Source organism: Halichoeres trimaculatus, unplaced genomic scaffold (genome assembly GCF_033239565.1).
Source record: "Halichoeres trimaculatus isolate MK-OKI-2021-1 unplaced genomic scaffold, fHalTri1.1 fHalTri1_scaffold_20, whole genome shotgun sequence".
NCBI classification, from domain to species: domain Eukaryota; kingdom Metazoa; phylum Chordata; class Actinopteri; order Labriformes; family Labridae; genus Halichoeres; species Halichoeres trimaculatus.
Genome location: NW_027437198.1, coordinates 19,732,510 through 19,876,688, shown reverse-complemented (window position 1 = coordinate 19,876,688; position 144,179 = coordinate 19,732,510). Strand labels below are relative to the sequence as shown.

At 41.8% G+C, this 144,179-nt stretch overlaps 3 protein-coding genes and 1 long non-coding RNA gene across 10 annotated transcripts; 1 reads left to right on the top strand and 3 right to left on the bottom strand.

Annotated features, from left to right (window-relative positions):
- Positions 1 to 167: 167 nt before the first annotated feature.
- LOC141809609 (uncharacterized) lies at positions 168 to 4,718 on the top strand. Its single transcript, XR_012600007.1, has 3 exons — positions 168 to 301; positions 2,374 to 2,449; positions 4,654 to 4,718. It is a non-coding gene; the product is annotated as an uncharacterized LOC141809609 (long non-coding RNA).
- Positions 839 to 12,658, bottom strand: LOC141809608 (transmembrane protein 235). The gene is made up of 4 exons (XM_074696707.1): positions 12,341 to 12,658; positions 11,116 to 11,193; positions 10,685 to 10,822; positions 839 to 4,038 (listed from the first exon to the last, which is right to left on the bottom strand). The coding sequence occupies exons 1-4, from the start codon at positions 12,510 to 12,512 to the stop codon at positions 3,794 to 3,796; spliced, it is 633 nt and encodes a 210-aa protein (XP_074552808.1). The 5' UTR covers positions 12,513 to 12,658; the 3' UTR covers positions 839 to 3,793.
- Positions 12,659 to 25,195: 12,537 nt separating this feature from the next.
- Positions 25,196 to 29,864, bottom strand: fscn2a (fascin actin-bundling protein 2a, retinal). Its single transcript, XM_074697124.1, has 5 exons — positions 28,820 to 29,864; positions 26,169 to 26,325; positions 25,959 to 26,080; positions 25,522 to 25,689; positions 25,196 to 25,401 (listed from the first exon to the last, which is right to left on the bottom strand). Exons 1-5 carry the CDS (start codon positions 29,640 to 29,642, stop codon positions 25,196 to 25,198), a joined length of 1,476 nt encoding a protein of 491 aa, XP_074553225.1. The 5' UTR covers positions 29,643 to 29,864.
- A 25,170-nt stretch (positions 29,865 to 55,034) lies between these two features.
- bahcc1a (BAH domain and coiled-coil containing 1a) lies at positions 55,035 to 131,106 on the bottom strand. Of its 7 annotated transcripts, none has more exons than XM_074696089.1 (29): positions 130,868 to 131,106; positions 127,412 to 127,738; positions 94,030 to 94,212; positions 85,870 to 85,995; positions 83,413 to 85,761; positions 82,780 to 82,894; positions 82,471 to 82,670; positions 81,952 to 82,113; positions 79,245 to 79,540; positions 78,573 to 78,918; positions 75,549 to 76,484; positions 73,979 to 74,148; positions 73,735 to 73,871; positions 73,497 to 73,610; positions 70,203 to 70,317; positions 69,659 to 69,893; positions 69,342 to 69,536; positions 67,446 to 67,619; positions 67,026 to 67,309; positions 66,749 to 66,832; positions 66,183 to 66,312; positions 64,425 to 64,539; positions 63,846 to 63,921; positions 60,700 to 60,808; positions 60,450 to 60,566; positions 60,171 to 60,344; positions 57,630 to 58,870; positions 57,302 to 57,538; positions 55,035 to 57,219 (listed from the first exon to the last, which is right to left on the bottom strand). In XM_074696089.1, the coding sequence occupies exons 2-29, from the start codon at positions 127,581 to 127,583 to the stop codon at positions 57,010 to 57,012; spliced, it is 8,802 nt and encodes a 2,933-aa protein (XP_074552190.1). In that variant the 5' UTR covers positions 127,584 to 127,738; positions 130,868 to 131,106; the 3' UTR covers positions 55,035 to 57,009. The 7 variants fall into 7 exon arrangements, with proteins under 7 accessions (XP_074552190.1, XP_074552194.1, XP_074552193.1 ...); XM_074696093.1 differs by having other exon boundaries at positions 66,749 to 66,829; XM_074696092.1 differs by having other exon boundaries at positions 69,342 to 69,533.
- Between the last annotated feature and the right edge of the window lie 13,073 nt (positions 131,107 to 144,179).

Genomic DNA, 144,179 nt, shown 5'->3' with positions numbered 1-144,179 from the left:
CGCGCTGTGATTGGCTGACGTCACTATTTCGAAAGTTGCCCGGATGTGCGACCGCATTGCCGTTACACGAGCGTAAACATGAATGAATGAGTGATGGGACGGAGATAGAAGTGCGCGGTAAAATGTGGGTTTGAGATGTCTTATCCGCCAACAAATGCGGAATAACGCACGGAGTAAACTAAAATCCATCCTGAAGGCTTCGTCAGCAAGAAATAGAGAGATATATTTGAAAAGTTATGCCTTATAAGCGGGAGAGACCCATACGAGAAGTTAACATCTTTACCATCGTCTACCTCTACAGGTACAAAAACATAGATGTTGCTGCAAATCTTCTCTTGGGAGAGGGGCTCCACAGTACGAATACATGTTCCTGTGGGTTTAAAAAAGCCTTCTGAAAGACCTGAGTTGTACTTAGGAACTATTTCTGCTGTGAATTACCTCCTAATCAAAATTATACTCTATCATTTCACTTAAGTGTGATTTTAAGATGCTATGGACAGAGACCATGGCTTACCAGACAGGAATTACTGTGAATAGACTAGGATGTTGAGATAAATGACAGATTATTGCCTTGGAAATCCTGGTGGAGCTTAGCTAGCCACAATGTTCTCCATACTTTGGACAATTGTTTGCAATTCTCACCCCAGTTTGCTATAATTTTTGGTAGTCAAGAGCATATGAAGTGTTATTTTCTCAGTCTGACTGATTAGTGCAGCAAAAAGCAGCAATAATTTACCATTTTGTGCAACAATAATTCTATATACCAGTGAACTTAATTCCGTTCTGTTGTGAGAGTGCCTCCAATACCAGAGTTAAAACACTCTATAGAGGCCAGGAAGGGACGATTGAGATTCCTGTAAAGTTGATAGTTTCTATTTTTTTTAGAAGAATCCAGCACACTCTCACTTTAAGAGCAACTTGCCACTTTAGCCTTGATAAGGATTTAGCTCTGACTCATTTCATGTGAGCTGTGGCATATTACTGATGGATGTTTACAAACTAGCATTGTAAATTTGAATTGTAAATTTGTAGATACAGGTGCAACTCAACAGATTATGAAAAGTTCATTTATTCCAGTAGCTCAATTTAAACAGTGAAACTCATAATTTTCTCAGAACACAACAGATTCAGTACACACAGAATGAACTAATTCAAGCACATTGTTCTTTTAATTGAGAAGATTATTGCCTACAGCTAATGAAAACCCAAAATTCAGTATCTCAAATAAATTGAATATTGTAAGATCTAATTAAAAAAAGAATCATTATACAGAAATGTTGGCCTTCTGATCAGTATGCTAATTTTAACACACTCAGTTCTTGTTTGGGGCTTCTTTAGCATAAATTACTGCGTCAAAGCATGGAGACAATAAGCCTGTGGCATTGCTGAAGTGTTATAAAAACCCAGTTCGCTATGATAGCAGCCTTCAGCTTTTCCGTGTGTCTAGGTTATATTCTATTGGAAATACTCCATAGACTCTATGCGGTTTATGCCCAGTCAGTTTGATGGAAAATGAAATCTGCATCTTTATAAAACTTGTTAGCAGAGGGAAGTATGAAGTGCTTTAAAATGTCCTGGTTAACGACTGCACCAACTTTTGATTATATGCCCCCCTCAAACCACTGACTGAACTTCATACTGGACTTTATAGCAACTCAAATTCTGTCTCTTTCCACTCTTCCTCCATGTAATGCAAGAATTACTTTCATTTGTAATGAGGACTTAGGCCCATTGAGCAATTGTCTTTTTATCTTACCTGGGCTTCTGACATCTCTGATTGAAATGTGGCTTGGCAAGAGGAATGTAAGAGGTATAGCCAAATTCCTCAGCCACAGTCCACTCAATCTTTTCAAAGCTATGCTCAAAGCTCAAAGCCCTGATGCTTGTGCATCTTTTTCTTTTCTATTTTCTATTCAACCCTTTAGCCAAGTTGGTTTGGCAAGTGTGACCCCAAGCATGCTGTGCTGGAGCACAGTTCACTTCTTTAGCAACAACTTTAACCTCATTGGCTGTCAGTTCAGCAGTCTACCCATGATAGTGAAGCCTACTGAACCAGACTAAGAGACCATTTAATGACTCAGAAAACCTTTTCTGGGTGTGACAATATCAGTTTACAATACAGAACTTTTTACATTCCAATTTTATGATATACTGAATTTTGGGTATGCATGTATTTTAAACCATAAATATAATTATCAAAATAAATGCTTGATTCTGAATCTATGAGTTCCACATTTTTTATTTACCTATTGAAATCAATTATTTTTCAATTGTTTTCTTATTTCTTGAGATGAACCAGTTTATTTTTTAATACTTGGCACTAAGGTCAGTAATCTTATTTTTTATTTTTCTATGTGCCCTTTATCTTGACAGGCTGCCCACGGCTCACATTTGTATTTACTTCTTTGGAAACTGTCCCTTGGTGTGGTGACTGCATCTTACATGAAAGGTAAGGGATGGAGTGATCTGAATTTCAGACACTGGGGTTCTGATGAACCATATTTGTGTTAAACTTCCTGAAGAAGGCTACATGCTGAAATGCATTAGAGTGAAGAGTTTTTATTTATTAACTATGGAACTTTACAGTCTTTTAAGGCATTTGGTCATTTTCCCAAACACTGTGTTTTCCCTGTCTTTTTTGCAATGTTACACTTGGGTTTTTAACAATCGCAAACTTTTATGTTCAGTTTTACCTCATGGATGCAGATGTCTTATTTCTTCACATGGAAAAGGACAGACAAGATATTACAGCATTAAGCCTATGACTACTGCAAAGCAGGCAGTAACTCATGCACGTATTCTGTACTGCTGATAAAGCTTGCAAGAACCCCCAGAGTGCACTTTCCCCCAGCCCTGTTTCCATGATTTAAGCATCTACCATAAGGACAGGAACAGGAATAAACTAACATTTAGTATTACAGTACACAACAGCCAGCATTTGCATGGACCAAAATGTGTCTGAAAGCAGCAAAATGCCATTTTCTCTGGCACATAGTATATCAACAATGAAACAGCTACTTTAATACCAGGAACCAAACCAGCTCTGGTTGGCTCATTTAGCTCTCTGCAGGATCAGCAGTGTTTCCACCTGAATGATGCACCCTGAACCACTGATATAAACCACATTTAAAAATAGCTTACAATCTGGATGTAGAAGAACAGAAGTCCTCCTCAAGACAAGAGTCTAAGAGTCTCATCTAGCACACATCATAAAGGAAACAATCCCATACAACTTAACATTTTATACCTTCTTATTTACATTTGATTCATAGACAAAGTTATCTCTAGACATCACACACATCTGTCAAGACATCTCACAGCCTAAAGCCTAAAATGGGATCAAGTCACTGACAGGATTGTATCCGTAAACATACATGTACAGTGTTTGGACAACAACAAGGCAGAAGTACTGAATAACTTTTAGACTCAAAAAATGAACATAGTTAAGTTCCACCATAAACACACTCACAGCGAGCTGCTACTATTTGTGCAGCCTCATTTATCATTGCAGACAAGGACAACAGAGAGAAAAGTATACCTAGAGGAAAAAAGGTAGCAGAGGTCATAGCAAACCAGCAGAAGAATAAAAAAATAACAGCACCTTAGATAGCTTCCCTTTTTTTTTTCAATATGTGCTGTGGCAGTAACGCTTGTGATTCTTCTTGCACACATTCTCTTCTCTTGACACCTGACCAGCCTGGTTGTCAAAAAAAAACATTACTAGGCAACAAAAGCAATGAAATATAATCCATCTCGGGCGCCACGTGTCACTTTAGCATTGAGTGTTATCAGTCTATAACATGGCAACAGTTACGCCCAAGTCGTAGTGTCCCTTCATCTGGATGATTCTGGCAGCCAACATGAGCAGCAGACCAGTGGCCACTTCTAGGCTGTAGGAAAGCCAAGCTGAGGCAAAAGACCACCCAAAGGAGACTTTCACATTGGCGAGGCTCTCCGGGGGCACAACTCGCTGGAACTCATCCATCGCCTGGTTGGAGTATTTGATGTAGATGCTCATTCCAGTGAGGGTAAATAAACCTGACAAGGCACAGAAACCAAACAGATGTCATCAATAAAATAAAGAAATCTCCTTTTTTTATTGCTTAGTACTTCAGCATGGGGATAGTTTCAACTTGAGGAGTTGGAATGACCTCTCTACAGTCCTGTAGTCTGGCTAAAAGGCTTCTGAGGAGTTTCTAATGAAATAATTTTGAAATCATTCCTTTTCTGATGCCTTTCATCTTCAGTCAAATGAGATCATCTACACAAGTGGTGCATTTTTCTTTATGTAACAGACAATGATGCCTGTGTTCAGATTTCCTGTAAAAGTCATTAAATTGTCACTCACATGGATATCACAATGTTTGAAACTCTGCTGAAAAGCGTGGAAGCAAGATTTAGCAGAGGAAGTGAAACATGTTTTGAATTAATGCCCTGTGCTGGGGCAGGATTACAATAAATAGACCTATTTTATGTTTTGGATTATTGTTTTAGATGGAGAAACTCTACCACTTGTCTTTGATAAAAAAGGACACAGTAAGAACTTTGAAATTGGTCTTGAAAAGTCTTACATTTGTATGTTTGCCTGTTAATAATGTCCAAAATTTAAAATGAATTTATCAGCACCAAAATTGGTTATTTCTAAATTTTCAGGTAGCTGTGGTCCATCCATGCCTATGACAACACCATGCCGGCTGGCAAAGTTCCAGAGTGAGTAGGTAAGCAACAATCCAACTTTTCTGTGGGATATGACGGGCAATGTTTTGGGTAAAAGGCAAAAATTGAGTGTATGGAAACTGAAGTAAAAATGTTTTGAAACAATAAAATATTGAAATGTTTACCAGAAAAACAAAGCTTCAGAATGTTCACAAGTTCTGTTTAATTGTAAACTTTTTGCCCTGTAGACTGGTAATGGAGCAAAAATCAAAGAAAGTGCATCAGAGGGAACATTTTAAATCAAATAGCCAAGATATTTACTTTCGCTCTTGGCTAGCTTTGAGGGGCACTGATACCTGATACCAGGATCAATATCTGTGCATCGCTAGGAAGGACATAATCAGGATTCACTAACATCCCACATCTTAGAGCAACAGACTATGAGTAATACTAAACAGTAAACATCTTTTCAACACTGGGTGATGAATCTCATAGATAATGAAGACTTCATTACAGATAGACACTACCACTTCCACAAAAGGAGATCACTAGACCCAAAAAGAAATTCCTCATAGTACTTCCAATTAGTCACTTTTGTCAAAAAGATGTATCACTCACTCTTTCACTCTTAAGGTAATAATGCATTAATTTGGAAATTATCTTCCCTTGCAGACCTCCCTGCCTTGCAAGTCTGGCAATCAATTTCACAGACTTTGACTACAGTGATAAGTGGAGCCAGCTTGGTTTGAACAAGTACTCATAAACACGGTGTGTCACTTGAAGAAAAGTATTACAAATTATAGTAATTCATCGGTGGATGGTTATTTTTTATAACAACCTTGAATCACAGAGTCAAAGCCAGGCAAGAAGCAAAAACAGTTCAGGATGAATCCGTCTCTTACTAGGCCTGACAAAAGAGGCCGATTCATCAGAAGCTCAGAAAGTAATTAGACTGGAATTTTATGAAGGATATTATGGCCATTGAGTTTAATGTTAAACATGTCGTTGGTTAAAAAAATTCTAGTACAAAGCTCAGAAATGGATGTTAAGTCGTAAACTGCATTACTGTTTACATTAAAGTTGGTTTTCAAAGAGGCAGATGTCTGTGCATGCAGGTCCATTGTTGTCAAGATGTGGCTAGGACATTTTGTGCAAAGCATGAAATTAGCTGTCTCTTCAGTGTGACAGGAAAGGCCGACCCTGCTGGCAGCGAAGCCAAGGTATATAATAAGACTGTTCTGAGCTATGACAGATTCATGCATTCGCCCTCAATCTCAACCAAAACCAAGATTCAAGCCCATTGCCTCTGATTTTGTACTGATTCGATTGCATTCTTTGAGTATTGTGTTTTTTGAGATTGTCCAACAGCTGATCTTGCAGTGTTGAGATAGAAAGGCAATCTTTCTGTTTCCTGTGCTGCAGCTGAACTGTCATTGTAGGAATTGGACACAGCCTCATTACTTTAAAATTTAAAGGGTGCTTTCAACTGCCTTCAAAAAGTGTGATAGATGGTGTTATAGTTGCGCTCTTATTCTGTGAGACAGAATTATCATACATCTTTGCTTTAATAGACCACTTGGCATTCTCTCTTATATACTTAAGAACATTTCAGTAAAGCATAACAGAGGCTAGGTTTTGTTTACCATGCCAGGATTGAGATACGGCACTGGTAAAGTTGGGCTTTTAGCCAAATGCTCATGCTAGTGTAGGATCATAATCACAAGCTTAAGGATATGTTATTGGATTTTATTCCAAGAGGAAAATGAATGAGTGCATCATAAGCCTATACATTCATCAGCTAAAAACTACACGAGTAACAGTCATGCAACCACAGTCAGACTCTTCATTTACACATTTACTCAAAACTCCTGAAACCCCCTGAAATATTTGGGTTGAGCTGCATGTGTGCAACCAAACAAGTACAAGTTTTGCCTTGACCTTTTGCTGCCAGCGCTTTAGTGAATTTATAAGAGGTAAATCACAAATTGCAAACTGCAAATTGTTTTGTTTGGGACTGACTTGGCAGCAGCAACAATCATTAATATTTTAAATACACTGATATTAAATCACACTATGACGGTCTGTTATATATCAACTGGTTTTCATCAGTGCTCATATTATGTAGGCCTGTAATGCTTATTATTTGATGCGTTTGAGCTATAGCAATCTCCACTTGCAGGGCTGTTGATCTGGTTCATGGACTATTCTATACTCTACTTGGACAAGCACCATAGCTACAGCTGGCATTGAGTTTTTGTGGCGTCCTTGTGAGGGAAAATATTTTTCTCCTGCCAGCTATCATGCAAACTCATGGACTGTAAACTCTGATGCTGACACTAATAAGCTCTTACCCTTCATGGTGTCAGTTTTAAGTATTGACAAAGAGCCAGACATGAATAAACTAAACAAAATAAAGTCAGATTGTTTTCCATCAGTTAGAAAAGCCCCAACAAATGATTCCACTCACGAAGCCCACAGATAAGGATTATGACCTGGTTGAATAGAGCTGCACGATTTGGGGAAAAGGTGCGATTTGCGATTAGGTGGACAATATTGCGATTGCGATTGTGCTTGCGATTTAATAAAAAAAGTTGTGTCATGATGAGTCTACAGGCTTGCTTGGTTATCATGGAGAAAAATCTGAATTGCATGTGCTGACATTGCGATTGCGATTGCGATATCCTCTTTTGCGATTACGTAATTGCGTGTGCTGACATTGCGATTGCGATTGCGATTGCGATTGCGATTGCGATAATCGTGCAGCCCTATGGTTGAATCACCTGTCTCATGGATTCAGTGCATTTGATGTAAATAGACTGTTTTAATGAATTCCATGCACCTAATGATTATCATAATCCACAATAAGCTTTTTCACACAGGGATTTACACACAGAGCAGCCTCTAAAAGCATGGTGTGTAGTTGACTTGCATTTCAATTTTGATTTAAATTCATTGGTTCCTCTGAAAATAATCCAACATTGTTTGGATAAGGTGAATCTGATGTCCAACATTAGTAACACTGCAAACACATCTGACACTCTGTCAGCCCACAATACTGTGATCGTACGATTAGCTGAGAAAACTGAGACCCTGTTAACATGACAGTGTTTCAACTTAAAACGCAAAAATACAGAGAAATAAATCTGCCTTTACTTAGAAACGCTAAGGGACTGAAAACGCAGAAGAACGTAGTTGACGCTATTATTTTCTTTATCAAGAAACGGCATTGGTAGATCTCCACCGAAGCAGAGTTAGGCCGATGATCCAGCATATTGACGAATGCTAAGTGTAGAAGTGGTACAACAGATACACATTTTGTTGACGGACAGTCAGCGGATTCAGCAGCACAACCACAACATGGTAGTCTGCGAAAATGGTCACAACGGTACTGTTGTAATGCTGTACATGCATGTAGGGGAGGGTGATGTCAGCGTTTCCATTAAAAACTCTGACAAGGCTACTGTGGCGGTAGCGTTTTAGAAAAGATCCACTCTGGAGGCTGTTTTCAAAGGTTTGTGTTTTAGGTTAGCTTGTATTGTTGCGTCTCAGCCCCTTTTAACCTAAAATGCACGCTTTTGAAAACAGCCTCCAGAGTGTAGCTTTTCTGAAACGCCCCAGCCACTACTGCCATGTCAACAGCAAGCTGGAGATTTTAGTGTCGTCATGCGTCCCCTTCATGCAAGCACAAATAACAGTACAACAGTAACGTTGTTGCGATCGTCACAGACTACCATGTTGTGCTTGTGCTACTCAATCTGCTGACTGTCTTTCAACAAAATGTGCACCTGTTGCTCCATTCCTGCGATTAGCATTCACCAATACAGCAGATGATCGGTCCAACTCTACTTTAGAGGGGATCTTTCAAAAGCAGCTTCTGGACAAGACAGTCATAGCGCCAACTACAGGCCTGGCATGCTTACTACAGTGTTTTCAGTCTCTTAGCGTTTCTGTGTAAATGCAGGTTTTTATTCTCTGCGTTTTGGGGTGAAAAGTTGTTTTGTAAAATATGGCCTAATTAATTCAATCTTGGCTACTCTTTTTCAGGAGTTTTCCTTTTACCCCCAGGTAAAATGTTAGGCGAAACACTGGCTTTGTAGTCAGCCCTTGGTGTTTTTCTTTTCCAAAATGCAAATGGACACAAAATCATAGTCACCGTCCACACATTTAGGATGCAAATATGTCAAATAGACAAAATGTGAACCATCTTTAAGGGATTTCCATCATTTCTCACAGATATGGAAAGATACAGGGTGGATATTTTGTGTGGTTTACAGATTTGATTAAGATGAGTACTTTGTCTACCACTACTGGTGGCAAATCAAGAACAAGCTCTTTTTAGATTTTCCTGCAACACAGCCTTGACTGATAGTCACTCCACATGATCAATGCTGTTACTCTGACAACATACCTATAAATGCTTTTCAGAAGATCACGTTTGTTGTGAAACATCTTTACTTTCAGCAAAAACAGCTGTAGGGTAAGAAAATATCACCAGAACACTTATTCTCTCTTTACATTCAGAAATACCCTGAGGCTACGTGCAGTTTCTTTAAAAGAAATAATTTGCACGAGGACATCCTCGTCAGAGCATCTCTCACTGTGTAATTGTAATTGCATCTTGAATGCATTATGCACTGCTGATTGAATGGACGTTGAAAAAACAAGGTTGGTTAAAGACAAAGAAATCTTCAACAGCATGGTGATTATAGTTTAAAGCTGATATCCTATTGTATTACGAATAAATCCTCATCCATTTAGTCTCATTATGGTGTGAGCAGAGAAATCATTACCCCATACCAGTGTTTTTAAACCTTTTTTGAGCCAAAGCACATTTTTAACGCTGAAAAAGTCCCATGGCACACCACCAATCAAAAATATACATATATACATAAAAAAACACTCTGTAGCCTAACAACAGTATAGTCTCTTACACTCACGCATTGCAAAACTTGGACCTGTTTAGATGAACACAACACAGCTTTGCAGGCAGGTGGTAACAATGACTCTGTTACAGTGTGCAACATTTTTGATTCAGCAACAAGTTTAGCAACATGGTGGCTAGCTTTGAGGCCTTGGTCCTTTGTGGTTATCCCACAAAATTTGGCTGTTTCACCATGTTTTCACACAGGCTACCAAAATTGTCCACCTTCTTGATTTGAAGCATTGGGTGGTTCATTTGGAAATGGCGTATACGCTCACTTGGGACCATGGCATTGCTGGATAGCTTTTTGCCACGCACCAAGCAACTAGAGTCAGTGCCATTCCATCCTGGTAAAAGTAAATCCGAATGAAAGACAGCTTTTGCTGTACAGCCTTGAGTTCACCATCTTTGCTTTCCTTGATTACCTCCTATAATGGAGCCTTCATCAGGGTCTGAATTTTGTCACAGGCCTCGTTCGGAGTTTGGACTATTTCTTTTCAAAAATTTCTCCATTAATGTCAAGGCTACATGTCTCATGCATCACTAAAGTTGAGCATTAAGGCAATTAGTTACCTGCTGCCACCTACTAATGTGGAAGATTACCTTTAAAGCAGCTTGACAGTAGCATGTTAGTGTTTTTAGAAAAATTAAATGAAACTGGATTATTTCCCACGGCACACCTTGCAGTATCTCACGGCACACTAGTGTGCCGTGGCACGGTAGTTGAAAAACACTGCCTTATACAACTCAAGAAATGGTCACAGAATCTTTAACAACCTACCAGTATAACCTTTTTTAAAGCAATATTTAGTCCTTGTTGTTATTACTTTCAGTCTTTTCTCAGGAAAAAAAAGAGAAAAAAATGCTGAAATAGATATGCATGTGGATAAGTCTTGAGTGAATCAGGGTTTTAATGAAATAGTAGATAAAACATTTCTTTATCAAGCTACCACACAAACTCAAGGGTAACAGTACGCATACAATGAGCAACCCACACACTCTTTCTGCAAACTGACAAGTGGAGGACTCTTCAGTCAAGCATCCACCCAAGCACACATACTGTAATTGCTACAGGCAAAAATAAAGGACAGTATATCACAGACTTACTGCAAAAGAGAAAGTATGATGCTGATCCAATCAGCAAGCTGGGGCTGCAGGCCAGCGAGCTGACCAGTCCAAAGATCCATCCAAACACAAGCAGCACCAGGCTGAGGGGCAGCATGATGACCACTACCTTGTGCAAGCCTAGGGACACACAAATTCACATAAAAGCGCACAATGATTACTGAGCTGAAAGATTTTTGAAGCACCATGCAGGGTTTTCTTGTTATTCATATACAGCTGAATTGTTAGGTCACTGCTGAGAGGACCCATTTGAAAAACAGCTGGGAATTTCAGGATGATTTCAGCTCTCCGGGGTGCCATTGTATTTTTTTTTTTCCTCTGTCAAACAACTTTGTGGGATATTTAGCTTTTAGCACGCAGCTTATTGTTGTATTCCACTTTTTTATCAACTCTTTTGAAATGAAACCACTTACCAAGTAGCTGCTTTTCTGTCTCTGTCAAGCTGGACATATCCGCTGTAAAAGAAGGGATGACTGAGCTTCTGTTTGCTCCTGAAAATGTCAAGTGAAAAGGTTAGTCATGACAGGACATAAGAACAGACCTGTGAGACTGCAACTGCATTACAATAACACACACACACACACACACACACACACACACACACACACACACACACACACACACACACACACGCACACACACACACACACAAACACTTTTTGTTATTCTATTCCTTTTGTTCTATTTCAAAGCCGTTTATGACTACTCAGTTTCACACATTTCCTGATGTGAATTAGACTTCTGTTGCAAATGTCTTTGCTGATATGTCACAGGTGTGAGCTCTGCATGAGCATTATGTAGGCTAATTACTTGGCATTCAACTGTGCATTCCAACAGCGTCGAATAGGATCAAGCTATGCACCCATCAAGCATATTTTGTTGCAGCTGTGAGGTAAAATAAATAAAGACAGAAAAAAGTAACATATCTGCAACCTACCTACCGCCTGCTCACCTGCAGCTGCTAGCAGGGGTGACCAGGGGCTGCTGGAGATTTTAATCAGGGGGAGGGGGTTCGGATAAACATATCTATTTTTAATATCATTTCTTTGGAAATATTTAAAGTGAATCTTAAAGTCAAAGTAATGAAAGACCTGATAATTTTAGGCACTGTCTTTTTTTCTCCAAGTTGATGGCGCCTGGCTCACCTTTTCCGTACCGCACAACTGAGAATCATTGCACCCCCTATAAGTTCATGAAATGCTTCGCTCTCTGAGCAGAGTGATAAGATGTAAACCAAGGCTTCAGCTGGGGAGCGCTATACGCGGTAACAGCATGCAGAATCCTATAATCAATGAAAATGCACAGACGCAACTGCACTCATGTGGCATCAAGTTGGTCTCATTGATTTCCCTCGTTTGTCAACATCAAATACGATCAATTTTCACAATTCAAGTCAAAATATTGATACGCCAGAATTCAGAACCTTGAACGCACCGTGACTGCTGTTCAATGAAGAAGAATCCTGAACGATTTCCTGTGACAGGCAGCGCAAAAGTTGTTATTAAAAAAAACAAAAACAAAAAAGAACTGCGTTCTTATTTATAGCACCTCCCTCGTGAAATGCTACCTGAGAATCTGAAAGAAAAGCTTTGGCAAACTATAATCTGAAACACATCATATAGAGTTGAATTCAAATACCTTCAATAATTTTCCATAGTCCAGAATGTGAACTCAGGTCGTCGGGACCTGTGTGGTTGTCTTGGTTCACATCGATGATATACCAGTAATCAGTCCCAATAGCCAGGGCGAGGAGGCTGAAACTGAGCAAACCTGTAAACCCAGCAGCGAGGACCACCAATCCGTACCTCATTGTAGGCAATAGTCCACAAGTCACCTTAGTGGTATTCTCTGAAGTTTTTATTGTGTGATCGCACTGTTCTCTGTAACGCTCCAAGAGATGCGATGCGTAAAAGCTCTCCAGATGGATCCATCCCTTTTGAATGCTGGCTCCACATGCTCCCGACGTGCAGAAACTGCAGGCAGGGGCGGAGCCAGCGAGTGGCCAAGGGTGGCCATCCCCTGCAATCTGCTACTGATTGACTATTTGCCTTATCAGAGGCAGTACTTGCACTGAAATTAATTGTTTATTTTGATTGCACAAATTTTCTTTTGTGAATGTGTATGTGTGTGTGTGTGTGTGTTTGTGTGTGTGTGTGTGTGTGTGTGTGTGTGTGTGTGTGTGTGTGTGTGTGTGTGTGTGTGTGTGTGTGTGTGTGTGTGTGTGTGTGTGTGGGTGTGGGTGTGTGTGTGTGTGTGTGTGTGTGTGTGTGTGTGTGTGGGGGGGGGGGGGGGGGGGGGCTTTTTTAGGGCTTTTGTATCAAAAGTCAAGGTAAATGAGAATAAGAGAATATAATAGGAATAAGTCCCTAGATTTGAGGTAAAAGCAGGAGTTTATTGAGTGTCTGCTTGAGTCTGGCTGCAGAAGCAATGGGAACCACATATAGAGACATATTAAATAACCCATTTTTTACAGCAAAAATAAACATGTAAAGAGCCTTTTTTATTTTTTTATTTTATATTTTACTTTAATGTGCTAAACTAATAAGCTTTGCTCATTTAAAGAAATGGCTGCCTTGCCTGACAGGTGGGGAGATCGTTACTATAATTGAAAAGGCTTATGAGCTGCCTCTTGACCTCATTCTTACTTAAAAATGAAGTTAAGGTTGGATCATATTTTCTACAGGACAGCAGCTGACAATAGGTGCCAAAAAGCTGCTTCAGGACAGGAACAAATGAGAAATTTTAGGTGGGTAGCGTTCATTAATTTCACCACCTATGATTTGCATAGTGATCGTGAATGGTTTATGTGAAGTGGGTTAATTATGTAGCTACTAACTAGTTCTTTAATGTTTCAGTGGTAAAAAAAAAATGAGATAAATAATTTATCTTTGTTTTTCTCTGCTGAAAAAGATTTCTGTGATTAATTTTGTGGTGGTAGTGGACACAGGAACCTTGCTGTTGGACAGAAAAAGGACAGAAGAGCTTGACTGGAGAGTGATACACCCCAAGCTAAAGGCTTAAAGGGCTAAGTTGTTCGTGACATGCTTGTACCACGTTACAACCCCTAATGCAGCAGTTATCTTGCAGTGGTCTGTTCAATATAAAGGGGTTCTAAACTATTACAAGAATTGACAGTTAGCTTGTTATCACCTTAGCTTACAGGGATGCTAGTAGCGCCACATATTGCCAGCTACTGACATTTGGTACAAACTTACGTTTACTTGTTGTCACGTTTCAAACAACAAGCAAGCATTGTATGTTTGCGCCATGTAACTGTGTTGATAAATGCCTTACTTCATCGCGTTGTATCAGGTAAAAAGTTGTCTTCAACAAAGAAAATTTGTTCCAAAAAAACACACACCTGGTATAAAGTCACATCTTGACGACAGTGTGCGTGAGACTCCGAGCCAGAAGGTGGCGAGGCTGTCCAATAAAAACAGTCCTCCTCGTAGCATCCTTAACATTGGTATATTGCAGCAGCTAAACCTATTTCACTCTTCTCTTTCGAGCCACCATGTAACAGTAGACGTGGTACATTTGGCAACCACTTAGCCACACTTGGAGTTTGTGTCTCTGCCCATGTCGTTGGTGTGGATAGGTCCATTAGCAATGCACATTTGGACACTTCATTTACCCTCAAATGTTCTAGTCCTGCCACAAACTCTCTGCGGGATTGCCTTTTTGACTTTCAGCCCAATAAGTCTGTGCAAGATCAATTAAGGCATTAACAGGGAGCATTACAACTGTTTAGTTTAGGTGCTGTTCCCTTGGAGAAAAATACATTGGTTGCAGCCTGCAGCATTGTCCTATTTTTGCAATACATGTTATTTTTTACAATTCACTTTGCATAGATATTCTTGATGTAAACAGTTTGAAGGGAAAAAAGCAAATGCCCTATAGGTCTCTCTGAACACAAAGTAAAGTAAATTACCAAACATATAATTATCTTGGTGCTTTAAACTCAGCTATCAAGCTGTCTCAAGTTCTTGTTTAGGTAAGAGCAGCTGGTTCTACATTTCTCTTGAGTTGAACGGTTAGCTTCAGGCATGATTTTCAATTTTATATGAGGAAGAAAGGGGATAGGGGATGCACTTGGCTCCTTTAGGATTACAGCAGACATCTATTCGAAAACAAAAGCTTCGTGGACTTGAGGGCATCTTGTTTACTGCATAGACACACATAAAACCAACTGAAGAATATCTATTGTATAATACATTTTTAGTTATTTTATTTTTTAATAATTTTAAGTCATTAATTAAATGGAAAACACAAAGCCCTTACATTAAAATCAATATAGGGAAGGGAGTCTTCAAGCTTCCCTATTTGCTGGTAATTGTTAGTAGCATATCCTGTCCTCCTGGCATGCTCACTAACACATTGCTTGTGTTCCCTTGAAACCCCCTTTTTCCACAGGAATAGAGCGGCTGTGTAGTGTGTCCTCACCTTCTCACCTTTGTCAGCTTGTTATTTGGCACAGGAAGTGGTTTCCGCAAAGTAACAGTTGAAACAAGATGTTCAGATGGAGTCTAGAGTTATCACTGTGTGTTCTCGAAATGCAACTCATGGAGTGATACATGGCTGACCCCCTCTGGAAGCCAGTTCCATCTTTGAATCCCTCCCCTCGGGGGAAGGAGTTTGCATATTTCCGTGCAGATTTGTTCTTTAGTCTAATTGAAATGTAAAACACTTTCAGAGATGCAAACATTTTAACAGGCTGTGGGTGACAGAGAAGAACTTAGGGACTTCTGCGTGTGTCAAAGATATTTTTGCTGTTCTGGCAGATAAATTGATTAAGTATCTCATCTAGCTTTAGCAATCTCCTGTACACTCGATGAGAACGATGGAGTTGTCAGGCATGAGATGGGTAATACAGACATTTGATTCCTACCAACTTGAGCAGCCGTTGCCCATGTTTCCACCAATACATCGGCTTCAACATAGTGAGGTCTAAGGCCAGGCACACACAATTCAGCACTGAGCGTGTTTTCTGTCAGCTGCAACAAAAAGACAAGAAAACAGGTAAATTATGCCACAAGATTGTCTTGTTTTTCAATTTCCACTTGTGCTCTTGCTTCAGTTTTGTTTATGTTCACTGCTATTCCAGGTATTGTAAATATTCAACATGCTATATACAATTCAAGAAAGGGGAGGCACTGAGGGACAAATAGTTGGTTACCACATGCCTTGTCAGGCAATTCAGGCCAGATACCTGTCTTAAAATTGTCTCATGTAGCATTTTCTTCATGTATTACTCATCATCTGATCTTTGCAGCGCTCCGAGGGAGAGATTGATATTTTACCTGTGGAGATATTTGATTTTTCCTTCTTTAGCAGCAGCAATTTTTGAATCAAAGAGAAAATGATGACTTCTCAGTACCACAGACTGTTGAAGCAGAGACTGGAGATTATTTCATGCATTGCTGCAGGCTAAATTATAACCCTAGCAATTAAGCTAGGGTTATGCCAAGTTTGGCCTCCACCCACTGTCTGAAAACACAGCCATCAGGTTAATTGGTCACTCTAAATTGCCCGTAGGTGTAGGTATGTGCATGAATGGTTGACGGTCTCTTTATGTTAGCCCTGTGATATGCTGACAGCCTGCCCAGAATGTACCTCCTCTTTAGTCTTTTCTGACAAAGTATTTAATTCTTCTTTCTTTTGAAATCAAATGTGTAAAAAATCTCAAGAGCAGCTTTAGAGTTTAATGGTCTATCCCTGTCCCTATCCCCAGGTGAGAGCACTATCCACCCTCTTTCCTGCGTCTACTTGCCCCTACTCTGAGAACAAGATAATTCATCTCAAGGGGCTGTCCTATCAATAGATAACAAGGACACTACTGTGATTTTCTTACTTGTGTATAAGGGACTGTATGACTACCATACATCATCAGATGTGCATCCTACTGTTCAGGAATTGTCCCATCATGTTACAGCTTCCTGCTCTTCAGTTGTTTTTGTGTTGTGCTACAATATTGGCTTTTTACCCAAAGCAAAGGACCACTGAAATAAGATTCCTCAGCTCTTTGTGCACCTTGAAGGTCGATAAATCTTTTTTTTTTTCAATTAATTAGAGGAATGCAGGAGGATCCACCTGAGCTGTACACATTCTGTCAATACTGTCAAACAAAGTGTGAAAGTGTGAGGCCACACACCAGCGGAGCTTAAGCTGGGAAAATGAGAAGTGAAAACCATCAACACCTTTGTGAATCTGGAAACAGAGGCTGTTATCTCTGCTCTTTACACAGAAGACAATTTGTCTTTATTATTCCTTTTTTTTTATTGATGTTTGCAGAATTGACTCAGGGTTTCGAAGTGTGGCTGTGTACATGTGTCACCGTGGAATTCCTTCGTTTACCATCCCCAGATAATCAGCCTTGTTATTGTTTTGTAAGATGTAAATAAAATTAGCTGTTCCTTGAGTTGAGTGTTAAGTGTTTCATGCAGTTAGTCAAGACTTCCTGTGCATTTTCTTCAGCCCAGAGCCTATAAAATAAAGTAGACAAGAACTTCATTGGCTTTGGGATTTTGTTACGTTTTATTGCTTTTTCTCTGGTTGTAATTGCTGGTGGGAGTTGGTCATTTTCAGCATTGATTGCCTTTTGTGTTTTCTGGACTTTGAATACTGACTAATCTCACCCTTTCAGCGTGGTGTTAATTCCATACACAATATCTCTGTTTCTCAGGATGTCCAGACAAATGGGCCTGGTTATAGCATACTGAGTTCTCTGATTGGGTGATACAATAAATAAGGCAGTCTTTTCAGCTGTATATACAAAGTAATGATGGATGCTGCCATTACACCTGATGAAGGTCTTTTTTTGTGTTTATATACTCTGGTGAAAAAGATGCTGCATGGAAAAGAAAACTGTCTTTTCAAATTGAAATGATATTCACAGCCCTTCAGATGTATTGTTATATGTTTAATGAGTCTTTCAGATGAATTCTGTCTCATGGCTGTGGAGGGTATAATTGTGGTGTGATATTTTGTAATTGAGTTTAAAAAAACTAACATGGCTCTTAATGTTGCTGCAAAGCATAAAGGAATGCAATGAATTTTCATTCTTTGAAAATTTACTGAAGTTCTTGAGTAAAATTTTATTCTGAGTACCATTTGAAGATTGAAATAGGTTATGAATAGATTATGGTGTATTCTTTCAAATGACACACACCAATGAGACCATTTATATGAACTCAGATTATAAAACTATCTTAATGATGAACACTTATAACCACTTTTCTAAGATATGTAGGTGTCAAACAAATGATGCAAATAATGTATTTGAATTGGTAGTGATTTTTTCTTTAATTTGTTTTTGTTGTCGCTTTAAAGTTGGGGATATGGTAAGCATTTTTCTAATGTAAGTCTAAAAAGGCTCATTGTTCAGCCCAGTGTTGTTAAAAGACTTTTGATTTGTATGTCAGTGAAGCATCACCTCATCTTCTACTAGTTTTAATAAAAGTTGAATTTCAAGGGCACTGGTTTAGCCTCATGGTTTAGGTTTTCCTGCATGTCCCTATCCACTGTCTTATCCTCTCTGGGGCAAAATGCCTGAAAAAAATACCTTTAGAAAAAAGAGAGAGAGAGATGAATTTCAGTAATGTGATAGATGTTTTTCCAAAAAGACAGTAGATAGGATTTACAGCAGCAGAAAAGAAACATTCAAGTTGAAGCTATTGCTTCAGTTTTGGCAACAAAAAACGAGTAAAAACATTGCAAATATATTTATAAAACAAATGATCCTCTGCTGATTAATGTTTCAACAGAGACAAGCATTCTCCTTTATGAGCTTGGGACTGGCAAAAGTGACCAAAAAAGAAATGCACGTGTGTAATACATTGTATGCAGTCACCTGCTCTGGCTGTAGCTGGGAGGGACTGCTGCGTAAAAAGTCACTAGATTTGTCGCCAGTCACTTTTTTCTAAAAAAGGACCACTAGAGGGATCTAGAAAGCTGCTAAATGTAGTGACAAAGTAGCTAATTTTTGGCAACACTGCTTACATATTGTCTCCCAACATTAGAGCCTATCCTGCTGACTTTATGGCTGTCATTCATTGTAACGTGGGAAATCTAAAGCAGATGCTATTTCTTCAGCTTCTGATTTTACCCCCTGCCACTGGTTATAGGTTCAAAATGTACAGTACAAAAATAGTCAACCTCTTTGCTAAAAGTATAAATTGATTTTGAAGGACATTAAATTGCATCAGTATAAATTTCAGACTATTTCAGAATCTTCAAAAGTTCTTCACAGGTGCTTTAAAAGTCCAATACCTTAAAACTGTGTTGAGGTGTTGAGTAAATACACCAAGTGAACAACCCCAGGTAATCTCTATGTTCTAGATTAGACATACCTGACATTTCAGACTAAATATTTGGGTCATTCTGAAGGAAGCAATATCAAAACCGATAATTTGCATTAAGTGGTGACACTTTCATCAGCTGAATGAATCTGAGGCAGGGGAGCTGGGGACAATTTATTGCCTCTGATTTTTTCCCGAGGCAAGTGGCCTCGGCTAAATCACCTGCTAAAGGCATATTAGAGCAGAAGCTCCATCTAAAGTGTTTGTGATTGTGGCTGTGAATAATGATGGGAAAAAGATGAATTTATGAATTTTTAAAGTCAGGGATTTGGTTCTAGAGAATCAATAAAAATATGCCTGCCAGTTGTAGGGAAATTGGCTAATTTAGCCATTTTGCACTGATTGTTGTATCTGTTCTAACTACATATCTGATCCCAGAAGTTGCCTGAACTTCATTCAAATTAATTACTATTTAATTTGCATTTGTCAATATTGTCAAGCAACCCGTGTGATTTAAATAAGTTCTTGTTTTTTAATCCAAAAGAAAATCCCAAATTTGATGCCTGTGTATTTTTCAGATGACGTTTAAACAAGAGCCTGAGGACTGTACATGCTCATTAAGGGAGTGCTACCATCTAACGTTGGCTGCTTATTAGAGTTTAGCATATTAACAAACTACCTGCAGAATTAAGCTGTTTTGGCATGTGTATTTGTAGTTTTATTTTTTCAGCGCTGCTGGGATGAAAAGGGTGTTACAGCACTCCTACAAAGGGATTAACAGCACTCATGGTCAGTAACATACACTGGCCTCCAGCCAACCATTCTCAGCAGAACTCTCCACTTTCACAGTTTACACACAAACAGATTAAAAAAGAGAACTTGAGTCAGAAATTTTTATTACACTTGAAATGAAAAAAGTAATTAGGCCTTGTAGTTTATCTTTATTGTGTTCACCAAAATCTACATATTTAGTACTCTCTTCTATTGCTAGACTATGCATGGTTAAAATGCCTTGCCAACAGCTGAGTCAATGTCAGACCAAAGCAGTTAATCTATTAAAACATTCTCACTTCAACGGGTAGTGTGTAATTATCTGGCCTAGTGAGCAGGGGATTGGTGGGCTGTGACTCTGAAAGAAAACTTTTGCCTGAGTAATTACAGATCAAACAAGGGGAGGAGATGTTGCACGTGTTGTGCTGGGGAAGATGTCAGTGTGAGCCTGTGTTTGACCACGAGCTCACACTTTGATGTTAATGAATAGTTTGACACAAGAGCAAACTATGAAGAGGGCGATGACTCCGTTTATCGTGGCGTTTTGTTGACTGGTGCCACCTCTTGTTTGAACTCTCTGCTGCTGCTCATGGAAGCTTGAACAGATGTCAGGAGGTGAACTTGCAGTGAGGTGGATTACTTACAGGTGTATCTTGTGCTCAGTGCAGCACATGTCACTGAGAATTACTGTAACAAACACTGGTTTTAAAGAGGTACACAGTGCCACCCAGTGTAGCAAGGAGGAAGTAATCTTGGCTTAACCCACTATTCAGCTCCCACTGCCTTTTATTTTATTTAACAAAACAGGGGATTTCTCTTGTTAGGATTTAAAAATATCCTTGAATACTTGATTTCCTTATTTTTGATTTTTTGGCATGAATATCCGCAATTTTGATTACTTTTATCAAAGCTTACAAGGTTTCTCTATAGGAGCTACGCATTATGTGTAAGTTACATTTTGTACGGTCTAACTGCTTTCATCAATGTTGCTTTAGTGATGATAATACCTCTGGACAAACTGGGTTGATGTCAGACCCTGCCACTCCTAGACTAAATGAATCATCAGGCTTTAATAACTATACCCTTACTACTCACTAGAAAATTGCCCAGAAGAAAAAGACCAATTTCTCTATTGTCATATTGTACTCTGTCACAAAGCCTACTTTACTGTATTGTTGTTCACACTGTAAAAAGAGCACACACTAATGCTTTGTCTGCTCCTGTTTCAAGGTCATTTTGTGCATTGCTGTCAGTGTGTAGTGTTATTATTCCCTTCCCAAAAAACAGAATGAAGTTTTGAGGAAACAAAGTGTTTATCCATCCACTTCTGTGGATAGACAGCTCACAAGGACAAACACCTCATGCCGCTTGGTCCCCGGCCAGATTCCTTCAAACCAGGAGCGCGAATCATTCCCCTAAAACGGCCTCTTAAAATTTACATCTAAAGAATTATCATCCTTGAAGGAGGTTTGAGGACTTTCTGCAAAAGCTAGCATTAGCGCTAGCAATAAAGACTCCTCTTCCCATGAGCACTTGCTCCCAGCTATCATGGGGGCAAAAATCTAACCAAGGTGTGGGTTTGTTTGTAAAAATTTCAAAACTTTTTTAACACTACTTTTCTTTGTTTACGACAACTTTATCACAGGAAAACATTTTCACAGACAGTTAATCCTGTGTTTTAGCCAAAGATAGACTGATATGGATTTTTCTAGGCCGATACCGATATTGGTTATTTGTAGTCAAGTAGGCTGATAACTGATATTTGAAGCCGATATTAATTTGCAGTCAAAGTGCAAATATTGTTGTCAAAATTACGAACAATACAAACTCCCACACTTAACTTCATTCAAATGCCTTTGAGCATGGGTTTATTAAACAGCTCCCAGGCTAAGCAGCATGTTTTATAAAGTTAAATGAAAACTTAAACAAAATATAGCTAAAGTTTTCTACAGTAAATAAAGTTTTCCAAAATTTCAATGTAACTGCAATAACTGTAATAAGTGAACTGCTGATTGGCTGTTTCCCAAGCCATAGCTCTGCTTGTAACCAATCAGATGGTACTGTGGGTGGGACAGTGCTGGGAACTGAGTAGTGGCTGCAGACAGTGGAGCGGCTCATCAGAGCCGCAACAATGCAGTTTTAAATTTGTTTTCTTATCGGCTGTCAGATTTTTTTAAAAAAGGCCGATGCAGATGCCGATATGCCTCAAAATGGCAAATCTTGGCCCCGATAATCGGTCTATCTCTAGTTTCAGCCTTTAGCTTGTGTTTTAGCCCTCGGCCCATGTTTCAACCTTTAGCTACTGTTTGGGCCTTAAGCCCATCTTTCAACTTTTAGCCAGTGTGTTAGCCTGTTCCCTATCACTCTCCCATTCAGCTTTCTCCCCCTTTTCTGTCCTTTTTCTTTTTGCCAGTGCAGCTGCAGTGTCCACCATCACTACAAAATGTATCAAAGAAATTGTTTTCAGCAGGGAAAAACACAGATCACTCTTCTTGCTACTAAACTTTTTCAGCCAGAGTGGTGTTCTCATAGAGACTTAGATGTGCTTTAAATCACACCTTTTGTCCCGTCCAACCTGTTCGGGAGGCTGAGAAATAGCATTTTGAAATAACTCTTTTTGGTGCTGTTAATCATATTATAAGTTGTGGATTACAATCAGGCATATATATGGAATTCAGACTTTCCAAGCTCACTTAGAAAGTCCTCACAGTCCCTTTAAAATAATCAACTCTGAGAAGGGAAAACGAAATGAAATGAAACAAGTGTCAGTGCCAGTGTGAAACCTAACAGCATCCTCCACTACAGTCATTTAACAAAGTAAATAAATAAATAAGGAAGTTGCCATATTTCTGAATGTCTATGTTGGAAAAAGAATGCATTTATAGTTTATGGTTGGATCAAATTTTTATGTCCAAAGTAAACAGCAGAGTAACAGACCAGCACAGGGGTGACATGGTGCTCTTTTTTAATAAAGAAGAGCTACATCTTCGTCATTATCAGCTAAAATGAGTCTTAGTATCACCATAATAAAAGCAGAAAGTCTCAAAATCAGGGGCTAGAAACAATGGAAAATGTGTAAGTGTGCTTTATAGACATCATTATTGGTTCTCAAGTGCCTTCTTTGCTCTTTGTTTCACCAACTGGTACCTATAAATAGCATGGAGTGAATGCATTCGCAGACAGTTTTATTGAAATGCACTTGTAGAAGGAACAAAAGAACAGAAACCTTTAAAGCACGAAAAGAAAAGAAAAAAAATCAAGCAATGTGATCCCTACAGATTTGCTTAGTCCAGGAGCTCTGGCAGCTTAAACCAAATGTCAGGTGTTTTTGCATTACTTGCAGCTGGTCACACAACAACAAGACTGATGGTGACAGATGTGTGTTGAAGTGTCTGCCCAGAACAACAATGGAGGATTATGTTATTCTCTCTCAGTGGGTGTGATTGTTTGGGGAGAAATGTGAATTTTGATGTAAGATGCAGGTGTCTTGGAAAGCTGCACCTGTATGTGTAGCTCTCACACATACGCACATGCTGTCTCCTCTGGAACATGAGATGCAGGTTTGTGATGTTAGGACACTCAAATCAGTTCTGAAGACCTGATTTGAGAAGCAAAGTGTTGTCTAAACTAAGTCTTTCATAACTAAGTACCTCACTTTTAGTCCCAAAGAAAACACGGCTAGTGTCAGTTTTTTTTTATTTGTCAGTGACATTTCAAAGTTTTGCCAGAAAACATGGACAGTATAACAACTTAAAATCTACTTATAAAATACATTCTCTAATATGAGGCTGTCTACAGAGCTGGTACAGGATGCATACAGGACCAAGCTGTTCAGACCTTTCTGAAGTCTCTCTTGACTATTGCATATATCACAAAATCATTGGGTTTGACATGACACTCAAACTATTGGAATTCTTCATAGGGAATAAATGGCATAAGTCTACAGGATCATTGTATACAGCTTCAGCTTGTGCCCTTATCGGTTTAATACGATGTTGAATCATGGTCAAAAAATGTCCCTCCTTTAAAGGGTTGCTCTTACTCAAGGTAAACCAGGGGCTACTGAGCATATTTTACATAAGCAGTGACATTAGATTACCAAAGTAACTCTACTTCAGCATGAATTTTTTTAAGATGTGACAAGTTTTCTCATCCACTTTTAAGCAAAATTTGCGATAAAAAAGAAAAGAAAAAATCTGCTGGCTTAATCAGTCATATTTTCTAATCTTACCATCAAACTCTGAACATGGGAACAGGGCATTAAGGGATACAGAGTGCAGTATGGTTTAAGGCCCCTAGGCAGAAGACCAGAGAAGCACTTTCTGAACACGTTAATCTGGTACATTAAAGAATTATCAGTCACATCCTTTAATGTCCCTCCCCTCTGGTTTCATTGCTCGCCTCTGTTATGGGTGTTTTACATTTCTACTTGTAGTCTTTGTTTCTTTACATGCCTGATTTCTGTGATTCTAAATGATATACACATTTTTTTAAAAGTATTTTTATGCCTGCAGTGATGCAGGATGAAGCCCTCTTTGGATGTACGTTGCAGAGTTGCAGATGTGTTCAGGTCTACTTCATTTGCTTCTTAATGTGCTTTCATGGAAGCTGTAAATGGTTCATCAAGATAAATGAAACACCATTGGCACAAGCCATTAGCTGTCTTTGAAGACATCGGTGCATTACCTTTTTAATTTGTGTCACATTGATGACAGTTCTCATCAAACATGTCTTAATGTGAAAATCATCCAAAGCTGTAAACAAACATTTTTCTAGCGTCAGTTAGCGGAAGAAATATCCAGATGAAGAACAAGAAAAGAGATAAATATCCTGACCTTTATTGTCGACGTTTGGTTTTAAGTGCTTGAGAGTAAGTGAATGCTATGTCTTTACTGAAAAATTGCAATGGCTGTCTCAGCTTTTGGGATATTTTGTCTGTTTACCCAGTGGGATTTTGTAGTAACAGAAGGACTTAACATTCCTCTTGTTACTATTCATTGCCAAGCTTTTTGAATAGACTACACAGAAAATTTGTCCAAGGCAGCAACACGCTTCAATTTCTCTCTGTTCAGGGACTGATCAGTATGGCTGCCCTCAAAGCTATTTCAACTTATTTTGCACGACGTGTAAATCCACTGGTATGTTCCTTATCATGTGAAGTTAACACAATTTCACACAAAACATGTTGTTTGCTGTTGGCAATGTCATTGGGAAGATAAAAACACAGCACTTACAATCCTGCCACGTTTTCCTAAAGTCTTCCCAATTTGAAATAAAACAAAGCTTGTTTTTGGGCACCAGTTAGCTAGTATAAAAACAGGCAGGAAAATGTAACACAGCCAGTCCGCTTCATTTGAGTAAATAAAAGCAGGACGAGAAGCACTCGTCTTGTGGCTTGCTCTTTGAAGACCCTGATTGAAAGGGATCAGTACTCCCAAAGAGAGGATGCATCAACAGTTGTTGCATCCCCCATAAGTGTACCTCCCTTATCACCACGCAGGTACTTTCCATTAGAGCCTTTAATTGCAACACATCCATGTTCTAGGAACTCGAGGAAAAAGTCCTCTGGCTTCTCTCCATCGGAGCACACCAGGCCACTGCTGGAGACGTACCAGAACAATCCATTAACGCCTGCAAGGAGACAACAGTGGGTTATGTTTAGGCTGTTTTCAAAATGTAAACACCAGATAAATCAGCCCACATGGGCTGTATTGATAGGTAGGAATCTTTATGCATGTTGAAAGCACTGACTTTTTACGTGGTAGGCGCCGTCGTTGAAGATCAATGAGAAAATGTCATAGACTGATCGATTTGCATCCAGAGCATTGGAGCTCTTGTGGTGACACACAAAGCCGTTCTCCCCACGTAGGATCAGAATGGGACGATTGATGAGCTTCATCAAGAATAATTCGCCTTCCCCTGAAATGAATGGCATATACTGTTCATATACACAGAATAGGAAATAAGACAATGACGGTGCCATCGAACAAACATAGCTTTCAAGTGGGTTGCCTGAAAGCTTGTTTGTTGGCATATGAGCACCCTTGTCTCGAATAAGTGGCTTGTTTTCTGTTTCTGTGTTCTGTGCTTTTCTTTGTTGTTTGCTTGTCTCTTGCTTTCTTAACCATGTTTCGCTTCTGTTGTTCTTAAATGTGCTTTACATATAACTTTGACTTGACGTGACTCACCAACTGTATCGCTGACCGCTGAGAGCTGCCCATTCTTCTTTGTGCAGACATACTTTCCATTACTTGCTTTGAGGGCCACCCTTTTTCCTCGCCACTCTATGTCAAACATCGTGTTGACCTCTCTGGAAGTAGAGAAATGTATACACTCCAGGTTAGGATCACATCAACTTTGAATAACACTCCTCTTTTAGGACAAGGAAATCTACTTACACTTCTGTGGCAGTGGACTGGATTTCTCCGTGAGACACTAGAGTCCAGTAGGATCCGCCGTTTGTCCTGAACATTGGCTTTTTGCTGTTCTTATCAATCTCCATCTGAAAGGTCTCCATATCTGTTTCCACATCCTGATTGGCTGAAATACTCACTCCTGAATACAAGAGAAGAAAGGGCAGCATTGTTTATTGCCTCCATGTTGGGTAGACATTATATATTGCATCCTATTGAAGGCAGTGTGCCTCCTCTTGAATATAATTTCCTCTCCCAGGCGCTCTCAAAGGACATGTAAGAATAATACTAATCCTAATGTAATTATGTTTTACCTTTTGCATCACACAATACTGAGTGCTACATACAGCCTCATGAAGGGCCTGACAGTAATTACACAACAAACTCATCTTCCAAGATCCTAAAGGATGTGTTTACTGAATTATTCTAGGTCAGTCAAATAGCTTTGATAGCAGCATACTGAACTGGAAATAAAAAGTTTGCAGCTTTTAATTAAATGTATTATAGGATTGCAGTTTGGTTTAAATTTAATGTTGTTAATTTTGTAGTTCTTCCCTTAAAAAATAAAGCCTTAACCCTGTTATTGAAAATGTGGGATAGAAAGTCTCAGCACTGTCGTCAAAACATGCCATCAATGGAGTCTACTGTGTATTTTGAGCTAATAGGGGTTGAGTGATTTGAACCCAAAAACTACATATAGAGCTGAGGATCACTTTAACAATTAACCAGCTTTATTTCCGGCTACCAGCTTTGGATTTACCCATGCCCCACATTGCCCCATGTCATGTGATTCACACATCTAATTTTTTTTACATGCATAAAACATCAGTGTTAATAAAAGTAAACAAACGCAGGATATTGTATTGATTTCATTTTAGTTCAGTAGATAGTTGTTGAGTTACTAAATCAGTAACTTCTCCTTTAACCCTCATTGCCTTACTTCCAGCCTTTCCAAAGTCACATACTTAATCCACATGCATTCTGTCTTTGGAGTTTGTGTCAGGTGGCAGAGAATACACAGACACAGCTGAACTGTGTCTGCTGTTGTTCAAATTAGATGCCACAAAAATATCCTCCAACCTTTCTCTTAAGCCTGTTACAACCCTAATCCCCCACAGCCACCACTCCACCCTTCCCGTTCATGCGCTTGCTGTAATTCCCTGAGTGGTGAAATGCAAATCTGCACTGCAGGGCCCACTAAGCAGCTTTCAATACCTTGTTACTTGAAAAACGTGGAACTGCCACAAGGTAGACTACAACAGTTGAAAATTGAATTCCTGTCATATATTTTGACAGTGATCTGCTAAGTTGTTTAATAAATGTGACCTCTATCAATTTGAATTTTGAATAATGCATTAGCATAATAATGACTGCTACCTTAGGTAAGGCTAGGAACCTGATTTCTCACTGTTGTACTGGATGTGCAATACCAAGCTACTTCCAGTTACTTCCAGTAAAGATGTCTTCTGAAGACACTTGCAAAACTCTTTGTTCTTCAACATCCAAAAAAAGGGCAAAATAATCCAATTTGCTTCCTGCCTTTTCCCATTGTTTGCCTGAATAGCTGTAGAGAAAAGAGAAGATCCTATTATATAAAAAGATCCCCTGTAACTGATCTGTCTGGTAGGCCCTGGCTGCAGCTCTTTGCTGCCAACCTTCAGCCACATTGGTAGTTGCCATGCAAAAAAAAACAGATGATGGAGATCAGGGAGCTCTTAGATGATAATAAACACCCAAGGGGCACAGGTCTGCAGGAGTCAAATTGGCCTCTACTTAATCTTCAATGGACACACAGTGAAAATGACAAAGCCCATTACCACAATGACCTCTTAGTGTGACTGTCCACTATTATGGATCCCACATGTAGCAAGGGAAGGCAGTACATTTCCTCATCAGCTGATAAATTGTACCTGCTTTGATGACCACTGTAATGTTACTGTCAGATTGTAATAAATGTGGACTATTCAATTTGAAAAAAACAAAAAACATATGTATGCTGATGCTAGGACTTTAGCCAAGCTACATCTGTGAAGCTGGAAATTGTGCTGTTTTGCAAAGCTATAATATTTCTAATCTTTTAAAGTCCTCTGGGTCTAAAACTTTGAGACAAAAGGATGCAACATGCAGAGAATTGGTATCTTGAACTTAATCATAGAGCACCACAGATCTGAGTCATCCAGCTTCTACAACAAACCAACACTTAAGAAAAGCTTCACATGGATACTGTGAAAAAAAAAAATATTGACAAAATAACATCAGCAAAAAGGTGCAAACACTCCTAGATGTTATCACTCTGTGCTCACAGTTATAATGGACTTAACCTCTGAAAATTAGCTTTCTTATTCACACACTATCACTATGTCTGCTCTGTGTTGCCTATACTTAGCAGGGAGCCTTTAAAAGTAGTTTTTTGCTAAACCTTACAATTATGTTCATTTTATTATTTTTATGCTAATTTTTTTGATAATGTCACTCTTACTTTGAATATTTCTTTGCTGATCAAACTTGTTACCGCATCATAAAACAACTAAGTGCCTGTATCCAAAGGCTGTGAGGTATTTTTTCAGAATTGTTCTTTCCTTAAGACAATGTTGAGATCATCAATTTTCTTAAGACTGCATTTGAGACTTAATTACCTTGCTTGACTGAGACAAATCTTTTGTTGGCAGCCTGAAAAACAACTTGGGGATGACTCTCTTCCAGATCAAACAGCTCATCTTTTCCAGGCTTGGAGCATCGGCCAGACCTCAGTGTTCCAGTGGGACCCACTGGGCTCAGATATTTCCCATCACAGTCCTTGAAGGCCAGCTTCCCTGACTTCAGCTCCAGTGTGAAACTGGTTGTATTGGTGTTCTCCTTCACCAGTTTACCATCATTTCTGAGGAAACGACTGTCACAGGTCTTCAGGCTGTACTTGCCTTCAAGGTACACCAAGGTAACCAGGGAGTCCACTCCCCAGGGAATGTTGCTGTCCACTGAGATCTCTCCATCAGAAGCAGACAGATGGGCATAGCGCTTACGTGCCACGCTGAGCAGGCTGGCCTGTGGGTGTAAGGCCAAATGGACAGCCCATAGCTCTTGTTCCCCAATAACTTGAGCAAAGCAAGACAGATAGTCAGCAGAGCCTCCAAAGTAACGCTGGTAAGGCTCTGATTGCAATGCCCAGCGACCATCAGACTGGGGTACGATAAGAAAACGGCAGTCAGGGTCAGGCTTCTCGGCCCCACAGGTCATCTTCCCATCTTTGTCAGAGGCCAGATACCGTCCGAGGTGGCTCTTGAGGAACACAACCTGGCCGTCCTGCTCATCTTGCTCTAAGGTCCAGATCTGTTTCTTCTTCATGCTGATGCCTGAAGCGTTAACTTTGAAGCCAAAGGCCTCGGCTGTTAGGTAGCGGCTATCATAGTTGATGAGACCAAACTGCAGCTTCAGGGCCTTGTTGATTCCGTTTGTAGGCATGCTTCAACAGGCCACTCTCAAAGATTACAAACAAGGGAAAGGGTAATAAGGGAATGCACACTTAAAGTTGAAAAGCAAGTATAAGATGCTCGATATCTCCCCTCTTCTGTTTTGTCAACCTGTAAAGAAGCTCCACTTATCTCTTGGGATAGATTGTGTTGTGTTCCTTCCTTCTCCTGTCACTTTCTCTCCTTCCCCAGAGGGCTCGCACAGGCACTTGCTCTCTCTGTTCCTTAATGAGTAAGGATTAAAATCAGCAGGACACAGCACCTCATCCAACAAGCCGCTGACGTCACACACCAGTGCACCAACCGAAAATCTCCCCTCCTCCCCTACCTTCTCCAGTTCACACTCAGCGCAGATTCAGCCCCGTATCTTCTCCATATCTTCTCCTTACCCTCATCTCCTCCTCCTCCTAAACCCTTGTCTTTCTTCCTTGTAACCAACACCGGCACTCTCATTTGTCAGCCTGACATCCCATTGGTTGCTTCTCCTGTATTTGCATCCATATTCTTGTAGACACGCCATCCAGCCCAAGGATTATCCTAGCTTTGATCTGCTGGCGAGCCACAGCCTAATTGGAAAAAGTCCAGACATTAAAGGTGCTTTCGGTTGCTCCCCGCTGCTTCTCCTTCTCATTTGAGTCACTTTTCAAAGAGACTGTTTCTATGCCTTGCTCAAGTCAACATTTTGAGTAAAATATCCCCATCCTGAAAATATATCCTTCTTGTTAAATGGCTAATATAAAGATTAAAATAGTTTTCACAAAGAACCTTTCCCTAAATGGATTTGTCCAGAAGAATAGACTTAACACTCCAAAGCAGTACAAAGGTTGCTTTCTCAAAGTTTTTACCTCGCTGTGTCACGTGCAGGTTCAGAGGAGCTGTATAGCAACATTATGAGTGCTTCAAGTCTTCAGAGATAATCAGATGCGTGCTTTTGTTGAGCTTAGCCAAGACAAGTTTGAATAGTAAACATTTGCATGAATAAGCACCACAAATTTGCCTTTGCTCATTTATCACTTGTCCTGAGTGTCAAACTTTATTTTCTGTATCTACCTGTCCCTCCTGTTTAATTCTGTTAGTCAAACGGTGAAAGAGGACACAACTCCATGCCCCATGACCTTTGTTACAGTGCACACCAAGATTGACCTTCGTAAGAGCATTATCTTCCATTAAGGTCCCCTAAGGTTCCAATGGGAAGTTTAGGGTAATACCAAGGAAAACACGGTCATCTATCAAAACCTCAAAACTGTGATTGATACTAAAGGACGAATCAAAACTTTAGGGTATTGTTTCTACTTGATAATCTGTAAAGGCAATTGCTTTAATTAATTAGCTTTGACAGTTAAGCGTGATTAGCATAGTGATTCCAGACCACCACAGGGGGTTAACGCTCTAATGTTAATCTTAGGACAAAGGCTGGTAACTGCCCGGATCTAGAAAGAGGCCACTTGTGGAGCACAGACATTAATAGGAAGTTGATGTATTTAGAGTAGGGAGATGAAAGTATAATTTTCAAATCTATTTTCCTTTTTATTGTTTCACAATTTTACTGAAGGATTCAGAAATTCTTCCTTGTTGAAAGTCAATCTTCTTTAATTAGATACTGTTGAGTCATCTGAGGGGTGAAAATGAATTAAATGTGGAGATTATTCACCTAGATATTTGAACAATTTACTGTGCTTTGGTGAATTATTACACAGCAGTTTATTATCCACTTTAATGGACACAAAAGAGAGGCTCAGAGACAGAAGATGGATGAGTTTTGTGCTTTTATTCGCTGTTTAGGAGCGTTAACATTAGAATTGGTTGCAGAGGGACTCGAATGGCTGACAGTGCAGACTAGTGACTGGAAAGACAACTTGCAGAGAAAATTTGTACACAGGTAACCATAAAAAAACAGCACAAGAAGAAAAAAAACAGTCAGCCTATACAGAGCAGCCAGGAGAGTGACTCCCTCTGAAACAGGCGGAACAATCCGGCAATGATTGGATAAGGAGCCAGGGTTCTTACACTGCATTGTGATGAGATTATCTGACACTGGCTTGGAGATGAATCAGCAGCCAGGTGAGGGAAAGCCCCGCCCACAGAAGCACACACACAAACACACTTATAAGAAATGAACAAAGAAAACAGCTGTGTATGGAACGTTTTTTTTTTTTTTTTAATTTAAAAAGAAAAACTGTCTTTGCAGTGTGCTTTTAATAAATTCACATCTAAGACTTGCGCTGACATTTCAACGCTTATGCTAATGTCATCCAAAATACAGAATCCAATCAAGTTCCCATGATATAGAGAAAAAATAGGTTCAAATGCATTTACACTGCCTTCTGTAGAAGTCTTTGGTAAATTCTGCAGAAAGGAGTTATTACCTAACAAATTAATACAGTTAGGTAACTTTTGTTTAATCACTGTTTGTTGTCAGACTGAACACGGTTATTACATTTCATTGCTGTAGACAGAGCTCACATGTCTCCAAATTAGCCTAAACCATTTGGACTAAACAACCTGGGATTTCAACACCATCATTCATTCACTCCAACTATTTATTTCTCCCTAATCCTGGAAAACACTTGTTTTTCTGCTAAGCTGTTTCAACAAACATAGGGATCCTGACTGTATTTTAACTCTGTCACTCTAAGCGACAGCTATTTAGGACACTCAAAAGTTTTTACTGGAAGAGATCATTTAAATATAAAGCCTGAAACTTATGCTTGTCTGGTGAATTATGGGAAAATATTAACCATCTGATGCATTTTTACACACATTTGAACTGTATATAGGTCAATTGTTTGGGCCTGAATAGAAATACAAACAAGATTAACATCTAAATTTAATGTAAAAATGAATTAGATTGTGTGACAGCCACAGGCCTTGGGGTCAGTGCCTGCCCCTCACTCCTCTGAAGGATGGACTTCACCTGCTCGGAGCCTTTAAAAGCGGACAGAATCAAATAGAGATGGCGGTCTCCCTCTACCTCTTGGAAGACTGTTGCCTGCCAGATGATAAACTTGGTTTTGTTTGGCGCGTATGCTGATTATTTCCCTCGACTTGGATGATTGGACTTTGTTCGACAAACGTTTGATTTATCTTCAAAACTGCTATCTTAAAATGCTACAGACAGCTTAGTTTTTGTAATTTTCAAGAAAATCGATTTTGCTTGTTGGCCGCCATTGTTGTTTGGTTTCAGTGTATTGAGTAATGAGGTCAAATGGTGTATCCCTCTGTGTTGCCACTTATAGTAGACTGCTGCTACTGCAAGTATAACAGTACAACAGTAAAACAATACCGCTGTGATCGTAGTGGACTACCATGTAGTGCTTGTGTTGCTCAATCTGCTGAATCTACTGACTGTCTTTCAACAAAATGTGCATCTGTTACTCCACTTTTACACTTAGCATTCGCCAATAGACCAGATTATTGGCCCAACTCTACTTTGGTGGAGATCTACCTAAAGCCACTTCTGTACAAGACAGTTACAGCCCCAACTACAGGCCTGGCATGCTTACTACAGCATTTTCAGCCCCTAAGCATTTCCATGTAAATGCATTTTTTTTAAATTGCATTTTCACAGAGTTGTAGCGTTTTCGGATATATATAAAATGTTAAAATGTAGAGATTTGGAAAACTACACACGTTAAATACTGACATCCAACGTTGTCAGTTTATATCTATGTTTATATAATGGGAACACTAATTCTCTGCTTTAAATGTTCTTTCTTTCTTCTCTTTGCTTTTTTTCTTGATTTAATTAAATTTAAATGTGTTTTTTCAGTTCTTTTATAGCCTTTCAGTGTACAAGCTATCCTATTTCTTCCTTCTGTTCCTTCTTTTTAAACTTACTCCTCTTAGTACCTGCCCTGTTGCACGACAGCAATCAAAAGTCTCATATCTTAACATAAACTTATAACAGTTAATTGATATATGTTCAGCAACTGAATTATTTCTCTTTCTCTCTTTCTAATATTCTGACTTGAATTCCACATATCTTGACTTGAAACCAATCATTCATGTGTTTTCACCCAGTGAACACTGGGTGGCAGCATTGCCATGCTGTTGTGCCCTCTTATGGTATTCAATTAACAAAAAGAAACGTAACCATGATAATAGACTCAATAAATGTGTTAAAGTGTCATTCTTTTCTGAGAGTTTTAAAACTTTTCTTTTATTCCTCAAACTTAATATCTTTCGCCCTACACATGGCAACATGCTATCATTACTGTTATACTGTAATGATATTACTAGATGTTGATTTAATTTAAAATAATTTGTCATGGTCGTGATTTGACGATAAAAAAAAGAAAAAAAAAAAAAGAAGAATTTCTAATATGACAGTAAACATGGGCTTACTTTTCAGAGGCCACTTGTTCAAGTCCATAGGATACACTTTGTACATTTCCTGTGTAAAATGGTTAAAAAATAATAACAGAACATTTTGGCAGTCTGTCAAAGACCAGCCAAGTCACAACAACTCAGTAATCTTGGTTCGGGCTTGGACATGGAGACACAACTTGCCTGGACTTTGAAATAAATGACCATTTGCCAGACCTGTAGAGACCAACAAAGGACACTATTGAGTTGCACAATGGAGGGTTAGGGTCCAGGATTTGAGCCTGATTTGGAATAAATGTGAGGCCACTTTTTGCATCTGCTACAAGATTTTTTAAGTTTGGAATCTCTCTGTTAAGTCTTCATTCTGTATATGCTTTTAAATGTTTACCCCTTAAATTCCTGCCACACTAGCTTCACTAACATATCCTTGTTCAATCACAATCCACACTCTTGAGCGTTGATACAGATATGTTATGTCAGGGCCCTTTATGAATATTAATTGTCTTTGGATGCCAAATATAACATCTATTCATCTATTCTGGGACATGGCCCAACTCTCTTTGAACTTTGCAATTTTGCATGCACAGCAGTACCCCTGTGGTTGGTGCATTCAATGCATGGCCAGTAGATGGCAGTGTTGACTATAATTCTCACCTCTACATAATGTGAGCTTGCAGATTTATTTGTATATTCACTGAGTTATGTTGTCACTATTTTCTCAAGCTTCTTAATAGAAATAAGTTGCTTGGCTGGTTTAACACAAAGCAAAGCTGGGTTGATTTGTGATACAGCGCAGCAAATTGATTTCTGAGGGTAAATAGAAAAGGATTCTTCTTTCTTTTTCACCTCATGGATAAAGATGAGTCTCTACAAGCATGTGCACGTGTGAAACAGTCAGATTTCCCCTCAGCTATTTTTTGGTGTAATTTAAAAGAAAGATTGATTTTGAGAACAGGGGCATAAACAAAAGTTTTGTTGAGCCTTTTTTAAAAACATGTTTTAAAAATGTAGTGTAAGAAATCATGAAATGGTCACAAAAGCAGCTACAGAATGCTGTGATACTGAAACGTTTTGACCTCTGACATCTTCTGTTAGTATCCTGAATACATTGACATAGAGGGAATTATTGCAATAAAGAACCTGGCTCTGTGCCATTTCCTTTCCTAAACTCAAAAAGAAAAAGAAGAAAGAGCCTTTTTTTTTTCATCCGTCCTTCAGATGTCCCTACTCCAGCAGGTAGGGGTTGTTCAACACTCTAGGAGCCACGTGAGCAAAAACTGTATGCCATTTAACCTGTGGTGGTCCACTGTCCATGCCAAGTTGTGATTATGTCTTTGTCGCTTTGTCTCTTAGCCTGCTCATCCCCTCCTTCTCCTCTTTTTACATCACATCCTCTTCTGGAGTTTCTTGTGACATGCCTTAATGCAAGCCAGGAAAAAATAAAACTTGGTGGTTAACTCATAATAATAAGTGATTGAAGGATGGAAATGTGCAAATAGAGACACATGCATGTGCATGTACCCGCACAGCAGACATGCGCTCACACAGATCAAATGTTGAGCTGAGGTCTCCCCCCAGGGACAGAAACATGGATTAATGTGCCGAGTGCGATTATTTCATTTATAACTGTCCTGGACCTTTTCAGATAAGACCATTTTTCAGGTTGCCATCCAGTAGCACCTTTTAGACTGCATCTATTAGCCTGCCGTGCACTCAGAGCTCCGTTTAAAGGGCCAGGACTCTGCCTGTTTAGCTTAAATTGTAAAGCACCTTTAGAGAAGAGTCAAGGTTGTCTTGTGGGAAATACAACCCCAGTTCCCAGAAGATAAAGGTGCAATAGTTGGAAGAAAGTCGAAAAATGACATGAGGCTACTTCAAAAACTCTTCTATGGCTGTTTTTAAGACACTAGATATTCAAGTTGGGAATTCAGTTGAGCTCAGTTTTTGAAAAATTCAATGCTTCATAAATAAATGAATTATAAATGAGCATCAAACTGTTTCTCTTATGGCTCATGTCCTTGAAATGGTTTGAGGTTTATGTAATCATAACTATCATTTCCACCTCTGATGCCCTATATACAGCACACAGATCCAAAAATGTCCTTTCTTTGCCCTCTCGGGCCCCGTGGGACCCTCCTGCTCCCTCTAAAACCAGCAGAGGAAAACGAACCATGAGACACGCAGTAAAAAGTAAAATGTAAAATGGCTGCCTTGGCTGGGATTCTCCTTTCTCAGCAGCTCGGTGCTCACTGACCCCATTAATCCAGGTGTTCATTCATCTACAGGACTATCCTCCCACAGGCCGTTAACAGCTCACCCCACTGTGTTTGCCCAGCCCTCACCCAGCCTATCCCGGCCTGCTCTTCTTCATTCCATCCAGTGAAATGGGGGCTGCCAATGAGCTAAGTGTGGACAACCATATAAATGAGCCTTGGTAAATGTCAGGCCTTTTAATACCCAGTTGTAATGCTACATTTGTTTTGTTGGCTGTCATTTGTTTTTTAGAGTGAGCCAAACTTGTTAACCCCCTCCTCATTGTGAAAGGAGTGAAGGCAGAACTGGTGATGCAGAAAAAGAAGGTGGTATGACTTAATTGGAGGTTACTTTGCTGTCAGTGTAATACATTATTGACAAAGATACCTCAACTCTCAGGGAGGGAAATCAGCCTGTTAATAGGTAAGCAATAAAAGCAGCTTCTCATTGATTAAACTGCAGGCTGCTGGACACTGCATTCAGCCGTGCACAGACCGGGCTCTTGTTTCAATGCAGACAGGATGAGCTTTAAGGGACAGGAGCGCTCATGTTAATGTCATCCTTTGCTCACTGGTTCTGACAGCAGGGCTAATATGAGGCCCCAGCTTCTGCCATTCTGACAATTCCCTGTCTCTTTCATATAAAGGGAATGATCATGTGAATTACAATGACAGGTATGTGTGTCTGTCGGTGAAAATGTGCTTGTTTGTGTGTGTGAGCTCACGTCTAGGCAGTTCTGTGCATGCGTAGCTCGCACTCACTATCCATGTGTGTGTCTTGTTTGTGCCTGTGCGTGCATGTGCATGCATACACAGTAATTTATGTGCAAACACATGGTGTTTCAACGTCTCCACATGTTGGGTCTGTTCACTCTGACGTTTATGCACAGGCTCAGCCATCCTGTGAGAGTTAGACGTACGTCGCAAGGCATTTCTCCTCTCTCACTTTTTACTGCATTCCCACATGCAGAGACTGTAAAGGAGAGTGATTTACACACAAGTGCATAAATAGCGTGAGCTGGTGATACAGTCTATGCCCAGTACCTCTCTCCTGCTGATTCAAAAGCTTCAGTCATTCCCAGGGTTCTTTTAAGAGGGTCAGAGGAGCATGTTTGCTTAGCGCCCCGGCAAAATGTGAAAGCAGGATTGTTAGCACAATAGCCAGGGGTTGGAATAAATTGAATAATTCAAACAGTGCAAGTGTTAAACCAAAAGGACCATCAATGAAATATGAATTAAAACACATTTTTTTAAAGTTTGTCACATAGTCAAATGGGGACATAAGTCACCACTAGGCTTCTCATGGCAACATGTGAGGTCAACACTGGCGCCGATAGCTAATGAATCTGGCCAGGAGACAGCAGTGTAGGCCAGCATTTGGAAAAAAGGGGACAATGTGTGGGAGGAGAGACGTTGATGAAGAAAGGAGAAGGAGCCCTTATTATGTAGTGTGAACTCAGCCAAGCTGTATATCCAACGTCTGTCTCCATAAGCCCTGAGCACTTGCTATGTGTTCATCCACACAGAGAGATGCTATTTGTCCTTGCAAACACACACACACAAACACACACTCGCTTACAGATTCCTCTCAAACAGTCGACGGTAGCTTGTCTGACAAATTGGGTACATTTGTTCGCCGGAGAAATTTTCATTGAGCAACTGAGTCTCCCCTCCGTCTCCTGTTGTTTCTCATTCAGAGGTTTCCTCCCCTCTTCCTCCGTCTGTGGGTCGATTGTTTACAGCAGGAAGTGCCTGGCATCCCCTCACTTGGCATTGGGAGACAGTGACTTGGCTTGTGCGGGTAGTCCAACATCATTCACAGTCCCACTGCCTGCTTCAGTGTAATTCATGTGCTTTTGGGAGGCATCCTTACCGGAATACAAAGCATTTTCGTTGATTATTCCGTCTGTTTTTGATTACGTTCTGGCTGGCCTTGGAGAACTGGTGGACAATTTAGCCATCATTCGTAGATGGGTCAATGAGGCCCAGGTGGGAGGTTTCAGTTGGGGTTCAAAATAGTAGATTGGCTGAGATTTGTAGTTGTTACAGCAATGATTACAGGAATGATTGTGTTGTATTTCTCCTCTATGTATTTTGGCAAGTGTCTTGAAGCTTTCAATGTCATGCCTAAACAACTGAATGGATTGCAGAGAAATTTAGTCAACATTGTCTCAACCACCGAAGTATAACATTTTATTGAACCCTCTGCCTAAATTTGAACCACTTGTCTCAAAGACCACAGCGTCTATACATGGGGTGCATGGTCTAATCCCTGAGATTATCCCCCAACTTTTTCTCTTTGCCCATCATTAGGTCAAGATTTCCTTGTCTTGTGGTTTGGTTAGTGGTAATGAGCAAATGATAACACAGTGTAACTTTGCCTCTTCGGAATTATGATATCATAAAACTGAAATGCCTTTCTTAATTAGTTTTGGAGACAAAGTAATCACTGGGTGCTATATAATCAGATGATCTTTTTTAAGTAATTGGAAAACAATTATAAGCACTGGGTTGCTGGAGGTGGCAGGATACGATGCTTGGTGTTTGTTGATGAAATGCAGAACTGTGACACCAATTGACTGAACAACATATGGACGTAGTTTTTATAACCAGTGGTTTTTGAGTTTTAAAGCATTTCATCAGCAGTTTGTATGGACATGAGGATGAAGAGGCAATACTGAGATGCAGCTATTAGCTACAGCTACAGTAAGCCTTGTTAGAGGCCAACAACCCAAAATGTAATAACTGACACAAAATGAAATTTAAAAAATGAAATAAGGCCTGAAATGTATTAACTGGTCAATAATATTACAAAAGTGATGAGCTCGAAATGAAATTAAGAAACAAAATGCATGGGGACAAAAAAAAGTAATAAAACCCAGAAAGTATAAATGTATTGAAATATAATTTGTAAATATATGTAACTTGGTACCATAAATGACTTCTGTCTAAATAGCCAATTCCTCTGCATAAACAGTACCAGGGAATTTAGAGCAAACAGTTTACCCAATCAGGGGCTAAGCTGATTGACAGGCAGGTGCCCTATGGCTATTGGTGTAGAGGCTCAAAGCCAGCCTCATTTCAAACATGGCCCCGATAGACAATTTGCTTCAACTTTGTGTTTCAGAAACAGACGGGTGACATCACAGTGACCAAGTCTATTCACTATACAGACTATGACTGGACCATGCTGTAAGCATGTTAAATTATGCCGCAAAGGTTGGCTTTTGTGAAGGGATCTGTACATTGTTTCATGTGGCCACACTGCAAAAAAAAAAAAAAACTGAAAAAATCTGAGCAAATGTTTGCCCCATTTATTATAAAAGATGTCTATTAGACTTGATATGTGCCACATTTACCTTGGAGTTCCCCTTTTTCTCTTCTTTTCTTTTTTTTTTTTGAGAATTTTTTTTCTAATTTCATCGGCAGATTTTTTTTTTTTAAGTTAAATCAGGCATCATTTTTTTCTCTTGATATCTTACCATAGACTTTTTTTTTTATTATTAGGTGAATTCTACTATGCTATGAAGTCTAATGGATAATCTTAACTGAAATTAAGACACTTAATTGGATTTCAGTCTTTTCGATGCAGCCTCCACCGACTACAGATTTCAACTAGTTCTTTGTTTCTTACAACTTGAGGTAGTTGTTTAGTCACATCTGAGTCCCAAGTTTGTTTGTCAAAATAATTTTTTATTTAAGTTTAAGAAACAAGTATATTCTGTTAAAGGTCAGAAAAGGACTGTGAGTCTGGTTTGATTGTAATCAAGTCTAAGTGCAATTTTATTTTCTGTGCAAAACAAGTTGAACTAAATTTGAACACTGCCACTGGCAGTGGATGATTAGAAACGGGCAAGAACAGCTTGTTTCTCAAAAAGATAAAAAATACTGTTATAGTCCATCTTCTGTGTCTACAGTACCTGTTTTCAGGGATGTCACCGACATGATTCAGACTTCATGGAGGATGAAATGTTCAGCAATAAAATTTCTTAAAAAACATATATAAACCCAGCAATTTTCTGTTGAATAGGTTTAAAGAGTCGATGCTGTCGAAGAGACGTTCAATAAAGGTTGAGGAGTTAGAGTTTTTCAATGTCTGCTGAAGACACTGATTCTATGTCGATGCTTATTTCACAGAGAATCTCCTTCTGTCAAAAGGTTATTCACACTTTCACAACTACTGATGGCGATTTTCAAGCCTCATCTGATGTATAACAGCTTCAATAACAGTGAAAGTGAGCAAAGAATCTCAGGCACCATTGAAACACAAACACAACTTGTCAGTCTTGTACCCAGCGATGTCTTCAATTTAGAACAGTTAATACAGCTCTTTTCATGAACTACCTGGAAAAGAAGATTTCCTTTCTTCTTATTGTTGGAGCAGCATCGCCTGACTGAGTGTCCAAGGGTGCAGTCTTCTTTTTGTTCTGCTGTAGCGAATGTCAACAACTGTTCTGTTTACGTCTCTAGGCTTTCTAACTTCACTGTTCTATTTCTTTGAAGACGGATTTTAAGTACAGTCTGAAAATTTTCAGAAAATACCATCAGAATACAATATTTACCTTTGTCCTAGAACAAAGAGTTTCAAGCAAGTTTCTGAAGTTAAAATGGAAAAGTGTGCTTTTTGACAGGCTGGTAGTAAAGCTGTAGTATGGTGGCTGGTGTCAACCGATTTGCAAACTCAACAGCATGAATGCAAAAGCCACAACACAACCAAATTACAGACACAACAGAAAAATTGTGAAAGTAAGTAAATGAATTTTCTTTTATAACTTCAGCTTTGATCAGTAAAGTTTTACTGCTAACATTATAAAATGACCGATTCATAAGCTAAACAGAAGATTGTGGGTAATACTTTGTTGTTGCTTTTGTTGAGATATTAATTTACCATCATTTGTGTGTGTGATAGCACTTCATGACATACTACTGACTTGTCCAAAGTGTCTCACTTTACTTGAGTTTAATAAAAACTTTCATGATACTGTTACAAGGATGTAATGACAGCCAGTGTCAACACCAACCACACATGATTGGTTAATGTATTGCTAACAGAAAAAGCTAAATAGTTTCTCTAAGTTTGAAAATCAGGCCTGTTATGACATGTTTATATCAAGTCATCATCATTGACATGTTATTCTGTCTTGGTTAATGTCAAGTTGTCATGACAAAGACATCCCAAACATTGTCAACTTTGCATTAAAGGTGACACAAATGACCAAATGACACTTAATGGCAACATCCGTAAGCATGTATTAAGCCTCCTTCATCTTAATGACAGATGTCATGTCATGGTTATGACAGTGTTGTGTCAGTCTTAAGCAAACCCCTTCAAATAAAATGTTACCAGATGGCGTATTACAGGCAAATAAAGGAATATAAGTAGGGATGTCCAGATATGACATTTTCACTTCCGATGTGATACCGATTACTGCAACATTGAGTATTGGCCGATACCGATATTAATCCAATTTGATATCAGCATTAAACATGCATACTTTTATTACTTATTTTGTAGTTTGTCTGTCATGTTAGAAAAGGCTTGATTAAGTGATATTATTCAAAGAACAGTAGTCAGCAACAGTGGGTATGAGGAAAAACTGACCCATTTATTATTAACCAATGGGTAACAGAAATTTTAACATTGAACTTAAGAATATACTAGTAATTGAATAAAATAAAGAATAAATTAGAAAACCCAGAAAATAACCCAAATAAATCAAATAAAAACAGCAGGAGCAGAGTCTGAAATGGACTGCGTATATCTGAGATTTTAGATGCATTCCGATACAATACTGATATTTGTTTTTTTTTGCTGATACTGGACCGATATCCAATATTAATATCGGACTGGGACACCTCTAAATATAAGTACTATGAAGGATATCATAAGGTGACAACCCTACAAAGCTGTATTAATCACAGATAAAGTTAAAAAAGAAAACAATCATTTACAGACTTTCACAACTTTCGGTGCCCATCAGGTTAACTAACTTATTTTAACTTCTGCTGTGGCTGTGCTTCTGTTTTGGTGTTTGCATTTGCGATTTTCCTCTTTAATTCGTGTTGTGGCTTTTCCAAATCGTCTGTCAGGTCATATATTGTATGTCCAGACACAATGTCTACCTTTTTTTTACCAGTTATCCCTCTTTGTATTCACTGACTGGGAAGTTGCATGTCTAGGAAAAATGACTGCACACTACACACTTTACATACATGATTGTGGTAAACTGCACAGCATCAGCATGTTTCCTTTGTCGCTGCCTGTTAGCATGCTGACATGTGCATCTAGCCCCGAGCAGGCCTTTAGTCTGACTTTGACAAAGTTATAAGTCATCACATGCTTAATCCATCGCTCCTCTGTTTCTCCAGCCCACGTCCTGATGTTTGCCCAGCTGTGATGTGGGACAAACTGTGAAATGGAGGATTCTGCTGTCTTCAAGGTACAAACCTTTGACCCTTGAGATGAACGTTGCATGATCTGAATAGTGCTAACTTCTGTGTAAGTACAGCAATTGCTCTCTGCTGAAGTGATAAGCCTTCTGGGGCGGTTTGTGCTTGGTAAGCTTGTATTTCCTTGAGCATGCACCACCTGTCAGCAAGCAACACAACTGTGCGTGGCTGTGTGTTTGTGTTTATATGTTCTTGCGTGGACTTTACAAGCATGTCAAAAGCCATGACGAGTGGCACAAGTTGAGACCCATATGTTGTTTTTCTATAATAGCAGGAGGGTGGTGCCCTCATTCAGAAGCTTTTAGACGATGTAACTGTATTCCAAAAGCGTTTTGCCAGTGTGTGCTTATGTTAGCACACATACACATGTAACTTTCTCAGGGGGCTACCTGATCCTATTACATTATCCACCAAACATCAAAGGGTTAAGAGCTGTCTGCCTCTATAGTCATTAAGCCCGCTCTTAGCCGCAGTAAATCAACGCTGTGCCGGCAACAGCTGCTCTGATCACCTATTAAAACTTCCATAATGTGCCGTGTGTACAGAGCGGGGCCTGTAACCCGACACTGGCCAATAGACTCTGGATAAAGGCCATCTCGAGCCTCTGATCTGGTTCCTATGGTCAGGATAGTGAGGGAAGTGGAGCTGAGTGGGGAGAGATGACAGAAAAGCCTTGCCTCGGGGCTTGAATCCATGCAGGATGCAAAACAGATATGGTCTTCACTGTGGATGTATTTATATCTCAAGGCACCAGACTATAAGATGCTATCACACCTTTAGCCCAGTTGGTAGAAATCTTTGGAACTTAATGTATTCAAAGCTGGAGATTTCCTCTGCAAATGCCTGGTAACTGCTGAAAAAAACACTTTATCTGATATAAAAGAGTAGGAAGTACATTACACCGAGTAAAGGAATGCACCATGCACATGTGAAATCTTATTTGAATACTAAAAATAGGAGTGTAAAGAACCAGATCTGATCATTGAAGCAAAAACACTGCCTTGTTCCTTTATTTTCCTCGAAATGACCTCACCACAGCTTGGTTTTCCCCTGATCTGGTCAAAGAAATTGTGTGAAAATCAATAGCAAGGACTAGCTAGCTGGACGACTGTCAGTTTGTACAGAAACACACACTCAGGAGGCTTGTCTCCATGGAGACACAAACAGGGCATGAGACCGCCCTCAGGTGAATGCTCTGTGTGGCTCCGCCAGCTGAATTGGTCCATTTAGGTTTCATTTTCTCTCTTGTCTACATCTTTTTCTTTCTCTCTTTCTTTCACTTTCTCCCCCACTGTCGGGCAGCAGGCCCTGAGTCCGACTCTTCTATCTTCTGCTTTCATTCACTCACTTTTGGTTTCTCTCCCACTGACAGGTTGCAGGGCTTAAATTCAAAAGAAGACATAAGGTGATATTGGGTCTCTGTACATAACAACTGTCACAGGACATTCAGAGGGTGGATGCTGATTTGCTTCTGCTAAGGTAGCGGGGATGTTTTCCAGTTGATCTCATAGCACAGCCCATGCATGCTGGGCTCTTCCCTCTTCTCTCTGGCAGAATGTCTCCTCACCTTTATCTGTCCTTGCCTCTCTTTGACATTTCCTTTAATATCTCTTTTTCACTGAAACATGCAGTTTCTTCGGCAGTCTCTCACCTCTTTATTAAAAAAGACTGTATATGGCCTCTTTTTCTGTATCACAAGGTACATTTAGTGCTTTGAGATTCCAATTTAGCACACCAACCCCAATGGATTTGTTTGAAGAAAATAAGAGATGTCTCCAAAATGTCTGATCAAAGCCACGCTTATTTGCCCAGGGGCTTCAACTCATGTTGATAAGATGTCCAAGTGCCAGTCATGGAGCTTATGAGTGCACAGTATCTAAGCAGATTGTATATTTTTAAAGCACTAGATGTATTCGAGGAGGAGAGGAGAGTAGAGCAATCCAGTGAAGGACATGGATGTGTTTAAGGGCCCTGGCAACTGGCACTGGGGGCCTGGCAGCTGGGTTGAATTCTTTTATATCCTCCTATGACTGGCACTTTTATACACACACACAGGCATGCATGCATGAGTACACACTCGGTCTCCCTGTCTCTGTCTCTGGATGTCTCTCTTTAATACGCTCACTCACCACTCGTGCCATCACACACGCTGATATCCCTTTTCATCTTGGGTGAGGCTACTACAGAGCCAGTGTGTGTGTGTGTAAAGAGAGAAGAGGGGCTTAAAATGCTGCACGTATGTGTCTTCTTCTTCCTCTGAAGTCTGAAGCTTTATCCCAACAGTGGATCAGTTGTTTTGACCACCTGCAGCCCAGATGAGATCAGGGGGTATGACGACATTATAAAGAGGGGACGCCAGTTTGCTGGGAGAGAAGAGACTTATTAAGGGTCAAATTTTATACCTTGGAAATTTAGACCAAGATCATAGTAGCCGTGGATGAACTGGAAAAAAGAAAAAACATCAATATTTGTTGAGATTACAGAGGTTTGATTTATCTTTTTTCTCTTTAATGCCTCATGTGAACAAATATTGATGCAGCAATATATTGTGATACTTTGACCTCTGATACAATATTGATATTTCAACTCTTGATATCAATATTTTTGTACAAATAGAAATTCATATTTTAGCCGAATGAAGGGTAAAATATGACTTCTGCACCTCCACTGTGGAAGATTGCGCCAAAGAGCTTCTCCACAGTATGTTGCTCATAGACTTTATAATAAATATAGTCTCAAAATAAATTTAGGATATTTTATTTCTCAACTCGATGATATGGGTATTGATGCTGTAGGCATCAATGTTTTCTCTTCATTTTTGGGCCAGTTTAAAATTAGTTTTAGGAGAACAGTAGGAACTCTTTTGCACAATATCAAATTTTTAATATGGAAAACATTGGTTACACCGATTGACATTTATCGGTTACGCTAACTGACCACATCTTTTATCCATTAATTTCTTGGCAGCATTAGCTTAAAGGTAGGGTCTGCAGGAATTTTCGTGACTTGTTTGTCAACACAACACTCAAACTGGGCTCGTCCTCCTCCTTGGCTCAGTGCCAGCGGCAGCACACACCCACAGCTTCAGACTATGTGAACATGGCTCAGCAACCACCTGCAGCATTGCGTTTCTACATGGTAGAGACTCGAGCCGGGCACCTGACTCGGCATGTTAGCACAAGCTATTCAATGGGGTATTTGACCCATACCTGGTTAGCAGAAAGCTAACTTGCGTCTCTCTTCGTCCTGGGCTGCTCTACAGATTTACTAAAGTCTAGCCAAGCTCCACCCTCATTAAGTAAAAAGCTTTGTCTGTTTGGCGTTTAGTTTCACTTTTGTTGTGTTTTTCTTGCTCTGTGCTACGTCCACTATCGTAGCTATTTGGTATAGCTTCTTCCATATCAACATCCAGGCAGAGGAGAGGGTTTGAGGCAGACGCAGACACTGGCACGTATGAAGGCCTGTAGGAAACGACTGAGCAGGATTATTTCTGTAAAAGTTGACATTTCTTTGTTTGGGAAAATCCTGCAGACTCTACCTTTAATGTCACAATAGTTGAAGTGACAAACTTGATGTTCTTTATGTTTTCAAGTTAAGCAAATGTTAGTAACTTTGCATTTGACTTTCAGTTTTCAAGAACAAAATAGAGAAGTTGTTTTCAATCATCTAGTTTTGACCCAATTTGTCTTTTGGTGATGTGATTTACATATAAATCTCTTTTTTTCTAGTGTGTCGAATATATATCACAATACTGTGATATCTTGATACATCATAAAACGAATGTATCGTAAGGCTCTTGCCAATAGTCAGTCCTAACTGTGGTTGAGGTGTATAAATCCAGAAATTATCTGACCCAGAAACAGAGGAATCAACACCAAAAGAGGTCCAAGCAGAGAAGACTTCAGTAAACAGCTCATTGATCAGGGATTTACAGGCCTCCATGAAACACTGATTTTGTTAGCGTAGCACCATATACTGTTACCATAGCAACAAGAAGCGGCTTTGTCATATCGATCAGATAATACACCTTACGCTTGACAAACATGACTTCTGAGAGAGAAAAACTGATGCTAGTTCACATATGAGTGCTTGCTCACAGATGAAGGGGTGCACAGACCTGGGCAGGCCCATATTCCACCAGCCCTGAGCAGTGGCTATTGTATTGTGATAAATGGAGTGTCTCCTGTCTCTGCAGCCACACGGCCCTGCAGTGGTCCACTGGGAGCCTGAGGATGCTCGGTGGCCTTCCTCCAGGTTTTCCTGTCTCCTGACTCAGCACCAGCTGTGCACACCAGCAGGAAAAAGAAAAAGCAAAGGGTAAAAATAATTCACTGGAGATTCATGGTATGGTGTGACCCTCAGGCAGTCAGTTAGACAATAGTCTTCCTTTTACCTGACAGCTCGCCAGGCAAAGCGCTTTCTGAGGAAGGATCATCATGCTCTGTGAGATAACGGTGCGCCTATATGGATGATGTCATGTAGTTGGAGGATATAAGTTGTTCAAATGGTGAAAATACAGCATGTTTTTAATGACATCCCTCAAAAGCTGTTTCATTGTAAAGATGTTTGTACCAGTTTATTTTAGATCATCTGGATATGATTGCCGCTTATTTCGAATCACCACAGAAATGTTTCCCACACGGAGACACTTAATCAAAAGCTAAACTTGGCAAATTTGTCTTGCGGTTTCAAGACAATCTCCGACAGTTGCCCTGGCTGACTCCATGCCCAGAAGCCACTCTGGCATTGAAGGAGACTGAGCTTTATGGCAACAATGGCAGGCGTGCCAGCAGAGCCAAGCAGTCGTCATGCTAGCAACCTCGGTGGGCTGTCAGAGAGAGAAAGCTGTGTGGCAGCACTGTGCGGTTGAAGCGCCTGCTCTCTCCATAATGGAACAGCTGTTTGGAGCGCGGTGCGCCAGGGCGCTGGAGCACAGAGTAAATAGAGGAGAAGAGCAATGTAAACAGAGATGGGATGGCGGGAGCTGCTTCCCTGCTTCCGTGAAAGGGGGTAAACACCCTAGAGAACTAGACGGAGGGGTTGTCGACACAGGAATGCACAAACACCACTACACAGCGAGGTGTGGAAGGAAAGAGGGGGTGTATTGTGTAGAATGAAGAGGAATGCTTTTGCAGCCTCAGGTTCCCATACAATACCTTAAACTGTTTATTCTTGTCCAGATGGTATGCATATTTAAAGGTGCAAGATAACCGTACCTGCTACCAACCAGTTACAACCTCAGATGGCAAGAAAATCAATCCAGTGTGGAAAATCCTATGTTCAAAATACCTTTTTTTATAGCAGATCTAAATAATACTAATCTGTTGTGATGTTAATATGAAGGGCTATGCTTAATTAGGCATAATGAAGGGTGTGGATAATTTAACTGACAGGTGGGCTCACTGAAAAACATGACTTATGCAAGTCTACACTTAAGTCCGCCGGTTTTATGATCCAGAGATGCTGTTTTATTTTTGTTGTTTACCTGACATTCGACCATTCAATATTTTGATTTGATTTATCATATATTTAATTTGATTTAGCCTGTTGGCTATGGCTGCCTTTTGCAGGAGCTCTCTCTTCTTTGTCTGTTTCTTGTAATTTTTTCATCTCTTTTTCGTCATCTTTGTATTTGGAGTGGATCATTACTTTGTATGGCTCATTTGTTGGTCATGGACACCAAACTTTTTGTGGCTTCAGTGACATTGTTACGACTTTTTCTCCTGTGTTTGTCTGGAGATCCTACATGTAACCATGGCTGCATTGTTTACATGTGAAATCAGCTGCTAGCAGCCTGTAGCATGTCAATGCTAACTGGTGTAAGGCCTGATGTTTCCCCACAAGGTGAGGAGAAGGAAGTGAAGATGACGTGCTGTTTCTCAGGTGAGAGCTAAGAAGTGATGACATGGACCTGTCCTTCCATCCATCATTATTGGGAACGTAAGATCTATCTCCAATAAGATGGACAAACTAGCTGTGCTAACCCAGTGACAGAGGGAATACCAGAAGACAGAGTAGCATCATGCTATTCACAGACATAGCCAATGGAGCTGACATCGGACACCAACACCTTCACCTGCTGTGAGCAGGATCCAGGAGACAGAGATGGAGCATGACTGAAGAAGCTCAGTCCTGGACCCTGTGGAGGTGGAGACTGGCAAACTGGACAATGATGGACAAGCTGTCATCGTCTGTTTTCTTATGGACCTTTCTGCACTATCTATACACTTTCTTACTTTTGTTTTCTTGACTGCTGCGGTGACTCCAGTTTCGTTGTACTTGTTACAATGATAACTAAGTTATATTCTATTCTTTGTTTTATTGATAGACCACTGCAGAATAACTGCTGCATGTGAGTTCAATTAAACATTATCACAAACAGATTAGCCCGTGATTTAGCCTTTAGCTTCGGCTGTATCACTCTCTTGTTTAGCTTTCTTCTGCTCTTCTGTCCTTTTCTTGTCTGACAGTCAGGCTCCAGTGTCCGCCATCACTACAAAATTAATCACAGAAATCCTTTTCAGCACAAAAAAAACACAGATCTCTCTTCTCACAATTAATACCGGCGTGATGTTGTCATAGAGACTTCAACGTGCTGTAAATCTATCCGGTCCTGCTCCACCCAATTGAGAAGCTAAGAAGTAGCATTTTGAAACAACCTTTATAATCTAATTTTAAAGTGTGGATTATGATCAGGTAATATCTTGAAGGGAGACTTTAGTAAGATCACTTAGAAACTCTTCTCAGCCCCTTTAACACAGTACGGCTTCAGCGCTTTAAAGTCTGTGAAACGTGTTAAATTAGTTGTAATCAACTTTGATCACTTGCTAAGTGTTTTCTTGCTTTTAGTTTCCTTTTCTCAGAATTTAAATTTTTATTTTAAGGATTTAGAAATTAGCCACCAGGCTTTGGCTTTACTAAAAGGTAGTCAGTGTTCCTGATCTTCAGAAACAAGTTTCGTTGATGTTTTACACAACCAATTATTGTAAACCTTTTGCATGAACATGATTGGATTTTGTGTGCAGAGCTCCCAAGTTTCCTTTTTCAGAGGGAAAACCTAATAACATTTAACAACTTATAGTTTTTAGTGTTTTCAGCTGTCTTTTACACAGACTAATAGGAAAGCAAGAACAGGCGCCGTCTCCTTTATGACAGGCTGTAACTTTTCCTGCTATTGTTGGGTCAGGAGTGTGGAGTATGGACAGGAGTGGAAAAACAACTGCAGGTGTTTCTCAAAGTCTTATTGTGAAGCGACAAGTGGGACACATGAAAGCATGCACACCAGTTCGATCAAAGCCAGATTTTTGTGTGTGTTGAGGCCAATTTTGGCAGCAACAAGTGAAAACTGGTCTCTCAGTCCATGCAGATGGGATACAAGCTGAACTCCCTCAGACTTTTTTTTGTTTTTAACAAGTGTATAGTGTGTGAATATCAAAGTGAGAAAATGTTTGATATTCTCATTTACAGATTGCATCAATCAGCTGATTTGCAGAAAGTATGCATCTGAGACAGTGTCTCTCTTTTTATTTTTTCCCATTCATCATTTATGCTAGATGAAAACAAACATATATAGAGATATGTCAAGGTGTCAGCAGGATGACTCCACGATATGTAGAAAAAAAGATGGAAGATCCTCATAGTGAGTCATGCATTTGCTCTGCACCATGTAAACAGGGTTGCAATGTTACATCAGACTTTGTGAGCAACATATGTAGCGAGGAGCAACAGTAATCCCATGTAATGCTGCGAAAAGCTCTCTTTGCATAGCTGATACAGAATCTTTACAAGCCACTAATAATGAGCTACAGAGAAATGGATTAGGGGTGGCATGGCTGGATGTGGGCCACCGCAAGCAACACAGCCCGGGTAGTGAGTGGCATATGTCCATGCAGCACAGGAGCACGCATTAGTCTGGCATATCTCTGTTAGGAAGTGTAGGTATTTTCTAACAACAGGTGGTTCAGGGTGTAATTCAGCTTTTAAAGCCTCGCATTATGCATGCTGATGAGATGCCTTTTTTACTGTGGGAAAGTTTCATGAACATGCTGCAAGATCCACTCCTGACTCTGCTTCTCAGCAAAAATGTTTGGAGTCTTGTTTATTGCTAGATTTGTCAAAAACGCCTCACACTTGAGATGACTTTATTTTTTTTCTCCAAATTCCCACTTTTTATGCACAAGCATATTCAACTCTTCAGCAAGTCTTGTTCTACAATATTCGTATCCAAATGTAGACATCAAAGATGCTCTGTTTTTCACACTGTTGCCGCACTATTGCTTCACTCCATGGAGGAATAACTTGGGAGCTTGTGTGTTAAATCTGCATACAGTGTGCGTTGGGGTTATGCTACAGTTACTGCATCTGCTCCATAATTGATATGACAAAAAAAAGAAAAGAAAAATGATCAGAGACTGTGTGCCCCAGAAGAAGCAGTCAGCTTCTGAGTGATCTGTTTGTCCTGCTCTCTTCTCCCAGCACCATGTTAAGACCCCAAACCTCACCCCTACCCCTCTGCTACGCACACACACTGGGCTGTCTGTCCCTGGTTCAACCCCCTCACAGTCAGAGGCCAGACAGGGTCAAGCAGAGGGCGAGACATTTATGAGGTGTAGATATTTGTGCAGGAAAGCATTCCCTCTGTTGACACTGAGCAACACAGTCTGGATGCTGAGCGAGCTGAACCAGACAGGCTCTGAAACGTCAGGCCCACAGACCAGCCTGTCGAGTGAGAGGTAACAGAATCCAGATTCTGATTTTTTTATGTTTTTCGACTTAATTTAGTGATTTTATCTTTTCTGGGGAAAATTAATGTTTGGGCAGTGAATAATTTGCAAAAACAAAGCTGAAATATGACCTTTAATGCCATTTTTCTGTATCAAACCAGTGATGACTCATATTTGCTCTGTTTCTTGAAAAAAGGCGACTGATGCAGAACTCCCCTTGACGCCCACTTTTCACCCCCGTCTACAGCTCCGTGGAAAGAGTCCCTCCTACCCCCATGCTGCTGATGCAGGAAGGGCCACAGCTCTGACACGGGGCAGTAGCCATAGTCAACACCAAAGGTTGTGGTAGTAAACAGAGCTGTTTGTGTTCACTGGCCCGCTGTTGGAGATGACTGATGTGCCCATTAGCCCCTGTCTGGGCATTAGGGGGGAGGGGTGACGGCGCTCGGTCTCCATGCAGGACAAAAAGACCCCATGGGCCTGCAGAGAAAGGTCATTGACCCATATTGTGTCTCCTTCAGGGCTAGCCAGTGGTTGAACCAGTGATGGAGGTTACAGAGATTGGCTTTGTCAGAGCTTGTGAGCATGTATGCAAATGTACAGATGCTGCAGGTTCCAGCTTGTGTGGTGGTTTAGAGAATACCATACATTACCATACATTTATCATGACTATTATGACTTATGACTAAGAATCAAAAAACTAAACTAAACTCCAGGTGTGTAATTTTGATCTATTTTTTCATATCTATCTGGAAAAAAAGATGTTCCTGGAACATTTTGTTTGCTGTGTCATGTTTTCTACCACTAGAGGGCGCCCTACTTTACATTTATTCTCCATTTGAAAGATGTGAAGGTTTGTCATCCTATCACCATTTTTTTAAATCCTAAACAATAACATTAAATTGTTTTGCTTGTGTTGATTTTACTACCCATGTCATTGATAATCATAATGTGAGCAATGCAGCACTGGACAGACTTTTCACAAACATTAACTCTTAGTATGCTGTCAGATCTTTTGAGATTGTGTCAAAATTATAGCTTGTGGGCCTTTTTTTCTCCCTGTTTTTCTTTGTTTGAGCGCTCACCAGATTCACCAACCATCAATAAGTTTTGGAAACAAAAACAAGCAAATTTACTTTATCGTAAATCACGAAATAACTCAGATCCATCCTCAAATCAGTCAACATCATATTTACAGAGCTTGGCAGCTAAACCCAGTAGGCTTTATTTGATGCTGTGACAGATTTGTCTCTATTTACTAAGGAACTCGAAGCTCACATAAACTCAGTTCAGCCAGAGACACTAACATCAAAGGATTTACCGCAACAAATAAAAGAATTGGCAGAGAAAGGGTTTGGTGCTTTTCAAATGAATCAAAATTTCCAAAGGGAGTACATTAAAACCCCCTGAGGTGTGTAAAGAACAGAGGCCTGCACACATAAAAATTAAATATGTGGTATATCTAATGCACAACAAGGCAAGAGTTGCTATCGCAGTGTGTGGTGATAGAAATGTGGAACAGGTGGAGGAGGAGAGAAATCATTTGAGGAGTACAGGAAGAAAAAGCGAGACCAGTTACTTAAAAGGCTAAAATGATTAGTGATAATAAAATGACAATAAAGGAATAAATCTTAATTGACTCATTGAATCATCTTTCTGGCTGCACCCTTTTATTAAAGGAGCAGTGTGTGTTGAACAGCATGTAAAATGACCAACTTAGTAGAAATTCAATATTATATTCACAAGTGTTTGTTTAAATAATTTATAATTAACAAATTTCATAGCTGTAAGCTAACGCTACTTTACATGTGTTAACAGTGTGGCTGCTTGAAATGATAGCATGGTTGTTGCAGGCAAAATAACTTGTAAAACTTTAAAAGATGGATAATCCTTTTTACAGGAGTGTCATGTCTTCAAAGGCCACTATCACAAATGAAATGTCAACAGTGGAATAAATGAGTCAACCATAGACTGTAAAAAATATAGACATGGTCTCTGTACATGGTTTCCAGTCTTACTGCAGCCAGCCTCAAGTGGATTCTCTATGAATGGCAACTTTTAGCCCTCCCAAATAGGCTTCATTTTTCTAACCGAATGTTACCCCTAGTTTCAAACTAGAATCTAGCAGGGTGGCCAATCTGTGGCTCGTGAGCCACATGTGGCTCTTTTCCTTTTGGTGTGCAGCTCTTCGATCCATTCATAAAAAATATATGTATATAGTTATGAGTAGTGGTGTGCTGATCAATCTAAAATATTGATGTACTGATGCCAACGAGATCAGAATTGATCAATCTTTGGGTGTACACATTGATACTTGAGTTTCAGTTTCTCTTCCCTAGCACTAATTTAAACACACAAACAGTAAATCTTGCTTTGAAAATTGGAAATGTATTGATTTTCATTTTATGCTGTTTTGTTTATGTGTGAGAGGAAGTGCGTTTGTAAGACCCTGTGTGTGACGTGGCTCTTTGTAGTACCACGGTCATTTTTGTGGCTCTTCGTCTCTGACTGGTTGGCCACCCCTGCTACATACTGTATATACTCTATATACCAGGGCTGTTCAATTTGGGGCCTGCGAGCCAAAGTTAGCCCGCCAGCGATTTTTTTCAGACTGCTGCCCATGTTGGAATTTTTTTTAATTTTTTATTCTGATTATTATTTTCCCACTGTCAGTAGCTGGACTTTCTTATTCATTATCTATTTATCCTTGCACTTCCTCTCCTGGCCACAAATTAACACTGTGTTACATTGGGAGTAGGGTGGCGCCAGTCCTATCAGCTGAAATCTGGAAGTCTGCGACCAGAGAGTAAGAAGATGCAGAGTCACAGGCACTCTGACAAGAGAAAGTTTTAAAATAGTTGGGAACAGGAGTACTTTTTTACAGAAATTAATTCCACGGCAGTATAGCTGATATGACAGCAGAAAGTCGCTGTTTTGAAAGAGCATAATCTTTGTGAGTTAATGTAAATATAGTAGTCATTTATAGGCAAAAAGTTAAAAGGAGGTGTCCAGTTTTATTACAATTACTTATTTTAAAAGGACAGAAATGCACTATTTTGGTTTCATAGGAGCATGCTGTGTTTCATGTTTATGTTATATTGCACTAAATGTCTTTGAAAAAATAGGCCAAGTATTTGTGCCATATGGATGTTCAGTAATTTCATGCTAATACAGTAAAGACAAGTGTTTTCATTTTCATTATTATTATTTTGCATGATTATGCTAAAGTCATATTTGATATCATGCACTTCAGCATGAATGTTTAGTTCTGGGCCACAATCCTCCACCCTAATTGTTTTTTGGCCCTTAACTGAAAAGAATTTAGGCACCCCTGCTATATATTTCTTTTTTTAAACCTTTACCTTTAGGGGTGATATACATTTTTTTAAATCATTTTTTGTCATATTAAGAAACAAGCTGCTTTAAGGCTTTATGGCAAGTGAATATATATCATACATGACAGTGATGTCTTTGGTGTTCTTATAATTAAGCTTTCCATTGTTGTTTTTTTCTTTTTCCAAGTAGAAAGAAATTTTTACCTGTTTTGTATGAACATGTTGATGGAAATTGTCAAAGTGAGACGAAGGCGGCACAGCTGGAATAACAACATTAACACACGGGGGTTTGTGGATGAGAAGAATCCAGTGTTGCTTTATTTCTTTTCACTAGACGGCCTCTACAAGACCAGTTTTATTTAAGAAATGCAAATGCGACATCACACCAAGAAAAACAATGTCACATTCTCATAAAGCGCTCTTGGCATGAAAAAAACAGCAACATTGACAATAAATAAAATGTTGGCGAACATAATAAAACTTTGTGAACAAAACAAAAAAAATGAAAAATACTCAGGATTGCATATCAAACAAGACAAAAGAAAGACAAAAAATGTACTTGGCACAAATTAAATAAGTCATTTTCAGATTGAGTGAACCTATTCTATGTCCATTGCTTTGTGAATCTGATTGTCCTTCACAGTTAGCATTTAGAATGTGCGTGTACTGTACAAAATAGACACAGATGGCTGATGAAATTAAAATAGACTAATTCCAATAAATTCTCAGCACTCCACGTCTTACTTTGTCAGTACCTTGACCTTCATAGTCACGCTTTCAGGTGGCCTTTTGCTGCATATGTTTGCACTAAACACAACTGCAGGTACGTGTGCAAGAAACCATTGTCACAATGCAAAGCCAATATATACTGTATATTTATGCACATAGTGGAGGACAAGTTCTCTATAAGTTCCCAGTGATTTCTGATTTGAGTTCAGTACAGGTGCTCGACATATGTTAAATTTAAATAAAGAAATAAAGATCTTAAAGACACTTTGGTATTTTGTCGGTCATAATGTGCTGAACGATGCATTCATGAGCGCACATTTAACGCGTTTTCATGAAAAGACCCAGTCTTGTTCGTAATTGATTTGTGTGGACATGATTATAGTGATGCCAGGACACTCATCACACACACAAATTTTGTGTCATAAAAGTCTCGTATCATCAATCTTAAATCATTTTAACCCGTGATTGCAGTCCGATGGGATCTGCCTTGTGATAATGACCAACTGAGAGGTACATAAATAAAAAAGGTGTGGTTAAAGTAGAAGAACATATATGCAAAAAGAAAACTGAACACTCTTACAAAAAGCCACTTGACCTCTTTTTTTAAACAGGATGACCCCTTTCTCTGAGAAAGCTGGCCTTGTCCTGTCATAGACTAAATCCTTCTGTCTTTGTTTGTGCTCTGTCTGTCTCTGTCGGTCTCAGCAGGGCGTATGCAGTGCAACACTAACGTCTCCAATCTTGACTTCCCAAAGCAAAGGAAAAACAACATCATGTATTCTACACCCATATAAAAATAAATCAATCGCAAACATGGAAAGATACATCTCATATATACAATAAACTCCTATATAAAATAGTTTTTATGTACATATGGACAACAGACAACAATACAATAATTGAACTGTACAATGCACACCTGAACTGTTTAGACAGGCGAGAGGTACTGAAGTGTATGGCTTGATTGGGAAAAATTCCAAATATTTACAGACATCAACTTTACACCCTTTACATGTTTTTTAACTTCCCTGGAATGAAGAGGTCCAGGGAGAGCCCCAAGCCTCACTTTTGTTTCCATTCCCTTAGGTAAGGCTACCTTTTTAAAAAATTGGTCCACAAAGACTATTCCACATGGTATTTTTACAGTCAAACTCCCTCTCAGCTCTCCTTTGGTGATGTATAATGAGAGCCGGAAACGTGAGTCTCCTTTAAGTTGTCCACAAATGGATCCATTAAAAAGAGATTAGTAAGACGATTGAAATGCCACTTATTGAATTTGCCCAGGAAAACCCAGACTTTCTCTTATTCTTCCTGAAGGGATCAACCTGTTTAGGGAATCCCCTTGTTTCAGTGAAGATTGGATGCTTGTAGACTCCAGGGTGCGAGCTCAGTTTCTCCTGCTTTGGTGCTAACATTTAGTCCATGGTTTCCTTGAGGCATACCCAAGGACACATTTTCATCCTCCAGTGTCTAAAAGTCTTAAAGATAACTTCTTGGACTTTAACTCCCGCCAAGGAGTCCTTCAGTAGTGTCCTCACTGAGGTTCAGCACAAGATGGAAACCCCTTCAGCAGTGACTAACTGACCAGTGGTGGGGTCATACGTCCCTGCCAGGTAGTAGAGGTCTGGGGAAGTACTGTTCGGCTTCTGATTGTGAGTCAGACACTCGTACTCCTCCCTGCTCACCACCTGGCACTTGTGGGAGATTGTCTGGACGTCATTCTCATCCTCATGACACGACTGGTACAAGGCGTGCTGGAGAGATAAAAACAGTTAGTTTCAATCAACAAAGAGGAGCCGTTTGACAAATAACTTATGAACCTCCATCACATCTTACCTTGCCATCTTGATGCCTCTTTCCAAGCTTGGTTTCTTCAGGATGGTAAAACCACTTGACTTTAACAACCATGTTTGAGGTCCAGGATTCCCAGAAGTTTTCAATTCGGCCGATGTACGGGAGGTTAGGGCGCCCAGCTGAGAGGAACACAGCGCAATCTCCCACTCTCATAGTGTCTCTTCCTCGCACGATGGCCTTGTAGAAAAGCTTCCTGGCCTTGCCTTTAAGACCTCGCCGCTGTGGAGAACCAGACACTTTGATTAATTTCTCCTTTGGTTTTAAGGAATGTTTTTTCACCACATCTCCCCTAAAGTGTGACTTTTCTTACCTGTGTTGGGTTCCCTGACCACCTCCACATTTGTCGTCCAGACAGGAATGAAGACATCTTAGGCCTTGGAATGAATGAGTTGTCATCTGGAAGCATCCTTGGCTTCTTTACAAAATCTTTAGATGGTTTAGAGGTGGAGCTGATGCATTCTTTCCTCTTCAGGGACTTAGTGTTGGACACTTGTTCTGGGAGTCCTCCTTTGGCATTGGAAACCGCCACAGCTTTGGCCACAAAAGAGTGCTGGTGTGGCCTTGATGAAGTGGAAGGTTCAGAGGGTTGCAGGAGCCCCCGATGGGTTGATAGACAACTCTGTAGCATCAGAGTAGAGCTGTCTTCATCCTCTGAGCTATAGGAGGAGTCATTGTCAGAGGAACACAGGCTAGAACTGGAGAGTGAGCCCGAGGAGGAGGAGCTTGAAGAACCAGAAGAGGAAGAGGAGACAGAGAGACGAGAAAGGAAGCGGCCAGCCGTCCTTAGTCCTCCTGACGCTGCAGCCAGTGCAGCCCTCCTCCTCTCATCCTCCTCTTCATCCACATCAGAGTATGAGCTGTGACATTCTCTGTGGTAGCTGAAGCCCAGGTCTCCATATTCACCCAGACGCAGAGAATCCGAGGGTTTTCTTTGCGGTGTGTTTCCTTTCACAAGCAGCTCTACCCGGGAGGCACCGCCCTTTTTGTTGTCCTTAACCAGCAGGACTGGGTGAGAGTAAGCCTCCGTTCTTGGCATACAGCTCACACTGGAAGATCCACCTCGCAGCAGCAGAGCTTTGCTGTTCTTTGTCTTTGGGGAGGTCACTCCTTCATGATCTAACTTGACCAGGAACTCTTGTCCAGACTTCCTGCTCTTTGGCATAACACACTCATCCTGTCTGCACCTCTGATCATACAGGCCACTGCGGGGGCCCAGAGATAAAACCTGACTTGGCCTAGTTGACTGAGTGCAGAAAGAAGAATAGCCATTTGCAATGCTGCTAAAGGAGTCCACCTCAAAAGAGCTGCTGCTGAAAATGCCTTTGGCTGGTGTGGAAGCCAGAGTCTGGGTCTGAGGCAAGGAAAACAGATCATCCCCCTTCCCTCTCAAGGCCTTCTTGGGTGTCCCGTTGAGCTGGAACAAGTTGTCAGACGTCCTTTTTCTGGTGCTCGCCAATGACGGCCAAGTCAGGAAGGGTGAGGGATTTTTACTGGCATTTTCAGCCTGCTGCTGCTGCTGCTTTTGTTTTTTCCCAGAACCCTTTGGTCTCCCTAAAATTGAAGACAATAAATGTGATTTAGCATTAAGATGAAAACTGTGTCTGACCAATTTTCCACTTCCACTGTTTGATGGTATTATACTGCAAAGGGAGGCGTGTGAGGTAGAAAAAGCTCCTTCTGCCAAACACGAACTATGGTTTGCAGTTTCAAAGGAAACAAAAAATATAATGTTGAGTTCTATTGTTTTAAGATGACAATTTCCAACCATTTTAAAAAGGTGCTACTCCAAAATCTTTACATTTCCTGTTGTTATATTTCACTAAGTGGGTTGAGTGGGACTGTGCTTTTTGCATAATACCGTCTTTCTAGTACCTCTTTTGTAGCTTTAAAAGACTTGAAGATGAAAAAAAAAAACATTTTTCCTTCATACTGTAGTTTTGGTTAATCTTTATTTTAGCCTCTGCCTAAAGTGCTTTGTTTTAGGTCCTGTCATTTTAAGGCTCCCAGCTCCATAAACCCCTTTACTTTTGATAGGCTAGACTGAAAGCATGTAAGAAGTTGAAGAGTAGAACAATGGGAAGACCTTGGTGTTTTAGGCCCTCCCCTCAAATCTTCAAATGTGTCATGACATCTTTATGCAATAGCCTAATTATTTCATTAACTCTCATGATTTTTTATGTAGTTTTCTATATATATATATATATATATATATATATATATATATATATATATATATATATATATATATATATATATATATATATATATATATATATAATTTTTAATTTTTAAATATTTATTTATTATTATTATTATTATTATCTTTTTTTTGGGGGGGGGGGGGTCTTTTGCCCTTAATTGGATAGTATAGACAACAGTGGATAGTGTTGGAAACAGAATGAGAGTGGGGAATGATGTGGGAAAGAGGCCACGGGCTAGATTTGAACTCGGGTCGCCCTCGTCAACTTCATTGAGTGTGATACAAACCACTAAGCCATCTGTGCTCCAGGTATCATGATTTTATGAGGAGCTTGTACCGTCTTTAGAACAGACCTTTTCAATTAGTTTACAGACAAATTCAGGGATTTTTGTAACATATAGTTAAGTAGTGGTCATAAAACATGCCCATGTTAAGTATGAACATCCTGCACTGTTACTGTGAATTCATCATAAATCATATCATAAATTATCAGTTTTATAAATCATACTGTTTTTTTTCAATATGTTGGAAGGCTTGCCTACAGAATGACCCTACTTTATGTATCTACTTGTTTCGTTTTTATATTTATGTTAAGAAAGGTAAAAGAACCACTGAGTACAAGTTGGGGACACAGTCAAACTTCATTTTTACCTGGTCTTCTCTTATGGACAGTCAGAGTTTGGTTGTGGATGTTGTTGATAACACTGTTATTGTTAGCACTCAGTCTGTCCAGTCGCCTATCACTGATGGGAACCTGCTCCAGGCTATAATTCCTCTTGGTTGTTGTCCCGCTTGGTGCCAACAGGGCAGGAGACGTCTCTGCACCTAAAGGAAAGATTAGGAAGATTTTGAGCATTTAGTTACTGGTAGTCAATAAAATGCAACATGAAAGTGGGAACATTTCCAGTAGCACAGAAAGCAGACACCCACAGTAAATCTGGTATCCTGGAGGCAGGAGGCGGATGTTTGGGAGAGAAATCTTCCCTCGGTCTCCATCATCAAACTCCACCATCACTCCTCCTTGCTTCCCTTCATCGGATGAACCACCTGCAAGAGACAAATTTGTACATCCTCAGGAATGGCAAAGGCTCACAGCACTGTATTTCTGTGTATTATTAAACATATAGTTACAGACACAGAGTAGACAGAAAGGCAGAGATAGGGGAAGCTGATGACTCACCTCTGCGGACGTAGCCCGGGTATAAGCAGCGTGAACGCTCACTCCAGTAAGCACACACCCTGGTTCCTTCACTGAGCATAGCCTCTGATTCAGGACGTACATCCAGGACCTGAAGGCCAGACCAAAACATAATAAAGATTCATTACAAGCTGCACACACACAGACCTGCATGGATGCACACACACACATACATATAAACAGTGTGAGGGCCATGGAGCATTGTGCATGGGCAGCCACTGTGCCACGTTTCCAAGCGGCACTTATCTCATGCCAATGTGCCAGTCAGGGTTGAAAAGAACGGAAGCCATGATGCAGTAAATCCTGACTTGCTGAGTAATACTAAAGAGGGCCTGAATAGAGGGCTTGTGATTGCAGGTTGCCAGATCCTCCCTCCAACAATGCAGGCAGCCCCAGCATCCGCCACTCACTGGGGGCTCTTTCAGGTTGCTTTCATTTACTGTTGCCATGGCGAGGGACCCTTTGACTGATGAGGTGTGGATGTGGGTGTTTGTGTGCATTGGGAAGGGAGAGGAGGCACAGTGCGAATCGGGGTATTGGTATCAAAGTCAAACAAATGGATCCAAACATAGAGTAACATGGAAGCAGCTGCTAGCTGATACAGGGTTTGGATCAGACTTCAGCTGTCGGAAACGTTTGGAGTGAAATTGGAAAGGGTCAGAGTGGTGATCAGGGCTCACGACATAAAGTCTGCTCATTTATTTCTGCTACGATTTTACTGTTAAAGAAATGATCAGCAGGAAAAAGATTACATTGGTGAGAAAAGAAGGGATAAACTATCTGATATAAAAGATCAGATCTGCGGCAGAACAAATGTAAAAATAAATGTGTAAAACTTCAAGTGTGTTTAAACATAAATAACTGCAGAAAATTCAAAAGTAGAGAAAGAAAGAAAAGAATTCAAGGTTCTTCAAAAAACATGTAAAACAAAATCTGCTCCCGTTGTACATTTCTCAAAGTAAACTTTACACATGGAAGAAATAGCACAAGAAATGTTTAACTTTTACAATTATTCGTGTTATTTTGAGTGTTACATGAGGGGAATCATGCTTTTTCTTAGGGCTATCCCGTACCTCTGGTAGATTTACCTGATTTAAAGCTCAAAAAATCCCAACTATTCTCACATTGGGGTTCTAGAAAAGCCTTATTTCAGTCTCTGTCTAAAACGCTTTGTTGTAGATGCTATCTCTTTAAGGCTCCTGTCTCCACAAACCCCCTCACTTCTGATTGGCCAACCTTACGGAGGCCTAAAAAGTCAAAAATCAGTCAGGAGATCCTTATGCCTCATCATTTTAACAAGTTTCATGATGCTAGGAAGATCTTTTTTTTTTTTTTTTTTTTTTTACGTCAGACTGTTTTAAGCCATTTATAGACAAATTTGGGGATTTCTTTATCTTGGGAATATAGCACTTTGAAGATATGCTCATGTTATTGTGGACATCAAACATTGTTACTTTATATCCATGTTTGAAATATAGGAAAGTACCATACCCACTCTTTACACTGCAAAAACTAAAATCTTATCAATTGTTTTTGTCTTATTTTCAGGAGAAAATTCCTTTTTAGACTCAATATGAGCCAAATTCACTTGACCAATCCAGAAAAATGTCTTTTTAGAGTTATTTAAGGACAAAAGTGAGGTCTGAATTGCTCGTAACCAGTAAATAAAATCTGCCAATGGAACAAGAGAAAATTTACTTGTATTAAAACATTGTTCTAGTCTCAAGGAAATTTTCAAGCAATTTTTTCTTGTTCCTTGGCAGATTTTTTTACTTGTTCACAAGCGATTCAAACCTAATTTTTGTACTCTGATAACTTGAAACAAGACATTTTTCTGGATTGATAAGTTGAAAGTGGCTCATATTGAGTATAATAAGACAATTTTTACTTAAAAAAGACAAAAACACTTGATAAGAGTTCAGTTTTTTGCAGTGTAAAGGTAGTGTCTGCAGGAATTTCCATCACTTGCTAATAAAAACACAAATTCAAACTGGGCGTCTCCTCTTTGGATCAGTGCCAGCGGCAGCCCACATCCTCCAACCGTGACGATGTGCGCACACTCACTGGCCTAGCAACAACCTGCAGCATCGCGTTTCAACGTGGGAGACACTCGAGAGCCTTATACCAGACTTGCATCAACATACAGGCTGAGGAGAGGGTTAAAGGCTGACACAGACACTGACACTGACACACATGTATTGACTCCCATAGGAGACAAGTGAGCAGGATCATTCCTGTAAAAGTTGACATTTTATTTTTTAGGAAATTCCTTCAGACTCTACCTTTAACAAAAGTAATTAGACTGTCTTGGTAAAATTCATTTTCTTGTCTTTTAATCACTTAAACAGCCTTTTACATAACATGTCACATTGACCAACTGGTGACGGAGGCTGCTATGTCAAGTTCTCTTTGGTATCAACCGAGAGAAGCGGATTCAGGATTTAACACCAAACCTTTTATTTGAGAGACGACTAACTTAGCAGCAAAGTAAGCCACATTAAATAGTTATAAATAAAAATAACTGTGTTATCTTTTTAAATTAAAAAAACATAATCCAAGTTTAGTTAAAAAATCAGTTAGATAAAAACACACTATTAAAAAATTCAAATATATGACTTGGAAGCCAAATTTCCCAACATTTCAGGATCACTAATGGATTGATGAGCTTGTTTTTTTTTTCGTTTTCTTTTCTCATCCATCTGTCCCTGCAAACAACTCAGTTACCTTGGCAGCAGTTGGGATGTAAAGTCTACTTCATCCCCTATTTAAACTAAAAAAAGCGTGAATGGATGCAGGTGTCAGTCAGATTATCCCACCCACACACAGAGCTGGCTTAAACAGACATTCTGAGACATTCATACACATAAACCCAAAGGTCCTGCCTCCCATATGTTCATATTTACATAAGAGGTTTAGATGGCCTCAGTGACCCTGAGTGACAATCCATGGGAGTTGAATGAGATAGTAAAGAGACTGGCAGAGCCACAGGACGGTGAGAAGGCGGAGTGGAAATGCAAAGCTGGTGACAAGGACGTTCACGGGAAACAAGAAGTGCTGAGCAACCGAGAACAACAATCGAGTGACGGCTTTCTTTGTAAAGAATTTGAAGCACATCAGGGTAAACTTACAGCTTCTTGCAGCAGCTGCTCCAGAGAATAGATTCTTGGGCGGTTTCCTCTTTCGCCATCAATAACAATGCTGAAGCTGGAAAGAAAGCACAGTCGAGGTAGAGAGAGATGAGGCTATTTTCGGTAGCTTGTATTGTGTTTTCTTGACTCCCATGTCATGTGTTACTCCCACTCTGCTGCTATTATAGAGCCTTTATCATGCCTGAGCCAAAGACGCTGTATTGATACTCACAGCTTGATATGGGGGTTGCTAATGTAAGAAACAGAGACCTGAAGACATAACAAGATGAAAAAGGCCTAAATTTAGACACTGGTGGTAACTTAAGGTTGTCAAATGTGCATGGCTCTAAAGATGTAACCATCTTGTGGGCTTCTTTTCTGGTGGGATGATATCTGGATGGATGTGTTGGTGTCTAACACATCCGTTCTAATGATTTGATTTTACACTACTCTCTGCAGTGTTTTAGCTTTTACATAACAAAGCCACTGTGCTCTGCGTGAGCCCCGTGCATGTGCTGAGTAAACAACAAACAGGTTTAATCACAGAAACCTAAGCTGATCATAACAACTGCTGCTTACATGTCTGGGATCTCAAGAGTGTGGACCCTGGCAGCATACAGAAGCTCATCCTCCTTGGAGATCAGCACCTTCAGGCCGTCAGTTAATTGCTCTTTGGTCAGGACGCAGTTTGGGGCTTTGAGATAAAAAGACAACAAAAATCATTATGGATATTTTTAACATCAGTTTAATTATAGCCAATTTCAACATGCACTGCAAAATTCAAGACTAAGCTTTTTTATGTCTTATTTCTTCACAATAATATCTTATCAGGCTTGATATGAGACTGACAAGTCCAGAAAAAGGTCTTACTTTTTTTTTTATTGTACTGGTTAAATTTCTTGTATTAATTCTTATCTTCTTGAATTATTCTTACCCCATTGGCATATTTTTTTTCATTCTTCACAAGCAATTCAGGCATCATTTTTTCCTTTTAACGTCTTAAAATAAGACATTTTTTCTGAAACTGTCAGGTGAATATGGCTCATAAAAAGTCTAATAAGACAAGCTTCACCAAAAATAAGACATACGAGCCTGCTTAGATTTCTGTTTTTGCAGTGTAAGCGTCTCTTCTAGACACCAAGATGTCATTTCAGAGCTTTGAGTAAAAGTTCAGAGGCATACGGACTGTGAAGCTTTGTCATGACAGGACTTAGATACAGGGTGGCCCATACATAGGAAAATAAACATTTTATCTTGTATGTATGATTACCGTTGTTTTGAAAACACATATTAATACATTTTTCCCCACTGTTGATTAACTTGCATTAGCACAGTGCTTGTAATAATGTAGGTGATATGTTCATTGAGATGATTTATTCCAGTATTCCAGTACTCACTGAAAATTTTCATTGCCAAGTTTTCACTTTTCATTTTCAAGAACCAATCTTTGTATACATATCTCGCTCCTATATAAATATATAAAAAGCAGTGTTTTCCTACTTTTCTATATTTCTTATATTTCTTCAAATTTCTAATTTTATATTCTATTATCATTATTCTATTTTGTTTATTGTTATTGCATTACTGCACTTTTTTGTGAGCTGCTGTGACAAAAAAATTTCCCCAAGGGGATCAATAAAGAACCTTCTATTCTATTCTATTCTTGTCTGTTCTATAACGTCTTATATCTTCACCTGATTCAAAATGGCCTCAATGTATATGAGCTTTTTAAACTATCTTAATCATATTATATAGATAAAAAGTTGTTATCCAGTCAATGAACCAAAGACAAATGTGTCAAATTGCTTCGTAAAATTAATATGATGTTTGTGTGTTTCATTTTATTTACTCATGACATTGTTAGAGGCTGACCACTTTAAGAAAGAATGAAGTGATGACAGGATTGTAAAGGCTGTTGCTCTGTGAGCAGGGATACTCCGTGATCAATCAGTAGTCTGTGGAGGATATCAGGTGACTGGACAGAGATATCATTCGCCCTCTGACCATGAGCAGAAACATGGATCTAGATTCGTCCATCATCAACGTAGTCACAGCGATTTCAGGCAACATGCAGTCCCAAAATGATACTACCACACTGGAAATGCTGAACCCAGCTAGCTTTTGACTACTCAGGAAACCAAAGAGTTTAAGGTGATTGCTTTGCCTCCAAACAAACAGCTTTAGCTCCCTCATTTCAGACAGTTTAGTACTTTAAGGCTCGTCTGTATTGCAAAATCTAAGGCTGTAAGGGCTGGTACCAGATACGCCCCACAACTTTGCCTAACCATCTACCAGGTTGTAGCAGGAAATCTCAAAGATACCCAGTGACATGATTACCTTCAGGGTTCTTGCTGTTATGTGCATGTCCGCTGTCCTCTTCCTCCTCTGAGAAGCTGCTTCCATCCATCTGAAAGCCTTCATCAGCAGCGAAGCTCTCCAGCAGCCGGCTCACTGCTCGTCCCTTTGACTGGAGGGGGCAGAGGGGGCAGTCAGGAAAACAAATTAATGCAAAGGATGGACTGAAAAATCAACTTAGAGATAGAAGGTGTGATTCAGCATGTTGTTCAAAGCAGACATGAACTGCAGGGGACATCACAGTGCCTCTACCATCTCCTATCAGTAACACGTTTACTCCTAACATTTCTCCGCTCAGATGCAGCAGAAGGTGTGAGTTTCCCCACATTCCTGTATCTGCTCTCCCATCCTCGCCTCCCTTAAGATTACTCAGCAGGAGGTTGGGCTATGTGCAATGCGCTAAGTACTTTTAATAGTTCTACAGTAACAGTCCTTAGGGTGAGAAATCTGGGACAGTAAGACATCACCAGAATTGTTAATAGAATGTGTGAAGGGTGGCTTATTTGCAGGATTGGATTCTGTTTGATGGTTAACTGAGTGGTTTGTACCTGCTGATCATTGCTCCGTCTCCCCCGGGTGCCCTCCTCAGGCTGTGAAGATGGGGCTCCGACTGACCAGCAGCCTCTTCTCTGCTGTGGCAGACAACATGATAAATGACACTGTGATGAGTCTCTTTAACTCCATCAGAAATAGATACTCTATCTGGCATTTCTTAAAGACAGTTGACTGTTTGATTTTTTCATCCCCAGGAACTCGAGGAGCACGAGAGTAGCCCTTTTCCTGGAATTTAACATCTTAAAATCTGCAAAAACTCTTTCTGCTAACCTTATTGATCGCTCCTCTCAGCATAGTGCTCTTGCGAGTTGCCCTCTTCAGCCTCTCAGTGGTAGTCGGGAAGGTAGCCAATCCCATGCTCCTTCGGTAGCGGTTTCCTCTGGTCCCGAGACTACCCCACCGAGGCTCCTTCGACCTGGGCACACATGGCCTTCTTACCCCTTCAGGCCGGTAATCTTCATGGTGGTTTTTCACTGCAGTGGCAAGGCCTAGCCTACAGGGGGGCTTCTTTCTTACTTTGACCTCCCCCTCTGCTCCAGACAGACTCTGGGAGCCTGTAGAGTTCGATTAGAGAAACAGATTTAGAACCACACTAACAAGCCAGGAAGAGAAATGCAAAACAGATGCTTCCCATGAAACATGAGGGGCAGCTCTGTTGACTTCTGAATTAGTTTCAGAGGATAGTCTTACCATAAAGCTCCTGTCTCTGTTTCTTGTTCCTGGCTTTTTGATTGGCCTCCAATTTCACAACAGATGAGGGACTCGGACCCGTTATGGAGGAGCTAGAAGTGACATCTCTGCAGGATTGAGCTTTGTAGTCTTGACCTTCGTCTGTATCATAACTGCCTTCCTCTTCTTCGTCATCTAACAGAGATAGAAACAAATACAAAAGATAGAGGAAAGGTTTATGAACTCGTGCAGATTCTCAAATCCACTGTCAAAGTAAGTCAATCCCAATCTGCCATTTGTTGAACTTACTCTACATCATTTCACAGCTACTTTGTTCACATTTAAGTAAACAGTTGCTGTTCAGAGAAATTATGAATGAAGTGCCTTGCCTCTGTGGTATTTCCTGGTGTTAACCCACATGCTACAGGGTAAATGTGGAATTGAGTGTAGGAGTGAGTTTATGTGTGTGTTGTCACTCCACTTTCTCAAACAGCTCTTTGACCCAGTCTGCAAGTCTCCACTGCTGTCAAATCCGCTCACAGGCAAGTGTCCACAGCTGTGGCTGCACATCCAGCTCAGACCGGTCGACAAGGCCGATCACTGAGGTGTCAAATGTCCGTGCACACCCCTGGCATTCATCAACACGTATTAACTTACCTCTGATTACTTTTAAAGTGATTTACAAGTTAACAAAAGGGCAGACCAGACTCAAAGGGGAGGATTCCAGATTCAGAGTGTTGGTTGATACTCCGGTCAGACAAAAAGACGACTTGTAAGGGGTTGATTGTTTTGAAATTGGAAATGTGCTTCATGTACTGCCGCTCTTTGTTTAGATGCTCATAACTTTCCATGTTTAGAGCAAATTCCTGATTTTAATTTGGGACAACAGATCTTGATGAAATTTTCAGGAAACATTTGAAATGGGATAAGGAAGAAGTGATTAAATTTTGGAGGTAACCCGGATCACCGTCTGGGTCCAGGTTTTTTTTTTTTTAAAGGACTCTCTATCATTGTGAGATTGGGACGTTTTCACCATATATTCTGGATTCTAAGATCTGGAATATGAAATATGTACTGGGTCATCATAATTTTCAAAACTGTCAGGCTAACAAATTATGGTACAAACCTGCAACTAACACCAAATTGTAGCAGACAGTCTGCTGAAAGGGAGTACAACATTAAAGTAGGACTTAAGTGTTGTGTGACAATCACAATATACTTGGCCGAGGTCTGCACTCTCTGAGTGCTTTTCTAGTTCATTCATTCATCCATTTTCTACCGCTTCTCCTGTTCAGGATCACAGGTAGAAGGAGACTATCCCAGCTGTCTTCAGGCAGGGTACACCCTGGACTGTTTACCAGTCAATCACAGGACTGACACACAGAAACAGACATTTCACATGTACATTTACACCTAATCAATTTTAAATCAACCTGATGAGCATGTCTTTTTTTTTTTTTTTTTTAAATAATGAAAGGGTAGCCAGAAGCTGAGGGAGCAGGGGAGAACCCAAGCATGCACGGGACTACATGAAAACCTCATACAGAAGGCCCACTTTGCCTGAACTGGTATTCAAACTGGTGACCTTGCTGTGACCAGGCAGCAGCGCTTGGGACACATATATGATGCTTCAACCTTTTATTGAAGGTCATCCATCGTGCTGTCTGCATCATTATGACTGTATTTATGTTCAAATCAACAAAGGATTGCTGTGTTCTTGAGCATTTGTAGTTTTTTCTATCTGGATTTCTGCACGTTTGCACAGGGATAACCCAAACATTTCCAATGTCTGATCATGAACAAGACAGTAGCTAGCTAGCTAGCTGCTGGAAGATGGTCACCACTGATTTATTTGGAGTTGTTGATGATTTATCTAAAGTCATCTTGTGTCCGTTCGGGCTGGTTCCACTTCCTCACCTTGATCAGAGGAGTCAGTCTCTGCAGGGGAGCTCTCTCCCTCCTCCATTGTGTCCTGCCTGTGGCCACGAAGGACTCTTGCTCTGGACTGGCTCAGACGGGAGGAACCCTGCGATAGGGAGTTGGATCCATTTTTACGTCCACGGCGCACCAGTCCTGGCCAGCTTTCTTGGGTACCACTGTCTGCGCTGGCTGCTGAGAAAAATCAAAATTCCAAATCCGTGTTAGAATTTTTCGGAAGGTTTAAATCTAAAACTGGACACAGCAATAAAAATAGAACATTCAGCATATTTGGTATCAGAACTGGGAGTGTCTACCTGTGTCACTTTGTCCCCCAGACTCCAGCCTGGACTCAGCTTTGCTCGTGCCCTGGCTTCGGTGCCTATACTTGGGGTTGGAGCTACAGGGTGAAAGCTCCTTGTCCCTCGAGCCTGTCCCTGAGAGGTTCTTTTTACCATGAGCTTTTTGTTTGAGCTGAGTCACATCACTGGCCAGTTTGGAGCTGAGCATGCTGTGAAGACTGCTTTTTCTGCAGCCCTGTGCTTTTATCTGCTGCAACAGAGGGAGATGAGAGAGTCAGAGAGAGCCAGTTACACTCGTGGTCACAGCAGCAGCGAAAGCATCAAAACGTGGTAGAGAAAGGGCTCTCATTTGCTCACACACAGAGAAAAAAAGAAATGGTAGAAGCCTCAATAAAAAAGATATTAATATGGAGAGCAGAGGATTTGACTCCTGAGGGTAGCACCTAATTAGAAATGGTGTGCAACAAAGGAATATATCAAACGCAGAGAAACAAAGAGTGGCCTCTTTCAGTTCGAGTTGCACAGAGGACAAAAGGGATGAGGACAAGGGGAGCCTGACCTGTGTGCTGCTGAGTCGCTCAAAGCCTCGACTGGACAGCCTCTTCTTCCTTCTCTGGCTTTCTCCGCCCCCTTCAAGGTCCTCAGGCGACAAGGCAAGCCCCGCCCCCATCGACCTGCCAGTCAAAACGAGGGAGAGGCATTCATTAGAGGAGGATAGCGGTAGTTTAAAAGAAAAAGTGGGGGTAGGACATCACAGGGGAAAACAGAGTTGAGTCACCTCACTGTGGGATCCAGTAACTCTCCTTTCTCTGTCTGATGAACAGGATGACAAAAAAAGACATGGAGAGCCCACTGTCTGAACCACACACTTGAAAAGTGGGATCTAACAAGAAACCTGGGATTGTTTGAGGGCAGTGTGGCGTAAGAAGCCTTAACGCTGTATCTGGGGAGTGTCTCTGCAGCCCTTGAAGCAGTGCGAAGCTTTGAAAGAGACAGTAAATGGTTGGAAGGTATTGCATTTGTATGCAGCTCTGTTGTTCACAGTGAATATCATAGCTCTGCATTTGTGTTTTCATATAACTGTGGCACACTTTTCCCCATACGATGAACAGCATCACAGGCGATGCCCTTGAATTTCCCTCTGGACGCTTGCCCACAGACCACACCAACGTGAGGCAGGCCGTGCTCAAACAAAAGATTAACTTAGCCTCTCCTGGTGAGCCTGTCTCAGTAATCAGTTACATTTACAGGATTTAAAAAGAAGTATACAAAGATTTTTACATATGTGAGTTTTTTGTTCTGGCACCTATTGGTCAACCATGACAGAAAAAACAGTTTGTATTGATGGATCTGAGTGTGTCAGCGTGCATTTCTAACAGACGAGCAGAGAACGAAGGCGGTTGTCGGGCAGTGGGACTGTCTGCCTTCTGACTGACAGGAGAGTGACAGAGGTGGCACTGGAGTGTGAGTTGTCCCTGTGAGGCACATCCCGCCACAGCTTGCCTTCCGCTGCTGACAAACACAATATGACAAAGTCCCTCCCCTTTGTGGGGGGCTGTTGGGGCTGAGCATCCAGTGACTAATTAAACAGAATTGATTAGCAGGGTTTCTGGCGAGCGGCAGTTCTCTCCAGCCTTCCCCCCAATCAAAGCAGCGCCACAAAGGACTCCAGCGCTCTACCCTCAGGAATAACAGGCATGCACGAAAAACAAACAATGCCTGCATCAATGCTCATGTGCGCACAGCTGCATCCATTTCTAATTGCACAGATGCATTAGGCTTGAATCTATCTCTTGCTTGCTCAAACACTGCCGCACACCCTCCCCATGGTTCAAGCTATTTGAGGTAAGGAAGAAACTACCAAAAGGCTGGGTTGTTACGCCACTGACCCACTGCCCTCCATCACAGTCCCCAAGTGTCAGCTTCTTGTAGTGGCATGAGTGGCAGGTGCAGCACATGCTTTTACATAACCCTGCCATGTTTTGCAACATAGGGCTAATCAGTCCCCAGATTCTTGTTCCCTGCTCCGATCAGAAGTGTCATGCCACTCTGTACAGCACTGCACACACACATCCTCAGAAACAAAAGGGAATTTATCGCTATCAAGCTGCCTTGAATGAAAAGTAAGAACGCAAGAGGTGAGGCAAAAATTCTGATACTTGAAAAGCACTCAGAGAGCGCAGACCTTCGCCAAGCATACTGTGATTGTTATACAATACTTTAGTCCTACTTTAATGTTATACTTTCGGTGTTAGTTGCAGGTTTGTACAATAATTTGTTACCTGACAGTGTTGAAATGATGAAGACCCAATACATTTATCATATTCTGGATCTTAGCATCCAGAATATTGCAAGGATCTGGATCGAACTTTTACATCTGTCAGAAATTATGGTGGCCATGTCTTGTATTGTTTTGCAAAGCAATCCGACCATTTACACATATGGTGAAAACAGCCCTATCTCACAATGCTAAAGAATCCTTTAAAACAATCCTAGATCTAGACGGTGATCCAGATCACCTCCAAAATTTAATCACTTCTTCCTTATCCCATTTTGAATATTTCCTGAAAATTTCATCAAGATCTGTTTGTAACTTTTTGAGTTATTTTGTTCATAGACAGACAAACTCTCCAAAAAACATAACCTTCCTGGCGGAAGTGATAATGGAGAAAGACTGCTGTGTACTGTGGCCTACAGAACAATCCCCCATGTTGCCCCTGTACTCTTCCTCCCTTGCATTTTGTTGTAGGGTCCTGGCTGCTACCCTTTCGTTTTGGGTGTCATTGTCAGCCAGCATCAGCATCCCTATTCTGACGGGGTTTGGCCGGGCAATGGGGGCAGGGTTACATGGGTGGAAGGTGACATCGGCAGAGGGTTAGCTGGGAGCAATGTGGCCCGCTGCCCAGAAACCACAGTGAGAAAAGGAGGAATAAGAGGAGGTGGACGTTGAGGGGGAGAGAGGGAGGAAAAGGGAATACTGCAACTTGGCATACTGTGCTCTAAGCCTTTCCAAACCCTGATGACAAGGCTAATTGAAGCCTGACGGGAACCTTTTATCCCCTAAACCTTTTGGTTCATCAGTTTTGCCACCACCACCAAACAGTAATGATAACCTCAGTACTTAAGACGCTAAGGCTGGTGGATTTCTAAATGTCATCAGTACATTCTGAGAAAATTTAAGGGACATTTGTCCTGAATAAATTGCTTTTCTTTACTTTCATCTGTGTCCTCCTCTTTATTTTTATTCTGCTGTGATTACCTCTAATTATTTTCTGACACACATGGACAATGAGTTCTAAATGTCAGCTTATCTCTGAGTGCCCGGACTGTCCGACCACCATGTTATCCTTTGGACCCCCGGTGACCTCATTGGACTGTGGTGTGTCACATTCCTGCTGCTGGGACAGATTACAGGAGAATTCACAGTACTCTAATTACATCCTCTGCCTGTCATCCCCCCAGCCAGCAGTCAGCTCCCCCTGCAACATGGCACAGCTAAGCCAAACATGCGCGAGTGTAATGCCACTGAGGTTTAATATTAGCTGCGTTACAGACTAACGAGAGGTAGAGCGGTTTTTAAGATACGTGTGGTCCATATATCAAGCACACATAAATATTCTCTCCTTGCAGATATATACAAAACTGACACTGTTTATGTGGTTAAACGATTAATGCCAGCACTGATTCAATTAGGAGGGGACTCAAGAGGACTTTCTTGAATGGTTCAGCTGTGTTCTCCCGTTTCCTGTTTATGCCAATGAGAGGCAGTCCCTGTATGCCAGTGATACAAAGGGGCTTATCAGGCAAGACTGGACCAAAGCCAGCCAGCGGAGATTAGCTGAGCGGTACTCACTTGACTTTTCTTTGGCCCTCAGAGGAGGACACTGGACCTGTGGTGAGGGTGGGTTTCCGCTTCCTTGGCCGCCCTGGTCCTCGTCGTGCTGGGCTTCGAGGTGTTTCCTCCTTCCTGCATGCACAAACAGATGTTAACACACATGCAGACAGAGACGCTACACAAATCTTTCAAACAGTGCTCCATGAAAACAATGTGTTCTCATTGGTCTTGCTCTGGAGGATGGGGTCACACTCACTGATGGTCAGTCTTCCTCTGAAGTTTGGCTAGCTCTTTTTGCTTCTCTTTGTAGCGACGCTGCAGCTCAGCCAACTTCACGCGCATTGCAAGCTCCGAACCATCCATTGTTTCAATGGTACCCTTAGCTGGGCACACCTGAAATACATTCTTTTTGTTATTTTTCCGATCTTCCAAATTTACATTCTATCATTTTTACAAAGTTACTTCACTGTAACACGGGGCACACAAAGTTACAGTCTTACCGGTTCATTGCGAGGTGTCCAGCTGCATTTCCTGCGTAAATTGAGGATCCTGCGAGCTGGGAAATGTCGCCCCGAACTCGCACCGCTGCCGTCCTGCGTTCCCATCTCTATTGCACGCGCTGTGGCCAGGGTAGCGAGGCTCTGGAGGTCAAACATCAGCATCTCGTCTCCTGTTACAGAGCAACAGAAATGAAACATTGATTTGTTTCGTATTATGTTTATGCATGCTCAGTTTAGAAAGTATCACAGTGAATCAGAAAGATTGGGGTGTGTTTGTGAGCATCGCGAAAGCCTGCCCTTGTAGTTATTTTTGAGAATTTTATAATTTGTCTTATAATGTTGACAAACAGATATTTGGGGTACTTTGGCATGAGAAGCTGGCATTTGGAGATTATGTATGTTGTTTAAGGGGTCATATCAATGTGGACTCAACAGATGCTGCTTTGTCATTGGCCATCTGGACCAGGCTCTTCGTGTATATCCCTATCTGCCTGTTGCACTGACTGAAGAGACAGGCCTAAAGGCTGAATATCAGGATGAAACCTCGCCACAAAGACAAAGAAAACCAGTTTTTTTCACAACTTAACGCCGCCTTCAGACTGATTCTTTTCTCTTGTTTAGTACTTGTTTTGGTTAAGACAATTGTTGTGACTTGATGTGAGACACTTCCCTGGGCTGTCAACAGGATCACATCACAAAGCCAACATCACTGACTCTGAAATCAGTTGATGATACCCTTTTTATAGAAACCTCTTTTGGGAGCAGTTAAATGCATTAGGATGCTGTGGTAAACACAAAACATCCTTTTGCATAAATAAAAAAACAACGAAACGAAAAAAAAAAAAAAAAAAGCACATGGCGCTTTGAAAAACAAGGGAGCTTTTAAAGGCACTTAAAAACAATGGGGTCTAATTAGCCAGGCAATGCTCCAGGGTGCTGAAAAACATCGACTGCTTTTGCGATTACACACAAACTTTTAGAAACGTGCGCGTGTGTGTGTGTGTGAGAGCGAAAGAAGTCAATTGGTGTGTGTCTGTTTCCTTCTTGTTGGATTGAGCGCATTTGCAACCGAGTGTGTATTTGATGTGTGTGCATTTTAGCACACGTGTGGATCAAACAGTGGCAGGATGGAGAGACAGTGAGACAGCTCCCAAAGGAAAGCTGGAAGGGAAGAGAGGGGGGTGAGGAAGGGAGGCGCACACCCCTCACTAGCAGTTCAGCCCTGTCCTCCTGCTTCTTCTTCCTCTCCTGAGGCCTCTGCATCGTTAGAACAGCCTTTTAGAAAATAAAAGTGCCTTTAACACACCAAAGAAGAGGAACGGCAAGCAGGCTTGCAGACAGCTTCTCTGGGGACATGTTAGAATTCACCAGAGGCCTTCGAGACCAGCAGGAAGAGAGGAGTATCTTGGAGGGAACACAGAGCGACAGAGGCTAGGCCTGAGGGGGGAGTGGGAGTTTGTCTCAGTGGACAAAAGGAAAAGGAGGATAAACTAGAAGAGAGAAGTGCAATAAGTGTGTTTCAGTATGCATGTTTATGTGTATGAGTGGTGGAAGTGCGACTGTCCCTCACCCTGGCTTTTCCCACAGGTGCGCTTTTGTTCCTGTAGCTCCAGATCAGCCAGCTCACTGAGAAGCTCCATACCCTGGTGGGGGTTAGGTGGTGATTGGGCAATTAACGGTGCACTGAAAGGAAACAAAGGGAAGGGAGGGACGTCTGTGCAGAATGCTGCAGCAATAAGCAGCTCCAGACTCCAGTAGCAGGGCACATGAGGTTTGTGGGGCTCGGCAACAGCTGTCTGACTTGGGCTTAGAGGAGCAGAAGTAGGAGCAGGAGAAACGCACGCACAATCCACTGAGGCATCATCAGGGCACGTCTCGTTCTCCTGCTTGCTATTCTTTGCCTCCTCCTGGGCTGGAGGGGTAACAGGGGAAGCAGGGTCAAGCTCAATGATGTTAGGCAGCTCTGGCTCCTTCTCTTCAGGCATGTTGACCTTTTGAGCAGCCTCCACCTGGCTCTCCTCACCCACTGCCTCATCATCATCTTCCTCCTCCAAGGTGATGACAGCCTCTGGCCTTTCGAGCTCCTCTGTTGAGAGGGAGACCGGACAAGAAGCAGCCTCGCACACCGGGCTCTCAGCAGGGGGGCAAACCAGGACCTCTTCCTCAGCAGGCCTCTGATCCTCCACCTCCTTCTCTCCAGGCACATAGCTGGCCGCTGTCACCACCGCTACCTCAGCCTCCTCCCTCTGCTCCAGAACTCCCTCAACAACTCTGTCCTCCTCTCCTTGTTCCACTTCCTTAGGTGGTAGAGGCTCTGGGAGGGGCCTGACCATCGCTTGGCACTCTAGCCTCTCCCCGAGGTTGGAAAGGGACTGGGGAGCATGCTCAGCAGGCTCCACTTGGACAGCTTCCAGGTCAGCTGGCTCAGCCAGTCGAACATCCTGGGGGGAGGGTCCACCTCTGTAGCTCATGGACATAGCAGGGTAGGTGTATCCAGGAGGCAAATCTGGAGAAAAGAAATAAAGACGATGAAATCACTGGTTATCACCACTGGATGAACCATTCTTATAGATTCATCAAATATCTTCCATAACTCATTCCTTTTTATTTTATCTGACCTTTATTTAAATCTGTTTTGAGTTGCATTTGCAATAAAGCAAAGAGGTGCATGATAAACTAAATCAAAGGTCAGAGAAGTGGAAGAAGAGGCGTGCTTACATAATAAATCATCAAAACCAGTCACAGCCTGAAATGTAGCCTCCACAAGTTCTTTCTTTGCACTGAAGAAAAAAGAGGGTTTGATCTCAACAAGCCAATCGTCAATTTAAGCGTTTTAACTAGAATGGTAATGTGAGGTCACTTTTCAATGGATATTCAGTCAAATTGAAAAAATATATAGAATGAATGAATGAAAGAAATTTATTTAAGTTCCCTTGCAACACTTGAAACAATTTATGAGTTTAAAGTAAAATTTTGGAATTTCCAAGAAAAAAACGGAAGGGTGAAGGTTGAAGCAAAGCTTATCATCACCTACCCCTCTTATCTCATAAAAACAAACAAAGAAAAAAGATCACAAAAAATAAGTGAGAAAAAGAAAAAAAATGCAAACAATAATGTTGCTGTAAACATTTATTGGAGCTAGAAGCATCATAAAAATAAACCTATCAATATTCTCCCTGGTGTATTTCTTAATTAAGTGGTTTTTGTACATTCTTTTTAGCCTTCTTAATGTGCGACATGTTTTTACTTCTTCAGGGGAGGAATTCCATTAATTGACCCCTCCAACCGGCAGACAATGAAATATGGTGTTATTGTATTATTGCATTATTGATTGGTTGTTCTTCATTATAAACAGCTTCTAAATACTATGTGGTAATTGACCAGTTTTTGCTTTATACATTGTTTGTATGGTGATATATTCAACTAAGTAAGTAAATTTTAGTATATTAAATTGCAGAAATAGAGTGTTGGCTGGTTCATGGTATGGTTTTTGAGTTATTGTTCATTTGCAGTGAAAAAATCTGTGTTTACATGGAAACGCCAAGGAACTGAAAACACTGTAGTAAGTATGCCAGCCAGGCCTATAGTTGGCACTATAACTTTCTTGTCCAGAAGCGGGTTTAGAGAGATCTTCACCAAGTAGAGTTGGGCTGATCATCTGGTGTATTGGGGAATACGAAGTTCAAAAGTGGAGCAACATTTTGTTGAAAGACAGTCAGCCGATTGAGCAGCACAAGGACAACACGGTAGTCCGCAACAATCATAACAACGGTACTGTTGGTCTATTGTATGCGCTCACGCGGAGTGTGACGTCAGCGTTTCCACTGAAAACGCCGGCTTACAAAAGTGTCGGCAGCGTTTCAGAAAAATCCCACTCTGGAGGGCGTTTTAGGTCGGCTGAAACACCGTTTCTATGTAATCGTGAAGCTGAAACACAACAAGACTTTTGCGTTTCACCCTTAAACAGTTGTCTTGTAAACAGCCCCTGAGTTTCTTGCACTGCTTCTGTTACAGTGTGCACAGGTGTAGACGATGGTATCATCAGCATAGAGGGGCAATTTTTCTCTGATATCCTTACCAAGGTCATTTACAAAAATGACCTAATGCTGTTATTTTCTGAATCATGTTAAAACAGAGAATATCCTCATTTTTTATGCCCACTCTAGGGTCAAAAAGAAAAGAAAAAAGGAAAGAAAAAGATAAACTATCAGGAGGAGGAACAGAGCACCGCATGCAACCTTGTGTAAGAGTGTTTCTGAAGTGGGCCAGGCCTTTGGTTTATCAGAGCACCTGACACAATTTCTCTGGTATTAGGTGGCTGTTAGCCAGACATTAATGATGATGAAGCGAGCATGAGGCCTGTGGAGGTGGGGAAAGGCGAGGGATGCTATTGAGGTGTTTCTCAGTCATTACCACGGAAACATGTTAGAAAACCTTAGAGAACCAGGGGGGCTTGCCAAAATCATAAAAAACATTACCAACAGCAGAAATATGATCATTAGCAAGGTTATTAACTGTAGGTAGAGAATTTATTGTCATGTCATGACCTTGAGTCTTTCATATAGGTAGTTGGAGAATATTTCTGTTTGCTTACCAGGTTCAAGAGACTGTGGGTAATCCTGTGGGGGCTGTCCTTCCACTCTCTTGTCTTGGGCTTCATTCCCTTTGGGTATTTGTGGTGGTGCAGGGCTGATAACAGGTGAGTGAGGGGCTGCTGCAGCTGGGCTGGGAGCAGGGCAGGGTGTAGAGGGAGTGCTTTTAGGATGTGGTCGTAGCGAGGGGGACTGGCAACAAGGAGACAGGTGAGCAGTGAGAGCCCCAGGAGGGGAGGTGTTCTTCTGAGGTGGGTTGTAAGAGTAGGGCTTGGCAGGTTTCGGCGTTCTGGGTTCGGAAATTAGTTCTTCTAGCTCAACTGAGGGCTCATCTGGCCTCTTCTGCATCTATGGCATGAAAAAAGAAACAATCATGTTTATAAAGAGAGTACATTTCTTTATTGGCTTTGCACTAATGAATTCTTTGCAAACTCCTCATTGACTACAGCTGCAACCTATATTCGGTGATTCATTTTATCCTTGTGAGAAAATCAGCATATCCCAGAAAAAGGGAGTTAAAAATAGACCAAATGGTAATGTGAGGATTTTAGCTGACTCATGGCTCACAGACTTTACTTCATTCTTACTGTCTTATCTAGCTGGAAACAAGAAAATCTCCTTTAATCAAATTCTAAATCACATGACAAGATACATTTTTTCCCCAATGCAGTCACCTGGGAATTATGGGTTGTATGATGCTGCATGTCCATGCCATGTGCAGCTCTGTGCTGCTGTTGCTGCTGCTGCTGCTGCTGCTGCTGGGTTTGAGACTGTGGCTGTGGTTGCTGTGACTGGTGGCTCTGGTGCTGATGTTGATGCTGATGCTGAAGCTGTTGGTGCTGCTGAATAGCATACAGCTCTTGTTGCCGTAGAAACTGGGATCGGGAGTACACAGCAGGATGCTGCATGTGGGAGGGTGGGCCCCGGGCACCGTACACAGGGGGCCACAGCCCTGGCTGCTCCATCACATCTGATGAGAAAAAGGAGGAGGGATGTAACATAAGGGGCTACCTTAGAAGACATAGACACTGTTTCACACACACACACACACACACACACACACACACACACACACACACACACACACACACACACACACACACACACACACACACACACACACACACAAGAGCACGATTCACAACACTACATTACAGCATTGTGTTATCCATATCTCTCGTTATCTACCTCCCACAAACCCATTTAAAAACATTAAAACCATTATGGATCATTTAAAAATCATTCTTCTCACATTTTACAGCAAAGACAGAGACAAATCTTTTCAAAATTATTTTTGAATTCACAGTACAACATCTCCCCCGGCACAGCAATCCCACACTCTCCTCCTTCCTGAAGAGAAAGCTGTATCTTTTAAGAAGTGTCTGGAGAATTTGCTGGAATGCTGGAAAAAATTCATGACAGTGATGAAATGTGAACAGATGATGGTCGAAAGTTGACCAGAGGTCAGAACACTGGGCTGGAAATGCACTCAGTGCAAAAGTCCCACCTGCTCAGCCAAACCACAGAAAATGCTCTATAAAAGGGTCCAACAGGAGGCTGAGTTCCCATGCCTGTGGGTGGACACCCCTTCTCATCATGGGGTTTTAGGAGCGTTACAGCTTCATGTGGGTGCTTCAACAGGTCCCCTTTGGAAAGCAGTGGGCCCGCACTATAAGAACTCTATTCTCTCACCCCGACTCGCCCTTCCATCCCTGTTCTCATAGACACAATAAAAATCCTTGTTCTGAGACATAAAATTGGATACGCAAATGTTTCCTGTGGGAAAGCTATTGCGGATGCATTTCCTCCCTCGGCTGAAACTCCTGTGGAGCACAGAAGGAAATGTACCGTTGAAGATTGTGAGCTAATTAAATGTCACAGCCTGTTCACTGAATATGTCTACAAAGAGTTTGAGAAGTGATCTTTCCCTCACCCAAACACTCTCACACCTTTTCCTCTATGTATGCATGAATGTTAGTGGAGCACGTACGGCATGAAGGTGTACTCTTGTCCCTATAAAGCTTAAATCTACTGAAGCTAAGATGGTGATTTGAATGGTGACTCCTTGAATGTTCATCTGTTTTGTATGAACAATGATCGAGTCCATTAAAGGCCAGTGGTAGGCAAACCTTGCCAGTATGATAAGTTTTTAACTTTCTGTTTTTGGGACTTGAGAACTCCCTTGAGAACTCACTTCTACATTGCTTGCAGCTGCCCATCTCCTCACTGGAAAACCCAAGCAGGACAGCATTTTCCCTCTTCTAGCCTCCCTGCACTGGCTCCTAGGTGCTTTTAGAATAGATTTTAAAATTTTACTTTGTGTTTTTAAAGTTCTTAATGGCTTTGCCCCTGAATGCCTGACCGAACTTTTTATTCCTCATGTCCCTGCCAGGATACTGAGATCAACTGGTCTGTGGCTTCTGGTCACCCCCAAAACAAGACTCAAAACTAAGGCTCCGTTTACACGACAACGTTTCATCCAAAAACGCTACAACGCACTAAAAGGAAAAATCTGCATTTACATGGAAATGCAGATGGACTGAAAACACTGTAGTTAATATTCCAGGCCTGTAGTTGGCGCTGAAACTGTCTTGTCCAGAAGACGCTTTTGGGAGATCTCTACCCAAGTACAGTTGAGCCGATCATCTGGTGCAACGGATGCACATTTTGTTGAAAGACAGCAGATTCAGCAGATTGAGCAGCACAAGCACAACACAGTAGTCCGTAACAATTGTAACAACGGTACTGTTGTACTGTTGTATGTGCAAAGCGGAGCGTGACATCAGTGTTTTTACTGAAAATGCCTACTTACTGTTTACACAGCAACGGTGTCAGCAGCATTTTAGAAAAAATCCAACCTGAAGGCCGTTTTCAAAAGTTTGCATTTTAGGTCGGCTAAAACGCTGTTTCCGTGTAAATGCGAGGCGGAAATACAACAAAACTGAAGATGACAGAGCTTTTGTGTCAGCTGCCTGCTCGCCGTGGAACAACTTGGCTTAACATATCTGCTCTGTGGGGTCAATTGAGGTTTTTAAATCTTCCCTCAAGACTCACCTCTTCTCCTTGGCTTTCAATCAAAGCTTAAATTGACCTCTGGCATAATTTTTAGTAAACTTTGAATTCATTTGATTCAATTTTTTTCATTTTATATTTGCTACAGTTTAATGTTTTTGTCTATCTTGGTATTGTTTCCTGTTACTTGTGCTGCTTCTAATCCCTACAGCACTTTGGTCAACTTTGGTTGTTTTAAATGTGCTCTGTAAATAAAGTTTGAGTTGAGTAGCTCATCGATTCTAACATTTGTGTGGCAGATCAAGAGTTTTGAAGTGCTGAGCTCACAGAATTTGCTTTATACAAAGATAATTCTAAGTTGTGGCATACCCAAATGATGAGTTGCAGGATGTGCAGGAGGTTCAGAGGGCAGAACCACCAGCTGGGCAGAGGGGTCCTGAGGCAGAGGCAGAACTGGCTGTAGAGGGCCTGACATGGCCGCAGAGAAACCTGGGGGAAGATTCTGGTGCAGAGCTGTGTGACCTATACCTGCTATAGAGACAAGACATAAGATAAGATTTGTTGCGGTCAGACAAAATTTAGGACGATGTATTTATGTATGGGTCATACTTTGAAATATGCAGTTAAAAACATCTCTGAATAATTGTTTCTTAAGCATAACATTAAGTTTCTTTCTCTAAATCCTACTGAAACATGAGATGATACAGGGCTCTGAGAATATTCAGATCAGTTGAGATAACCACAAGTTAGCGATTAAGCATTAAGCAACACATAATCAAACTTTGTGTTTGGCCCCTGAAATGCTGGGACAGGGCTCCTCTAGGACTTTCTAAATGGATTAAATCATGAAATATCAGCCTCTTCATTCCCAAGACTGTATTTCCTTACCATAAGAGTGCCCTGTCATCCAAAGGGAGGGGCTTCCAGTTCTTGGCATCCAGTGATGGTGGGCTGAATGTGCAGCCGGATCTCCTAACTGACCAGACTGGAGGGAAGCTCCGCCTGGGACCATGAGATGAGAGGTGAGGTCTCCGTGACAGCTGTTGGAGGGATGGATTCTTGCAAACTCGACCCTTTCTTTGTTATCCCTAGAATTACGACGGACAACAATAAGGAAAATCACATGACCACCGTTATATTGGCTTTTTTGTTTAAGTAATTGATTTATATTGGGTAACTAACTGTGCTATCTCTCACCTGATATATGCATCCCTCTCTCTGTCCAAACAAGTCAAACCTATCTGCTCCCCACTCATCCTCTTCCTCTCTTCTTCAGCGGCAGGATCTGAGGGGTACATTGAGCGGGGAAGTCCTGCGAGACAAAGATTAGTTTCATCATTCCTTTTCATTCTCGTGTCAAATGGCAATGACTTATTCTCAAGGCCCTTACCCTTAATCTGACACTACAATGACTCACTACAGGCTTCCGGCAATGATTTTTTACTTATTGCCTTTTTACTTTTGCATTTAGAATGTTTCTAAAATTTGCCCAACGCCAACCTATCCTCGTGTAATTCAGGTATCACATAATAGATTTTAATAAAATCAAAGAAAGTTGTAATAGTCTGAGGGCATGGTGCAGCCAACCATAGATAAAGTCATATTCAAAGTTTCAAGAAGCCATTGAAACTTAAAGAGATCCATTCACTAGAAAGTAAGGGTTTTCTCCTTTCTGCATAAAATATTTCCGCTCCTCTCTTTTCCTTCCCTGCTCTGTTGATTATTTCTCCCTGTTAAAGCCAAGTCACTGAAAGGTAAGAGATGAGAATAAAGTTGTTGATCCCTGTTCCCTGCAGCTCTGTTCATAGGGCAGTGATCTCGTCTGCTTACCTTTCACTGAAGGGTGCACTCTGCCCTGACGGTTGTTGGAGTGACTGTCTGCTGACCGGCAAGGTGGCTCTCTTTGTCTGGCCACCGCCACTGCAATTCCCACTGGTGGCTGTCGCACTTCAGTCTCTCCGTGACCTGTTTCTCCCATGTCCCTGCTCCGCCCACTGTAATCAGGACGTTCATTTTCGTTGGTCGGCCCCTTTCTGGAAGGTAGGGTCTGTTTGTTGACCTGCAGAGCACAGCTCCCACCAGCAGGACCTGATTTGAGGTTTCCCAGTCCCCCGAAGGGGCTCTTCTGGGAGAGAAGCAGTGGCTGTTGCTGGTTGCTGTACTTGAGTAAGCTTTTCATGGCACTGTTCTCCCCCTGAGTTGGTCCTTGGGGCTCTTGTTGCTGCTGTGGTTGCTGCTGTTGCTGACTGAGGGGAGGGACTGGGGGAGGTTGTGGAGGAGGCAAGCTCATTCCTGGCTGCTGTTGTTGTTGCTGCTGCTGCTGCTGTTGCTGGGAGTGCCCTCCAGTAGTTCCTAACTCCATGTAGGACTTCCTTTGCTCCTCCTCAGGTTGTGACATATGGTTTGGAGGCCTCATAGCCCAGGATGGCACTGGGGGCTGCTGGTGGTGGTGCTGCCCACTGCTGTTGTTGTAGCCATACGGAGACATGTCCATCTTTCTTTTTAACTCCTGGCTTGTTACTTGGTTCAACTCAGCAGGTGAAGGAGCATCTTGGCCAGGTCGGCCATGCTGCTGGTGGCGTATCCTGGCTACCTTTTGTCCGTCTCTCTGTAAGGAGCAGCTGACCCCAGGGCTGGGGCCGTGGGATGCTCCAGCCCCACCATGCTGGCTCATGCCTTTACTTCCAAGTGGAGAGGAGTTTGGTGGGGGACCCGGATGGGAACAGTCTCTGTAGGGTGAAGTGTTGACAGAATGAGGGACAGAGTGTCCAGCTTTTGGCCCCTGAGGCACTGAGGATCTAAACACATCCATATCCACACCAGTGTTGATACACTCAGCGCTTCTCGATCGTGCAACTTGGTGCTGCTGTTGGGGGTGCTGAGGCTGCAGTTGAGGGGGTGGAGGAAGCTGTGAGGGCTGAAGGTGTTGATGGTGGGATTGCATCCAGTCTGGTGCCTTCTCAGTCTCTCTGTATGGGTGCTGCTGTTGCTGCTGTTGTTGTTGCTGATGTTGCTGCTGTTGCTGCTGCTGTTTTCTGTGCCAACTACCATGGTGCCCACCACCTCCATTTTTTTCTATTACCTTGTCCTTTGTATTTCCACCTCCACCTCCCACTCCCACACCCTGGCAGTCAGGGTTACCAAGCTGGAATGGCCCACTGGTTTTGTCTCCCAGGTCTGCCACTGATGGTACAAATGTTGGCCCAGTGACTTTGCCTTCTCGCACCACATTTGCAGGCCCCCTCTCATGTGAAGCAGGGTTGGAAAGAGGAGCAGGAGGAGGTGGGCAGAAGAAATCTGGGTGGTGGTGTGTGTGGTGGGCATGATGTGGGTGGTGTGGATGACTCGGGTGGAGCTGAAGGCAGTGGAAGCCCCCTGGGTGAGGATGTGAATGGGGGTGAGAATGAGAATGCGGATGGGGGTGTGCCCCTCCCGCAGGAGAACCCATATGTAAGGGTGGAGGTACAGGGTAGGATAGAGAATGGTGAAGTGGTGCCTGACCCCTTTCTAGACAGTCTGATGGTTGTTCACTGATCCTCATCTCCCTGCTTACCCCCTCCTTGGTACAACGACTACTGCCACTGGACCCCATATGTCTGCTCTGGCTGCTACCTCCACCCCCCATAGCCCCAAGGGCTGTGCCCTCTCCACCACAGCTGGACATGGAGGCCTTGGCCCCCGCCCCGGCTCCCGCATCTCCATTTTGCATCTTGCCATTGTGCAAGCAGGCACTGAGGGGCTTCCCCATAGTCTGAGGGTGTTCCTTGCTGTATTCCATTGTAAGCGATGTCTTGTGTCTGTCCATTGCCCTACTGTTGACCTCCTCCAGGGGTAGTGGGTGCTGTGGATAGTGGGGATGCTGTTGATGTGGGTGGGAATGGTGGTGGTGGTGGTGGTGTGTGGGCTGGGGCGGCTGGTGGCTATGGTGCTGTTGGTGCTGCTGCCTTTCCTTTGCATCTTGTTTGCTGCTGGACCTCTCCTTGTCCTTGACTGGCCCCACTCCTCTCTCCACCGACCCCTCCTTGAGACCTTTATGTAGACCTGTCCCCACACCTGGATCTCTTTCTCTGCTGCAGGACCCCTGAGAGTGCCCCGAGTTTGCCCTGGACATAGGTGGCAGACTGTGATTGGCTGAGATGAGAGGTGGTTGGGACGGCAGACTACGAAGATAGAAATTCTCTGATGTGGGGAAAAAAGAAAGGGAAGTCAGAACAAATAAACCAGTCAACAAAGAGAAAAACAAATGTCTTATTTCTGTCTGATTAAACTAATCATCACATGACTCACCTTTTTGGGTGTCATAGAAACGGTGCTGGCCATAAAGAACTCCACTGTTGGCATGGTGATCTAAGTGGCTCATGGGAAGGAAAGTGTGGGCCAAACTCCCTGAGAATCGAGGATACCCTGGAGCTGCTGAGATGGATAGCAGAAAGAAACAGAGAGGACTGATAAGACAGGACAATAACCACCGAGATGCAGTTATTCAGACTAACCCTGCATAATCCTTCAGGTCCAATGCAGCTGGTGGTGTTCATACGCAAATAAGTACTGGCTCCGCCTGTCATGTTTGCCTTCCCTGCTTGAGTTAAGAATGCAAACAATACCAGACAAGCCTGGGGATTGGTGTAATGTATGAAATTTGTCTTCGAAACATATGGCTCTCCATTTCTCTCCCACAACTGGCAGTGGCACCTCTATCCATCTGAATGGAGTGATAAGGGTGGATTCAAAGCTTGTTTACTACAAAGAAAGAGCTGCGAGGCTGACCTTGACTGACCTACATCAGGGGTAAAAGGTCATATGGATGTAAAGGCTGTAAGCCAGTACACCTGGGCCTATTTTATCAAGCCCATCTGGAGAACATTTACACCACAACCAAACACTAAACTCATTTTGCGTGGGACATTGGAAAAAAAAAAAATCACAAAGGACTTTGAAGGTGGAGGGCGGAGAGAGAACATGGATTGAGATGAAAGCCAAACGCAATATTAGGACAAAGAAACAACATCACTATGACAACCCACTTCTTGTGCAAGTGGCTGATTACAACATCAAAACAAATTAATCAAAATTAGATGATCTCTATCTCTCATACGATGCACTTAATTATTCGCTATGGTTGCAAGAAAGACATTTAGGAGAAAAGGAAAGCGCTGGATGCAAAAATAGTGCCGCTTAGGTGTATGAGAAAAGTCAAGCAGAGCATTCCCCGCTGACCATCTTACATAATGCAATATTAAAAAGTATGAAAACTGCTTGAATGAATAAATAAGAGAAAATTATCATGTCGACACTGACATGAGGATGAGCTGATGTCAGGGAAGAAAGTGAATAAGAAATGCTAAAGGAAAACATAAACCAGTTTGAGTGTTTCACTTTTGATGCAAGTGATTGTGATCAAAATAGAAGTCTCCTGTCCGGCAGCACAACGTATAAGCATCCCAGTGACCTCTGAGTCATCTACAGAGTCCAGGTGGTTCACGTCTCCTTTTCTCTGCTTTTGCACCTGTCTCACCCTCCAGCCTCACTTTCAAACACAGCTCGCAGACGGAGTGAGGGAAGGAGGAGGGGGATAAAGGGAGGAAAACATGGCTCTACAAGCTAAATGAAAGACAGACGTATTTGTGTTGGCAAGCGTGCGACCTTATCCACGAAAGCGCAGATGCAATTCATTTGGCCTTGTGTGTGTATGTGTGTTTTCGCCCGCACAGCACTGTGGTTTTAACAGGAGCTAAGAGTGTGGAATATCTCACTTTCCAACGTTGGAACAATGAGGTTGGTGCTGTGAGCCCGTTCAGTGGAGGGAGGAGTGTTGTGGTGGGCTTAATGACCCCGTCTCCGAACGGCCTCAGCCTGCTCCCCTCTTAATTAATAAAATGCACAGAAAGGGCAAACAGTCCTGCAATAACACATGAGGTGCTTCTTTCTGAGGATAATGTGGTGATAATTACACACCCTCACTTTTTCTGCATCTTTCTCTTTGTTTCACCTGTTTTCCTACCTCTCTCACGCTGTTCTCTGTCTCTCTTTTATTGTCTCCGTGTCTTTCTATGCTGTCATGATTAATAAGCACACATTTATGCCAATTCATCTACAGTGGAAGGAGGGGGTTCCTTTGTTAAAGCAAGACGTTTTCTCTGATTTTCTGAGGGGAGAAAAGCATCGAGCTGTTTGGCAGTCTTTATCCAAGCTGGTAGAGGGGCTTTTTTTTTTTCTGCGGCAGCATGTTGTTTGTGAGCGTGACGATTGACGGCGTAATCCCTTTTCACAGCGTGGTCTGGCTGTGCCCGATAATGCCAGCCCGCTCAGTTTCAGCATGCCCTCCATTGGGGCGGCAAGAGGGGGACTGCTGGGCACGGCAGAGCCCATTCAGCCATTAATCTGGCTGGGACAAGGGAGGCTGCTGCCGCTGCTCCTGCTGCAGGCGACGTGAGCAGGGTCTTAGTGCAGTCTGCTGACTGCACAGCAGCCGCACTCTCTTCTGCTCCTTCCACACACTCACACACACACACATAAACAACTCCGCATTGGCAAGTGAATGGCAGAGGGGAGTTCGCAGCACATGCCCTCCTTTCCACAGGCGGAGCAGGGGCGAGAGGCAGAACGAACAGAGCCGCATCCCAGGGAGGGATTTCTAGAAGTTCTGGAGGTATTTCTCACAGCATGGTGGGTTAAGAGAAGCAGGCCGACAGGGAGGACAAAGAAGGGGGCTGGATATAGAACAGCACCTAGAGGCAGAGCAGAATTAAGCCTGCTGAATTAAAAGCAGATGACAGTCGTTTTGCTCTAGCGTGGAACCATTCGCTTGAGAACCTGTTCTGAAGACACCAGCATGTCCAATTGCAGATGAGGGTGCCTTTAATTTCCAAATCATAATAAAATAAACTCAGAACTGAGGATTGTCTCCAAAGAGATAGCCGTAACATTTCAGAGACAGAGGGACAGGAAGAGAGCACAGCAGAGGACGAACCAAAAGGGGAGGAGGAGCAGGTTTAGCTGCCTGTCAGGTCCGCTAATTGAGAAAAAGTGACAGAACCATCAAGACACAGAGGAGGTGGAGGAGGAGGGGTTTGGTGGAGGAGGGGCAGTGCTGTGCTGGATCTCTTTAGGTTTGACTAATTGAAAGGAAGGGATGCAGGCTGGCACGAGAGGCAGAGAGAAGGAGCGGGAATGAAAGAGGCAGGAGTATGGAAGAGAGGAGAGGTGGGGGGTGCTGTTTAAATCCCACCAAAGGAAAAAGCTAGCAACTGCTAACAGAAGGAAAGATGGACAACTGAAGATAGGCTTGGAAAGGCATATCAAACAGAAGTGGATTAGACAGGTGTGTGTGCATGCGTGTGTGTGTGTGTGTCTATATGTGTTGACAGAAATATGAGAGTGCGATTGTTTTTGGCATAACGTAAGAAGTCATTTGGATTTCAGCCAGCTGGCCTCAGGCCTGTGAGGAGGTTTTTTATGGTCCATTTTTCTTTTCTAATTTTTCTGCTCAGTTGATTCAGAAAGGTTCATTCACATGGATCCAAACACAAAAATAAATCACCTGAACGCTCAAAGGGACCTAATCCATTTCACCAAGTGCTATGAAGAACATTTTACATTACACTTATTAAAACAGTCACAACACTCTTTGTCAGAGAGGGCAGGGCTCCCCTTATAGGGTAAACAGACAATCCCATGTGTGGCAGACACAATGGCTCTTACTGTATCTGGCAATCAATCTGAAAAGAGAAGCATGAAAAACCTTTTTAATCCTTGCTCCCCCCAAAAACCATGAAAGCAAGTAATGGTTCAGTTCTTGGCATTGTCACCCATTGCAAATATGTCAGTGTTTGTATGACAGGATACCGTACACTTTCTTTCCTCAAAACATTACCTTTTCAAACAAGACTTCACAACACCAAATTTACTCGCTCTCTGCCAAACTCATCCTGATCCTGGAGCGTTCTCCCTCTGTTATGTGGAGAAGTTATTTATAGGTTTGCTTAATGTGTCACTCAGCTAATGGTTTGTCGCACAGGCTCCCAGTAGATATGTGGTCTGTATGCATGACTTCCCCCGCTCTCTCCGAACAGACTCAGACCGTTTCAGAGCCAGTCTCTGCTGATGCAAATGAAGCTGCATCTCTTTCTCTCAGATGTGGTCTTCAAACCAATGAAATCAATCTTTTCAAAGGTTTGTGCTACTTCTTATTGAATACTGCAGTTAACTGCCATTTAAAAAGCTACATCTTACCTATGTATATTAAACATTTTCTCAGTTATTATAAAAATAACAGAGTCTGTGAGGATTTCACAAACCTGGAAAATGCCTCTCTCAATGCTTTCTCGTACAAGAGGAATAAAATATTGACACAGATGTATTTCCTCAATTTAAACTCTGATTTAATTATTGATACACCAAGGCTAAATATTAGTACCTTCAGTGGAAATTTAAAAAAAAATTTCTAACAGATTTCTTTACAGTTTGATTGACTAAGTCACTCCTTGCAGTGGTGCTTAATGTGTGGATGAGAGTAACGTGAACAGCAGTTAATTGGCCGAAGAAAAAGAAGTTGACAGCTGCATAATAAAAGTAGACAGTGTGATGTCAGACAGCAGTGGAAAGAGGCTATGAAATGAGCTAGCTTCTTCCAAAAATAAAACAAAAAGGGAGAAAAGAGTACTTCCAGATTTTCATTCTGACACAAGGGGTAAGGATGAAGGAAGGTGGAGGATGAACTCAAGTCTAGAGATAGTTTCAAGAACCTACACAAGGTGGACTTCACATACTGTGGAGTGCAGGTTTTTTTCAGTGGTGCTCATATTCAAGAAATTTCATTGAGTGCTGTTGAGAAATAGAAGCTGGTTGACCCTTTTGTTTGTTGGTTGTCACAGCAATAATGACCTCAGCTGTTTGAGGGACAATCTTTCAGGCCAACATAAAAACTGTTTGTTGATCTTTCAGTAAAGGAATAAAATATAAAACAGATAAATTTGTTTAACTTACTTCAAGATATGCCTCAATTTTAGATATATGTGTATTTTTTTAATCTGATTTAATTCAGTCGGACAATGTTTCATTTGTTTACTGTGGTGATACATACATGTTATATGTTTAATCGAGAGATTGTTATGATGAGTGGGGCACGTGATGTGTATAGCAGCACCGCTTAAGTTGTCCGCCTGAACTAGCTCACACCTCAATCCATTTATAAATCATTATATGAATGTCTAGCAATCTATCTATGAATACAGTATCCTTAAATTATGAAATCATTATTGCAGTCTAAGAACGCATTGTGTATTCTATTTTACCACATCGTATAATATTGTATCATATAATGCTTAACATTAGGACTGGAACGATATGAAATTCTCGCGATTTGATTCTATTACAATTTTTGGGGTGCCGATGAGATGTGAATAACGATGGTTTAATATTTACAATTTTTGCGTTTTTTTGTTTGTTTGCTTTTAACACCAGACCAAGTAAAAAAGTTGAATGATAATGATAATGTCTAAAGACTAAATCAGGAGCCATATTTTCTTATAAAAAGCACATCAGAGAGAAACATTTCACCGCCTGCTGGAGAAATGTGGTAACTTTTTCTGATCTAGTTTATAAACAAACATTGAAATAAAGAATTTGAATCTGAAAAAAGAAAAAGGATTTTTTTTAGATGAGAATCCCAATTTTAATATTGTCAATGGAAAAATCTTGATATATTGTTTTTTGATTTCTTCTCCCACCCATACTTAACATGTAACATCCTCACGTATTATAATGTATTATAATGTATCATAATGTATCGTAACATGTGGTACGGTATCATGTATTGCACATAGCAAGTTATCAAGTTATTGCATTGTATAATCTTGTATTATATCGTAATGTAGCCTATCATATTGAATAATGTAATGTAATGAATAGTGTCATAATTATTCATTATGAGATTAGCAGTCAAGGCTTTCATGGGGTCTCTTGTGTCAATAAAGGAGTCTCAGACCCCCTTTAACCTCCATGTATTCCGCAAAGTGAGTGTATCGTAGCATATTGTAGCATATTGTAGCATATTGTAGCATATAATCACAAATTAGCCAAGTGGCAACCTCTGGTATCAAAATATGAGGAAATAAACTGTTCATCGAAAGTCCGCTTGAGGCTGGCTCCAGAAGCACCAGAATCTACATCACAGAAGAAATCACGTTTACAGACCAGGACAAAAAAAAAAAAGACTCTGGCCTGGATAGCTAATTTTGCTAATGGCTCAAACTGTACAGGGAATGATTTCTTTTCCAAGTCAGCATCTTAGAAGATTTTAAGATTGCAAGTTTGCCCAATCAGAGACACAGCTCCCTGCAGCTTTCACTGTGGAGGCTCAATGCCCTCCCCATGTCTAGGATGGCTCCCACTGACAATATGCTTCAAAACTCTGTTTCAGAAGCAGATGAGTTACTTTATTTGCAAGGTTGTCCAAACCAAGAGGCAGCGGTAGAAATATGGCTATCACCAGATAATCAACTGTCCCTGCCTTGGTTTTGATTTTTAAAAACTTTCTTTTATAAATCTATTGGTATAATCTGAATGGGCCAAAATTGGATTTTTGGCTGGAGGTCCAAACAAGTCCAAAGTGACTAATGAGATTATTATTTCACATCAATAAACGGTGGCTTCTGGGGTTTTGTGAAAAATTGCCCGGGGAACAGAAGAGACAAAGATATTCTGCACTGTGACAGGTGACAGGTATGTGCTGGAGACACAAGCATCAAACAATGATCTTTGAATGCACAATTTGCATGCAGCTCCTTTAAAAATGCTCTCAGAAAAACAAAAAAGGAAAAAAAAAATCCAGAGAATATCTTTAAGGTTACAAGTTACACACTAATGCGCTGACACATACACGCACTATTCAGCGCCTGCTCTGCTGCTGCTGGTGGGGTTCTGCTGACACCCGGAGAGAGCAAGCGAGAGTCTGGGTAATTGTGCCGCTCATTTTGATGACTTGCTTTTTATGCAAAACAGGAAAAAGACAATATGCAATTATCTTGAGGAGGGAACAGCTGAATGTGGTTGATGAACAGTCTGGATTCAATCATGCTCTTAGTGCGTTATATGCAATTAAACTGCAATAGAGATAATGGCCTCCATTGCCAACTGAGTAATAATCCCAGTCATAATCACCTCCATTACTTTTATTAGGCTTGGCATTATCATCATCACTCTTATTAATATTATTCTACTTTTCCACAAGAAGAAAATCTTTGACAGTGAAACCCTGAAACTATGAGGTGAAAGAAACACGAGTGTTAAAAGATTTGTTTTTGGAAAAAACGTCTGATACTCTGAATTATTTTGCATTCTGGTTTATTTTTGTCTTCTTGTTAAAATTCCTGATCGTACCTCGTCTACACTTTAGATGCCCCCTGACTCAACCTTTAAAAAGTTAAGTGGAAGTAGGGAAAAGGAGTTGGGAGGTGTCCAATGCCTTAATACACATAAACAGAAACACAAAACGAAAGACAGAAAAAAAGCAGACAGCATCTCAGCTGCACTGCACCCAATCAGCTAAACATCATGCAACTGGGGCGCCGCTGATCAGTGACCACAAATAACAAACACTCCCCCACTAGCTTTGCCTCCTGGACTAACAGCTGGGCTATTCTTAGGAAATATATAAATGATTGCAAGAAGACTGAATGAGAAAATATGTCAACTTCAGAGACTGCAGTTCACTTTATAGAAAGAAACCATCACATCATGTAATTACTTAAAGATAATAAGCGTGTAGATCTTAAAGTGAAAGACGTGAAGTCACAGGAAAGCAGACCCTGCATTAATGTATCAGTGGGTAGGAGCTCTTACATTTATCTGACATCCTTTGCATTTGAAATTCCCTGAAATACCCAAGCAGACTAATCTGTCTTCTCTATCCTTGCCTGACTTCCTGTCTGTATCCAGGCTGAAATGTGGCGACTGTATGTTTGTGTGCGTGGCTGTATATTCCTGACTGTGCATGAACGTCTGTACATAGGGATGAAGTTTTATGCTTAACATTGGGTGGGAACCACCCTATTAAACTGTGATGTAGACACCAGCTGAAAGCTCTGCAATCACTGCAACTTTTTACTGGCTTGCTCGTGCTGCTTCACAGAATCCTGAGTGACATTCCTGCTGACGTGAATCCAATACTGCAAGATTCCTTGGCTGAACTTTTGACCCTGTGTCCCTATCCAGAAACCAGGGTACAATGTTCAGTTCTAAACATGAGGTTTCCCGGACCTATTTTGGAGTACAAATAAAAGGGTGGGAGCCTGGCCTTTGCTTGATAATTACAAGTTGATGGTGGAATGCTATAACACAACCTAAAAATATACAGTATCAGTAACAATACACCCTGCAAAGCTCTGTCCCCAGACGACGCTGTGAGATGAGGGGGTGAGGCTTGTGGGAGTGTGTGACTTGAGGTACCTTCATGTGAATGGGGAAACCAGATTTGCGAGGCGCTGGAGTGGGGTCCGCCCCGGAAGGAGGGTGAGGAGGGCGAGGAGGGTGGCCGGGAAGGGTGAGGCGGATGGGAAGGGGGGGTACCCAGACTACTGGCCAGAAAGGTCCCCATGAAGGAGGCGGAGGAATTGCCCATCAATCCACTGCCTGCGTACCCACAGGGACAAAGTTGGGGAGAAAGAACATGGTTAGAGTCAGAGGAGTGCATGTACACAGAGAGCATGAGAGTGACCGAAATCAAGAAAAACTCCAGATGTAGATGTTGAAAGTTGGAGTCAAGCAGCTTTCTAGGTGGAATTATTATGATAGGCAGAGTTGATCGCTACCCTGGGGAGAGTGTGTGTCTTTGTGTGTGTGTGTGTGAGCTGAGACTGAGTGCGAGACTCTCCTCCCCCTCACTGACAGCCCAGTCCTCTCCCCTCGTCTTCTCTCCCCTCACACCACCTCTCCCCATGGGCAGACAGAGGTCTCATCTCACAGCTGAGTACACACTTTCTCAGGCTCTCTCCCTCTCGCTCTCACACACTTTTGCTCCTGCTCCCCAGTGTCCCTTTCTCAATTTCTCTCCCTCCCTCCATTATCTTATGCTCTCCATCTCTCACTTTCATGCCCTCAATCTTTTTCATTGCTCTGCTCCATTTCACCTCCTCTCTGTCTCTCTTTCTTTCATTCCTCCTTTCTCCTGGCATGACTCTGACATCGTATTCATATGTTCTTCTTTGGCTCCATTTCGACGTTTCGCTTCTTCCTCTTTCCTCTTTCTGCTTTGTCACAGTGGCCCCTTTCCTTCCTCCGTCCCACCTCTGAGAGCTCTTTCCTCTGTCGCTCCTCTCCCTTCTTTCCCTCCGACACATTGCATTGCTTTGCTTTGTTCTTTAACATAATGATGGTACCAGCCAAGCAATCTGTCCCTGGCTGGCTGAACTGTGTGTTTAACAAGACTATGATGAGTAATTGACCATTCGTAGCAACGCCCGTGTGACTGGGGGCTGATTGTCTATTATGCATTGCTGGGCAAGTCGGAGAAAACACACTGATTAACCACTGCTTAAATTACATTCCCATTACGCGCCCGCCAGTGCACTTGAGCGAGGGGCCCGGGTCCCCGGCTCTTTGCACATTCATTTCCCCCTAGTCACACCGCTGTGAAGCCTCATGCATATGTATGAAGATGCCTGGATGAGAGCACACATGCACATATGTGCACAAACACACATTGGTGGTGCATACATCGTGCACGCGTTGTGAAAACGGAGAGGAGAGTGACATGGTAAAAAAATTCATTAGCAGCCCCTCGTGACGCCCTGATCTAACAGGGAACGCCGGGTGATTTGATTTTCTTTAAGCGTGAATCAGTGCAAACATGAATCGATCGTTTTTCTGGGAGTGTGAGAACAATTGTGTGGAAGTCTTAATCAGCCAGCCGGTGAGTGAGCACATCCTCTGGGCAGACAGCAGGAATAAACCCATCAGTCTGCTGCTTGCCCCTGTACCGTAAAAGCCTGTGGCTCAAGGGCCAGAGCACGGGTGCATGCAGACACACACACACATACACACACAAATACACTTCCTGCATAGAAATAGGCATTGGACACGCATTCTCACACACATCCAGGCACAGCTCTGTCACCAGAGCCCCAGACAGGTGGAAATCCCCCACAATCCCCAACCTTACAGAGCTCTTCCTCGAAAAACAGCCTTAAAACCAGACATGTGTGTTTGTGTGTTTCCTGTTGGTCAACTCAGGAACTCAAAAAAGAACAAAAACATCTCCTCAGTGTTTATGATTTTAAAAATATTATCACAATCCAAACAAATGGAAAATGGAAAGTTGCATTCGTTGGCAATTGCTGATCAACATTCCTACATAAAAAAAATAAATAAAAAGATTCATCAAGAACCAGATTTTGGAGTGAGGATGGGTCAAAATTGATGAATGCTGGCATGTTAATTTACTCAATGTCAAAAAAATCCATTTTGAAAGTGCTATATATAATCATTTTACTGGTTTCTTTCACCTCATAGTTTCAGGTGTAATACAGTATTCCTAGGGATGGGTACCTTTCACATTTGAAATAATTTGGTACTGATGCCCAGTACCTGGCAATTGGTATCAGTACTGATTTTTGGTGCTTTTGTGTGTGTTTAGGTAGTAAAAAATACTAATTTGTTTGATAAAAAATCTCAAAGTTTTTCAGTTTCACATAATTATATAAACTTGCATTGACGTGTTCATGTCAATCAAGGAAAATCGCCTACACTTCCACTCTCTCACAGTCCCAAGGATGGGTTTAGGTTTTGAAACATGGCACCCTTTGATTTTGCGTGAAAACAGAACAGAATCTGGTCAGCACTCATGAAAGTACCTAATTTGGTACCTTTTCCTAGGTATTCTAGCCTGCAGGCTAGGGATGGGTACCTTTCACATTTGAAACCAGTACCTGGCAATCGGTATTGGTACTCATCAGTACCATTTTTTGTTACTTCTGTGTGTTTATGTGTGAATAAATATAAATTTGTTTGATAATAAAACCCCAAAGATTTTAAATTTGACATATTCGTTTTCCCAATACATATATACCCGTGCAATGCTGTGTTTATGTCCAGCATGGAAAATTGCCTACTCTTCTACTCTTTCACTGTCAGAAGGATGCGTTTCGGTACCTAAGCAAGGGACCTTTTGATTTTACTTGTATCAGTACTCGGCACTACCGATGGAATACAGGTAGTACCTTTTAGGAGTAAAGGAAAAAAACAAAAATGGACATATTTGGAATTTCTTGTTTGACAATATCACAATTGGGATTCTTTGTCGGAAAAACTTTTTTTTTTTTTTTTTTGCAAAATTGAATTCTTCATTTCAGTCTTTGTTTATAAACTAGATTTGAAAAAAGTTACCACTTTTCTCCAGCAGAGGGGGAAATGTTTCTGTCTGACTCAAGGGTTAAATCTTAAATGCCCAGGAATCGCAATTTAATAAAATCGGCACCCCAAAAATCATAAAAGAAACAAATCTCGAGAATAGCATATCGCCCCAGCCCTAGTATCCATAGAAGTACCTAATTCGGTACCCATCCCTACTGCAGGCAACTTTTGATTGTATCAAAGCTCTTCGCTAACCAGATTAAATAACATAATGCAAACTGCATTTAGTAGCAAAAACAGAAGAAGTTTCTGGAAACACTGGTGTAAATATCCACATTACTGGTTCTATGTCGTTACCATTGGATTTATCTCACCTGAAGCTTCTCTGGAATCCTTCCTTTTCTACTTTTCAAGACTGCCACCTTGAATCACCCCTGACCCTTCATGTGCCCGTTAGCAGAGCTCTATAAAGTGTACTGTGGGCAATGAGGGGGATGGGCTGTGGCCAGCACACTTTGTAGGCTCACATCCAGCCACCATCATCCAGACACCCAGGGCTCCTGTATGGCACCACCCTGCACATTGCACAATCCTCTGCCCTCTCTTTCTGCCTGTCGCCCCCAGGAACCCCAGCTTTCCTCAGCGCCTCAGGCTCACATAAATCAGCTAATCCTCCTGCATTATTAACAGCCTCGCCCCAGAGAGGGAAAGAGAAAGGGTGAGAGAGACACGGAGTGACAGAGAGAGGCTGCGGAGCCCTTCTTCACACAGTGAGCCGAGGAGAGGCTCTGCAAGGAAGACAATGAGAAGAGAGGAGAGGGACAAAGAGAAAGACTAAGTGTCAGGTGAAGGGATCTTTGAAGTTTAAGCTGATGTTTGGGGTGAAGAAGAATCTTCAGAGGGACTCAAACAGGAAGTCTGTCCCACAACACCTGATCACAACTCTCTGTTTTCCAGTTTTGGCACGCTCATGCTGGAACAAGGGCTGGACATTGGTTTCAAACTGAACTGTGACACAGGGTAATCATCTAGACCTTCACCTCTGTCACATTGGGTCTTGCTGACTCCACCAACTGTCACTCAGGGAGGAACTCCTCCCCCAGTATTGGGCTCCCGCTGAGTGATATACCTTGCACAAGACTGCAGAAACACCCCTGAATTCTTAACACAGCTGAATCAAGAAGCATGAGTAACCCTCACAAACCCTCCCTAAATTCATGTAAGCTCTAATGAATCAGAGGTGTCTGTGAGAAAGCACACAGGTTATAAAAGTGGGCTGGTCTACTGCAGTGTTTGGGTAGTTAATGTTTGGGTGTCAACCAAAGCAGTGCAGAACAAGTGGAGCAAAAGGTTTGAGGCATGACAGCACCAGAGCTGGACTCAACATAACTGTTTATTTAGCAGCTTATTAAACAGTGTCAAAGATCCAGAGAGCCTGCCACTGCCAGGCTAGCTCCTTATAAAAGTTGTGTGTTTTTCTGCCTACGTTCTGGGAGGAAAAAACCTTGTTTATTTATTTCTTGAGTTCTTAAGTGGTGCCAGCAGTGCGCTTGTGTTGGCTCCTCAAGAAAATAGGGTCCTGTTCATTCCTAGTAGGTGCCCATCCTGAGGAGAGCTGGTGACTAATCCTATCAGAGAATTAAAGGAGTAAAACGAGAGCGCACAAATGAAAGAACCCCACCTTCTCCCGGCGTCTTACGACCCCAACGCACACGGTTCCTTCAAATGCAGAAACAAACACACGAATGCAGCAGATCTTCGGATGATGGAGGTGTTAGCTAGCGCTACTCCACCCACACTCCAGCGTGGGTGTGCAGAGTCCAGTTTGTGCACAACAACCAAAACACACATGTATGCACACACTGTAATGTGGGCCCAAGCAGAGGCCCCTGTGGATGGCACTGAGTGAGCAGCAGGCGGGGAGGCGGAGCAGGGAGAACGGATGCCCAGTTGTCATGGGAACGATAGAGAAACAGCGCTGGAGGCGAGAGGCTGAATGCTTTCCATTACTACAGCAGTGGGCAGATGCAGTTGGTCATTGTGCTGCTGAGGAACAGTGGCCCTCCCTAGACTACCTTGAAACCCCACCCCAGATCTTGTGCAGTTCGTCATCACCCACTAACACCTTTCTCTGTGCTTTAATCTGGTTTCGAATGTTAGGCTGTAGGGAGGGAGGTGATAATCTTTGCCCTGTTTTGGGCTGCTAATCTGCCCCACTGAGCATCCCTGCCCATTAATACTAATCAATGCTGAGTTGTATTTTAGTGTCTTAACAAGGAATTATACAATAATAGGATCTACAGGGATTCATCTAAGAGTGGGCAAGAAAGTGATGGAGGGAAAAGAAAGCTAAAAAAAAGGCAACAAGCACCCACCCACAACACGTTGTTCTTTTGAATGCTGGGAATCAGGTCAAAACTTCCTCCATGGGGAGTACACACCTCCTCACATGCACTTACATGCTTTGGCACACAAGCGATACCACACACACACACACACACACACACACACACACACATATGCAGTGATCTACGACTGCGTCTATTGTCTAAGAGAAGATAAAAAGGAACAATTTCACCATGCATCATATTTCCCTGTCCGCTCTTGAAAAATGAGCCAAGGTAGTCTGCGTCTTCGTTTTATCTGCAGACGGCAGCCTGGAGGGACGGATGGACATGTCGTCTAGACAAGGACACCAGACAGACAGCCATAGATGAGAGTGATGGGGACAAGGGAGGAAGGGAGACAGAGAGAAAATGGCAGGTGTGACTGCGTCAACCTGTTCCCACAGCTCAGTGATCAGGTAGAAGATGAAGAAAAGCCAGGAGATTTGGAAACACACACATGCACGCACGTATACAACTAGTTATAAGAGCCCTTATCACTGAAAGTGTGAGTGAGCACAGGCTGATTGAGGTTGCACAGTCAGCAGTCGGTGCCATGTGGCAGCCAGGCTCTGTATCTGTTCAGCACAGCCTGAAGGATTACAGCTAACATGCGCTTTTTCTGTCATGACCTGTGACTAAACACACACTCCCCTCTCTCTTCTCTCATACAAATTAAATCAACATTAGAATTAGCTATGCAGTCAATGAGACAACAGGAAACATTTTGCTTTCATTAAAGGGCAGCTTTTTAAGTAGCTGTTCCTGGCACTGTTTAAAACTCTCTGTCACAGCATGACAAGTCACCGAAGCATGGGTTTGTAAGAAACTTTAAGATAGATATTCCTCTTACCATCAGAATTTTCAGTTAATAGCTTTAGCTGCAAATGTTAATGGTCTGGCTCAGAGCCATGAATTGAATGAACCCATAAGCAGTGCGCGTAGAATGAAGACATATGGCATTTCAGTGTAAACTTACCAAGTGAAAACATACCGAAGAGGGTGCCTGTTGGTAAAATTCACTCCCACATCAGTGTCTTTCGCGTCAAACTTTCCTACAGATGAAGTTCCATGTTCTACCCAGAAATTCAGACACTCAAGAAGAAGACAGCCAGACTTTCCGCGCACAAATTTACACACAGCTACGTTTCTGACCCTTCTAGTAACACGGCAAAGCTGGATTGGACTGGGCCACTGTACACACCATCAGCCCCAGACAGACTGCGCAAGCTACCCTGGAGGGCTGCTGACTAACCCAGCACCTACTTCCTCACAATAAAACACAGAAAGAATTTCAAATGGCTACTAAAGACGGGGGGATTTCCTTCAAACAGTCAGTCATCTTGAAAACATTAGCACTACTGGTAGCCAAATTCCTCCTCATTTCTGAAACAACTGTAGCGAGGAGGTTTTTGTTGTCGTTAGTGTTGTTGTTGCTTCACAAACTTCCTCGATGAGGTTGGCCGTTGGGGTTGGAGGGTGGCTGAATGGTGGGGCTGCTCAGATCAGAGGCACGCTGAACTGAGAGAGAGAGAGACAGAACTCAAGCAGTCCAGTCCTGGAGCTGGTCCCAGTGCAGGGGTGGGGGGGAAAGTGCCAGCAGCGCACGCCTCCGACACTCTCCACACTGCGTGCCTGTGGAGTGAGTTTTAGTGGATGTGGTCAGTGCGGGGGTGGGAGAAGTGGAAAGGGAGTGGGAAGAATGGACGCAAGAAGAAAGTGAGAAAAATGGTTTGTACTGCAGAGAAACATCCAGAGGAGAGGAGGGGGTAAGGGGCCAGAGTTTGGACTGGAAGTGTAGATAAGGGTGTGAGACACTGTGAGAAACTTTGAGGGTAAAAGAGCAGCAGAGAGTGAGTGGGAGTGTGTGTCACTGAGCATATGCCAGCCTCTGCGTGTGTGATTGTGTGAGAATATGGTGGTTGTCCCACTGAAGATGACAGCCTGTGTTTGCAGAGTGGCTTTGTGGTCAGCCACTCGCTCGCGATTGAAGCAATGGCAGAGTGGGAATGAGACTTCTAAGGAATTTAACTGCAGAAGTGCTTTTCATCAAAAATTGACTTGGAAATTAACAGAAACCCTGCCCACATAAATGTGACTATGTGACTCCTGACCTTTCTAATGACTGTATGTCGAAACAACGCAAACCCTCTGATTGGTCGGCTAAGCAGGATCATGCTTCCTGTTTTTACAACATTTTCAAAATTGCTATACTCCTACCATACATTAGCCATACATTTCAAATCCCCCAAATCTCTTTTTTATCTTTTCTTGTAGTAGTTACTGTATATGTAACAACATGTATCCTACGAACATTCTGCGACATAAACTGGACATCTGGACATTTTTGAAGATTTTCCAGATTTGCTCTATTTTGCATACTGAATAGGGCTGCAGCTATCGGATATTTTAGTATTCGAGTATTCTACTGAAAATCCCATCAATTAATCGAGTAATCGGATAAAATACATTTTTGTTTAATTAAAGAGCAGTTATTTTACAAATGAAAATTTTTCTCTTTAAGAAATAGAATTTTCTGATACAGCATGTCAATAAGAGCACTTGCTTTGGTAGCTCCAAAATTTGTAAACACACTTTGACACATTTTTTGTGCCTTGGACATCTCATCAAATGTTGCGGACCCAAATATGCAGACCCCGTTTCGTAGAATGACCCATTAGTCTCTAAACTCCAGAAAAGAAGCTAGATTTGTTGCTAGTTGCTATCTTGTATGAGAGGTAGCTTGAGGGGTCTGAAAACTCTCTTAATATGGCCTCAGCTCTATTTGAAATACCACTATTTGATCTTTTTAAAAATCAAACGATTCCTCGAGGCTGAGAAAATTACTCGAGTATCTTTTGTAATCGAGTACCTCGAATCATTCGAGGAATCGTTTCAGCTCTAATACTGAATTCTTCATACTAATTATTTACTTGATCAGTTGGATCTGCTCTTAAAGTCTGGAGAAACAGACACCATTTCCTATGAGTACCATCACCCACTGTCATAAGGACGTGACTCTTTCCAGGGTTTGCATTTGTTTTGGAACCACATAAAAGAAAAGGGTATCCCTTTTTTGACAATACTTTTCTTTGTTTAGCACAATTTTTGTTGGATACAAAGAGACGAGGTAACATATTCATAAATAGTCACACGTAATTATGACAAGAAACAATGCAAAGCAAACTTCTTAGACTTAGTTTGTACAGTAGTTTAGTGTACCAGACTATCTGTTTCAGCACGTTTCAACCCTCCAAGACCAGTCTGTCCCGTCTACCATGGTCAGGGATGGTATACTTCTCTTCTTTGGTATGCTTTACAGAGGTGTGCTCTAGCGCGGTACACTTCATGCACAAGCATTAAGACCTGACTTATTATCCATGAAGTCTGACGTACTAGTGTGGCCACTCCTCTCGACAGTCATTCAGGCAATCATTTCAGACTATGATGAGACCACATTCCGTGTAAACAATGACGATTCACAATCATGTAGGTGGGCCAGGCTTGTCTGGTTTATCTCGGAGTACTGCGACTGTGGGCTGTACTTAACCTGACTTATCCGCCACTGAAATATTTCACTAGTCCATCTGGGTAGCAGCTCCTCAGATTTGTTTTCATAGGCGGGACCTTCAAAAAAATCAACAGCTGTTGATTGGACGACCGTTCTGATTGAAACACTCACCACAGACCAAGCCACAACAAGCCAAGGTGTGACATAGCTTATGTGCGCCGCTGCCGAGAAACAATAGACAAACAACTACAGGAACGCGAGAAACAGCTGTAATGATGGCGTTGGACAAATGCTGCCGTTTTTGTAAAGTTAACTTAAGAATCAAAGGAACGCTGACAAGAACGACTGATTGGACTGGTTAGAAATTAGCCAAGTGAATTTGCTGGTAAATGGAGCCTGGCAAGATGGATCTGCAGGGTCAGAAACTGAATCAGGCAGGTCCATCTACTCTGCAAGGTCAGGCCGTACTGGCCAGTGGGGGAAAGGTGCTGCAGAGGGTTGCTTGAGTACTTACAGCCCAGTGCCTTACTGACAAGAATACACTACATCTGGTGTATTCTGGCCATAACATGTGTTGGTAGGTAATCCTAACCTTAGGGCATCTACCAACTACAACCTCACCAAGTGAAACAAACATGTCTTCATTGTATTGCCTGACTCTTCTTTTGGTTTGTAAAGCACATGATCCCAACCCTTTAGCCCATGCTCAATCACTCTCTTGTGTAGATTTCTTATGGGCCTCTTTTTTTTTTTTTTTTTTTGCCAATCCAGCCTAGAGCCCCATTTCCACCATGCGGTCCAATTCGGTTCATCTCGGCACGGTGCTCGTTTTATAGTGTTTCAACTGACTAATCCTGGGACAGACCCCCAAATAACCAGGACAAGCCGTCCCACTTTTTGGCACCCTTCTGTAGGGGTGCCAGACCAAAACGATCTGACCTTGGAAGGTGGAGCTACAACACCATAGGCTGTTGATTGGTCAAAAGAATTGTCAAAGCTTGATTGCACTATATATCAAAGAGCCACATGCCAATCACAAAGAGGACAAATTGCTGGGTATCTTTACTGTATCACATAAACGCAAACAGGACCAGGCTTAACTGAGCCAACCTGTACCAAGCCGTACTGATCTAAACCGGACTGCCTGGTGGAAACTGGGCTCAAGTGTCCACCACTACTACGACTTAGAAAGACCTTGTTCCTCACTTTGTCGACTCACTTCTCTCTGCCTTGGTGCCATCAAAGGGACTTCTGTCTATGTATGGTAAATGGATTTGTGTTCTCCCTGGTAAGCCAGACCTTACCATTGAATCACAGATGCAGATCATGAGCAGGGAACTATATAGAAGTGAGACCATTTCACTTCTAAAGGGCCTTTTATGTAGTTACATGATGCCAACTATCAAGAATGACAATATTTATCATTCAGTCAACTCCAAACACACACATCCCTAGTTATACAACAACTATTTCATGTTACACACGTTAATCCAACTGGCTTGTCAGGGGGACATATCACTAATGTACAATTCTATAAACTTATTCTTCTTTACGATTTGATTTAAGGAGAAAAGTCACAAAAAAGCAGGGATCAAATGTGGGCCAGTACCTGGCTCACCTCCTTGAGGGGTACACCTTTTTACAGTATCAAACTTTCAGAAAGCCTCCTTTTATTATTAAAGCCATCATTTTCAAAACAAGGTCCACCTCAAGTCCTCTCACTCCTGTGCCAACAGTGGTGAAAAAAGGAGGAGGAGGGGGTTGGCAGACAGGATGAGATAGCAGCGTCTGGAGAGGTTCCTGCTGAAGAGACGTTTTATAGGCACAGTAAATAAGAGCTGGACACAGGAGCAGAACAGGAAGAGTGTCATTTAGGAGACAAAGGAGACTGTTACTGTCAAGGCAAGTGCTAGGAGAGGGTTTGGCAGTGTGGGTGAAGGCCACAGGGAGGTGAGGAAGCTGGGGTAAAGGTGGATGTTAAGGGCAGAGCACAGAGCAGGGCATGTGGCTTGTATTTAGACTAGAGAGGAAACTGGACATGTGCGGCTGAGAAGTTAATGGTTTGACAAAAGGGCTAAAGTGAAGGTATTGTCTGGCAGGTTCGTGCTTACAGCTCAGACCTGTGTTTGGGTGATCTTTCTGTGATCCGTGTGAAAGTGAAATCGAGTGCTGAGTCACTGGCCTCATCTGAGGAGAACAAGCAGACATTCCAGACCGGGACACAGGAGGTGGGAGGACAGATGCGAAACAGCAGCAGCAGCAGCGACCGGGCCAGGACAAATGAGCTCAAGGCCCATTACCTTCCTTTTTTTTACACCCACCCACACATGTACACTCACATTCCCAACTCCCACTACGTAGATTTAATAGCACATACAAGAAAAGCTATGTCACAACACCAAATCGCTTAACTCTGCTTTCAGTTCCTCCTGGTCTGAAACATTCATGATGTAGAAGCAAACTAGACTGATGTAGTTTTCCTTGGACTTGACTCATTACAAATGTTTCCTCTTCAGACACCAACTTATTTCCATCAGCGTTGTACTTTATTACATCTCTATCCATGCTTGCTACTGAATGATTGCCTTGGTTCGGATGAAACGCAAGTGTTTCTTATGGAATGGCCAATAAAGGCTTGACATTTTGCTGAGTGCTTGCAGACCAGAAGCACTTTTGTTCTTTGTATACAGGGCAGCTACACACTCCTCAAGGAGAACCATTTATTATCTGTCCAAACTTTGGTGAGTGTGCTTGTTAACTGACCCATTGTTACATGAGAGCGATTCACTTCTGGGTCTTTATTCCTGCGGCATAAAATTGTGATTACCTAAGTGGGGCTCATCCATCTCATTCTCTCCTCCCGCACATGCATGCTAAACATCTACATTTAAAAAAAAAATCTTCAATTTCTCTTTCTCTTCCCCTTTCTAGTTGTCTCCATCTTCCTCTCTTATGATACTCAGATTGTACTCACACACACACAGCAACACACCCAAACACAAAACGAGCCGCCCACAGCTGCATCAGGCCATCTCTCTAACAATCCAATCTGTTTTCTTTCCCATGATGTTTCCCATTGGCACAGGGAGGAGAAAATCAGATTTACTCCCCCACAGGGCCCATGCAGTTGCACTGATATGGAAAATGATTTCAGTGCTGCTTGAGCCCATAAACATTATTTTGGTCTCCCCTGTTAATGACACATTTCTTCCCAGCATTGTGGATCTCACAGAGGAAGAGATGACTGTAAAAAGGGAGGAGGAGGAAGAAGAGGAAAGGGGGAGGAATCCTCAAGGGTTTCGAATACAACAGGGGAGTCCTTCACCCTTAAAACTGCATCCTGACTTCTCTTGTCCCCCCTTGTTCATTCACACACAAACACACACACACTTAATCAACCGAGCAGGAACTTAAACTGTCACAGCCTTCAAATAAACCCCCCCAAAAATCAGAGCAAAAAGATATCCCTGCTTAAAAATGAGCAGAGTCAAAGAGGGATTTCTCACCTCTTCCTCTATTTAGCTGTCAGCCTGATTCCAAACACACCGCATTTGGCTCCAGGGCTCAGAGCAGCCCCACTACAACTGTGTCATAGAGCCCACATATCTTTTATTGGTGGTAGCAGCCAATATAGCAGCCCCCCCTCCCCTTCTCCTCCTCTTGAACACAGGGATAAAATTTGTTCTTTTAGTGGTAAGTCACAAACACTCTCCGCCCGAGGCATATTGTAAACGAGCTGAGCACGCTGTAGCCTCGAGTCCTAAACACAAGTCATTTAATGTGATGGTGTTAAAAAGACACTCCAACAGGCCAACAGCAAGGCACTAAACCTCCCATTTGGCATCCATTAAAACCCATCTGCAGGACCAAAAAATACGAGTGGGTGAACAGGAAATAGCCGGGTTAGATGTGACTACAAACTGTCCAACTCTCTCTGACTTTTCCTTGCTGGGCTGTCATCTCCAAATCCAGAATAAGGATTTTCACGGTTCTCCTGTTCCGCTGGAATCAGCACATGGAAGAGTCCGGATCTGGTTGTTGTACATCTGATGACTGATCCATCTAAACGCTCTGTTTTTATGTTTTCTAGCCCAGGGATGGATTGGTGACTAAGGGCAGATTGCGTGCCGTGTTTCAGCTGACGCAGCCTGAGCTCAGTCAGCCAGGTCATGGACTCAAACGTGCCTGTTCGAGGGAAAAAAGGGCAGATAAAAACAAGTGCTCAGCATTATTATCTTTAATTAGTCCCCGTTAACTTTTGAACTTAATTGGTTAATTGAGATGTGGTTAGCCGGGCAGGTTTCCCCTCCCTCAGGGTGACCGTACGGCTCCAGTGTTTCAGCATGGCACTGCCTGGCACAGGAGGTGGCAGCCTCCCCCTTTCTCTCCTCCTCCCTCCTTCTCTTTTGAACATCCCAGCGCCTCAGTGACGAGGAGTAATGATGCCGCACAGGAGGCAGTAAAACTGTATTTTGCGAGTGTGTTTCAGCAGAGATGGTACCCATGCACGGCACATATGCTCGAGCCACATCAAAGCACCTCTTTGACTACCCAGTCCTGGGTGGTCTAAACCTCTCTTCTCTCAACCATCGCTGCTCGATAGATAGGCTTCGGAAAGTGGAGAGTGGATGTGGGTGGATGTTACCTCACCACAGGCAAGTGTGTTCTGTCAAATTCAGCAGTCAGTTTGCTTTGGAGGAGACATGAGCAGCGTGAGGATGGGGAATGAAAGTGTGGTAAACAGATAAACACACACACACACACACACACACACACACAGCCCCATAGGCACCACACTGCTCCAGTCTCTCCATCTCCTCTGGTTGATGTATAATGATACCCAAAACACCACATAAATCTGCAAGCAGCTCGATTCATGCAGCGGATTTTGCCTGCTGTCTTCCCTTTTTCACTTTCATCCCCTGTTCTCCTTTTGCTCCTTTGAGCCCCATCACTCATTCCCCTTCTCAGTTTTCCCTTTCCGTCCTCACACCCTCTCCATCATTCCTCCATCACTCTGCCTCCTTCCCCCTGCTGCTCAGCTCCATATTTCTGTCCTCCCTCATCGCCCTGCTCTCTCTTCCCTCGGTTTCAGTCATCCGCGTGCCTCAAAATGGAAACACTTTCTCTACACTTTTAGGGTTTTTAAAAAACGCCTTCACTCCCACCCCCTCGTCCCACTTATACTTTGCTTCTCCGCTCTCATTCGTCCATCAGTTTCCCTATCAGGGTAACGAGCGTCTTGCTTTATGGGGAGTCACAGGTTCACCCTCTCCCTTTGACGAAATCACCCATAAATCAGCATCCCAACATTCAACCGCCAACGAGGACTCTTCTGTATGTCCTGTCCTTCACACCCTCCCTTGCCCTTCTAGCTGTGTCCGGCGCCTCCTTTAGGTCACAAGAAGCAGCGCTGGTTAAAAAAAAGGGTGCTCTGCCTGCTGTCCTCTTGCTCCTCTTGGATTGGCCTGTAATACGATAAAATCTGGGAGTGATGTGTGCAAGAGAAACAAAAGGCAGCTCCCTGCTCTGGCTTCTCTCCGTCTGATGTTGCCTGTCAGGGTCTCAGAGACAGAGCAGCACAGATAACAGAGCCGGGAGCCGCCGCGCCAGCCAGCCAGCCAGCCCAAGGTCTTTCTGCAGCCCTGAATATAATTTGCCGTTGGTTCACAAGGGGAACAAAGGAGAAATGTTTAATTCTTGTAGCGTTGTGCAAGACAAATGTAAGCATTTTTGCTCCGATAACCTACAGACATGAAGAGGGAAGGCACCTGTGGCCAAGGCCGAGTGATACACAGTTTTACCTTGAAAAGAACACACTGTATAAGACGCGTGTATCTTCTTAACTCTTGTTGCAAAGCTTTCAAGCCTTAAGGACAATACCATGCTTGACGCATTCAGATAAACACTTTGGCTCCCCTCTGTAGCCGCCTGCGTTTTCAAATGTTTACAAGGTCAGCCAAATCTAACAGCAAATTCTTTTATGGAATACATCTGACAAACAGGGCTTTAAAGTTGAGTTATGTCTCTCGATTGCTGACACTGGTCATCCATGGAATGCCGCTGCCGAGGCCTGCTTAACATCTGCAGCAACACACTTGAGCAGAGATGAGTAGAATTAGGAGCATTTCCTGCAATCTGTACAGAGGAGAGAAGGTCATCGTCTCCCAAACATGAGCAGATGAAGTGTAACATAGAGCAGGGCAGCCATAAAGCTCCTCTCCTCTCCAGCTGGTTAGCCTGATGTAGGCCTTAACAGCTCGGAGTGGAAAGGCATAACCCAAGGTGAAAGCAGAGAGACAGAGGGCGGGGATATCATCTTGATCAACTGCTCCTGGCTTTTCGTCTGCTCGGTTGGCTGCGCAGCTACCATCGGAGTCATATATCACGTTTGCAGTGATCACATGGAGTCGGCTGGTCAGGTGGACAGGAGGGACGGTTAAGTTTTATCCTTCGTCGCTCTGTTTTTGTCTGCAGGTTGAATCCGGAGCCAGTGCTGGAGGAGGGACACCTTATGGGGTTACAAGAGGCCTCCAGCATCTGATCGGAGTCAACAGATGCGTTGCAGCTGTTCATTTTGTTTGCACATCCTCACACACACTTGCTGAGAACACTCACACTCACGTACACATGTTAGCAGGCTGGAAATTAAAATCATATATTTTCCTGGTGGCCATGCTCAATAGAACTACTGGCAGTGTTGTGGGCCTCAAATAAAAACTCCACATCCCAGAGTAACCATTAAACCAGCTTTTAACAGTGTGCCTATAAGTGCACATGTTGGCTTTTCGTATTTTTCTTTAATACACGCTTAGCTCTACTGGCCATAAAACATGTCAGCATCTATGTGCAGAGCCAGAAAGCCTTTGAGACCGGCTTGAGCGGACAGATATTTGGGGAACATGTGGAAGGAAGACAGAAGTTAAAAGGAGAGAGCACGAGAAGTAGCGCGGAGAAACCTCAGCTGGGTGTCCCCGTATCCACAGGAGGGCAACAGCTTTCAGCAGGTTATTACATCGCCAGTGCGAGCCAAGCTCAGTCTAGACCTGGCAGGGGCCATAATGGAGAGGAGGGGGGGAGGCAGAGGGGGACAGAAAGAGACAGGGAAGGAGAATAACGAAGAGTTATTAGGGTGATGTGAGGCAGTGGGGGGAAGAGGGCTCGCTGAAATGTTTTGACACAGAAAAATAGCAAATGTGACACAGGTGCTTAAACAAGGGGGTTGAAAAGCAAACAGCGGCCATCTTTATTCCTCTCTCTGACCCCTCTCCCTTTTTTCTTCTATCTGACACACGCTCTTGCGAGGCGTCTTCCACAAACTCATTCAATTCAGTCTGGAGGCTGTGCTTGTGTGACTGCCAGGCTGGCCTTCGGTCTCTGTAGTGCTTCCTCGAGATTATCAAGATCCTAAACGCTGAATTATTTTCACGCTCTCACATGAACACCAAGTCGTCTAGAACCAAAAGTTATGCATTGTTTTGGAGCATATTGACGGCAGCAGTGGCAACTTTGACTCGAAGTGCCATGCAACACATTCCCTCACATAGCGCGTGTTTGTGAGTGTGTGTATGTGTGTGTGCTGAAGAGTGTGGTTTCTATCTCCGTACTGTATTTGTTCTGGCACAGCGTTCTATTGTGGGGCAGGGCTTTGCACTTCTCAGATAAGAGAGCAGTTATGTCAACACTGGGTGCTGTGAAGGAGCCGCCTGGTCATGTTGACATTCTACTACACAGCTTATTTACTCTGACCACAGAGTTCAGCCATCATCAGGCCTCTAATGCACTAATGACCAGGGGCCTCTTAGGGTGGAGCCCCCTTCTGGATTGGTTTGGTACTGGCATGAGGAATCATGAGGAAGGCGCAGATAACTACTGGTTCTTAACAGAGGTGTCAAGTAACAAAGTAAAAATACTTTGTTACCTTACTCAAGTGTAACAACACAACCCTACTTGAATCCGGGTTACAACACTCAAGAGGGAAACTTACAGGAAACTTAGAAACCCAGTCAACAAAGTAAATTTTAGTAGACAGTCGACTGGGAGACAGTGTTTACATAGGGAAAAGTTTACCCTTTAATTAAAATAAATACAATGGTCTCCTGCGCTCCCGACGCATAATGCTAGTCTACTATAAAAATTTGCCCTAATAATGCCCCCCAAACATAGTCTTTTCTAATCCTAAATAATATAAAAATCCAGACCTAATAAAAATTAACCCACTTGTCCCTGTTGAGTCAGTTTAAATTGTATTTGGCATAGTTTTTGTCCTTGTGTCCACAATGGAAAACACAGAAATCCTCAAAAAACCAAAGGTTATCCACACAAATAAAAACAAAAAACAGAACAAAAACCTGAAAATTTGTGATCCATCAACAGAAAATCACTGGTATACCGGGAAAAATGCCGAAAGAATGACAATCTCACCAACCGGAGTACCGTAAATCCACACAGGTTGTTCTGCTCCTGGCACACACTCCTGGTACCCAGGAGAGACAATCACCTGGGATTGGCTGGGATGTTGGATTTGCACCTTTAAGTAACCACCCTCCGTTTCTTTATTTTTAAGTTTATTACCCCTTTTTCAGTCAGCTTGTTACTTTTTCTGGTCTTTCTTTCCTTTTTCATGCTCTTACTCCAGGCACGCTGTTCTATTGTCTCCTTTCCCTCGCGATCCTCCTCCCCGCCTCTTCACTGACGCCACATCCTCCCTTTATAACTTTGTCCTTATTTTCATTTTTTACTCATACACAAACTTAGACAATGTGACAGTAGGTACCCCGACATATCTTCACATTTTTCTTACAGGGATTCATTTTTTATCTCACTGCATAACAACCCTTCAATTTGTTGATTGCACTTCCATTAATTTTATTCACTGTAATCTGTCTCTCATTTAATTAAATTTTCTTTTTTGGTGACACTGTCACACAAGTAAAAATTTGGGGTATCTATACTTTACTTGAGTATTTATATTTTAGATAACTTTTTACTTCGACTTCTTACATTTTCAGGCAAATATCTGTACTTTCTACTCCACACATTTTAAAAATAGCCTTGCTACTCCTGTTTCATTCCAGCTAGTCATTGTTCAAAAAGAAACACATCAAAAAAGTAAAAACTTATCCTAAAATCGCTGGAATTGCTCCATCCGGTAAGAGTGAATTTGATTGTGGATGGGACTTAGTACCTTTTCCAACACCAAATTGATTTGTACTGCATCCATCACACCTGCACATGACACAAATCATGCCACACTTCAGCAAAGACTTAAAGTTCCTTTACGTTTATACTTTAAGTGGTTTTGAAACCAGTACTTTTACACTTTTATTCAAGTAAAAAGCTTGAGTTGATACTTCAACTCCTACAAAAGTCATTTTAAACCCCAGTAGCTATACTTCTCCTTGAGTAATGAATGTTAATACTTTTGACACCTCTGGTTCCTAATTTAAAAAAAAAGGAAAAACACAAAACACAGAGTTAAGAGCTGGGTGCAAACAGAGCCTTAAAAAAATTGACAAATGCTTCTCACAGTACACACAAACCCATGTCGTCTCAGGCAGCATGACTCCGCATATTGAGCTGAACTGTGCAGCCCCATCGGTAAAAAGCCAGTGGAGCAATCCATGTGTAATTAGGGAAGGGGGAGGGGGTTAATTGACTTCTTTGAGAAAGATCCTGATTTCTATCAGCCAGTCCCATAATCATGTGAGCCAGGGCTCTCATTAAGCCCCCTCCCTCATTTATCTCCCTTCCCCTCTAACCCTTTACCCACACCCCTCCCTTTCCTCTCTCCTCCGCCCGCTTTGAAACAGGGTGAAGCCCTTACTGCCCCCGCTGTGTCCTCAGCAGGCCAGGAAAAGGTGAGGTGGATTTATAGGTAGCACCTGAGTGAGTAAGGTGCACACACAGGGACATAAACCCTTGATGAATGCACATTGACGTTTTCACACACACATAGACACACACATACATGCTAAGGCGTCAGTCTGCAGATGACCTGGCTGTGACCCCGGTGCAGCGGTGCAGCCACAGTGCACTGGCGAGCTACCAGAGATTCTGAACAAACTTGTGCATATGTCTTTTTGGCAAGACACGTTTGACACACACTCACATAAACACACACATTGTGAGCAGATTATTCAGAAGTGATTGTTTTTTCTCCAACAATAATGTTCAAACCACTGTGCAGCGGAAACAACACCATAACAAGTGCTTTGAATTATTCACAGCCAGAAAGTATACACTGCCTAATGACACGCATCATAACCACAAACAAAATGCATTACACAGGCATGTCAACACCTATGAATATTTACCAAAACATACCCACTAAGACAAGCCTTTCGTGTCCCATGGTTTTAACCAAACGCAGACAGAAAACAGCTCCTTTTGTTGCCTTTTTTTTCCCTTCTCCCATTTTATCCTCCCTTCCTTTCCAGACTTGAGAAATGCAGGAAGGTTTAAGGAAAAGCTGAATTCCATGAGAGGGAGAGAAAAAAAAGGATGATGTGGAGAAAAGAGATGAAAACTGACAAATGAGAGATTTCCTTCACAAGCTCGTAAATCAGGAGACGCAGGCAGGGGCAGTATGAGGCCTCCTTCAAGAAGCCAAACTTTTTTTTTTTTTTTTTATTCCTCTCACAGCCAGCGCAAACCAACTCTCTCCCTTTACATGCATGCAAACACACACCTACACAAACATATGTGCAGGGTCACACACACACACTTTCTCCTCTCCTCTTCTCCCACATGGTTTTGTGCTGGAATGGCATCCCCGTTACTCCCCACCGATCTGGTTGTGGCGCAGCGGCCTGGCTGACTGGCACGGGAACACGTCTCATAAAAATCACTTACAGTTAGGAGTGGTGAAGGCTTCAAAGTGACATGCCTTCAAACCAGCCCCGTTAAAAGATCCAAACACGCGCGCTGAAATAAACCCTGCTTCGTTCTGTCACATAAAATCACACAGGGGTGGAGGGGCTCCGGGAGGAGGGGGTTAAGGGGGTACAGATGCAGGTATGCATGGTGGAAGAGGGGAGTTGAGGGCAAAGAGCTCAGTCCTGTGTGCTCGAGTAAAGTAGCAAACAGTGGGTGAGGATGCAAGAAAGCAAGGACACCCTGCTGGTTTTGGAAGCGCCAGCTAATAGCAAGAAACCGTCAGCTGCCTCTTTTCCGCAGCAGTGTTCGTGCGTGAATGCAGACTGTTGTTGAATGTGAGATTAAAAAACAACGGACAAGAAGGTGGCAACTACACACCCGACTGAAGAGCTGGGAAGGCTCAGCTGAGAAACTTGAGCCTCTCGCAGGACAGTCCCAGAGACTGTCGGATTGATGGAGATCCAAAAGGACTTAGGATCTGCTTTCATTCTGAATGTTCACCATCTGCTCGGCTGGAAAGAGAACCCGCAGAGCTGGAGAAAACTCTGTCAACTGACAGATGAGACAGTGAGCGCAGAAAGGGTGTGTGTGTGTGTGTGTGTGTGTGTGTTGAGTGTGCGTATGTTTGTGTGTGTACTTGTGCAGACAGTACGTCGGTATCGATCCTCAAAGCAGCTTCACTTTCTGTAAGAAGATCTGTCAGATGGGGATCCATACATTTACATGCACGTACCAGAAAAACAAAGCTTACAGAAATTCTTTAACTAAAAAATAAAAAATATGCGACTCCATCAGTTGTTCTAGCATGCCCAAACATCGTCTGCCCACACAGCTGCATAGTTTAATCCACCTCCGCCATACCAGTGGTATTGATCCATCCAGTTTCCGAGCATACTGATGACTCTGGTCTAGCAGTGTGCTATTACGAAGGATGACCACTTCTCTCCACATTCTTTCCCGGTCTATCACCAGGCTGGCCAAGGAAGTACAGATTGTCCTCATCACTAAAATAAATCGAGCACATGTCCTGCATATCCCACACAGAAATCCACATGTGCATTTTGAAAGTCTGCTTATGATCCCTCAGCAGCCGTCTCTTGGAGGTCCACCACTGACCTCCAAGTCTGAGGCAGTGTTTCTAAAAGTAGGGTCCCAGAACCACAGCTTGGGGGTCTGCGGAATAACTTAAAAACAATTGTTTAAGAGTGCTATATCAATAACAAAGCATATCAACACACTGGGATCTCTTGCACCAATAAAATCAGCTATTTCATTCCTGTACTCTCACCCAATTTTGTTTTGTGCAATGAGATCAATGCTCATGCGATCGTGACAGGTCAATCAGTTCACACTTTACAACACTAGAAAAAAAAAGAATAACAAATAATTCAAGACAAAAAACACCTTGGTGCAGTGGCATGCCTAGACTTTTTGAAGGGAGGGGGCGAGAAGAAGGAAAAAACTGGACGCACTACATGCGTTTTTATCACTTAAGAGCGAGCAGTTTATCATATTTTAACCAGCCAAGAGGTGACTATGTTTTGCCAACCAGGATGGCACTTTGGCATACATTTTTGCTCCCAAGAAGGCACTTCAGTGCACGTTTTCGCTCTAAAGAGGGCACCACTACCTCAGAGTTAACATTTTCTAGAAGTTACTCGGAAAGTAAAAATGTAGCTGTCACAAAATACAATATCTGATAGTATTAATATTATGCTAATCAATGTTACAACAAGGGGGGGTCCCTGGGGTCCATGGTGGGGATGTCCTGATCTGACACAGTGATTGGTATCGGCACCCAATATGGCTATTTTTGTAGGATCGGATAGCATCGGATTTAGTTTTTAAGTGTTTTCAGCACCGTCAAGCTTTATGGCTGCTGTAAATCAAACCACATTATAAACATGTCCGCTGTGTGGGACTACTTCTCTTTGGAAAGCAATGATAGTAAAACAGCGTCTTTCAACATATGCAAAGTGAGTGTTCCTCGAAGAATCAACAACAAACAGAATCAATGAGAATTTATCAGAGAAAGGTGTCGGTATCAGGTCGGTATCAGATCAGTATTGGGAAAACATATGAAAAAATCGGATCGGATTGGATTTGAAGCCAAAAAATCTGTATTGGTACATCCTTAGTCCATGGTCTACAGAAGTTTGAGAACCCCTGCTCACCTGTGACCCATCACCAACCCTGAGAGAGATCAGAATTTCTATCACTACACCTGACCTCCTGACCCTTGAAGGTCCCACGATGACTAGCTGTGTAGTCCTTGTTTCTAGTTAAAAAAGGAGATAACACAGGTTTGACTTCCTGATGGAGACACAGCAGATCGACTCTCATAACTGTCATGCCATATGCTGGGAATGTAATGTGATTTACAGCACTTTCCTGCAAAACAATAAAGCACAGCGTCTCAGAAACGTGGCGCCTGCACACCTGAGAACAAGCTGTTCGGCAAAAAAAGAAAAAAGTGATTAAAATTATGAGGTGAAAAATGAACACAGCTCCTTAAAATTCTGTCCTGATTATTTATGTTACAGACTTACGGTGTAATGCTTTGTAAATCCATCTGTGTGTGTGTGTGTTATTATTGTGATAACTATCACATATATAAAGGCAGATCAGCGTTTTAATTGAAGCAGGAGGATTTACTACATACCACGACTGCACCTTGCAGAAAAGGAGAAGAGGAGAAGAGAAAGAGACGGATGGAATATAAAACGCCCAGGGCTGAGGTAGAATTAGGCACCTGCATCAGCCCCCCGTCCACCCCCGCATGCTGCCCTCTCAGCTGCCTGCCACTCTGTTTCCTCTCGCACTCCTTTTATACAATCTCTCCACCACACAGCTCCTTTGATTGCTCTTTCCCGTGGGCATACACACTTACACACACAAATACAACACATGCGTACACACACGAAACCTCAAAAACACACTTCTTACATACTGTTCAGAGAGGGTTACACCAGCTGAGTTTTGATTCGGAGAGAAAAGTTGCCTCCACTACAAACAACGACAGGCACTCAAGAAACAAGCCGAGCGCAGCTATCACACCAAACACACACACACACACACAAGTATGCAAGCAAAATGCAAAACTCACAAAAAACATGCCAAAACCACGCTGAAAAGCAGGATTAATCACAGATACACACACAAGCAGCCACCCACACATACTCACACGTGCGTCCACACACCCGCCCATTATGCTGTATAACCAAAAGGCATTCAGCCATTTCAGCAGCGTTCTGAGAGCCAGCCAAGTGAGAGGTCTGTCAGTGCATTAGCCAGCATGTAATCATAGCCCAACCTCACTGCAATTAGAAGTGGTTCTAATTCTTCACTGGAAACACTGCCCTCTCCCACCGCTAATAGTTTACTTTACTCCAACAGCTGACAGACCCAACCCTGCCCCAGCTTCCCAAACACACACACACACACACTGACACACGCACAGACACACCCACAGCTGCATCTCGTCTGTCAGTGTGGGAGATCAAAATGGATCCTGGGAATAGTCCCAAGCCATGTCCCACTTGAGCAGCATCAATCCCATGAGTCTTTAGGCTGTGCCACAGTTCACCTACACGGATGAGCTCTGGGAGTAAAGGCCTCTGCTCTGTGTGGTGTCTGTGCGCTGCTTTCAAGAAATAATTTTCTCTCTTACAGAGAATGACAGAGAGGAATGACAGGAGACTCATGAAACAATTGTAAAAAAAAAGAAAAAAGAGAAGCTCCTTGAGGGTCTCTGCAGCTGAGGCAGGCGTGTTAGCGGAGGGTGGCGAGATAGAGCTGGGGAAACGCGAGTTAATGAAGACTGAGGAAGAGGGAGCAGTCCCTATACTGATGGTTTTGCTATTAGCCGAGAGTCGGTGCACTTGGGTGTCACTTCAAAGCATTCCCCGCTATTAATCAGAGACCATCCAGCCCTCCAGCGAAGGCCCCGCTAGCTGTGCCGCTAACTACCCCCCTCAACATCACAATGGAGCCATCATTACAGCCGTTACGCTACGCCTTGGCCAGACAGCTCACCTTTATCTCTGCATATAAGTTACATACTCACAGCCAATTAATTTACCTGCCATATCTTAGAATAAAAGCAGTGGCGTGGGTGTTGGCGGCGAGGTGAATTCAAGCACACATTCCCATTATGTAGTGGTTTATGTATTTGGTTGGGGGATGGGGAGCACCTGGCTCAGGTTGCATCCAGCGGTCTGTGCGATCCGCCTGGGGAGCCCTTTATGAGAGCACCTGCGAGAGGCCGAGGCCCCGCCCTCTTCTGGCTCTCACCTGGCAACCCCAGGCGAGCTGACAGGCAGCACAGTGTCTCCCTGACAGCTTCTCCCCTCAAGGCCCCCCTGGCTAACAACAGCCTCTCCACAGGATATCAGCCACCAAGCTTAAGGATTAACTAAAGCATTGGCCGTGCTCCTTTACTACTAGATACATTTTAAACAAGACTAATCCTCTCCATGAACTTTTCCTTCCTTTTGTTTTGACTGCTGTGATGGACAGCCTCTTCTTCAGGGTCGCAGAGAGAGCCCAAGGGGCAGGAGGGGGGAATTATTCTCTTTTTATCGGGGGTGAATGTCAGCTAAATGTATCAGCGAGGCTAATGGGGAAATACATGGCCGTATTTGCCTTTGCTCGCTTCTCGTAAATTTGCACATTCATGTTAGATGAGGATGAGAGGGCTTACTATACAAGACACTTCCCCCTCCCCTTCTGTCTCCTGTTGTACTGTACTGAGAGCCTGCAGACTGTAGCGGCGCTGAGGGGATGAGATAACCGTTCACCATTGTGAGAAAAGGCTGTCAAAGCTTTGTTTTTCTGCTGGCTCTCACTTCCCTCCCTCCCCCTGTAAGAGTATAAAAAAGCTGGAGCAGTGGTTGCAGAAATAGTCCTGTTTCTATAATTAGATGTAAACAGACGAACCAGACTCTCAAGCTTGCTCTGTCCCACTGGCCTCATGGCCTCCTGGGAAGCGAGATGTGTGAGTGTGTAAGAAGCACGAGTGTGCGTGCTAGCTTGTGTGCACGCGTGTGTGTGTGTGTGAGTGTGTGCCTTTGTGTGCACATGCTTGCAATGCACCAGTAAGTGTATGACAGCATGTGACAGTGTGCATCTACTCTTACTGTCGCTCTCCTCTCTTCCTCTCCCTCAGTCTGTCTGTCCCTTTTTTTTTTTTCGTGCGTACACACAAACCCACTCTGTCCCTTCCCCCCACACTCACCAGAGGGTAGGTCAGTGGCCGTGCATGGCAAGCAGAGAAAGCTAATGCATGCAGCACCAGCAGACAAACACACATCTGTTGCTGAGGAGCCAGTCATTTGCCCCAGATCCTCAGGACACGTACTGTACGAGAGAGAGGATGCAGTGTAGCCTAGTGGTCACAACAGGCAGAAGGGACTTGAAAGAATGCAGATTGAGGTGAAGGGCAGAGAAAGACAAACAGGGCACGGTGGATGTAAAGGAAAGGGAGGGGGGAGACGAGGGGGATCTGACATGGATTATCAAAACGCCAACATACTGACATGAAAGAATCTGCAATCTGCGAAATAAGTGATGTGACAAAAAAGGCGGGGAGGAATTTTGTTTTAATCAATGTCAGAGGGAACGCAGAGGATCTATGTAAGAGAGGGAGAGAGGGGGAAGAAAAGTGTGTTTGTGTGTGTGTGAGATACCGAGAAGGAGGCAGGGAGTTAGAGAGCAACAAGTCCCCTTTGGATTGAGGACTAGGCAGCTGTTTGGATGGTCCCAGGAGACTTATTAAAATGGAATTCCTGATGCTAATCTTTGTTTTCTCACAAAAAGGCTGACACATCCTTGAGAGGCATGCTGCATGTATATTTAATGGCAAATCTCTGCATATTTTAAGCGGAGCACCTTATTGTTTAGTACAATGCCGTACATGCCCGTTGTTTCACTCAGAGTCATGGAGCCATGAAGTGACTGCTCTCAGTGCCCAATGCAACCTACCATCTATACTTAAGAATCCTGGTCTACTGTTTGAAACTAGGATACTCTAAAGCCACGTTTCCACCAAGGGGTCTGGTTTGGTTTAGTACGGTTTGGCACACTTTGATACAGTTAAGCCTGATCCCGTTTGCGTTTCCACAGCAAAACTGTGTCCTCTCGTGGTAGGCGGCGTGTAAGCCACAGCTGTTAAACAATAGCGTAATGCAGTGGCAGTGCAACACAGTTTACCCCGCTAATAAATCCAACGAAGAAGAAAAACGCGACACAGTGAACAAAGAGCATAGATGGAAGACATGCAGCAATTCGTCCTCTCTGTGATTGGCATGTAGCTCTTTAATACAAAGTGCAATCAAGCTTTGTATCAGAAAAGTCTGTGTGCCGCCAGGAGAAATGCAGCTGCTGTCGTGGGGTAAGTGATGATTCTTTTGACCAATCAACGGTCTGCAGTGTTGTAGCTCCACCTTCCAAGAGTGGATCGGTTCAGTCTGGCACCCATACGAAAGAGTCCCAAAAAGTGGGATGGCTTGTCTCGGTTATTTGGGGATCTGTCCTAGGATAAGTCATTGGAAACGCCACAAAATGCATGTCGTACCGAGACGAACCGAACCAGTCTGCTTGGTGGAAACATGGCTTTTATATCCAATGAACGAATTTTGAAATACTCAAAGATCATTTCTATTTTTACCGTAAACAAGAATAGGTTCTGTTGTACATGGACCTCCTAGTAATTTACTGTTTACTGAGTAGAAGAGTAGGGGATTTTCCATGCTGGACATGAATACATCATCGCGAGTTTATATATCAAAAAAAAAAGTGTCAAATTGAAAAACTTTAAGATTATATTATTAGCAAAATTCATATTTATTACCACATAAACACACACAAAAGTACTGGAAAGTAGTATTATTGAGTACCTAGACCATCTGCCAGGTACCGGGCATGGGTACCCTATTGTTTCAAATGTGAAAGGAACCCATCCCTAGCGGCTCAACAAACACCATCAGCTCTCTGAAGCGTTCACCTTCCACTCAACATAATGGGAACATGTTGCTAGTTAGCATTTTGGTTATTAGCAAGCTAATCTTCTCCGCTCTGGTTTCCAGTTAACACGATGCAAGACACTGCACTTCTAGACATCGCTTTTCTTGACTGACATGTCACAGAAGGTTTTGTATTTGTTGTGCTTTTGCTTTCTGTAACATGTTCCTGGAGAGTTGCCGTAGCTGTCGTAAAACAGTTGTTTTTGCTGAAATCTGGCTCAGCATGCTGGAGCCGTTGTCAGTGAAGTCATAAGTTTGTATCCTGTTAATCATTTTCCTAGCTAGTATCTTCAGTTAGTAGAAGAAACAAAGCTGGGTCACACATGTAACGCTGTATGTGTTCAAGTTATACCGCCAAAAGCAGCGCTTGCATAGGTGCACGAATAACAAAATGTTACTTGAATAATGGGGACAATGGTGAGTATTTGAATACTTGATTACTTTTACCCATCCCTTTATGCAATTGGGAACTTCGTAATACAGAAAAAACAAAAAAGGAACTGAAAGGATTCACAGAACAGGAACAACTTCAGAGTTGTATAATTGTTTCCCTTTCAGAATGAATGTCCTTGATGGACCACAACAACAACTCCCGCCTGCACTTTGTAGAGTTTTGGATGAACTTACAGGCAGCTTGTATGTTACGTTTCGGCCTTGAAAGCATTTAAACGCTGCGCAAAATTTTGCTCTACTTTGTATGATGTGTCACTTGCATGAAATTCCGCTGTCAGCAGATTCAGCAGGGACAGACTCAGACGTTAGAGGGTTAACAATGCACCTGTCTAGGCCTCACAGTCAACCGCAGGGTGCCTGGGCTGTAGTGGGGGGGCGTCTGGAGAAAAAAAATCTCAGCAACACGCACATGCACACACACAACTGCTTAAAACGCACTGGATCTAACACACACGCCCGCCACCCAAACATTACCCAACACACACACACACGCTTACACACTCATGTGTGGTACAGTATTGTCAGCGACCACAAATCTGCTGACAACAATGGAGCAACGGCCTCTTTTTTTGTTCTCTTCACTGACCGATTACAATAATAAAATTTAAATTAAAAAACAAGTAATCTGGATTTTCTGCTTGAGCCGTTAATAATGTCTAACAGCTGTCACATGCAATACGGCCATGCGCTTAGGTGGGCCTGGGGCTGCCTGATGAGAAGCAGCCTGATACCAGGAGAAGGAGGGAGAATGAAGGGGGTGGGGGGGACAAAAAGAATGAGGGAAAGCAGAAAAAAGAGGGAGATCTCCATCGCAAACAAAACAGGAGTAGTTGACTTTGGGTGAATGTATCAGTCTACTCAATCTCAGAGCAATATATTTCAGTCCAACTATTTCTTTTAGCTTTGTGTACGTGTGTGTGCGTGTGCGAGGTGCATGCGCCCATCATGGGAAGTGAACAAAAGACCCTCGCAGCCTTTTTTGGATCCTTAATGCAACTTCTCACTTCCTCATGTTCAGTGTAAAAATAGTGAAGGAGGTTTCGAAACCCAATGCCCTGAAATCTAATACAGGAAGGTATTACCCTGGCCGTCACTCTCACCCGTGGGTCTCCTTTGTGTTTGTCCTGAGTACACGCCCCATGCTTGAGGCGAGGGCTCTGTGGCACCATGCCACACGGTGCTGTAGTGTGGGTGGCGGTCTGTTTGAAGGGCCGGTCTCTGAGGCAGCGTGGACACTTACATTCCTCTTACAGAGCCAGACCCCAGTTTTCTTTTTTTTTTTTTTTTTTTTTTCCACACTCAGCCTCAGCCTTCACTTTCTGTGGACAGTTTGCTGATGAGTTAAGAAATGCAAAGAAAAAGAACTGTCACTTAAGTTACCCAGGTGCGCTGCATTACGGATGCTGTTACTTATTTTTGATGAGAGGATATTGGACACCTTGTACGATGATCCAATAGTGACAGGAAACCTTTAGGGAAAGTCTGAGGCTTGGCAGTGTTTTAATGATACTGATGCCTGAATCCACTTGAAACACGCTGAGTGCATCTTACTCAAGTTATCAGAGGTATTTGAAAATATGCAGGAGGTGGTGGTGGTGGGGGGGTTATCCTTTCAGAGACAGTTTACTGCCCTTGCAAGTCGTTTTGGTTTCCAGAGGGAGTGTCGTGTGTAGGTGACAGATGGTGGCTGCATTCAGCAAGGTGCTATTTCAGCCAGGTGTACGATGCCAAGCGACACCTCCACTCTTCAGGGTAACTCCTGTGACATCAGGTCTGAACCGTGTCATCTCACAACGGTCCACAAAACGAGCCCGACAGTAGACCAAGGTTCTCGCTCTGTTTTGCAGAGCTGGAGCAAAAGGAGAGAAAGGGAGCGCAAAAGACCTGAGCCAAATGCAACTTGGCCTAAGATCCATGTTCTGTCACTGTACTTCCACAACAGCAGCTCCTGGATACAAACAGCCTTTTAATCTTATATTTAAGGCGTGATATCAGTTTTCTTTTCACGCAGACAAGGCTCCCGTCTTGAATTTCTCCCACCAAATCCCATTCAAATTTAAAAAGAAAGGACAGGCTTTCTGTTGTGGCCGGTTGCTGCTGCTCTGCTAAATAATTACGCAGAGCACGCAACATACTCCAGCCGCCGCTCTTGTCAGGGGTCAACGAGGATGGGGGGTTAGGTTAAGCCAAAGGGAAGCCGGGGACGAACAGTGAGTGCTCACAACACAAGAGTAACAAGGCCAAAGAGAAGACGAAGCCTCCCTTCCCACAAACAACCCTCACCCACTCACTGAGGTTTGTTCTTTTAAAGACCCCGGTTGTAACCAGCCCTTTGCTAACTCCTCCTAACACCTGTGTTTGTCTTTGAAGCGTCTTCCTAACAACCAAGGACCCATGGGATATTCCAGCAATGAGACATTCAATAAAAGTCTCAGTAAAGTTATTTATTCCCCTTTGGAGAGAAAATGGGAGAAGGCAGACAGCATAGCTAACCTTTGAAGGGGGAAGCTGCTCGGATGTCCAGCGAGGACATAAAAACTGAGGGAATGACAGGGACATCCTACCAGAAAACAATAAAGGGGGTGGAAGGGACTGTTTTTTATCTTTAACAGCAGCCGTAAAACACACACAAAGCTGGGGTCTGCAACAATGGCCCGGGGCAGGGGAGGGTGGCCAAAACAGAGGTGGCAGGAAGACCACCACTTCCCAGACACAAGGGTCTTCCTGCTGGAAAGAAAGGAGGTCGAGAAATGGAGGGGAGGAGAGAAAGGACAGCGCATGGACGGGGTGACAGAGGAGATGTGAAGGAAGGGGAGGCCGAGCAAGCCAGCCAGATGACACAAATATGACCTTTGATTACATGGGGTGTTTAGAGCAGAGCTCAGCCATGGACAGCCTCTGAAGCCCCCTGCTGCTTTCACACAGCCACACCTCAGCCAGAGCACATTGATCAGAACAATATGGCTGAAAGATGAGCTCCCAGTCATAAATGCCAGCAGTAAAGACAGCTCCACTGTGTCTCCTCCTTTGACACTATCCAACATCTGAATCCCAGCCTCACAGCCAAGTCGGGACTGTCTCCCCGCTCTGCACTGGAGCCAGCAGAAGATAAAATTACTTTTTCAAAGACCTTGTAAATGAATTGGCTGAATTAGACTGCATTAGATGAGTTAACAGGTCTGCTTCTCACTGTATCAGCAGGCACACAGAGAGAAGTTGCTCCAATGTCACATTCCCTGAACACGGTGCAAACTATAAATCGACCACCTGACATGCATTACAAATGACTGCTTGTAGTAGGTGAAGATGGACAGCAGCAAATGCACACTGACAGAAGCTCTCCCGCTTCTATGTCAAGGCAGTTCACTGGGCAAGAAAACAGGAGTGTGTTCTTGCCTTATTGAAAGAAACTCACCAGCTTGTGCAAGAAAAAATAAAGGAAAATTCCGCCCAAAATCTGTTAAAATTCTTTATCACAGTTGGGAACTGTGCCAAGGAAGAGTGTTGCAAACGCCATCAATCTCTTTTAGCAGAAAGGGGGTGAAGAGAGCGCTCCCAATAAATACCTCTGCAAAGTCAGAGGAGCACTTTCAAGGAGCCACATCAGAAACGTGCCTCTGAATGCATTTTTACATCAACCCTGAAATATTCATGCTCTTTGTAAAGTATTCATGTGAACCAGTGTGCAAGTTAGTCCCCGGGGGGAAAGTGCAGAGAAGCTGGAGGGATCCAACACACTCAGCAAACAACATTCTCAGTTGTGCTAATGTTGCTAACATACGGGGACACTTGAGGGGACGCTAATGACCTGCCCTGTCAGGATGAACAACAAACCGGGTCCGGTTTGGTCACACATGGCACGAGTATGTAGCTGAGATTATATGGTGTGTATTGACCGTTTATATTTTGTAATCTGAGAGAAAAAAAAAAAAAACATTCATCAAGATTCACTTCACAGAAAACTGCCATCATAAAGTGAGACATTATACATTTAGTTGGCTTTTTCTTGCTTTGGCTTCTTTTTCCCTTTTGTCACATTGATAATAGATACACAATGTGCACTGTTTTGATGTATTACCATCTTAAAAATATATGGCATGAATAATTGTTGAATTTTTCCTCTCATCCACCTATTTGCATCATGACATGCTTGACATTTTAAAGATTATTAAAAATAATAAATCAAAAATCGTGCATCAGCAGAGTGCAATAACAAAATAATTTTAACAGTGCCTTCAGGGGGTTGGATACAGTGTAAACTCATGAAATTATTCTACGTGTTAATTTGATAAAATACCTGAAATGCAAAGAATTAAAGTCGTTTTGCAAATCTTCAGGATATTAGATAGACCTCTCTCCAGTCACACCCATGTGTTACTGACGAGCCCGGGGAGAACAATACACCACCTGTGCTGCTCATTGAACAGTGATGACATTTGGAGGGTCGGTCTTCTTGTTGGTGCAGCACAGCACTACAAAAGAAACACCGAATCTGGACGGGGGAGCACCTGTACCCTGTAGCCAGCATTAGCCTTCATGCTCTCTACAAAACATCCATAAGAAAAAAAAAACATACGGACACAAGCACTGGGTCTCTGTGTTTGTGTGTGTGTGTGTGAGTGTGAGAGTGTGTGAGTTCTGCCAACAGCAAACATGAATGGTGAGAGATGAATGGTGAACAGCGCCCATGATTCCTCTTGAATGGCTAATTATACCTCATGTTTAGCATGATTTTGCAAATGAATTCACGATTTTAATAAATAAAATTAATCAAACACATATCTTTGATAAGGCTGCTGCAACACTGCTTTGACACACACAGAGTATGTTTATTATCAACTTCTCAATGTGAGATTAAAAGAATTTCATATTGGAAAAGTATTTAGCATCCTACAAAAAAACACCTACACTAAGCCCACAAATTCCACTTTCAGCTTGTATACTGTTTGTTATATAAAATAACTTTAAAGGGATAAATATCCCTTGCTTTGCACTGACCCTAGATTCCTCCGCTGCTGCATCATAACATGTTTTTAGAAGCAGCATTACCATTTTTTCAAAGGAAAGTGCCTCAGAAGTGTAACTGTTTGATGTAATCAATACGCCTCTGTTATGACTTATTTACATTTCTTTTGTTTAACAGGGCTGGACAAAGTAAGAGCAGCAATAGCTTGTTTTTACAATTCCATGTGATAAAACAGTCATTTTATTCTTGATGCCAATTAGAAAAAAACTACATTATGCAGTACATACTTTTAAATAAAAATGATAAGGGAAAAAATGCTATGAGAAAATCCAAACAATAAAAGCATCAATACGTTTTGAACTTTGATGGAAGATTGTGTTTCATTATTACTATTTCAACCTATTTTTTCCATGAAAGAAATATGACTATGCTCTCTGAGTGGTAATGAGGACACAACTGTGTGTTCCCATGTTTGCAAATGTGCACATTTTAGTACACAAGATATCCAAGTCAGTTGTTAAACCTGGTGCATGCACTGTGAACACATTTGCACCCTGACACTTTGAAGCCCAACATAGGAGGAGTATTTTCTGCTATTGCCCTTCTCCATACACTGTAACCCATGCAGACCTGCACATCCAGATGCATCCTCTCCTAGCTCAGGCTTTAGGTATGGCCCTTGGTTTTTGTTTAAGCATGGCACCGGTGTGACACTTATCATTTTAACTTACAGTGACATGATCTCATTTCAGATTCAGCTCCAGAGCCAATGGGAAACCATGCAGAGTCCAACTCTGTATGTGCGAACTAAAACAGATCTTAAATGTCATTTTTAAATACCATGGCATTTACCTAACACGTCAAATGGCTATTTGTTTAACTAGGATGCCTTTATTACCTTTGAGATATCTAATGTTTATTCAGCCTAATCAAAATTTTTGATTGTAGGCCCTGAGTAAATCAAATATCACCTGATTTATTAGGTGATATTTGCACAGTGCAAGTCTGTCAACAGCAAAACCCAAGATAAACAATTTATTTCAAATAGAAAGTCTCTTTTCTGCAAAAATAATCAGCCTTGTGCTTCACTTCACAGGCAGGCTATAGCCATACACTCACATTGATAAATGAACAGGCTTTATGGCGCAACATCATGTCAAGAGCGTTTGAAACAACAGACAGCACTGAGATAAATGTATGTTGAAACCAACAACATATCAGTAGCTCAACATTAGTGTGACAAAACCTTCGTTTATGTTTGACTAACCTGAGTGGGGAGCCATTGGTATGTGCGAGGGGTAATATTTCCCCGGCGGGAAGTGACCGGCGTGCTGCACAGAGCTGTGGCCCGAGGGAGCGATCCGAGAGGCGGCTCTGTGCACCAGGGCGCCCCGCTCTGATAGGAGGTGCGCCGGAGCAGCGAAATCCCGTCCTTCCATTCCGAAGAATGTTAAGTAATCCGAAATCCGGATAGGGCAGGTCAGGAAAATCAAATGCAACCCATAAAATAATCCTTTCCGTCAGATCTAGGTGTTGCATTCAGTCGATCGCAGGCTTCCCCAGCCAAAAACGTAGCAGCCCCCGATCATCTTTTCTGCCAATGGAGAAAATCAAAGCAACGTTCATTATACACACATGAAAAGCCCGGTTAAGGATAACACGATGCAAAATTACTGACAGTGCAGTGTAGTCTCATAAAATTGCAGCAGAAAACAAATCATTAATGCAGCTTCATTGGATTTTGCTGTGACATCCTTTATGTCACGTCAAAATTTCTCCTACGCTGAGCAAAAACCTCATTTGTCTGCCTTAAACTGATGGTGCAAAAGAAGTCAGCGCGTATAGAAACGGCCAGCGAGGCGTCCAATAGCCCACTGAGCCGGGCTCACATTCAGCTCTATTGATCAGCCTGCTTGGGATATAGGCCTGCATGCATCGTATGGAGAGGAGCACTTCATATTGCACTCACACACACATACACACACAGGCACGAGGAACAGATGGCACATTCTATATTCATTTCTCTCTAATAGTGATATCATATTTTAACCATATATTTAAGTCAAATAGCATACCACGTCAGCAACTGCCAGGTGTCACTCTCTATTCCTCTTTCTCTTAAAAAAAAAAACACGTTTGGCATATTAACATGTCATTAATATATTTAATAAACTCGTGATCCCTTCAACAAAAGTAAAAATAAGAGTATTTCTGTTGGAAAAGGAAGTGTGCTGTCCTGTTAGGGTGTGTTAAAATGATGGAAGCCTGCTCAGCTCATTTCTCAAGGTGAACAACGCTGCCTGCCTTCCTCTGCTCGTCCTATTGTCTACGATTGATACAGGCGTTTTTTCTGCCTCCATAACCTCCATATAGCTCTCATTACAACACACACTGTGATCCCATTTACACTTCAGTGGTGTAACACAAATAAATGACATGATTCTGAAGATATGTTATTTTAGGTCATCTACTCAATAATAACCTTGTTTATCATACAACTGGCAAATAAATAAATTTGCATGACGTGTCGACCAATTTGCAACTACTATCAGGTGAAATAAAAAGGCTTTTAATTTGAAAAGACACAAAATAAACTCTAAAGCAATTAAGGGGCCTGATATTTTGAGTGAGCGTGTAATTAAAATACTGCTAACAGAGATGCATCAGCTCCAGAAAGACATGGAGACTCTTCTCTGTCTTTCAGTGTGTGTGTGTGTGTGTGTGTGTGTGTGTGTGTGTGTGTGTGTGTGTGTGTGTGTGTGTGTGTGTGGTAGTACGCGAGCGTTTGTGTGTGCGTACTTGCACGTGCGCGTGCACATCCTTGTAAGTGTATGTGTGTGTGCATGTGAATAACTGAACTCTCACTGCCTTCAAACTGCTTTTACCTTTTTCAGGTCAGGTAATGAGATAAAGAAGTGAACACATTACTGGCTACACGTTTGTCATGCCACAAAATCAGATAAAACGTGAAATAAACATGAAAATAAATTGTGGTAAAAATATAATTCCACCATAAGAAATGCATGCATTTGTCTCTGCAATAGCCTGAACGGGAGAGCCCATTTGTGTGTCTCAGTGATGGCTGTTAGCAATTAAATATAAGGCAGGCAAACAGAAGGCAGCTTAATTTTTATAGATCTAAATAAATTGATAAATAAATAAATCCTACATGGCAGAATTTTCCAAACACTAGAGGCTGTGTGTTTGGATTTAGAATGTAGAATCTTAACTTGGGTTTCTAATGTTTTTCTCACAGGAGGATGAAAATACAATTTTAACATAAATTAAATTAAAAAGAGAGAATGTATAAAGATAAATGTATTAACTTGCAAAGGCATATTATCATATTATATGCTATTTGACTCTGCACTATTATCTCCACATGTAGCTAGTTACAGCCTAGCCTGCAATTCAGTGCTTCATCAACAACAATAAAATCCTTCCACACGGAGCTCTTCGGGACAAAATCAATTGAACTGACGCTTCGTGTATAACAGTGCATGCATGTGCATGGGCCCTTTACGTTAAAAATGTGTGAGAAGGATTTCTGAAGCAAATATGTTAACCAAGCCCTCAATTTCTGGAGCATGGGAGATCTGAGGTGAATGGCTGCCCGTCAGGAGCAGGACTGCCTTTGTCTCCACACTGAGAAAGTGGTGTGCAGGCAGCCATTAGCCTACCTTCCCCCTCGCCATGCTGTTGCATTCAAACCTCTCCTCGTCCGTGGAAAAACCCAAAGTAAAACATTTGAAAAATATACCTAACTGTCATGAAACTACTGTTGTTTAAATTTTCCAAATGTGCATCCAGAGAAATTTAATTATAGCAGCACCAACCCTCGTCGTTGCTTTCCTTTATCCTAAAATATGCGGATCTCTCCACTAAAATGTACGTTATCATTTAAAAAACCGATGAAACAATCGACGCCCATGATGCAATTCGTTAAGCGGCTGTCAGTTCCATTTACAGGATCCCATCGAAAGCAGAAACGCAGATAATAAATCAAATCATGCTGAGTAGGTCCGATCGCACTGCAAGCAGGCGGCCCTCCGTGACTGAGCTGGCCGACAGGGAGGGCATATCTGCCGGGGCGAGTATCAACATGCCTCCCCTTCTCTAAACGTTAAATCTTTGCTGATATTTTAGCGCCGAAATTGAAACCCGGTCTGCATACAAACCACAGGGTTATTTGAAGAAATTTAAAGCCGATTTTAAAGGTTTCGAAGCCTCGTCAAATTGCAAAATTAATTGAAGTAGACTGACGATAATAAAAAGTAATAGGGGCCTAATAATACACAAAACATCAGCAAATAAGACGTCGATTAACAATGTAATATTTCACCCTGTATCTACTTTGGTCTTAATGTAAACATCCTACCCATAGCATTTAGCCTTTCTTCACAGTCAGCGATATTAATATTAATACTGGCAGCCTTACATTATATTTATAACGCGTTCTAAAATTAAAATAATTTTAATCAAGGACATTTATTTTGTGAGCTAAATGTATTTTCTTACAGAATTATTTCGTATAGAATAAACATCGTGGCCTGAATACAATCCTTTTTTTACATTTTGTAAATAAAAGCATTGTACTGGGTACAATGGACAGCGTGACACATGTAGCATTTTGCTCTAAATTCTGCCCCTGTCTTTCAGGTGTAAATAAACCTTTAAATAGTTTTATTCAAGAAAAAATACAATATATAAAATTACTACTTACTGGTATGTTAAATCCTTGCATAACAATAAATAATAAAATCACAAAACACAGGGGAAGTAGAAGCAAGGCCAAGTGCGACGCCCATTTAAAATCAAAATATGAAATCAACCATGTGGCTAAAGTGAAATCCTACAATATTTCCATCTGAGGCTGTGCAGGAGCCTTCTGCGTCAATCTATGGAAGCTGTGGTACTACGGCTTCCGGCCTGGCTGGATCGCGGCTCGGATCTCCGTGCAGCGGTTTCTCTCCCGGTGCAACTGCGTACCTCGCGTCTCGGGGCAGGGTAAACACGCCCTCTCATTGGTCGGATACCTGCATGGTAATGAGCTCGTGCCGCCCGCCCGGAGATAGGGAAAGTTGTGATTGGCCGTCAGCTCAGGCCAATGGTGTGGTGACTGGCAATGCTAAACAGAGAGAGGAGCGCCAGATTTAAAGCACACATGGACAAAATCAACCACAATGGAGCTCAGTGCTGCCTGGACATGGATAAAAATGGAAAGTAGGTAGTGACAGGTATACAGTAGATGAATATGACTGTATAAAACAAGAATAATTCATTTTTAACTATTCTTACTCTACAAAAAAACAAAACAAGAATGAATTCAGATATCATTGAATGAAAAATATATCCCTGATAGCCTACTTTATTCCCATACCAAGAGCTCCAAGGCATAATACATTCACAGGCATCAATAGAGCACATTTGGTCGAATGAAATGCAACATTTGCAAGCGTGCTTAAAGTACTGATTGATCAACCTTAATATAAAAAGTGTTTTTTGTAATCCAGAATGAGCAATTTATGGAAATGCCCCCTTTCACAGGGTCCACCATCTTGCACCAGGATGAAGCGCAAAGAAGACAAACTAATGACATATCTAATCCTATATTAAAAGAGGCCAGAGATTTGATATATTGTTGTAGTGTGCAAAAAGAATATGCACTAATAGATTACTGATGGGTAAAAGCTTGAAGGGTAATATCAAGCACAGGAGCTTGTCCTTGAAGGCCACCATTGCTTCACTGTTAAGATGGATGAGCATTTTTTTGTTGTTGTTGTTTTTTTTTCAATTTCTACCCACTGGGCCTTTACGAAATTTGTATTCCTACTTTTGGGTAGCAGCCATTACAAAGCCCTTAATTTTCCACCTTACAGAAATCAAACAACTCCATATTCCATGTTTATAATAAGAATTTTGTATTTGATTAATTAATTATATTTATTGAATTAATTGTTGATTTTTATTTAGCTAATTAATTATTTTTATTTATTTATTTATTTATTTATCCATCTATCTATTTATTTATTTATTTATATTACCCATTTCTAAATAAACCCTTCACAATTTTTTTTACTTCTGTGTGGATCCTTTTTTCTCTTAAGTCCAGTTTGCTGTGTAATTGCTCAACTTTCAAAAAGCAAATATCCCTTGTTTATAATTTGGCTGATTATTTGGGGCATTTTTATGTGCCTGCACATCAAACAGTCACTGTGCTTGTGTCTATTTTCTCTCCTCCAGAGACACTAGAGGCTCTTTGACAAATGTTTTTAAATCCAATTTCTTGAAACTCTACACTGACTAATGTAGACAAGACAGTAATTTCTACATTTCCCTCATGTTATTACAATGGACTTTGGTTATTACATTATGCTGCATGTTTACAAATGAATCCCCTCCTGTGTGCGAGGCTTTGATTGGCCGGGACGGCGCCAGAGCATTGTCACTCACTAGAATGTAAACAAGACTCTGATTGGCTGTTGGCCAGTCCGCATTGGGCTGTCTGAAAAAAAGGCAATAACTGGCCCTGCGGTTTCAAGGCTTCCCGGGTGAGATGATGAAAGGGGATAAGAAGAGACGGTTTCAAGGCGCCTCAAAGGCGGACCCCCATTGGCCCTGAAGCCATATGAGTCAAGCGTGAATCAAAGGGAATACTGCAGAGAGGGGAAATTATATGTTGGATATTTAGAATAATCGAGGTTAGTTTACGGAATAATGCGGACCAAGCGATGGCTAATCATTGTGAAAAGTTACGAAAACAAGTGAAACTCGAAACAATTCAGGTTGCGGGCTGCACGTGAAGCGGAAAGGAAAGGGGCGAAAAAAGCTCCGGCTGTGGATCGTGCTGAAGTCCGCTTTAATGGAGAAAATCTGCGTGGAGTCTTTCACCATTTTAAAGTGTGGCTGCATAAGGTTTGTTGTAGTGGGGTTTTAGTGCGACGTAATATATAAAGCACTGTTCGTCGTTTAATGTGGAATTTGCTGTGGAGTTGGTTTGATGGTAGGTTTTGGGGTTTTAGTGTTACCAGATCTTTTTGGGGGTATTCTACAGTGGTATTAATTGTTTACAATAAATGGATGGAAATACTGCTTTATCCCACCTCTGTGTGATGCAAATTCTTATATTCATTGAGGTTATCAAGCTCCCCTCTATTCTTTTTGGTAAAAAAAAAAAAGCTACTACTGAAATAATATACAAAACATGTTTAAACGTTTTATTTTAACTGTTAACAATAAAGCACAAAAGGTCCCATTTTTAAATATTTTTCCCTTATATTTACTAAATTTAATTTATTAAGAGATTATTTCTGTACTGTCAAGCAGACTCAATGTTTTATTTTACTGTGTGGCCATAAAAATGAAATAATAATAAAAAAAATAGTAGAAGGCTAATATTAAGAAGAAAAATTGAAGGGATTCTCTATAAATTTCCAGTATTTTTAAACCATATCAAGGTAGATATTTTTTTAAAAAAAGATGGGCTGTTAAACAGATTTTTTTTTCATTTTGAATTTGAATTATTTATTTATTTATTTATTTATTTATTTATTTATTTATTGTGAAGGCTACACCTTTAACTGGCTCTGTTTTTTTCTTTCTTGGCTTACCACAACGTTTACAGCCTGATATCTTAGACTTGCAACACTTGGACCTACACAAGTTGCAGACAAACAAAAAAAAAACCTCTGACATTATCTTTATTTGCACAATTGAATTTGAGAGATTTCCTCTTCTTTTTTGCCTCCTCAGATTGTGCATGCCCACCGAAACACCATTTTCACAGTGCACTTCCCTGGGTGAGACTCTACCAAAGGTCGGCTGCTTTGCTGGAATACTAACTTGTATTTTAGCACAGGGTGTTGGAATTTCATCTCATCATTGGCTCCCCTCGAGTGCATGTAATGTGAAAGAGGTGCTCAGTTGCACACGCACACAAGCATGCACGGCAACACGGGCATGCATACGCACACGCACGCATACTCACAAATCAGGCAGGGTGATAATTAATGCGGAGTGAGTGATTTCTTAAGAAAAAGGCCAGTTTTACGACGAGGATTGTCCTTGATCAATGAAGCATCGATGATTGACAGTCTCCGCCTCCCACCCACATCCACACACGGTGAAAGGGGCCTTTGGATCGCGAGGAGACACAACCTCATTGTCTGTATGGTTTTATTTCCACACATAAAATACCTGGGAACACAATAAGCGTGGTTGATCACCTGAGACATCTCACAGTGACGTAGCAACCATTTGTTCCTGCAAATGCTTGTTTTTATTTTCCAATTTACACCGTTTTTTTTCTGTCACAAGTGAGTTATCAGATACTGTTAATTTTATCAATAACAGTTATAATTTTATGGAAAATCTCAAATTGAAGTAATTAAATAAGCAGGCATAGCTTGTGTTCAGTTTTACTTCAAGTAAAGGAAATGCTGTCACATTCATTTAGATTGAGTTAACTGTTGGCCTTTGACCTTTGAGTGTGTGTGTGTGTGTGTGTGTGAGAAGTAGAGACAGAGGTTGTGTGCAGCGGTGCATGCAGACATAATCTGATTGAATATTATTCAATACGTTAATTAAGCCATAATCAATCACACATAGACAGGTTTATTTGTTTTTATCAATCAAAAATATTCAGACAGTACATTAAACAGCGTTTAATTTTATGTTAGAACACAGGTGACATTTTGAGCTTGTCATTGGTGGATTGGCATAATCAAAGTGGATATGTGTGTGCATGTGTGCGTGTGTTTGGTGTGTGTGTGTGTGTGTGTGTGTGTGTGTAAGGGGGGTTGGGGGTGCTCGGTATGAACTGCCTGAATTGCAGTGGCATATGGTATAACCAGAAGCCTGAACTGAAGGCTGGCTCTGTTTCATGGATCTGTCTTCACTTCAAGGGGAGAACCCTGATCTTACCACTCTAATAAAACTGTTCATTTTATTTTTAGATGATTCCCGCCGAGATGCAGCCCTGGCTAAAGGGCAGCTCAAACACATTTCAGTTTTAGCAACAGCCTGTTTCGAACCAGGTCTCGTTAATTCACATCATGCTTCCCCCAAATGAAAACAAAAGATCATTAGAAGCATATGATGGTGAACACAGAAAATACAGAGTCCAGATTAAACAATAAACAACAGAATAAACACTTGTCTACCCAAAATCAATTAAATAAATTTTGGACAGTCTTGGTTTATGCGTTACACCAAATTATTTAAACTCTGAACTGTGCATTAAAGTTGTTTCAACTTAAACGTAATTATAACACATCCTTGGATACATCCTTTGCCTTCACACAGCTTGACATCACAATTTAACCCTTTAATACGTCACAGGGGCTTGCAGGAAACCAGCACAGCTTCCTTTCCAGTCCTGCGTACTCTCAAAGGATGTAAACATTTGCAATTCTCATCACCAGTGCTCAGCAGTGTGCACAATGTGATGGTAAAAGGTGTTTACAACATGCAACTGCATTTTTATGCTCATGCCTGTGCCATTAACAGGGATTTAAAATTTTTAACTGAGTTTTTCTCTTTTATCACAATTGACAAAAAATGTTTTTTCTGTTGTTTGTAAGGATGAGAAGTCAGCTTTTGTTTAATTAAGTATTCAACACTACCTTCTTCTGCCCTTGTAATATAATAAATACAATTATTATCAAATTAATAAACAGTTGTAGTTGACTCACTGCTTTGATAGTCCCACTGATCATTGCCTCTGACGATGCCACACACTGAGTCATTATCTTCCTTGACCAAGTCTTGTGATGGTGGATGTCAAACACAGCTGTTGAAGGCTTAACAACACAACGGTAACATTGTGCCGTCCTTATTAAACTCATCAGCCACGTCGGTACCCAACATCTGCAGCAAGGGGTCCTGGGGGACAGCTGAGGGTGGAGGGGTTGCATGATGCGCCCATAGTCATGTGACTATGGCTGTTGTCACTAAAAAGCTCTTGTCTGAGAGAAGAAAAGGGGGTTTGTGGTGGGATTGATTTCTCCCCCCAGCTGCAGGTTGGTGTAGGAGCGTTGCATAAGCATCACATGGGGCAGAAATCATGTAGAGCAGTTCAAGGTCCCAGATGAAGGCCTGGCATCTCCTCGCTGGCTCAGTTCAGTCTGTAGGTAAGTCAGCACATGAAGAGTCTTTGGGCTCCCTATCACTCACAGGTCCTCTGGATTATTCCACACACCTCATATTTACCCTCACCTTCTCTCCCTTAATACTTGTTAAGGCTGATTTATGAGGATATTCTGATTTCTGTTGCTGGTCAGAGAAGAACACCACGGGGTTTATGTTGGCAGTAAAAGTGTGAGAATGAGATGATTAAAAAATGTACTTATACAGAGATATGCAAAGGGTGCCTTGCAGTTGCCTGCTTTAAGTTGACTAAAAGAGACTGCTAGTCAATGCAGGAGCCCACAGACCCAATAGTGACAGCCTTATCATGAAACTTTATTTTCCCTTCATGTTATGTGTTTATGTCTTCTTAGCAAAGTAAAACTACTGGGTATAAAGACAAGGACAACTGACTTTTAGTGAAAAGGGAATGCATATCTGTACAGAGGTGTAATTTTATATTTTATTAAATCATATATAATATTGAATTAAGGCTCCTCTATAAATTATATTCTTATCAGTGAAGCAATATGAGAGTGCTCACCATAAAAGACGACTTATCTCTGTTTTTTAATGAAACCAAGTCATACTTTCTCCATCAGCTTGCATAAAATTCACCTTTAAGGCAGAACCCAGGGTATCAGTTTGGCAGTCAGATAAAGCCGGCTGATTAACCACTATTCTTATTTTAACTGATACCAATTTGAACACGGGGAAATCAACTGCAAGATCAATTATTCTGGTTTCAGGAGGAACACGTTTCAACATGTAAAACATGCAAAACACCAAGTGGCAGGAATAAATCTGTCTATTACCCTTTAAACACTCAATTTGTTTATCTGGCCTCTGTTGTCATTGCGAGTTTGGGCAAAAGTAAGCCTTTGCTGATTTAACTTGTATCCTCCATAATTAATTATGGGTAATAAAACAAAAAAAGTGGAAACGTCAACAAATTCATATGTTACAGCCACCTCCACATATCAACAATCACCAGTGTGATGCTCATCCTCCAGCCAACAACCCCTCTGTAAACTGTTGCTGAATCAAGAAGGCGCTGAGACCGGGCCACCACTTAGTGATAAATAATCAATAGAGACTCGGTGATCCGGGCCTTGCAGCGCAGCAGGCTGCAGCTCTAACTAAGAGTGTGAGCTTCAGTAAAAGGTAGTTAAAGGTCTGAAATATTGATGCTTGCCTCTGCCGACAGAAACAACAAAGACAAGCATAGACTTAAGTCAGAATGTTGAAATGCCACGCATGATGCCTTATAACAAGCTTTTTTTTCTTTTCTTTTTTTCCCCCCTGAACAATCAAAGTAAAATGAAGCATTCCTTCACAGTGGTTTGGTGCATTGATTGTAAAGTAATGACTAAAATGTACAGCCATCTGCTTCCACGCACTTCTTTGCCTTCCTTCCCTCTTTCTCTTCCTCTTTCCCTCTCTGTCTTTGTCTTTTAGCATGCTGCTATAAATCCAGCTCAGCCGTCATCTCAACAAATAGGTTTATATGACATGTATATGCGTTTCACATCAAGCGTCCAATTAAAACTGTCCTCTGCAAGGCCCAAACCAGCATTCCTGGTTCCCATTGCACGCCTTCTACAGCAGCTGGCCCCTCTGTCATATTAATTTCACATCCTAATAGCTGATTGAAGTTCCAACATAAAAGTGATGAGCTGTATTTCAGTTTCCTGGCTGATGCTACTCCTAAGTACATGGAAGCTTTACTATTGATCTTCAGATATGCAGTTATCGTGACGGCCTGAAACATCTGCAGAGGATGAAAAGTTTTACAGTGCCCAGAACAATCACAACAATGCCGCAGTGGAGAGAAGAAGAAACAGTGGCGTGTACAGTCAGTTAGCTAGCAACATGTGGGCTAAAATCCTCTTTGTATCCTTACAGGTAAAAAATAAATGATCCACTGTGTTATTGCAGTTCAGACTTGGTTCGATTAAAGCACTTGATATGCATTGTTTTTCAAATATGTGATCAAAGATAACAAAGATTTTTCAATATGTGCTTCCTATGCATGTGAATATACACTCACTGGCCACTTTATTAGGTACACCTTGCTAGTACTGGGTTGGACCCCCTTTGCCTTCAGAACTGCCTTAATCCTTCATGGCATAGATTCAACAAGGTACTGGAAACATTCCTCAGAGAGTTTGGTCCATATTGACATGATAGCATCACACAGTTGTTGCAGATTTGTAGGCTGAACATCCATGATGAGAATCTCCCAATCCACCACATCCCAAAGGAGCTCTATTGGATTGAGATCTGGTGACTGTGGAGGTCATTTGAGTACAGGGAACTCATTCAAGAAACCAGTCTGAGATGATTTCAGCTTTATGACATGGGGCGTTATCCTGCTGGAAGTAGCCATCAGAAGATGGGTACACTGTGCTCATAAAGGGATGGACATGGTCAGCAACAATACTCAGGTAGGCTGTGGACTTTAAACCATGCTCAGTTGGTACTTAGGGCCCAAAGTGTGCCAAGAAAATATCCCCCACACCATTACACCAGCAGCAGCAGCCTGAACCGTCGATACAAGGCAGGATGGAGCCATGCTTTCATGTTGTTGACGTCAAATTCTGACCCTACCATCTGAATGTGGAGCAGAAATCCAGACTCATCAGACCAGGCAACGTTTTTCCAATCTTCTATTGTCCAGTTTTGGTGTTTCTGTGTGAATTGTAGCCTCAGTTTCCTGTGCTTAGCTGACAGGAGGGTCACCCGGTGTGGTCTTCTGCTGCTGTAGCCCATCTGCCTCAAGGTTGGACGTGTTGTGCGTTCAGAGATGCTCTTCTGCAGACCTTGGTTGTAACCAGTGGTTATTTGAGTTACTGTTGCCTTTCTATCAGCTCAAACCAGTCTGTCCATTCTCCTCTGACCTCTGGCATCAACAAGGCATTTTGGCCGCACACTGGATATTTTCTCTTTTTGGGACCATTCTCTGTAAACCCTAGAGATGGTTGACTTACTGACTCTGTACATGTGCGCCAGTACGTCATTGCCCCTCTGACACAGATATTGCAAAAGATATAATATTATTATTATTATTTTGCTAAATATGACCAGGGAGCCATGTTCTATGCTCTCTGGAGGACATGACACATGGCCTAGGCCAGAGGATAGAATAATGTGTGGCAGAGTGAATGGCTGCACATGCTCATTAGTATCATTAATCACCGGGGACAGAGATGCCTAATGATAGAGGGAGGAGGGTCTTCACAAAGGGAGGAGAGGGGGTGATATGACAGAGATAAAGGATTCCTCAAGAATATTAACATTTGGAGATAAAAGTTGCTTTCTAGATTCATTTAAATTTATCTATTTTTGGCTCCTTTGGGACTGACAACATCACAGGAAACAAGAGGAACAGTGTAATTAATACGAGGCTTAATTGTCAGTCTAAATCGTCATATAATTCTAATTTAATGTGGTGTTCTTGCTCTGAGTGTGGGGGAAAATTGGGCTGAGCCAGTTCCCTTGTGGAAAAAATGGATCTCTGTAGGGGATCAAATGGGGTGTGTGCCATTTTCTCACAGACGTTTGATTGTGTTCTGGAGGATTCTTCTTATGGGGCTGCTTTGCCGTCACTTGCTCATGATAGTGTGCAGCTAATGGGAGTAGCAGAGCCTTGAACCAGATCTCAGGGTGGAGAGTGCCGGGGCGTTTGGTGGGAGCTGCTGGCCCCGAGCTTGGCCGTCCCTCTGCAGCAGCGAAAGCTCTGGGGATGGTCGTGCATGGCAAGGGCAGCCTGTTTGATCAGCACATATTTTTAATTGGCTCCGGGCACCCTGGAGTGTCAGCATTGCCACGGACTAGACTCCTATTGCACCTTTCCTAATTAAAATCATTACAAATTCCAGGCGCATCATAAAGGATTAAATGAGAATTGTGTGTGCCTTTCTGATCGTGTGTGTATGTGTTTTACCCATTGGTGAGCCTGTGCAGGGGTGCGTTGTCTCCTTGATAGCTAGCATGTATAGCTTAATTGTTTTTTCCCAGTAATAGTAAATGAGGAAGAGCTGGCTGTAATCCTGGCCCACTAATCAAATTACATGAAACAGAACCACTCACAGAAACACTGTTGAGGAATAAATGTCTATACGTTTCCCCAATATAACCAAAACTTCCTCTTTTGGTAACGTTTAACCTGCGGTTTTATGTCTTTTATTGAATATTCACATCTGTCCTGCTGTGAATAGCGAGTTTAATGAGAGCAGTTTGTCATATTCAAAATAATTGATGTCAGGCAAAGTGTGCAAATCTGTAGAGAATTATTTTGAAAGGCCTGGAAAACAAATGATCTCCAGAAAAGTTGTACTTAACTTCAGTGGATGTTTTATTCATCACAATTCTTTTGCTGTGTTAAATTAGATGTTTGAATGATGAAGACATTATATTAAAGCTCAGTGATCATGCTGCTTTACTGTGCTTCAGGGGGCTATAGGGAAGGAGAGGCTTCAGTCCCCTAAACAAAGGAGCCTTAAATCTCTTAAATATCTACCAGTGCCATGACGCCCCGAGGGAGCACAGAGACAAGGGAGTGTTTCTCTGGTCTGATAGAGAAAGCTCGGGTTCAGAAAGTCAAAAAGCAGGCGATGACTATGGAAGGATTTTAAGATCTTTCTCTGTTCAAAACATGCTCCTAAAACCTTAACGCCCACCCTGACACATACATTAAAATCATATGACACTTAACGGAGAAAATTACTGCAATTTATCACGGTAATAACCACGTCTGACCAAAGTTTGAGATGAATATCTAAGGCATGTGAACCTCTATAGCATTCAGAGACAAAACAAGTCCCAGCCAATAGTTATGGTGATTGAGAATGATGTCTCTCCTGGGACACAGTGGGACTTCTATTCACGTCAGCAACCAATAAAACTACAGCAACTCATATAATAGTTAATGGACAGTATTGTCCAGCAGTGAATGGACATGTTATGGGTAAGCAGAGACAACAATGGACAGCATACAGGCATCCCGAGGTTTACTGTAACGTGTGTGGTTGGGGATGCGAGGGCCAAACTAGATGCAGATAGAATTGTGTAAACAGGAAAAATCTATGAATTTTTTAAAGTATAAAACTGAAAAAGTGGAAAAAAAATAAAGAGTATAAAAATTATTATTTTCTTGAAATATAATTTTACAATCATGATCAGAAAAATGAGATTTTCCTTTGCATTATCTTCTCAAGCCACTAAAGGAGACTCGACATTTAAAAAAATCTGTAGCCATATATTTTTGAAGGCTTTGATTTTAGAACAAGATCCTTTGGTTTCTATTGACTCAAGAGGGGTAGACAACAGAGACGTGGCAGAGGAAAGAAAGTGAAAAATGGATTGGAAAGATGAGCGAGGGTGGGGTGTCTCTTCAACCGTTGCCGCTTCCTGTCCGGAAAAGTTCATTCATCATTTTCACGTCTCAGTGTCATGGCTTACTTTGGCTATAGCTAGAAGTGTGGCAATGATGACACTGAGGATTGATGAGTGCAGGCGGGGCTGGCTAGCAGGGGTTTGGGGTGTGGATGGTCAAACCAGATGTGGTGTGAGGTAGAGCTACGAGGGGGGACCTGATGAAGGTCATAGTGTTGCCCATTTCCCCCATTATCCATAATCCACACAGACACATGAATGTAGGTCATGTGCAAGGTCTGGATTGTGTGTTTTTGTGCATATTCAAATAAATCTTCAAAAGTGTCACATATAATTACATTTCAAGATTTATCACCAGTTATACATAATTTACATAACACAATGATTTTTTATCAAAACTAACATAAAATACTGCATTAAATAAAAGTAAAAAAAATAATGACCTTGGGAAATTTAGAACTAATCATGTAATAAAAAAAATTGCTTATAGGAAATTTGACGTTAACAAACCAGTTCCTTAAAGCTCATAAATCACAGAGTATTACACATTCTTTATGAAAAAATCTCATACAGGAATTACAAAACGCTTCACAATAGATATAAAAATAAAAAAATAAATAAATAAAAGGTGATATCATACCATGGCCACAAAAAAAATATACATATATATGTATATATATATTTGTTTTAAATCAAACTTTTTCAGAGTTTTGGTAGTTAATCACTTTCAATTACAGTTTGATTACATGTCTAAAATACTGTTATTATGCATGTCATTACAGTCCTTAATTAAGACAATTTAAATAAGCCTTTACCAGTGTCTTTATTTTGTGAAATGTACTTCTTGATCTTGGCTTTAGGCTATCTAATTAAATGCTTCACTGTAACACATGTGATCTCAAAACGAGACCCAATGGTAGGAGACAGCTTTATATTTTCTGTAAGTGGCTGTGTTAGTTATTTTTATTTGTTTTCAAAAACAAGACAACATCTTTACACATAAAAAATGGAATTGTTGTGTAAGAAATTCAAATCAAAAATCATTTAGGTATTGAAAAAAATATTTTGGATCATTATGGCCATCAAAGACTGTGACATCCTTTAGATCCAACCAGTACTGCGATGTGGTACACAACAAAAGAGGACCCAGTCTGCTTTTGTGATGCAGCTGCCTGATTAGCTGCACCTGCATGCTTAGTTCAACGACAGCAGCTTATACTCAAAGTACTTTAAAGCTATTTAATTCTGTTGTACACAAAGTGCATATTACTTTTGGCTTGTTAACGAAACTTACTGGGAGATTGTCTTCTGTGCAACAAAAGATATACATAAGAAATAGATTAAGGTAAATTGATCGCTAAGTCGTTATGAATAGGAAAAGGGGCAGGATTAAATAGGCTGATGCTTCGTCCTACTCCTTGTTGAACAATTCAGAATATTTTCAATTGTTTTGGGGGTTCTTTTTGTTGTTGCTGTTGTTTTGTTTTCCCTGTTTTCTTTTTTGTTTGTTTGTTTTTTGTTTTTTCTCTATTATTATTATTGTTGATTTTTTTTTCTTTTTTTGTATTATTTTCACATGTTTGAAATAAAAAACATTTATTCATTAATTTATTCAAAAGCATGAAAGGGTTGTTAATTTTTTATACTTGCAAGAGCAGGAGAGGGGTGGGGGGCCATAAGAAAGGAGGCATCAAAAGAAACAACATCGAATGTGTCAGTGATGGTGCTTTACCACATTGCGTTAAAATTACAACGTAAGCCTGCAACCTATTTATCAACAAAAATAACATAACTGGACATAAAAAGTACGAGCAACTGTCAAGGATTTTTTTCTGTTATTTAAAAAGAAAAAGGAAAAGAACATGCAACTGGTTTATGTATAACATAATTGTTTTGTCTCAAGTAGAGTTTGGACTTGATTTTGTCTGTTTTCAATCAGTTTTCTAACACTGACTGTCAGATGTTTGAAAGTGTTGAAAGTGCTGCTTCCCAGCCTATACACAATTCAGTGCACTGGTAGCATGTCAGTGCTCGTTGGGGAATCCTTCTTTACATTTTTTTTTCTTTTACCAGCATTTTTCAAAATTAGTCAAAAGCCACTTAGACTCCAATCCATTTTCCCTCTATCCCTCTGTACCTTGGAGCTTACTCTAAAATTTAAAGTTTAACTTGTCTCCCATCTCATATGCAGGGAATGCTCCCAGTTTCACATGAGCAGCCACAGTGATACTGTAGGCTACATGAATGTACATGGCTGGACTCCCCCTTGTGGTTAAAACATTACACAACTGTAAAAGACCCCAGTCTGCCAGAGAGACAGGAATACATGCAAATGTGAAAGGGTAACTGAACTCGAACTGAATTCAATTAGAGCCAAGAATAATATCAAAAGGTGTTTTCTCTCTTCCCTCTCTGCCTCACGCTCCCCACATGGCTGTGAACTGTATCCCCTGCTGGCGCTGGGCGTACTCCGAAGAGTGTGCCTCTCCCAACTCAGTAGCTGATCAGAACCA

What these genes read in the sequence shown, in the direction of transcription:
- LOC141809608 (XM_074696707.1), bottom strand. Translation starts at nt 12,512, where the DNA reads ATGAGGTACGGATTGGTGGTCCTCGCTGCTGGGTTTACAGGTTTGCTC. An exon ending in ACTATGGAAAATTATTGAAG is followed by an intron (nt 11,194 to 12,340) that starts GTATTTGAATTC and finishes TGACATTTTCAG; the next exon opens with GAGCAAACAGAAGCTCAGTC. An exon ending in ATCATACTTTCTCTTTTGCA is followed by an intron (nt 4,039 to 10,684) that starts GTAAGTCTGTGA and finishes GTGCCTTGTCAG; the next exon opens with GTTTATTTACCCTCACTGGA.
- fscn2a (XM_074697124.1), bottom strand. Translation starts at nt 29,642, where the DNA reads ATGCCTACAAACGGAATCAACAAGGCCCTGAAGCTGCAGTTTGGTCTC. An exon ending in CAGTCCACTGCCACAGAAGT is followed by an intron (nt 26,081 to 26,168) that starts GTAAGTAGATTT and finishes CTCTACTTCCAG; the next exon opens with AGAGGTCAACACGATGTTTG. An exon ending in AGCGGTCAGCGATACAGTTG is followed by an intron (nt 25,690 to 25,958) that starts GTGAGTCACGTC and finishes CATTCATTTCAG; the next exon opens with GGGAAGGCGAATTATTCTTG.
- bahcc1a (XM_074696089.1), bottom strand. Translation starts at nt 127,583, where the DNA reads ATGGAAGGACGGGATTTCGCTGCTCCGGCGCACCTCCTATCAGAGCGG. An exon ending in TAACAGCAAGAACCCTGAAG is followed by an intron (nt 64,540 to 66,182) that starts GTAATCATGTCA and finishes TTTATCTCAAAG; the next exon opens with CCCCAAACTGCGTCCTGACC. An exon ending in ACTCTTGAGATCCCAGACAT is followed by an intron (nt 63,922 to 64,424) that starts GTAAGCAGCAGT and finishes CTTTCTTTCCAG; the next exon opens with CTTCAGCATTGTTATTGATG.